The sequence below is a fragment of the Adiantum capillus-veneris genome, chromosome 23 (genome assembly GCF_014529385.1).
Source record: "Adiantum capillus-veneris isolate H3 chromosome 23, ASM1452938v2, whole genome shotgun sequence".
Classification (NCBI taxonomy): domain Eukaryota; kingdom Viridiplantae; phylum Streptophyta; class Polypodiopsida; order Polypodiales; family Pteridaceae; genus Adiantum; species Adiantum capillus-veneris.
The window spans coordinates 147,839,029-147,983,207 of NC_140953.1; the positions used below are offsets into that span (position 1 = coordinate 147,839,029).

The 144,179-nt window shown below is 42.6% G+C and overlaps 4 protein-coding genes and 1 pseudogene across 4 annotated transcripts; 3 read left to right on the forward strand and 2 right to left on the reverse strand.

The window, feature by feature from the left end:
* Nucleotides 1–4,339: 4,339 nt before the first annotated feature.
* LOC147428795 (uncharacterized) lies at nucleotides 4,340–5,712 on the forward strand. Its single transcript, XM_086496897.1, has 3 exons — nucleotides 4,340–4,739; nucleotides 4,854–5,142; nucleotides 5,577–5,712. Exons 1-3 carry the CDS (start codon nucleotides 4,340–4,342, stop codon nucleotides 5,710–5,712), a joined length of 825 nt encoding a protein of 274 aa, XP_086353023.1.
* A 33,864-nt stretch (nucleotides 5,713–39,576) lies between these two features.
* LOC147428796 (peroxisome biogenesis protein 19-2-like) lies at nucleotides 39,577–112,950 on the reverse strand (annotated as a pseudogene).
* On the forward strand, nucleotides 71,927–72,855 carry LOC147428797 (uncharacterized). The gene is made up of 2 exons (XM_086497072.1): nucleotides 71,927–72,479; nucleotides 72,633–72,855. The coding sequence occupies exons 1-2, from the start codon at nucleotides 71,942–71,944 to the stop codon at nucleotides 72,707–72,709; spliced, it is 615 nt and encodes a 204-aa protein (XP_086353198.1). The 5' UTR covers nucleotides 71,927–71,941; the 3' UTR covers nucleotides 72,710–72,855.
* On the reverse strand, nucleotides 86,858–88,012 carry LOC147428798 (uncharacterized). The gene is made up of 2 exons (XM_086497766.1): nucleotides 87,144–88,012; nucleotides 86,858–87,020 (listed from the first exon to the last, which is right to left on the reverse strand). Exons 1-2 carry the CDS (start codon nucleotides 88,010–88,012, stop codon nucleotides 86,858–86,860), a joined length of 1,032 nt encoding a protein of 343 aa, XP_086353892.1.
* On the forward strand, nucleotides 89,812–90,883 carry LOC147428799 (uncharacterized). Its single transcript, XM_086497073.1, has 3 exons — nucleotides 89,812–90,306; nucleotides 90,418–90,523; nucleotides 90,672–90,883. The coding sequence occupies exons 1-3, from the start codon at nucleotides 90,031–90,033 to the stop codon at nucleotides 90,707–90,709; spliced, it is 420 nt and encodes a 139-aa protein (XP_086353199.1). The 5' UTR covers nucleotides 89,812–90,030; the 3' UTR covers nucleotides 90,710–90,883.
* Nucleotides 112,951–144,179: the final 31,229 nt, after the last annotated feature.

Consider the following 144,179-nt stretch of genomic DNA (forward strand, 5'->3'; position numbering starts at 1 on the left):
GGTCTTGGGACTGAGGCTAGGCCCACTAGGTGTGTTTTTCAAGCATAATTTGGTGCATGAAGCTTCCATCTTCATTGCACCAACGAGTTTTGTCAAAAGGACACAAAGATTGTATTGTACAAAAGTCTCCTTTGATGGGAGAAGCTATAATATAGAGCCTTTTTTGGGGGGGGTGTCTCCATATAAATTCCGTCCTCAACTATTGTCAATTGTTCTATTTCTCTCTGTTTTCAAGTATTGTCTATGCCAAACTAGCTAGGTGTAAATTGCTATGTTGATTTCTCCAATGAAGTACTCTCTCTATGTTTATTTGGAACTTGCTCTTAATGGAATGCTCACTATCTTATCATTTTCTGCTACACACAAGTTTCTAATGCATTAAATGTTACACACACTCTCTCTATCTCTCTCTCTTTAGAGAGAGAGAGATAGATAGATAGATAGATAGATTCATTATCGTCCTCGGAGGTCAAATATGACCCATGGGACCGAAAAACGGACATACAAAAGCACTCCTCTAACAAAGAGGGTGTCAAATTTACAACGGCTAAGGCAAGTGTGGCAAGACAAAAAACTGAGGGGGAAGAAAAGTTGTTGGGGATGTTTACAACAAAACTGCAACACATGTCACTTATGTGATAAAGGTGGCTATGGGAAAAACAAAAAGGGGGGGAGAATATCCAAGAGAATACTATGGGGATTTTTGTGTCCGAAACTCCTCAATGATGGCTCTACCACCACGGTAGACGGCCCATTTACCTGCAGCCCGTGCTTCTCTTACTTTTTGCAACTCTTGTTTCTTCATCTTGAGTTGCATGTGCGTTAGAGCTTCACTAATCCAGATGGTTGTCCCCTTTAGAAGGTGAGTTTGTTTTAGGAGTGTTGTGCGGTCCTCTTTGGTTTCGAAGACAAGGCTCCCTTGGTTGGTGCGGTGGTCACAGTGTAAGCATTTGATGGTCGAGGTATCAAACTTGACAGGTTGGATGGCCTCGTTAAGCTTGACTAGTGTGTCAGGAAAGTTGTCGCCCTCTTCCCACCAAGTGGAGGGCAAGCCACCAATACGAACGGTCAATGCAAGACCTTCGCGACGGCGGCGCTCCTGTAAGCACTCCTCCACTTTGAAGGATACAGTGGCAGCATTCTCTTGGATTTGAGTGGCTAATGAGGCCACATTTTGGGTAAATGTGTGCTCTACTTCTTTGGCCTTAGCTAAAATGCGATCTGTGTCTGCTTGTTTTTGGGATTCGAAAGATTGGAGTCGGGCTTCGAGGGTGGTGAGGCGCATTTTGAGCTCGGCATTCTCTACCTTCAACTCCTTGAGTTCGGCTTGGATGCGGTCCATTGGATCCACCCGAGGGGGGACGACAAAAGAGCGAGTACGTCTTGGTGTCGGGGGTACTCCTTTGCGTTCTGCCATCATGGAACTTGCACCACAGATTTTGTTTGTGTGGGAAACCTCCCTTGTGGAACCAACTTGATTGGCTCCAAGGGACTACAGAGGGTTGCAGGGTAGCGAGGTCGCACAGAGAGCTGGGATGGGCCGGCTGCAGAGCAAGGAGGAGTCGAGACTGCAGAGTGGCAGGGTAGCGGGGTCGCACACAGACACAGGGCGACCGCGAGTGCAGGGTTGGATCATTGCCTTGGCGAGGTTGGGCAAAGCTACTAAGCAGCCATGTGAAGCCAGGTGCCGCCCTCGCACCCAGCTGCTGCTGCAGGCAGGGTTAGGGTTCAACGAGAGAGAAGGGCTGCAGGGTTAGGGTTCGACGAGAGAGAGAGAGAGAGAGAGAGAGAGAGAGAGAGAGAGAGAGAGAGAGAGAGAGAGAGAGAGAGAGAGAGAGAGAGAGAGAGAGAGAGAGAGAGAGAGAGAGAGAGAGAGCATGGAGAGGGAGAAGGGTGGGAAAGAGAGCCTCAAATGAGAGAGAGAATTTTATCTCTCTCTCTATCTATCTATCTATCTATCTCTCTCTCTCTCTCTCTCTCTCTCTCTCTCTCTCTCTCTCTCTCTCTCTCTCTCTCTCTCTCTCTCTCTCTCTCTCTCTCAATTTTATGGTCATCCTTGGAGGTCAAACATGACCTATGGGACCAAAGTTACATGTGATGCACCATGTATGGCTAATGAGTGACTCTTGCTCCAAAATTGTGGTGATGAGAGTCGCAATGGAGAGCACACACTGTGGCTGGGAGAGGAAAGTGTGTAGGTCTAAGTCATGGCTGAAAATGTGAGAGAAGCAGTTTCATATGTGACCAAAATCTAAGCACACTAGTAGTGTATGGTATGCAGACTCTCAAACTTGCAGTGAGCATAATGTGCATAGTTAATTTGACTCTTCTCCATTGCTCCAATGCCATGTCTCGCATCGAAGGTAATGGGAGCGAAGCCGAATGGTTGCGACAGTGTGTATCACGGACAAGAAGATTGACTCAAGCATGTGTGAGTATGGTTTCCCCTTTCAGCAAAGAACATAGTTTTGTAGTTGGGGGTAGGGATTTCATTCACATCTTCACGTGAGGTGCAAAGTGGTAATACCTCATGTGATTAACACTCAATGAGAGTGTTTATAACATAAAATTCATAAGCACCTGTTGGAACCGGCCTTTCTTGTCAGTCCGGTGGTATTTTTGGTTGGCCTAATGGGGCCCAGGGGGCGAGCTATCATACCTGGCGGGCTTGGCTATATCCTCCGCTAGCCCCCCATTTCTGGAGCTGACTATATAAACAATGTCTCATACTTGCCTCCATTTGTTTTGGCACACTTGTTGGCTTATTTGAGGTCTTGGTGTTCATTCAGGTAGCTTTGCTTCCTATGTTTTTTAGCAACACAATTTGTTATGACTGGCTTTCCCTTGGGTGTCCATCCACCTGGAAACACATTTGGGTAGGGAGCATCCTTGCGGAGGGTATAGGTGGTGCAAGTGCTTGGGGCTCATTTCCATTTCTATGGTTGGAATGGAGCACTCCTTATCACTACACCTACATATTTTTTGTTACGTATAGTTACCTCCCTTGGGTGTCTATCCGCTTGGATATAGGTTTGGGTAGGGAGCATCCTTGCATAGTGTACAGGTGGTGCAAGTGCTTGGGGCATATTTTTATGGTTGGAGTGGAGTGCTCCTTATCACTACACCTATGTATTGCTTGTTACATATAGTTACCTGCCTTGGATGTCTATCCGCCTGGAAATAGGTTTGGGTAGGGAGCATCCTTGCAGAGGGTATAGGTGGTGCAAGTGCTTGGGGCTCATTTATATGGTTGGAATGGAGTTCTGCTTATTACTACACCTACGTATTGTTTGTCACGTATAGTTACCTCCCTTGGGTGTCTATCCGCCTGGAAACAGGTTTGGGTAGGGAGCATCTTGAGAAGGGTATAGGTGGTTGCAACTGCTTGAGGTTCGTTTTTTGCTTTATGTTTATATGTATATTATTCTACTTTATTATACAATTGTTCAATTAAATTCTATTTTTCAAAAACTAATTATTTTTATGCTTGTAGGAATGTATAGGTGGCTTGTGAACTTGTCATGGATGCCAATGGTTGCTCTTAGAACATCACTGCAGCTACTTCTAGTTGCCCATCATCTGGTGGTGAAGTATCAAACAATGGAGCTTCCAATAAAGGGAAGCGCAAGGCCGTCGGTGGTAAGGTGCCAGGGCGTAAGTAGCAATTTTTCGACAGTGTAAGATCGTATATAGATTTTCATTGCAGATTATGTGGCAAAGAAAAATCAGGAGGTGCACCTTGTATTAGGGACGCTTCCTTGGATCAGGGAATGGAACAACTAATAGGTTTAATGGAGGCAGATGTAATGGTGTAGGTCATGAGAGTGCCACAAAACGCTTGAGAGAGTTGTTAGGAGGTGTAGCCAATGTAAGGAGACCTAGAATATCGACTCCAAGTCATCATGCTTCAAAGCACCAAGGCAGTGCTACCTCAACACAAGGCGGACAAAATAGTGGTTCACCCTCCATGCCGACCAACACACACACACACACACACAAAGAGCTAGCACTCAAGATGGATTGCTTGAGTTTAGGGTTGAAATGCATAGAACAAGGCAAGTAAGTCTAGAGCAAAGCTTTCAATCAATTGCTCTTGAAGAGGCACAGTCTGCTCTTGCACAAGCTATCTATCTTACAGGAGGTTCGATGTTGATGGTCACACAAGAGTCATGGAAGAATGCATGGAAGAAGATTGGTGAGTATGGGGTTGGCTTTTCCCCTCCATCATATCATCAAATGAGGACAACTTTCTTGGATAAATGCTTTGGCGACACCCAAAAAGAAGTTGATAGATTGATCTTGAAAATAGTTGATCAAACAAGATGCACTATAGTCAACGATGGATGGTCAACTGTCCAACAAGCGGTTGATCAATGTTATGATATTTATTCCTCAAGGGGAGTGCTTCATTAAATCAGTTGCTGACAGCTCAGGTGGGATAAAGTCAGGGAGCTATATAGCCGATATAATCACAGAAACAATTCATAAAGTTGGTGTCCAAAATGTAGTACAAGTGATAATGGGCAATGCCAAAAATTGTAGAGAAACGGGTCATCTCTTGGAGGAGCACTTTCCTAGCTTGTACACATTTGGTTGCAATGCACATAGCTTGAATCTTGGGTTGCAAGATTGGTATAAGAAAGAGGACACTGATTGGTTCAAGATAATTATAGAGAATGTAAGGAAGGTGGTGAAGTTTATTTTGAAGAGAAAACGTGTGTTGGACATGTATCGGCAACGTATGTCCACAAAAATGAAGCTTCCATGTGAAACCAAATTTTGCACTAACTTCTACAATGTGGAGAGTCTTTTGCAAAATAAAAATGCTGTTTTGGAGACATTTATTTGTGCAGGCTTCTATGAGTGGGAAGCAGAGCAACCAGTACGAGTAAAAACAAAGGTTCGATATGTGAAAGTGCTTATTGACGATAGACACTTTTGGTCTGATGTTGGGGACACATACTTAGTGATGAGGCATGTGATGACATCTTTGCGTCAGTTTGATCTTAAATTACCCAATATAGGAAAGGTGTACATGGGTTGGTATAATGTTCAGGAGAGCTTGAACTCTCCTTCAGAGCCAAAAAAATGTTTGATCAAGGGACATTCTATGTGGTTTAGTGTACTCCCGGTCCAGGCAAGGTATATAGCTTCGACATGCGTGCGTATGGCTGGCACAACACACTTATCCAACTTCCATCTTCCCTTGTGGATACAAAAGTCAGACACATTTGGCCATGCTTCCTTCACCATCTATGTGGTGACGTCTCTGTTGATGTCTTTTCACTGTTTTCCATTTGCCGACACCCACTCATTGGTCCTTGCAACAACTCTTGCTTGGTCGTTCAAGCAAGTTGCATCACCAAGTGCCTGCAAGCGATCATATGCTTTTGTAGATTTTTCATGCTCGTCCATACCTGTCACAATCACAATGACAATATCTCAATGTGCGATAGAACTTAAGTTTGCATCATAGATACGTTTGCAAATCCACTGGTCTACCTTGGTTTAAGTTATCACAACACACCACACTTTGTATTAATCATTGTGCACCATGAATTTATTTGCAAATACAGTGTCCAGCTTTCAACTAAAACTATAACAACAAACCACATTGATCGCTTTGCTCCATTATTACAAAAAGATTTTACTTTTGAATATAGATTCACAAATTCAACAGAAAATATCACGACACATCTCATTGTGTATTAATTGCTTTGCCCCATGACTACATCATTATAAAATGGTACAATTTAAGTCAATGGTCCATGAATATACAAAAAGCTCCATTTACATATGTCAGATAATTTGAAAGAGACTACTGTTTACAAAGGTAATCAGAGTAAACTAAAATCTAGGCATCATCTCACTAAGCAAACGAAAACACATCTCCGAGTTGAGCTCTAACATATCTAAATGCTCACTCATATTTAGCAATGTCTTTCTCTATCTAGGCCCTTGTTGTAAGTAGTTTTTCCACATTATGTTGGCAAGCATGCGCAATAAATTTTCTTTTGCTTTTGCCTTGACACATTGTAATGATCTGAAAAATCTTTGCACCAATAACATATTTTCTCAATGCAGAAAGAAACTGCATAGGTGTCAGTGGCTTTCAAATAACGGACAAGGAGCTTTTGGGTTGCAAAGCTCGGGGGCCCTGCAAGGACGTAGGGCATGCTCTGTGGGGTCCTTGATGTTGGTTGCTCGCTTCTCAATGCCAACTCGCAGTGCCAACCCCCAATCAATGACACCCACATGTGGCACACATTCCTTAGTGAAGTCAGTCATGATGTTCCATGGGTGCAAGTCACAGTGTATAATTCCTTTGTTGTGTGCATGTGCCATGGTCTTCATGTGAGGTCCCCAACCCCAAGAAGATTGGGGCGACTTGATAGATGGACTTCCTTTATTCTCCTTTTTCGTTGACGATACCCTACTCTGTTACCACAAAGTAGAGATACAAACAACAGAAGAGAGGAAGTCCTCCATCCATCGTTTACGTGATTATAAGGGTCATACGCCACAAGCTAGGTCAATAAATCTAGGATTCTTAATCAAGTTGTTTCCTATCATAAAGATGAAATCCCATTGACATATTTACAATCCATAAACAACGCCTTTTTCCCCATGTTTAAGAGGCACGACCGCCATCCATAAACCATAAATATGATATGAGACCTAATCTAAACTAACTAGTAATCTTGTAGGCACGTAGATTTGGGACATCTCGACTCTTGGCACAATGAGTCTCTAATTTCACTTCTCTTAATAAGATGGAGTGAAGAGTTTCTTGACTAATGGAGACCACCCATCCTTGACTGGCAACCTAAGCCAACCCCCACTTTCCACCCCACACTCACACTTTTTATCTTGTTTTCTAATTACTACCACACTATTTTACATACACAAACAGTGTTCCTTAATTAATTACAAACACAGATTCTTTAATACAACCCTTCAAACAATACCAAACAATTCAAACAAGGCCTAATGAAAGCAGCCCTATATTTCAACAAAAACAACTTTTCCAATTGCTCATGAGTTTGCCGCTCCCGCGGACTTCCTTTGTCTAACCTTTGCAAAGGATTTATTTGCTAACCGCAAATTTTGCAACCTTCCCATCTCACTAACCGCAAGGCATCCCACTACCCGCGAGGCATCTTGCTAACCGCCAGGCATCCCGCTACCCGCAAGGCATCCCGCTAATCACGAGGCATCCCGCTACCCGCGAGGCATCCCGCTAACCGAAAGGAACAAAAGAGAGCCAATAACCTCAGCTTAATCTCCGCTAACTACGGAATCACCTCACTACCCGCGAGAAGCAAGAGATATTCTTTCAATAATTCTTCTCTTTAAATGATTCTGTAAACATGATCAACCAACTCTTCATATCAAGTAGTAACAACATATTAAACAATAACAATCTATCAAGCAATAACAATTTAGCAAACAGTGTTAATTTATCAAACAATTCTTTCACTAATCTATGAAAACGTATGCTTGTCTCTTGTGATAGAATCATGTTTCTTGGATGGTTTAAGGGGTTCCCTATGCTTGACTTCCCAGGTCAACATGAATAACAATGCAGAATTATAAATTTATCTTACCGGATTAGCGACATGTTTGATTACCTCCCGTGTTTGAGGTTGGATGGTTTCGACTTCTTTCGCAACCAATACCTCTGCTTGAGCAAAATTTGGAGTATTTGATGCTTTCCTTTGCACCTTCCTTGGATGTGGAGTGACATGAGCGTCCTTCGAGCTTCGAGTTACTCGCTTCCGGGCCATTGTATCGATATAGAGAAGAGGAAAAGAGAGAAAGAGAACTCAAGAATTCCAAGGGCAATACGATGATGGTAGAGAAAGAGTTGGATATGGAGATGACTTGAAGGTAAGAGCTTGAGGGAGAGAGCTTGAGTGAGAGAAGGTAACTCCGGCGTCGAGGCAAGAGAGCTTTTGCTTCTGAGAGTGTCTATCTCTGTCTGAAAGTGAGGGGGGGAGGGGTCTTTATAAGGCTCTCAAGGCCAGCTAAGAATAGAGGGAAGCAAGGAGAGGTAAGTTCGCACACGTTCGTGGCTTCTTTATAATTTTTTTTTGTGTGGACAAGGATTCTGATGTGCGAATTCGATTCTCTAATATAAGAAGAAGCTTGACTTTCAAGGAAAGAACTCTAAACTTAACTCCCTCCTCTTTCTAAAATTGATCTCTCTTTCCCTAAAGGGTCAAAACTCTTATCATTAGATACAATCTTGAGGCTTAAGTTTTCCATCAACCTATAGTTTTCAAGGAAATAAGGGTCATATTTCATAGTTCAAGAGTCCAATTTTTTATTCGATCGTTCCGTTGGAACGCTTTAAGACTTTAAAAAATGCGAACCTTAAATATTTGCAAATTAAATGAAATACTTTTACTAAAAAATATTGGGTACATTACAATCTCCCCAACTTAGGGATTTGAGATGTCCTCATCTCGAGGAAAAGTGAGCATACTCCTACTCTAATTACTAACGACCATCATTGTGTCTAAAAGGGTGATGTCCTTAGTCTGCTTCACTTGCTACTACTACTCCATTAGTCAGTCATGGACAAGAGTTTCGATAATGTCCCAATTCTCCACATTCAAAGCATCAAACATTCAAGCGTGGAGGATTTTGCGCATTGGCAGCATAAGCTGTTTGTGGTTGTCTATCGTTGAATATTTGATCCTGTTCAATTCTTCTGATAATCCCTTGTTCCTTCATCAAAGGTTTAGCTCGTAGTAAAGCATCTTGTACAATTGTAGGTTTTAAAGCTTCTAATCGCGAACTGATTGGTTCTCTTAAACCTTGACAAAAGCGAGCTACCTACTACTCTATGGTCATTGATGGTGCAGAACATATAAGCCTCACAAACTTTGAGTAATACTCTTCCAAGGAAAAATTGTATTGTTTCAAGCTAAAGAACTCATTCATCTTTATCGCTTCATGGGCAGGGGGTAAGTATCTTTCCTTCACTACTTGTTTGATTTCCCACCAACTCTGAGAGTTCTCCAACACTCCCATGTCACGAAAATGTTGTTTCCACGATAATTTCACTTCCCCTGAGAGACGAAATATCCCTATCATCATTTAATTTGCAGGTATGGTCCTTGCAGCAGAGAAGTAATCATCCACAGCTTCAATCCATTGTTAGGAAATAAGGCGTAGCTAAATAGATATTTGAGTAGATTACTTAATGGAGAGAGATAGATTTCACACATAAGAGATTATAGAGTAGAGAGAGAGAGAGAGAGAGAGTACACACAATATACCTGGTTCACTTAGTGTGGGCTACATCTACAAGAAAGCAACCACTCAATGGATTTAGTACTACAAAACAAGAAGTAGTTTACAAAGGGATTATACCCTTCATAGAGCTCCCACCTTGCTTCACTCTCACCACCTCACACTCACCTTGTTGCATCAACTTTACACTATGAAATGTGTGTAGAAATGGCCTCCTTTTTTAGGCCAAAAGTGTTGCCCTCTCTCATGAGAGGCAACCATGTGTAGCCACAACTGACGAAGAGGATGAGGATGAAGGGGAGGACATCATTGTACCTCTAGTATGAGTCAATCGAGCCAAACAATAAAAATTCCTATCTCCTAGACTCAGAGATCGATAGAAGAGGCCCAAAATCTTGGAGAGGAATGAAGGCAAAAGTTGGTTGAAGAAAAAGGAAGACAGAACCAAAGGGAGCTGACATGGATGCTGAGGAAGAAGAAGATGACCTGGACAAGCCCCTCAAGCAAAGAAAAGCTGAAAGACTAGAAAACATTAAGCAATAGAAGAGAAGAACAATGGATGATAAGGTGGATCTTTCTAGCACGCAGGAACATATCCACAATGTTCTCATGGAACATAGAGCTTAGTAGGAGTCCAAAAAGAAAAATATTGAGAGAGGACGGGTATGGAACCTCTAGAAATCCACACAAAAACAATGCCACCCCTCTCCCTCAAGCTAACCACCCCTCCTCATACTCAAAATTCAAAGGATGAATCTGAAAGGCAAGACAAAATTCAAGAGCAACAACCTCTAGAGAAGCACAATCTTGAAGACAAAGAGAAGGAGAATTCCCAAGAAAAAGAAGCCACTCAACAGCATACCACTCCAAAATAGCAAGAGTCTAAAAAGCAACAAGAAGACCGAAAGCACAAAGTAGGCTCCACCCAAAGAACAAGAGAAGTGGATTGAGCTACCCAAAGAGAAAGAGCCCGAAGCTAGCACCTTTCACCAATGATTGCATAAAAAAGAGGACCAGTCTCTTCGCACACTAGAGCTATAATCAAGGATGGTGCGAGGCTCTTTCAAGACTTTGACATGGATGAACAATTAGCACACATCAAACTGCAATTTGAGTGTCAGAAAGCCATCATCAACCTATGAGGATTAGATATGAGAGATGCCAAGGTGGAAGCATGGACATTGCAAGAGGCAAATCAAAGGCTCCAACAACGAGTCAAAAATTTACAAGAGAACGTACGTAGTTAAACAAAGAGCTCAAGAGAGAAAGGAAAGATGTGGCTTACTACTGTAAAGAGGTTGAAGCTTACAATGAGGCAAAAAATTAGATGCAAGTGGATCAGCAAAAGCTGGAAGAGGAGCTAGAAAGGAAGCAACAAAAGAATGCAAAGCTTGGGGAATCTTATGGTGTAGTAAAAAAACACTATCAGAACTTTTAGCAATGCAAGACGCACTACCCCAACCTCAACATCATCAGCCCTAGTGGTAATTCTAGAAGAACTGCAAGCAGTCAAAGAGGAGCTCGCACAAGAGAAATATGACAGACAGATCCTAATTGCAAGACATAGGGCTATCCAAGCCCAAAAAGATCAGGAAATCATGCAGCTAAAGGAGCGATTGGAAAAGGCACAGACAGAGTTAGCAGCTCAAAAGACAGATATATGCATTGGAGATTCAAAAGAAAAATATGGAAATCAGTGCCATCCAAGCCCAAGCAGTGGTACCAGCTCCATCAACTCATACAACAGAGACAGAGTTTACACGAGTAGACCTACCCCCAATAGATCTACCAAGCACATCTATTGAGGGAGGTTCCATGACTTTGAAGCCATTGAAGAGACACCAAATGCTAGAGATGAAATCAAGAAGTGGATCTTGGAAGTACAATATCCTTCTCATTGGGGATACATGCAATACAAACTAAAGGTACAGTGGATTAGTGGCCCTCTTGATGATCAAGCCAAATGAAGTGGTAAAGACCTCAGACACGACATGATTCCACTATCACTCATGAAACAAGAGGCTCTCCTATGGGAGAAGAAATTATTGCCCACTCTTGGGCCAAAACTCAAAAGGGATTACAAAGATGTTCTTGTGATAGTGGACCAGGTATTAGCAATTCTAGAGAATCAACCCCTATGGAAAAAGAGATTGTTTGACAAGAAACCACAGGATGAGACCATCTATAGAAATGCACCACATCATCTCAAGATGGACCCTATATCCTGTCCCATGAATAGAAGACGATCCTGGGATAGCTTCTACTATTGGTAAAGAAGAAGGCTTTCGATACTTAACTACCCCATCATATCAAAGCCGACTAGCAATTTCCCATTGTCAGAACACTATATGGTTCATAAACTACGAGGAGTAATAACATAGATACAAGATGTCCTAGATTTCACTTGTCCGATAGTGGTAAAGATTGCCAAATTCTTATCACCTATATCGCAACATTTGAGGACATCAAAGCAGTAGAACACCCATGGAAGGTGTTTCTAGAGGTCACAACAGGCTTATGTTGGAACATGTAAACAGAGGTTCTAAGTTGCAACGTGATCATGGGGTTGTACGCTTGCGTCATGTTTTTGTCCTAAGAGTATCTGTTGCAAACATTTGAGGAGGCATTCATGACCAAGTTCTTCAGATGGATTATACCATCTTGAACCTCATGACGAAGGATCTGTCTGCCCAACATATCTCCTATCAAAGTGCTTTAATGAGAAATCCTTTCAAGGATTTGGCCATCCAAACACAGATAGCAACAAGAGCAGAGAATTTCAATCAACTAAGAAGGATGCTAGAGAAAACAACATTTGACTACTAGACACTAGAAAATCATAGTAAAGACCAACTACTACCAAAGCTAACACCAAAGAGAAAGACAACGATGAAGACAAAGCTTGCACTAGGGTGTGCAAAGACTAGGAAGGGGAGAATGTTGGCAGATGGACCAAACACACACCCTCCTAGTCAACCCCTTCATCATGAGCCCTAAAATTTTGATATCCCATCATTATTTTTTGGAAAAGCCTTCTAATTCTATGAGAGTCTCTCATTTTAGTTAGACAATGTCTAAGCCAGTTTATTTAAAATGTGAGTTTAATGTCTAAAATTGAGTATGAGCCTTGTAAAGTTGGCCACTAGTAAAGAAAGTCCTAGGTATAAAGCTCAATTTTTGTAAGTGAAAAAGGACACATTATAATTATCAAAACGTTTTATGAGTTTTGGAGCATACGATTGAGAGTGACTACTCTCACATACTTTGTACTCAATTTATCTTGAGCTTTGAAAACCCAATTTTGATCTCAAAACTTGCATTGTGTTCCTTGTCTATTGCTCTTTAATTTAAGTGTAATCATTGTCAATTCTGTTATGGTTTGCAACTACACATTAGCAAGCTAAATGGGCTATTTTGAGTGCTTTAATGGTTGTCTTGTAACGTTTTGACCACAAGAGAGTGTTCCTAGACCATAGGGCGACTTCTTTGGTATGTTATTTTCAGTTTTCAAGACCTTGATCATGATGGATCATGATTTTGGTACTTTGTTGGATTGAAACCAAACCTTGTAGGATAGTGCCCCTAAGTGTCTTAGACCTCCTCCTAAAGTTTCATTGCATTTGGAATTTGTTTGAGTGCCAAAATGGCATGAAGATTGAGTGCAGTGACATAGGACATAGGTAGTTTGCCAGATTTGAGAGCAATGGATTTGCAAGTGCAAGAGATGGCTTTGTTCTATAGGATCATGTCCTAAGGTTGACACCCTCAAAGAGTCTCCGTGCCTCATGCAAGTCGCTTCCCTGAGTATGGACATTATGGTAGTGCTAGATAGCTATGCTACAGACATTCATCACGATGACCCGTTAACAGCCACCCATCACTAATTGCAAACCCTATTCTTTGGAAATAATGAAGAATAAGGAGTGGTGAGATATTCTTCTTACCTTGAGCTCCATCATATTGTGTGTTTTTTCTATTGCATTTCACCCACACACATGTGCATGAACATGCTCCCGTGGTGCCATCAGGTGATGCTATTGTATAACAAGTTCAAAGTACGTGGATGGTGAATCAAGAAGGCATAAAGGGCTAGTTTTTCAAAGTAATAAAGTTGTTAAAGTCTTTTGTTTCTTTTCAAATATGGCATGTACCCTAAAACATGAATGTAATAGCTCGTGAGTTTGTGGAATAGGTGTTCGTTGAGGATGTGCATGCAACGAGAATTAGAGAGCCAAGATATCTTAGAAGGGAGTCCCTTCATGAAGAACATCATGTACTACAAATGGGATTTAGAAGAAAAGATTTGGCTTCTTAACAAAGACATGCATGGGATTGATGGTGTTATGAGAAGAGTGCTCTACCATGATGAGATTTTTTATTGCTTAAAGGTTTGTCATGAGGAGGATGCGGAGGTCATTTTGGGGGTGAAAATTATAAGAAAAATAGTTTTGAATTTGCAGCTTATATAGTCAAATATCAATAGGGATGTTGTGCATTGGTGTAGGAGCTGTTATGAGTGCCAAATGTATCAAAAAAGGAAGTTGATTCTTGAGCCTTTGAGGCATAATATGAGCTATGGGCCTTTTGAAAAGTGGGGTGTGGATGTAATAGGAACCAAAAATGGGAAGCATTATGTAATTAGTGTAGTGAATTACATGACAAGATGGCTGCTAGAAGCAAAGGCTAGTAGACAAGCTACAAGCAAAGATGTATGCAACTTTATCTTTGATTTCATATGTAGTAGATTTGGAATTCCATTGGAACTTGTAAGCGATCAAGGAAAATAGTTTATAAATGATCATATCACTAAATTGGTAGAGAAATTGGAGATCAAACACATGTATGCTACCCCTTATCATCCACAATGCAATGGGTCGGTAGAGGCATTCAATGGAGTCTTGAAAAATATACTATGCAAGCTCGTGGAAGAGCTTCCAAAAGATTGGAATATGTATCTAGAGAGGGCATTGTGGGCAAGTGACTTAAAAATCAGTCACAAGTTTCACTCCATGCACGCATAGATTTTAGTTGTGAGAAGCAAATGAAGGTTTAATTGTTTGGTGGATATGAGCGAGCAGGCGTATGCACACAAAACCCGGCGGATACTCTATTTTTTCGGCAAAAAACCTATAATTTTGCCTAAAATGAGTTGTAATCAGAAGAAGATTAGACCATATTCTTTTTATGCTCTCTGAGTCTACCCCTTGTAAGAGGCCGGTTGGGCATGGGAAAGCCCCCTAACTTTTAAAGTCAAAACCCTTAGTTTTGAAGGGACTATTATCATTAGCTTGGAGAAGAAAACGTATGCTGCTAAAGCTTCTTGTGACTAAAATTTGTAATCATCATTTCTCCTGAAAGGGTAATCAGAATTCTATTCCCAATAGTACATAGTGTTCCTTGTTTCTTGTTCTTCAATCTAAGTGTAATCATTTCCAATTCTGTTGTGGTTCATGACGAGTTGTTTGTGAGCTAAATGCATTGATTTGGGAGTTAAAATGATTGTTTTTTTATGTTTTGACCTTGGATAAGTGTTTCTACGCTTAAGGAGAATCTTTTCAAGTACTTCTGTTTCAGTTTTCTGCACATTTTTTGTGATGGATCGTGATTTATGTACCTTCCTAGATGGTGACAAAACTTGGTAGGATTGAGCCCATAAGTGTTGTAATACCTCTCCTTAAGTTTCGTGACATTCCGGATTTGTTTGGATATCGAAACGGCGTGATTGTGTTGAGTGTTGAGAATGGACGCATACTGGTTGTCTGACTAGGAAGTGGTTGATTTGCTTTTTTTGTAAGAACGAGTAGTCTTTGAGTTCACTTTGGTGAGATTGAAACTCTCATTAAGTCCCCGTGCCCCACCCCAAGTTGCTTCCTTGCATATTGACATTATGTTAGTACAAAAGAGCTATGTTGCAGATGTCCCCGCTAACATTGGCGCCGTTGCCGGGGAAACTGATCCTTAGGTGGTGAGTGACTCAGTGTACAAAAAAAAAAAAAAGAGAAATCTCCCTTCAAGCTTTTGATAACCGTTCCGTTTACCCATAGACAGTGAAGCAGGTAGACATAGGTTTAGTGCTTAAAAGCAACTGGAGTCCGAGACTAGCCAGTGCTATTCCTCAAGAGCAAAGAAAGTTGTGAGTGAGGTACAAGATAGTATTTCGTTCTTTGATTTTTCACATGCTTGGAAACAGCTGTTCCACCACACACAACGGCTAAGTTCAGTTATGATTGCACATTCATTTCAGTTGTAGGAGTAGGTTAGGTAACAAATTACACCATCATTTGTGGCCAAAAGGATCGAAGGAAAAACTGTTGAAAACCTTATTTTGGTGTTGAAGACCATAACTCGGGAAAATTGAAGAAGTGATGGTCAGAGCTTCAAAACTGGACCAAACCCAGTAAAACTTTCAAGAAGGGGATAAAAACACTTGTTGAAAAAGACTGTGTAAAAACCTGTCAAAAATCATGCCAAACATAGATCGCGATCCATGTTCCTTTTTGGAAAAATGTGCTAAAATTATTTCCTCTGCTTAGAACAGGCTCTCAGGCATCAGAACATTGAGTTTGGTGAGAAGAGGAGGACCAGAAGATCATAAAAATCAAGATTGGGGTGATCAGACCAAAAACCTTGGAGAAAAGAGGAAAACAAGGAAAATTTGAACTTTTAATTGGCCAAATCCAAAAAGAGATGAGAATTGGGACCAACTAGAAACAAGGAATCCAATGAACCAAATTTCATGCCCAGGTGCTTCCTAACATGGATCGTAATCCATGTTCTAGGTAGGCATCTGACATCAATATTTGACCAGTGTACTCCTGATTATTAGTTGAACAACTTTTCCAAAAGGAGCCATAGACAAAAAGTGAAAAAAGCTGGTCAAAATACCAAAAAAGGAGTGGTTTGCAAAAAACCGCAAAACAAACACAAAACTTTGCTTTTTACTTGGAAAAAACTGACCAAATCCAAAAATACTTGGGGAATAGCATCATCATAGCTTGTGTGATCATCTCACCAAGTGTCAGTCCAAAATCATGCCAAACATGGATCACGATCCATGTTCCTTTTTGGAAGTTTGAGCTGATAAAAGACAAGCAGGGAATTGATAACAATTGGAGCACTTTCTCCTAAAGGACCCTTATCAAAAAATCTCAAAAAGAGGGCAAAAGGTGGCAAAAATCAGGTCAAGGGAGGAAACCACTGACATAAACCCTAAAACTGACTTTTGCATGTCCTAAAAAGCTTTAAAACATTCAAAAACCATATAGGCAGCATCACTAGGCCAAGGACTAGCTGTAGGACAGAATTCAGTGTATTTTGACACAAAGGTACATGGATCGCGATCCATGTTCCTCTGACACAAATTGACATCAAACTAGTATCATAGCTAGAGAGTATCACAGAGAGTATAGTGGTCCTTCCAGAGTTGAAATTGGGTGCAAGAAACCCTTCCAAAAGCTCAGAACTAGTAGGAGCTCAGGCAAAGTGACAAAATCAACTTAGCTTCCAATCCAGAGATTCATTTCTAAAAATTTTGATATCATAACATCCCTTAACCATGCTGAAGCTGAGGGTATCAACAAAAGTTCAAATGGCTTCCCAACATGGATCGCGATCCATGTACCTCTGAGCCAGAACAAAGACATAAACTTGACACACAAGGAGCTAGTCCATAGCAACCAGGTGCTTCTTTCAAAACTGAAATTGGATCAAAATTGTTGAGGTTGTGTAGGGAATTGTGTGCCAAGTTTTGTCGAACAAAAGCAAGAACTGACAAGGACGTTTGTAAGCATACAGCTATCAAGCACATTCTTGGCAGGTTACAGGTACCATAAGATATTTCCAGCAAGAAAGAACAAACGGGAGATTCAAACTATTTAATGAGGTAACTTGGTTTGGATTTTTCTTGTTACCCATTATTCATGAATCTGCGATCAGGAATATTGTACCAGAATAGGAACCACAACATCTTTGATCAAGGAAGTAATCACTCAACAGAAGAAAGTGTGAATCAGAGACCACTACCTCCTTTGAAACCCATTTTGGAGGAGAATTTCTCTGACACTTCGTCTGAGAGATCATATGGCCTCATGACTGAAGATTCTAACAAGTCAAACCCTAAGGGAACAGATTCAATGAATGCAGGTCCTTCACAGCCCACATCTGATGTAAAGTTGTTGTATCTAAAGTTTCAATTTGAAAATGGGCTTAAAGCCAAAATCTATAAGGATGGAATGGACCGCTACTGTGTTAAGTTGAAAAATAGGCCGAGCGAGTTCAGAGACCTTGTAGATGTTGATTATGACGGGGATAGGTATTTCAACCGAGAGGGAATGATGTACATAGTGGTTCATAACCCGTATATTGCGGATAGATGGGGAATGACCGGCACCAAGGACAAAGTAGATAATGAACCGGCCGATGCACCACCCAAAATGGAGAAACAAAATGCGGTACTCAGATGGAGCAATGAGACTGAGCGCCTTAACACAGACCACTCACATCAAACCTGAGACTGTACTTGAGAGTCCCTTGAGAACAAGAGTGGAGGATTCTTATGGACATGAACGAGTGCCGAGAGCAGAACCCTTAGGGTCAATGGCGACTAGGGCTTCTATGAACACACATAGGGGCATCTCTATTCCTGAATTCACTTACACCACTGGAATCCCTCCGACTATCACAAGAGATTGAATTGATGAATGTAGGGCGGATAGGATGCCACTGTTAGTACGAAGAAGAGATTACAAACCAAGAGAAGCCATCCCAGAGGAACCAGAAGTTGTTAGAATGGTTGTAGAGGCCAGGCGTATGCGACCATCTCAAGTGGCAAAATGCTTACCCAAAAAGTATAATGGATCTGGCGATCCGTATGCCCATGTTTCGACCTTCAAACAAGTATTGAGAGCGAAACAGGTGACTAATTTCCACACTCAGTATGAAGGATTTGGGTTGACATTGGAAGGTAATTCCCTGACTTGATTTCAACCATTAAACAGCTTAGAATTCCCAATTATTGAGAAACTTCTCCAAGAATTTGCTGAGGAATTCTCAAAAAGAGAGATCAAGCATAACACTGTCTCCCAGATTTATGCATTTAGGCAAAAGGAAAAGGAAAAAGTGAAAGAAGCATCACTTTGTTTCAGGCAATACATTGAAAGATGCCTTGCTCAAGAACTACCTCAGGATGAAAGACTGCCAGTCCTTTTCATAGAGGGACTGCGAAATGACACGCTCAAGAAGGACTTGCACCTAAAAGCATGTGTCACCTTTGAGCAAGTCACGAAAGAGGCATTGTATCTTGTAGATAACTGCAAAGCATATGGGGAGGTGACTGAAGACACAGATCAGGGGTCTAGTAACACCTCTTGAACTATGAGTGAGTCCACGACAAAATTGGGAGGGAAAAACCCAACTGTATCGAACGTGATTGAGTGATCGAGCAAGTGATCAGGAGGATGAACCAAGGAAATAGGACAAACCCAAACACAAGACAACCGCCCACCAAAAATGTGATACTTGTGGGGGTGACCATCCAACCCAGTGGTGCAACCTTCAACAAAGGCCAGGAGCTAACGCACTGTGGATATTGAAATGGTGTGCTGCAAAACAAAAATGGACAAACCATGAAACTCACGAATGTTTCTACAATCGGAACTATGTTAGAGAGAGACAATACGGATCACCTCGAGGACAAAAAAATCCACCCCCTCCAAGGTACCAAGTGGGGCCAAATAATGCAATCTTGGGTCAGGAAAAAGCTCAACCGGTGTTGGGACATCAACCTCCTTTACCCCAGGAAAATAGGGCTATGGTAAGGATTTCTCAACCCATAGAACCACCATCTGATCAGAGTATGATCCAAGTAATCTCACACCTAGAAGATTCAGACAGTACTTATGAGAGGGAAATTCATAGGAATGCATATGCTCCAGAGGGATATAATCCATGGATAATTCCAGAGGAAATGCCTGAGCCCTCATACATAGCACAACCAACCAAAAATCATTACCTGGTCGATGAGAATATGCTAATGTTTATGGCAAATCAGGGCTACAAACCTAGAGGCTACCCTCCTAGAACAGGACAACCAATGGGAGCTCCTCAAGCTTCTCCACCACCTGTAGGACCATGCTATGAATGCGGTGGGGATCACTGGGCTAGAGTGTGTCCAAACAAAGGGGAGCGGATGAAATTTTTTGGACTCTGCAACGGATGCACGACGGACCATCTTATTCCACACTGCCCAAAAAACCCGGAAAATAAAGGAAAGGCAACCATGAATAAAATAGGGATTCTACCAAGCTCAAGTGGATCAGAAACAGAATGGAACAACAACATGAGGCCAAACATGACTGATAATGGTCATAAAAATCGGGGATGGACTACAAGGACAAAGGAAGTTGGTGATGCAATTAAACAAAAGCACCCATCAAGTGTAAAGTTTCCATCAGACACTTCACGTGATGACAAGGCCGTATATAGGAAGTAGATCTTTATACTGTAATCTTCTATCTTGTATGTGACTTAATGAAGCCTAACAAACAAAAGGGACTAACAATATCAACAAGAACAAAAGGGGCAACAATGACAATTCAGTCATCTATCGTGATAGATACCTGCAATAGCCACCAGGGATCAAGTCCAATTTTGATCATCATCATTGGTTTTACATGTATTTGATAGCTTGAAGGTGCCCATCGGTCATTTCCAAGTTTGAAATCCAAAAAGTGCCAAATACAAGTTCAAATCAAGCCAAGCTTGTCAGTGCGTCTATGAGCAGAGAATACAAGCTACGGGTTCTATTAAAAAAAACTAACCCCTAGCCAAAGATGCAATTTTTTCAAAGCTGAAGCCATGATAGCCATCTACATACCATGTACATCATGTATATGAATTTTAGGGACAAATGGACAATGATAGCTGATAGAGGGGCATCTATCGCGAATGATGTCAGATAAATCCCTTTTCATGCAAGCTACTAACTTGGGGAATTAACTGGGGTTTGTCAGGCTTCAATCAAGTCATATATCAAGTAGAAGCAGTATAATGATTTACATAGCACACAAAAGCTAACAATGGCAAATGCAACAAAGAAGTTCCCAATGATGGAGACCAGACATAAGGGTAATTAGAGGATCTCAAAACCTTGTCCCTGATGAATCAGATCGAATGTTAAACATGGGTTTGGAACCTCAACTAAGAAAAAATTAACTCCTTGATTTGACCCAACAGACAGACTTGCATTGGCCTAAAGAAATTGAAGGTTTAGCCATACAATTTCTACAGAATCCTTAAAAAGTTAACATTGGTTCACAAGATTTGAAAGCCAATCACTCAATTCTACAGATTGTAGAAGTTGTTTTTGAGAATCACAAATACTTAGAATTGACAAATTTGCTAGAGAGAGTGATGGATGGATCTTTCTCTATCCATGATGATAAGAGTCAAGTTGAACGAGATCTTTCCAAATTTAGATTTGAAAATAGACCTATAATGGCAAAAATAGATGCTGCAGTTCAAAGCATGGATATGAAAGACATAAAGTTCATCATCAATTATGATTTTTCTAAATCATGTGAAGACTATGTATGTCAAATTGGATGAACAGGACGAGCTCGTGCAAAGGCTACAACCTATAATTTCTTTACATCAGCAAAACAACAACAAAGACCACACGGATATCGACAACCAGGTCATGTCAGGGGTGACATGAATACAGAGGGGGGGAGTGTTGAGTGTTGGGTCAACAACGCAACATAACTCAACAAAATGAAGTGATATCTCACCTCAATGTTCTTTGTCCTTGAATGAAAGGTTGAATATTTCGCAAGATGGATAGCACTTTAGCCATCAATGTACAAGATACAATTGTCTTGTTTGAATGCAAGCTCTTCTAAGAATCTATGAAGCCACAGAATTTCTTTGCTTGCTCCTGTCATTGATACATACTTTGCTTCTATGGTAGAAAGTGAGACCACTTTCTGCAGTTTTAAAGCCCAGCTTACTATTGTGCCTCCAACCGTGATAAGACATAGCCAGTAGTGCTCCTTTGAGTATCTTTGTCACCTGTCATATCTGCATCAGCATACCCTTGAAGAAAAAAACTAGTTTCTCTAAAATACAAAGAATTTGTTGTTCTCCCTTTCAGATACCTAAGCATCCACTTCACAACTTGCAAATGCTCTTTACCTGGGTTGTCCATGAACCTACTTACAACTCCCATTGCATGTGCAATGTCTGGCCTTGTCCAGACATTGCTCTTTACCTGGGTTTCTAATGAACCTACTTACAACTCCCACTATGAGAGATACCCCTCCCCGGGAGTCTATGCACAAAATATACAATTTTACACTTTCTTACAATTTACAATATACATCAGAGTTGCGAAAGCATTTTCATAGGGGAGGAGCTCTTAGCACGCCACCAAGCATGGAGTTTAGGCCATGAGTTGGACTGCATCCAGAGGTACCTAGCGACTAGTGCTACCCCTGAATGGGTGTTATGGATGAAAGCGTACTCAAGAAAAAGTATAACATTGTGAATATATGTATACACCACATTGCTGGAAGAGACGAGAGAGAGAGAGAGAGAGAGAGAGAGAGAGAGAGAGAAAGAAAGAATATAGTGGAGGGTGAAATAAAGTGCACAAAGACATGAAAAAATGACAACAGAAAATCTTTAAATGCCCCTTCTAAATGAAACAGGCTACCATGTATTAATGCAATGACAAAATTTGGGTATACCATAACATCAAAAACTTTATGACAAAATAACTAGTAGAGCATCGGACCATGTGTAGGGATCGACCGGTCCACCCATCCACATCCGCTCTACTACGGACAGAGAATTTCACTTCACTGGGAGCGAGCCAGAACATCTCCAACCTACCTAAGCTAGACATAGGCTAAGGACACTTTGCCTCCCTCCATGAACCCGAGCTCTGAAAGGATCCCAAGTACCAGTAGGTGGTAGGATATCAACACCAACTATACCAGTTTAGGTGCCACGTCTCTTCGATGCCCAGCACTGGGTGTTTAGGCAAAGTCAAGACAAAATCCCCGACGTGTTAGCCATGTAGGTCATCCAACCCCCGACGCACTAACCGTGTAGATGAACCTAACAAAAGAAGAACATTTAGGCAACACCCCCGATCCAGCAAAGCCCCAAGTCAACAACCCTTTAATCTAAGGCTAAGCGATGTAGGTGATCCTAGTCTTGTAGAGACACCGCCATGAGAAACATAGCACGTGAGTCCAATCACAATAGCACTCTCCATATGCACAAACAATATTTTCCAAGCAGTTAGACTGTACAAGGTCTCTACCCTTACATGTCTACCATGAACCATCCAGATCACTTCATGATCCAATCCCAAAAACCATAAACCATAATCCAATCATATCACATGGGTGAGCACTCTATCCAACTTGGGTGAGTCAAGACCAATCCTACATAACCACTTTAGGACATAACATGGCTGCAAAAATTTCGGCAGCATTTTGATAGCATAACCAAATCCAGAAAAAAAAACATGAGCCACACCGGATTCCACCATAAAATCACAACCATAATCCATGAGGGTATCTCAGTCCTTAACCACAAATCATAATCACACTAAAGCAGCTCCTACACTTGGAGTTTGACATAACCCCTACAATCAATCGGAGTCCACACACATGTGACTCTTAAGACGCGATTCTTTCATGCATAAAAAGAGTCCGACCTGCAACTAATCATGATATAAAAATATAATTTTGACAACATCCAACCATGCAAATTTGATGCATCATATCTGCACATTACATCCCTTTGCTTGTGTGGTGTCGCATGGAATGAAGCCCCGGAATCTACTATTCAGGAATTAGACACATTGTCTAATGAGAGAATTAGAGCATCTTGCTCTAATTTACCTGCCACATTGGCCTTCAATGTTGGCTTGTTGTCTTGAAACTCCGACTCCTTCTTCTTCTTGGACCAGCAATCCTTCTTGACGTCGCTCTTCTTGCTGGAATTCCAATATTCAAGAATTGACTTTGTGCGTGACTTGCTCCGTCCTAAGCGATCATGACCATTTTGGTTTTTGAACTTCTTCTTAGGTCTTCCTCTTGTTTCCATTGATAGTGCAGCCCTTGATGATTCTCCTGTGCTTCTCCTTCACATTTCCTCGCTTAGGAGAACACCCACAACATCATCAAACTTATGCATATTTGTGTCAGAGGTATAAATACTTACAGCCATCACAAGGCTGTCCCAACTATCCGATAGAGATGATAATATGAGGAGAGCTTGCACTTCGTCATCAAAATTTATTTTCACCGATCGAAGTTGACTTATGTTGGTGATAAATTCATTTAGGTTTTCTGCAATTGAACCATTCTCTATCATCTTTAGATTAAACAAGCGCTTCATGAGAAATACCTTATTGGATGCCGATGGTATCTCGTAGAGGCCACCAAGTGACTTCATCAAGTCCTCCGTCGTCTTCACCTCTAAAACGTTGAAGGCCATTGTTGATGCCAAGCTTAGCCAGATTGTTCCTAATGCCTTTTGGTCAAGGACAATCCATGCTTTGTCTGCCATTGTTGTGAGCTTCTTTGCAAGACCACCTAGTGGCAAATAAAGGTCCTTCTCGTAGAGATAGTCTTCAATCTGCATCTACCAATGCTGGTAGTTTTTTTCCATTGGGCTTATTGATCTTGAGCTTCCCTTCCTCTGCCATTACTCCCACTCAATTCAAGAAATCCTTTCCTTGAGATAATTTAGCTACAAGAAAACCTTGCTTTGATACGTAGCTAAATAGATATTTGAGTAGCTTACTCAATGGAGAGAGATTTTTACACACAAGAGATTATAGAGTAGAGAGAGAGAAAGAGAGAGAGAGAGCACACACGATATACGTAGTTCACCCAATGTGGGCTACATCCATGGGAAAGCAGCCACTTAATGGCTTTAGTACTTCAAACAAGAAGTAGGTTACAAAGGGATTATACCCTTAATAGAGCTCCAGCCTTGCTTCACTCTCACCACCTCACACCCACCTTGTTGCATCAACTTCACACTATAAAATGTGTGTAGAAATGGCCTCCTTTTATAGGCCAAATGGGTTGTCCTCTCTCATGAGAGGCAGCCATGTGTAGCCGCCCTTGTGTAGACAAGTCCAAATTGGATCCCTAAATATAATCCGCCCATGTATGGCCATCCTTGAGAATACCAGTATGCCCTTGAGAAGACAAGTCTGCCATTGAATTCGGCAACTAGCCCCATTGGCCATTGACTACTGGCCACCGGCCAAACTACCGTTTTTCAACCACTTTTCGGCTATCGTCCGGTCATAATATTCCAGGAAAAAGGAATATTCTAGAGCCATGAAAATTTCAATTTTTGGCGAGTGATTTTTCTTCACGCACGATGGCTTCTCCTCATAACGGGGGTCTTACAAATGTGCATTTTTAATACGAAAAATTACAAGGGGTAAATCAAGCTCCATACTTAACAAAAGTTACATCTGAGTGCACCCTTGTGATCTAGAGTATTTAGAAAGCAGATAGGAAAAATTTCATTGAATTTGAAGCATTTTTGGGCTTGTAAAGACCACAAGAAAAATCTAGGCAAAGTGAATGCTTGAATTGGCCATAACTTGCAACTGAGTTTCACCTCATTCTGACCAGTTAGACATCATACGCATATGATGTCTAAAGGGAAATTTTAGGGACCAAAGCTGACATTAGAGCTTACGAGGGTGTTTAATACCACAAGACAAGCTTAGAGACCAAGTTTGGGTTAATTCTAAGCACATAGACATCATACGCATATGATGTCTCAAGTCAAGATCTGAAAGTCCAATTGCATTTTTGACCACACAGGAGGGTTGGAAATGATGATTTAAGCTTGTTGAAAAAATTTCATCTCATTTGGAAAAATATCTTTGAATTTAAGGAGATTTTTGCAGATCCAAGAAGGTTAAGGTAAAAAAAGTAGTGATTTTTGAGAAATTTTGATATCATGAGCACGTATTCTTGAAATTTGAGCCAAAAGACACCATACACGTATGATGTCTTAGAGGCCAAATCTGGGTCAAATTAGACATCTGAGTATACCCTCTTGTCCTAGAGCATAAAAGAAGTCCCTAGCCAAAATTTCATTGTATTTGGAGCACATTTGGGCTAAAAAGTGTCGAAAGATGGAAATCAGGCAAGGTTCATGCTTGTATTGACCATAACTTGCACAAAAAATGTTGAAATTGAATTTTGAAAGTTGTTGAGAGTTGCTAATTGAATAATAAAGAGTCTTTGGGATAAAAGTCACTCCATTTTGCCACAAAAGATATCATACGCATATGATGTCTCAAGTGTCAAATTAGAGGTCAAAACTTACACCTGAGCTTACAAAAGTGTTTGTCATCACAAAATAAGCCTAGAAACCAAGTTTCATCCAATTTGGATCACTTTTGGCTTATCTAACCTCCCAGCAAAGTTACAAGCAACCAAACAGAAAAAGGAGTGATATACTTGACTAAAAGTGTCATAATCACAAACCGAGACTTAGAGTGGTTAGAGTACATCCAGGAGAGTGTACAATTAAAGCTTGGAGCAATTCTGAGTCAGGAAACATCATATGCATATGAAGTCTCCAGACACAGGTTGAGGCCAAACAATAATTTTGACTAGTAAAAGGACTTCCTTTTGACCCTAGAATCCCAAATATCAATCCAAAACAAAATTTGGACACTTATAAGTGCTATAAGTGGACCAAAGCAAGCAGCTAGTGTCGACACTCTGAAATTTCTATAATTGACCTATAGGAAGGTTGAATGCAATAAAAGACTCATTTGGCCATAACTTGAGCTCCCCATATCGAATTCATAAACTTTTTTTATCTAAACAAAGCTCAAGAGTAGCTCTACAAGGATTAGTTTGACCCTTGAACAACAATCAGAGACCCTTTGGTTAATTCTTTTTTGTCAGCGCCCAAAAATCGTCGTTTGAGGCCTCAAAGTGCGTCCAGAAGTTAGGTGTGTTTAAAAGTGACAATTTGAGAGAATTATGAAAAAATGGTCACAATTTTGGGCATACTTTCCAATTTCTCCTAACCAAAGCACTTGAACACATTGGTATAAGTCTTCTTATAATCAAGCTAGAGCTGTTAAGCCCAGAAATCATTTCTACTTTAGATTCAAACTCAGCTTACACAAGCTTTGAGATCCCAAAAATAGAGGAACATCCACCCACAATGGATCTTCCAAATTTGCAATTGGAAAAGACCAAATTTATTGAGAGAGTTTTGATGGCAGATCATGAGAGTGAAGGACTGTACAGATACATTGACGGCAGTCTGGTCAACCTTATAGGTGCTTAGAGCCATACCCAAAAGAGCTGACAAATTATAAGCTCTAATATGTCTATACACACGGAGTCAACTGATAATGGAAATCTATAGTTGTTGACAAGTATGGAAGAGAATACAGAGCTATAGAAAGCACAATTCCATAGATTGCATTTGAAAAAGGTGGATATCTGGTCAATGAAGGACCATAAATACCTCCACCAAACACAAGAGTTCCTATAAGAATTCCAAAAAGGGATTTCCTCCTAGAGAGATAACAAGAGATGAAATGATTACAGATATGGCAGACATGCCTTCTCCAATCTCCATTAGAACAAAAATTCCCTTCAAAGAAGAACCTAGTCTATGGTTAGACTTGTATACAATCGGTGAGTTAGACCGTCCCAAGTCCAAAAATGGGTAAAAAGAAAATACTCCAGAGATAAAGATCCTAGAGATCAGGTAACAGCTTTTAGAAGAGTAATTAAAGCAGAGAAAGTTTTAGATTTTGTAGCACTGTTTGCGGGATGTGGACTAACTCTAGACGATTACGCGGCTACATGGTTTGACTCAATGGAAAGACGCGATTTTGAGACTCTAGACGAGCTATTTGAAGAATCCATCCAAGAATTCTTGCAGAAAAGGCATATTGCACAATACGGTCTTGCAAATTCACAGATTCAAGCAGAAAGAGGGTGAATCAGTGCGCAAGAATACCATATTAGAGAGTTTGAGACTTTAGAGCTGATTTGGGAATCACCAATGTCTTGAAGATTTGGCCATATGAACAAATCTCAAATTGTTTTTTAAGGCCAAAGACTTCCACAAGGTAGTGCCTGAAAAGCTCTTTCGGGCCATGCTCTCAAAACTTTGGCTAAGATTAGTCTATGTGGTCAAATCTTAAGCTTGTTTTGAAAGTGGGAATTGGAAAATTCCCAATTCACTAATATGTTCAAGCCAACATTACAGCTCAAGAGATATGTCAAGTTCTATCCAAGAGTCGAACTACCTACGCAGGCACAATTGATGTTGATCTTTATCCAGGGAATGAGACATATAGGTCTTCAAAAGGATTTGCATATGATAAGGAGCATGACGCTAAATGAATTGATAAAAGAAGATCTTTATCTGGTGCATAACTATGAGGAATATAAAGAAAAGGATTGTAAGAGTCAAGATGACGACTCATCCTCATTGTTCAGCTACCCAGTAGCTCTGAAAACAAAAATGTTGTATCGGTTCAAGTAGTTGCAAGCTCAAAAGAAAGCTAATGAGAATCCAAAGACAGACAAAACAAAAACTGGTGCGAGTCCAGATATGGGTGAACCAAAGACGGATGCATCTAGTCAAAAACCCAAGAGCAAACAACATAATTGGAAAGCTAGAAAGACTAGGATGAAGGCACATAGGGAACGTGAATCACACAAAGACAAGGTGGATCGCAAAGAAGTCTCTTTAAACACAAATGGTGCAGAGACAAGTATGGGTTTCCAAACAAGCATCATCAACAGAACAGCCAGTAATCATAAAGAAATGGGTCCCAAAGGAAACCAATAAAACTAATGTCAACGCATCGCCGCTTGAATTCTTTCAATTCCTCTTACGATTATAATACAGTAAGAAGAGAGCAAGTTGCTCACTTTACACTGCACGTTGCACAAGGCTTACGGATCAGGAGATTAAGTGAAGGCACAAGAAAAGCTTGGCAGCAAAATAACAAGAGACAACCAAAGAGAAAGTCCAAATCTCTCTACAGCCTTCAATCAAGCAAATGGCACAAGAGCTTCAAAGACCATCACATTGCCTAGGATAGGAAGCCTCGCCAACAAATGCCAATAAGAAAATTGCTTATACCCACATCTTGCACAACATAAATTTTTCCATGCATTGACTGTGTATGCATAATAGAGCTACATTACTAGGCCTGCATTGACACAATTCTTAATTGCCCCAGCACAACACATACCTTGGTGATACCATGTCGTCGGGGAGGACTCCAAATAGGAGGGGGGATGCATTCTAAATGCGGACCTAATATTATGAATATTAGAGGGGAATGTTTTGTGAGCTGCATTGAATTTTTGTGTTTGATTGTGACAATTTTTTTGACAAAATTCAAAATATATGCCCTCATATAATAGCGTTACAAGAGGAGTACGGGGACAAAAGCCACATATGAGCCCCTAGGGACATGTGTATAGTGTACATAGCGGTTTAAGCGTTTAAAATTTTGTCTGAATGTTTTTTTCTTTTTACTGAGTTGATTTTTTGTTTTATTTAGTTATTTTTTGAGATTTTCTTGAGAAAAAACGGGGAAAAAATTTTACATAATCCAGATGAAGAAAAGATTGAAGATATGCTTGAGCGATACAAAGAGAAGAAGGTACAAGAAAATGACAAAACTTCACAAGGTATTCCTTGAAAGCCATATGCACAATGGATAATGTGAAAGGTAAGAAAAGAATGTTGATCAGGCTTCAACAACAATATGAGGCCAAAAATGACTGAGAATGGTCATAAAACCTAGGGATGGTCTACACGGACAAAGAAAGTTGGTGACGCGACTAAACAAAAGCACCCACCAACTGTAAAGTTGTCTATCAGACACTTCACACGACTACAAGGCCGTATATAAGAAGTAGATCTTTATATTGAAACTCTTGTATTTGACTTAATGAAGCCTAACAAACAAAAGAGACTAGTAGTAATGACAAAAACAATAGGGACAGAAATGAAAATTGTATCATCTATCATGATAGATGTCTATGGAAGCAACCAGGGATCAAGCCAAATTTTGGTCATCATCATTGGTTCTACATGTGTTTGGCAGTGAGAAGGTGCAAGAAATACCCATTAGTCGTTTACAAGACTAAAATACTAAAAGTTAGCTTGTAAAGCCAAATACAAGTCCAAACCAAGACAAACTTTGTCAGTAGGCTATGAATAGAGAATACCAGCTAGGGGTGAAGAAAAATAAAATTAAAAGGGATAGAAGTCTAACCCCTAGCCGATGCAAATTTTTAGACCCGAAGCCATGATAGCCATCTACATACCTTGTACATGATGTACATATGAGTTTTGTTGGGGTATAGGCGCATGTGCCTTGCCCGACCACCCAAAGTCTGGGCGCCCACTGACTTGTATACCTTATACATGACATAAGTGTATAGGGGGTTGCTCACTCTTTTGAGTCTCCCCACCCATATCTGTGTGTCGTGTGCTCTTCTCCTTCCTCTTCTCTCCTGCACAGTTCCTTCAATTGGTATCAGAGCGACAGGTGTGAGAGCGTAGATGGACAGCTTCACGATGAACTGGTCGGCTGTGGCGGAGAGGTCACAGATTTGAGCAAAGAAATAGAGGAGTCTTGTGGACAGCCATACAGAGGCTTGCAGGAGAGCTCTCAGGAGCTTCCTAGTGCTCACAGATCAGTCCACAGTTCCTCTACAGATCAGCCCACTGTGTACAACATCTTCCCTCTTCTCGGCAAGCTTTGCAACGACTACATCGGCGACAAATTGGATCTTGGAGCTTCCATAGACATGGAAGCATTGTGAGATTGATACATTCAGCTCATGCATCGAGGTGGGAAGTGAGTTTGAGACTTTCTATGAGCTCAAAGAAGCACAGAAGAAAGTCGTTCAGTTTTTGGCAGTTTGACAACAATCTACTGTTTTTCTCATAACTTGAGCTACAAAGCTTTGATTCCAAAACTTTTTGGTTCAAAATGGATTTGGCTTCAAGCTCTACGACTTTGTAGAAGGAATCGTTTTCTGATTCGGAGTGCAGGTGGGTTTGAAATTAAAAACACAGAGACTGTTTTTCAGGACAGTTTTGGGCTGTGTTGTTTTCTTTGCTGCAGACATCTTACCCGTGCACACTACAGGTAGCAAGCGCATATGAGGTGGATTGGTTTGATTTGCTCGATTGTGAGCATTTGCAGGTGTTACAAGATTGGGTTTGACTCCCAGGTACATGTTGAGTCTAATACTCCCACAGGTGTTGCTAGTTGCAGTTGAGTGGTTCTTCTGCAGCGTTGTGGCTTGCATACATGGTCTTTGAGCGGGTAATGCTCTATGTATGCTTATGTGGTGAGCAGTAGATCTTGTGAGCAAGTGCAGAGGTTGGTTTTGGATGACACATATGGTCACTTGTGGTACTCTTTGTGAGTATTTGTTAGACACAGGTTTGCAGAGCTTATGCATGTATGTTGAGTGTAGCTTGATGCGCATTGATTGCTCATTATATTGAGCTTGCAGGACAATGGTTATTTTGTGTTGATAGCCATTATGGGTCGAAACTCTGGTGAAATTTTCCCAGGAGTTTTATGCGCATAACTTGATGCGATCCAGGTTGTGGTTGCGATTGCACTCAGTGATTACGTGCGGTGTTCTCTGCAGGTCGGAGCTTAGTGCATGTATGCATCGATACCGCACAGTGTAGGCTTGGTGATAAGCTCACGGTTTGATAGACGTACGGTTATCTTGGCATACTCACAGGAGTGAATATTGTGATGTATGCTTGTGTGGCTACGAGCTAGGTAGCCGGATTCGAGCTACAGCTTTACAAGTTTACAGGTAGGTTTGAGGGCTTATTTGGACGCTGAATTTTCAGCCATTGTTTCCTCTTTTCAGGTGTCCAGGTATGGCTCATTTGTAGGCTGATCTGGGACACATTTGTGACTTGTTTATGCAATTGTTCAAGAGCTGAATTTTGGGGCTGTTTTGGGGCTGATTTGTAGCCATATTATACAGCCATACAGGAGCTTGGTTTACTCTACAGGAGCCTCGTACACTTGGCATTTGGGATTTGCATCATTGCCATTTGTGGAGCACAGTGTGGTTACACTACTGGGAGATTTTGCGTTGCATTTGGGCGAAATTTTGCGTTGCATTTGGGTTCGCTAGTGATTGCGAGAGGTGCTAGAGTTGGCACATGGTACCCATTGTACTTAGTACTGGTGCGAGATGGTCGAGTCTCAATCTTGTTACAGCCATATAGAGAGAGAGAGAGAGAGACCCGGACAGTCTCTTTTGCTCATGGGTTGCAGGGTGCTTTGCATGGAGTGCAGAGTAGTGAGCTCATTGTGCACACAGTTGGAGCACGACTTGAGCAGTCACACAAAGAGGTGACAGAGTCAGACATGCATGATTTTCTATTGACTGAGCAAAGCAGAGAGTCAGTTGTGCGAGATACTTCTATGCAAGATAGACACATAGAGCGGTCTTGCTCTACTGAGTCACGATAGGAGGATGTTGTGCAAGAGTCTATGCATAAGGAGTTAGAGCATGAGAGCTCTAGTGAGTCACAACAGATTGATGTGGTCATGTTTGTAGTGGATGATTGCAGAGGAGGCTGAGATGCGAGCGATTATGCAGTCATTCCTTTCTATGCTCGACAATGAGCATGGGGATATAGTTGTGCAGGATATGTCTTCCAGCACACACCTAGAGCAGCTGGCTTGCTCTGAGGTTGCAGGACAGGTTGATGCGTCTTTTACGGACAGTCAGGAGATGAATGTGGCTGATGCGCCTTGTCAGTCAGAGATGCCTATTGCCAGGGATATATATGTTGATGCATGCTTCGTAGAGCTAGCAGGGCCCGTTAGCATTGCATCGGCATTCGGTGGTCTCATGTATGAGATACTGATCTTGAGACCGGATATCGCAGCTGCAGTGGGAGCATTTGCAGTTGGGGTTGTCAATCATTTGTTGATTGATGATGGCATAGTTCACAAGGGAGATATGCAGGTATTGCGTACATACTTGCAGTACGTGTGCGGTATGTCTAGTGGTGTATGGACTTACACGGGAGCAGGACAGCCGGATGCACACGATCAAAGCCAGCTAGTGGGCATCGGTTGAGATCGATTTTCTCTCGCCTTTTGTAGTCTTTAGACTAGGTTTCCTTGCTTAAAGGCACAGTCGCCTTTAAGTGGGAGGTTGTTGGGGTATAGGCGCTTATGCCTTGCCCGGCCGCCCAGAGTCTGGGCGCCCAGTGATTTGTATACCTTATACATAGCATAAGTGTATAGGGGGCTGCCCACTCTTTTGAGTCTCCCCACCCATATCTGTGTGTCGTGTGCTCTCCTCCTTCCTCTTCTCTCCTGCACAGTTCCTTCAAGTTTTGGAGACAAATGGCTAATGATAGCTCATAGATGGTCATCTATCGTGAATGATGTCGGATAAGGTCTTGCTGATCAAGTTACTAACTTGGGAAATTAACTGGGGTTTGTCAGGCTTTAATTAAGTCATGTATCAAGTAGAAGGAATATAATAATTTACACAGCACACAAAAGCTAACATTGGCAAATGCAACTTTGATCACCTTGATGCAGGAACAAAGAAGTCCCCAATAAAAAAGAGTGGACACAAAAGGTAGACAATTGAAGACTCAAAGCATTTAGTCATTCGGAATTTATAGTAAGACCGACATCAAAAGAAAAAGTACAAGCAGTGGAGCACAAGAAAGCAAAACGATAACAAAGACGGCACCGACATTGACAATCGGGTCATGTCAGGGACGACCTGAATTTAGAGGGGGGGAGTGTTGACCCATGGATCAACAATACGACAGAACTTAACAAAGCCTTACTTTCTGAGAGTTATGAAATGCCATGAATTATGGTTATAAACATCATTTGTAATGAGTGCCTAGCTTAGTTGCAGAAGTCGGGGTGCAATGGCACTTCCAGATTATAAATACAAAGCGATTTGACCCATTGAACTATGTTTTAGGTTTAACCTATGGTAGCCTTAGTATATAAGGCACCTAGGTCATTTTGTAAGGAGAATTTTATCATAATCAAAGTTTTGAGCTGTCGTCGACTATGTGTGAGAGAGAAAGAGGAGAGCGTGAGCTTCATCCTGGTTGCTCATTGCATTAGAGATTCGATTGCACCATTGAGATAGGCTCAGAGAGAACTACACAACAATGCCAAGCATCCACATGGAATGAAACACACGTGCTAATGCGTCTATGAGCTATTTCAATACAACAAAAAAAGGTGTTATCGACGCATATATCAACGCTGCCCGTCGCTATGCGCGTCGCTGTGAAACCAGTCGCTATTAGCGATGCGGATAGCGACGCGTATAGCGACGCGTATAGCGACACGTATAGCGACGCGCATAGCGACGCATATAGCGACGACCATAGCAGAAAAAAAATTTCTTGGGCAGAGGGCAGGTAGCGTGGCCTGTGCCAAGTTAAAAGATGGACACAGCCACATCCAGACTTCCTGCCCTCTGCCCAAGAAAGCGAGCAGCACCAAAATATCAACCTCCCGCGCGCAGAAATTTCGGCAGAGTTCCCTTTGTTTTTACATAAACTTTTCAAAAAAAACCATATCATGTATACGCCTCCTACATGCTATCCATGTAGGATCTCACATGAGATTTAAGGCCAATGAAAGACAACCGTACCAACTGAAAAGCATAGCCATGACTTAAAAGCATAACCATAACGAACCATAACCATAACTTAAAAGCATAACCATAACGAACCGTAACCATAACTTAAAAGCATAACCATAACTTAAAACCATAACCGGCTATAACCACTTTGATCAAAACCATAATGCAGATAACCATAACCATAAACAAAATTAACAATAACCATAAGCATAACCAGAAAGAGAAACAATAACTGTCTATACAATGACAATGACAATAATCATAACCATAAGGGAAACAATAACTGTCTGAACACTAACTGTTTGTACAAAAAAGAGACACAGAAGCGTGTCTGTGTCTCACAAAGCATATAGATGAAATCTGGTCCACTAATGACTAGGCATCGCAACCTGCACATAGGAAAACTCACAAAATTAGTATTGATATTACTTCACATATACTGACTTAATTAAATCAACTCACACATATTAACGTCTCACCTCAAGCGATCAGCGAGACTGTAAGGCCTCCCAGTCTACAGGCTCTCATGAAGCTTCAAGATCATTCAGTACTTCATAGATACCTCTGCGATATCCATCTGACTCCTCCTCGCGTGATGGAGCTCAATGCATCACAAGATTCTACGTTTATACAAAAATCAAAGTAATAAGAATACATGATTCATCGCATTTTAAAAAACGCCATAGTTAAGATTGGATTAGAAACTCACAAACTCATAGCGAAAGGTGTCGAAGCCTCCGCTGCCAAGATGAGATGTCCCCCTAGTCATCTGCCATACCTGCGCGGCCTCACGCTGCTGTCTGAACCGCATGGCCGTTGTCCGCTCATCCTCCCTGATCTACGGCCACGTCTCGTGTGGGATGCCCGAAGGCTTCGACGAGCCGGTCCTGAAAGCCTTCTGAGTTGCATCTCGTCGATGTTTGATGGTGTCCCGTTCAACACCCTTGATCCACCGCGCCGAAACAACGGAAGAACCCGGAGCAGGCTGGTACTCTCTCAGGATGGTCCCCACTATGTAAGTGACTTTTTCCTTTTCTTGCTGATCCCAAGACGTCAGAATGCTGGTCAAAAACTGCAGCTCCACGAGCTGGTGAATCCGCTGTCGCATCTCAGTCTCGACTCCATCCATGTCAACAGAACCATCTCCCCGTACAGTATAGAGCTTGGAGGCACTAGGATCGTGTGCCCCCCAAGGTGTCCGAGGTGTGCCTCGGTAAGACGGGGGTCGTGAGCGAGGAGGGGTCGAAGCATCTGTGGACCCTCCTCCACAGTAACCACCATCTCCACCTGACGATCACCGAGATCGGCGAGTGCGCCTGTGCTGCGGAGATGAGGACGTACTGCCTGTCTCTGTCTCACTCTTCACTTCCCTACCTCTCTCTCTCTCTCTCTCTCTCTCTCTCTATATATATATATATATATATATATATATATATATATATAACTCTCTTTCTCTATCTCTCTATTTCCTATCTCTCTCTCTCTCTCACTCTCTACTTCCCTATCTCTCTACTGATTGAACGAGCGACTGAGCTAGGGAGATCTAGACGTCCACGACTACGGAGGACTACACAACATCGACAGAGGCTGTATCAGAGGATCTAGCTAGGTCACTTTGGCTCGACATGCATAACGCCCGATCAGACTACTGACCATGGAGGAGATTGATGAGATCCGCCAGCGACAGGTACTAAATCTCCTATGATCTACCTATCCTAGCCAGCTGGTTTAGCCGTTTAGTCCATACCCAGCAGTTTAGGATTCCATAATATTTTATTTTGTCATCTTCTTACTCTGACTTTGTATCAGATCCATCACATTGTAACTTTCTTGTCTCATGTCTCATAGGTCACTTTGGCTTTTCGAAGACGTTAATATAACATTTCATTTCATTTCTCTCTTTAATTATTTTTCTTTAATTTTAATTTCCTAAGCATACATTAATTCTCTATCTCTCTCTCTCTCTCTCTCTCTCTCTCTCTCTCTCTTTCCTACACACACACACACACACTTCCCTCTCTCTCTCTCTCTCTCTCTCTCTCTCTCTCTCTCTCTCTCTTTCCTACACACACACACACACACACACATCTCTCTCTCTCTCTCTCTCTCTCTCTCTCTCTCTCTCTCTCTCTCTCTCTCTCTCTCTCTCTCTCTCTTTCCTACACACACACACACGATGTAGAGAGAGAGAGAGGGGTTGGGGGGGGGGGGGGGGGGGGGGGCATAATACCTGCGCAGCAGGTGGAGGCCAAGATTTGAGCAGAGCGCAGGCGAAAATGGCCCCTGCTGCTCGCGGGTTTCGCTTTTTTCCCCCAAATTTTTTTGCGTCGCTATACGCGTCGATATACGCGTGGGAAATAAAGCCTTTTCACGTGTATATCGACGCACATTGCGACGCGTATATCGACGCATATAGCGACGTCCGCTAATTTCGTCGATATACGCGCGTCGATATCTCCATGTAGTGTTGTAGTGTTTGTAGCCGTGAATGTATCAAATGATGTTTGTTTTTTGCGTGCAAGTAGTCGTTAGAATCGTGGCGACATAAGCTGCGCATAGGTAATCATAGATTTCAATTTTAGGCACTTCAAAAAATTTGCTCTGTCTACATACGCGTTTTCTACAGATGGGATTGGAGTGAGGATTTTGAGTGTAGAGGCTTTGGGACAGTGTTCCTTAAGTTTCCTACGATTTTCGTATGGTTTGGTGAGTTTCCTTCCATTTGTGTGTATGTGGGTTGGGTGGTGTAGTTGGGAACAATGATACTCTTGATTGTGGTTTAGTTGGCCCTCCAAAATGTTGTATGTGTGGGATGGTCTCAGCCTGACAAGCTAAAGACATTGCCTCCGTGCGCCTAGCATGTCATCTGTGTCCTCGATTGACATTATGTTGATCTAGGTAGTATTGCATGCACTTTATGGGTGGTGTGATTCACCCTCGCAAAAGTGGACCGAGGCAGTAGCTATTACCACCCGGATTACAAGCAAGGAAGAGACAAAGTTTGTAGTTAAAAATATTTGTTTCCATTTTGACACTCCTCTTGATATAAATTCTGATAGGGAGCTAGGATTTGAAGGAGAGCTAATGGAGAAGTTGGGCATCTCATGTCAACACTCAACTCTCTACTATTCACAATGCAATGGTTTAGTGGAAAGGTAAATGGATGATCTTTAAAATTGCTTGACCTAATCAAGATCAAATCATACAAAAACCATATCAATGGACCAAGGGAAAGATCAGGACATCTTTGAGATTCACACCATATCACTTGGTGTATGGTAAGGAGGCCATTTTACCCATTGAAGTATAGTTGGCTAGTCACAAGGTGCTAACTAGGCAAATAGAACACCCTAATGCTCATCTCCATAACCACATTCTTGATTTAGAGAGGCATCATCTAGATAGAGAGGATGCTATTAACCACTATGCAACACAGCCAGAGCAACGTCGACTTACCTTCAACAAGGGACTCAAGGCAAAAGGTCTCAAGAAAGGTATGTTGGTTCTAAGATATGACAACATGTTCGACACTAGAAAAAATAATAAGTTTTCACCCAGATGGGAGGGCCCATTTTTTTATTAACTAGCGCTACAACAATGGCAATCACCAACTGATGGATGCAAATGGTAGGATTCACAAAACATGTGCCAACGGCTAGAGATTGAAGGAGTGCTTCTTGAGGTTTGATCAAACACCAATGATGGATATTCGTGAGGAGGGAGACTTCTCCACCTCAATTGAAGAAGACTCAAGTATCAAACTAGAGACATCTATCCCTCTAGTTAAAGGGGAGGGCTAATGAGGGTCTCTTTTTTAATTTTTTCCCACTTGCAGTATGCATTCGATGGCAAGACTTCAAGCCTTCACAGATGAATAGCCACTCGATCAGGAAAACTTGAAGCTTTGCGAAAAAATCTCTCACAAAAAGTCAAGCCATGGAACGAATGGTCAAAAAAGAGTTGCATTATTTGGTGGAGCCAAGAGCATCTCCTTTTCCTCCTTTTCTTCCCACGGGACTCCACCCTTGAAAGCATCCCCTTTTTCTCTTTTCCTCCCATAAGGCTCCATGCTTAATTTATTAAGCATAATATATGTATATCTATTGGAAAAGGGGGTGGCATAGAGGGCCACGGCCATCACACAAGAAGTTAACAAAGGAGGGAGGACCACCACCTCTCATCCTCTCCCTCCTCATGGAATCTCTCTCTCTCTCTCTCTCTCTCTCTCTCTCTCTCTCTCTCTCTCTCTCTCTCTGGGCAGCAAAAAGCTCTCTCTTCTTTGCACACACACACATCCGCACACTCACACACAAAGTATACACACACATACTCTTCTCTCTCTCTCATGTCTTTCCCAAGATCTCCATGGCTGAAAGTTTTCTCTCTCTCTCTCTCTCTCCCTCTAAAATCAATGGTTCTCTCACTTCTTCTTCTCACACACACACATACATATACACCTCTCTCTCTTAGCTTATCTCTCTCAATGGTGAGCTCTCTCTCCCTCCCTCTCAAGCACGATTACCCACTCTCTCTGAGCTCTCTCTCTCTCTCTTAATTATTTCTCCGTCTCAGATCAACCATAAGCTGATTTTTCAGCCACACTTGCGTACACATATGCATACACCACCTACACATACGTGCATATCTTTTCTCCCTACTGTAAATTCACTGAAGTGTTCTTTGATGATATCATCATCTACTCCAAGTCCTTGGAGGAACACAAGCAACATCTCCAGGTGTTTTTTCAAGCATCGAGGGAAAACAAGCTTTTTATCAATCACCTTGTATACATGAAACTTGTTTGGACAAGATGCTATGAGGTTTTGGAAAGATATTGTTCATAGCATCTTTTTTGTTCATGGTAGAAACGACATAATGGCTCAAATAACACAGGTTGGACACAGACCACCTACCACCCTTATGGATATACCAAATTCTCTCTCCCTCTCTTTCAAAAGATCAGATTGGGAGAGCTCTCTTGTCCTCTTCGAGTGCTCTCTCAAAAGATCAAGTAGAGAGCTCAAACAAGATGATTTTTGAGCTCTTATTTGTATATTGAGAGAGAGAGAGAGAGAGAGAGAGGGAGAGAGAGAAGAGAAGAAGAAGAGAATTTTAATGTCGTAGGAAACTATCCCAAGAGACTTTGAAGATCTATCCGACGAGGAGAGTTGAACTCAAGACCTGTTATGAGAGAGAGAGAGAGAGAGAGAGAGAGAGAGAGAGAGAGAGAGAGAGAGAGAGAGAGAATAACAAGAAGAAGAAGATAGTTTTAACGTTGTAGGAAACTATCCCAAGAGACCTGAAAGATCTAGCCGACGAGGAGTTGAGCTCAAGACTTGTTATTCAAGAGGGAAATGGCATAACCAATCTACCACACTTGGGTGATAGAAAGGTTATACCATTTTCCTCTTTTTATTAGCATACACACACCCACACACACGCGCGAGAAGGAGAGTTTTAACGTCGTAGGAAACTATCTCAAGAGACCTTAAAGATCTAGCCAACGAAGAGTTGAACTCAAGACCTGTTATTCAAGAGGGAAATAGCATAAGCCAAAGAGAGAGAGAGAGAGAGAGAGAGAGAGAGAGAGAGAGAGAGAGAGAGAGTAGTTGTAAGCTTTGCTTTACATACTTTTATCCACCTAGATCATTGATGCACATACACATACAAAACGCATCATATCTTAGCTAACTTAACTGCATATCTAGGGCTTGGAAAATACAATCAAGGAAAAGTGAAACAAAGAGGGCTTGCTGCAAATATGTGTCTCCGCTCACATCATGCTGCAAATCTGGTTTGCTCCAGCACTCTGAATACCAAGTCTGAGAGACTGCACAAAACACATGAAACGATAAGATTTTTGTAAACAATTAGGGACACTCCAAATAAAGAAACATGTTCAATCGTACACATACAAGGGCAAGCCATCTCCTTTAAGGTCCAAGCTCTTGTACAAGGTCATCTGGGGGCTGTCCACATGTTTGCATCTTTTGCATGATGTCAACAATTCTAGAGAAATCGTCCGGAGTTGACTCATAGACACCACATAACTGTTTAATGTACTCATACTGCCTTGAGTACCGACGAAAATCCTCATCACTAAGTGAAGACTTGTTCACTTCCAACCAATTTGGGTACTTCTCATACAACTCCTTCATGGGTTCATGGAGAACCTCTTTAGACAAAAGCTGTTGCATCATAGTGTCCATAATCGCTTGCATATCCTGTATCTCACTCTCACACACACACACACACACACACACACACACACACACACAGAGAGAGAGCTAACAAGGCTTTCATTGTGCTCAAAAGCTTGAAGGATAAGGAAACAATACAACTGCGATTACAAAAGAAAATAAAGTGATGCAGAATTTGATAAGATAAAGGTTACGACCATATACTACACTACATTACCCTCTCCAAACTTTTGTGTCCCTTCCAATTCGTGTCAGATGCAGCAGAATTGAGAGATTACACAGAATCGAGCACTAACACAATCACAATCATTTAATGAGTGGGATTGCATTAATGATGGCTCCTTTCTCAAAATCAACAGAGAACTTAATGGGGATATATATCGCTTAATGCAGATAAGCAGATCTATGCGAAGAGATGGAGGTCTGCTATAGAGAATGAGGCTGGTCGCATAAAACACTGCATGCCCCACTATTTCTTTCTGAAATGCCTATGAGAGCGACCCACATCAGAATTCGGCAGCCTCGTGTTTACACACAGCCTATATGCAGCATACACCATTTCCTTGCTGGACACCAGATCTGCGCCAATTTCCAAATCAAGGGAGGGTTTTGGACGGGAACTTGACTTCACCCGACAATGGTGTTCTCTGTGCTTTAGTACTAAGAGCCAATCAGAGCGTTGAGCCAGATTTCTGGTTCATTTCTTCCATCTCTTTTCCTTGGCAGCATGTAACAGTAGCGTTTGGCAGCGTGTAACAGTCATGTGAAGCAACATGGCTGCAATTCGAAGATGGAGCGCCACTGTTCGGTTGGGCATTGATACTATTTTATGGCTGTGTGAAAACACCCTGATAGATCTATGTATGTAGGTGTTGATCTCATAGAGAGAATCAGAGGGATGGAGGGAGAAAAAGACAGAAGAGACACACATATGGGGTGTAATAAGCTTGGACACTCCAAGCGAGAGATCTACAGCAACACACGTGAGAACTGCAAACAAGTGAACTGAACTTGAATAATGTGTGTGTATGTGTGTGTGTGTGTGTGTGTGATTTACAAAAAAAAAGTGTGTGTGTGTGTGTGTGTGTGTGAGAGAGAGAGAGAGAGAGAGAGAGAGAGAGAGAGAGAGAGAGAGAGCCAACACGAAGCGGCAGAGTTCTGCGTCCAGATACACTCGCCCTAAAGACTCGCGCCCCTTTCGGCATTTCTTTTTTATTGATGATTCACAAGGTACAATGTTCGAAGGTCCTCTCTACAGTGCTCCCAAGCAAATCTGCTAGAGAAGACTGTGCTTATAAAGAGTACAAGGGGGCCCAAAAACGGGGCACCCCCAAAAGCTACTGCTTCTAAAAGCTGTTGCCTGAAAAGCCAACGCCCAAAGGACTCTCCGCGTTTGGCAAAAATTCGTACAGTTGGCAACATCAGCAGCTTCCGCGCTTTCCAATCGTCCGTACAACAGCCACATCGCAGGTCTTGCACTTTGATTTTATTTCTAGGGTTTGGGCCCCTCGGCCATCTTTTGATAAGTTGGGAGGATTAGGTTATTAAACCCTAACCCTTTGGTCCCTCGGTCGGTCAATCTTTTCAGTTGGGGCATGCCACATCACAAATTTTGTGACATACTCTAAGTACTTATGCACACATCCAACACTTGCACAAAGACGATAGTCACTAAGCATTCACATCATTATCCCCGTTGAGATCTCAAATGAGAATCATGATCATCGTAACTTATTTAGTAATCACATCCAAACAAGGCTGATTTTTTGTCGGATGTCTTGATCTACAAAATTGTTACTATAGGTGACTAGATAAAATGTTGCAGTCATTTCATCTTTTTGACACGACACTAACAAGTTCATTTTAAAAATTGCCATTTCAATATATATATCTTTTCATAAAGTCATTCGGCAAAACACTGTCAGCTTGCCAATATCCCTAAAATTCCGGAGAGAAATCAATCAATTAATTTCCGTTGAGGTAATCTTTGACAAAAGAGTGGATTGACACCGCACTAGATTCAACCTGTTGATTCTTTTGGAATCGTCGATACTAAACCAAAAGCCTCAAGGTGAAGCTCTAGTATCACAAAAGAATCTGCTAAGTCCTTCTCCATCCACTTAGCATCAAGAGCCGGATAGTTCTTCAACTTGACCAAATAATGGCAGACCAGCTTACCTTCACTTTCCGTATGTGCTAGAACCTGTTCTGAAACGAGAATCACCTTCAGTGGAAAGGATGCATCAATTATCTTTTCTTGTACCTAGAAGGGCCCATAGTATCACATATTAAGCATTGGGAAAAGCCTCTCCTTACCCTCCTGCTTTTGTAGGCGTGCTTTCTCTTACCAGAGTAGCACCCAATCACTCCCCTTGCACATCACATCGATGCTTGTCTACTGCCTTCTCATGCCATTCTTGAGACTTCTACAAAGCCTCCTTTACCTGATCTACCGAGAATTTCATCCATCCCGACTTCCTCAAGCAGATGGACTTTGATTACGATTCCCAATGACGAGAAATTAAAGCCGAGCTAGCCAGTGGGCAAACTCAGAAGGTGATACCTCTCATTGGTGCTCTTCTAGTAACCATCCAAGGATACTATGGGAAAGTAGATTTTCATATCATGAAAAACTCAGAAGGTGATACCTCTCATTGGTGCTCTTCCAGTAACCATCCAAGGATACCATGGGAAAGTAGATTTTCATATCATGAAGTTGGGCAATTGCGACGCTCTCTTGGGCATGCCTTGGCACGACAAGAATGACGCGAGACTGCAATTTCGGAATTGCAGGATCACTTTGATCTAGAAGGACAAGCCAATCGTCCTTGAAGTTCGATTGTCCAAACAAAATCTTGAATGAATTTTTTAAAGTGCTTTGTATGTCTACTTTTTGAGCTTTGTTTGAAATACTGTTTGGAATCGTTTGAAATGGATGTTATCTGTTTTAAACTTGTCGTGGTGCCGCTTTGAAAATTGCTTAACTCTGGTTTTGATACTGGTTTCAATGATTTGTTATTTTCTCTCGGGAGGGGTATTGAGAGAATTGATGCTTGATAATGTCTACACATGCTCATGGCCCAGACCCTTGGGGTTATTTGCAGAGGGAGTATTGAATGTTTGAAAAGTGTTGGTTTTATTCATGGCCCGGACCTAGATGGTTATTTACGGGGGGAGTATTGAAGAAGAGTCTGAGTAGTGGTTACTCTCAGCACCTCCAAGCGACATAGGTTGCGGTCTGGGGAGTGTTTGGATGTAAAAGGCCTCTATATCTCATGGCCCAAACCTCTTTAGGTTATTTGTGGGAAGAGTGATGAGAGAGTCGTTGAACAACTCATGGCCTAGACCGGGATGGTTATTTGTGGGGTGGGGTATTCATTGACGACTATATGTTTATGTGTCTTGTAACATGCATATGTAAACATCCATATTACCTTGTGATGTAACATGCATATGTAAACATCCATATTACCTTGTGATATGTTGCGACACAGCAGAGATTCATTTCAAAATACTCTACAGATTTAACAGTTGACACCGCCGGGCGTAGTTCCATGCTACGAGAGATTGGCCCCAAAGATTGGTGCCCCTTTCGGTATTTCTTTTATATCAATCTTTGAGCAAAGTACAACTGCCCGCAGGTGCTCGTTCTCAGACTTTGCGTCCAGATGCTCTGAGAAATGAGCCCCTTGGGTCACTTATAAAGGTTTACAAGGGTTGCTAAAAGCAGAGCCCCAAAAGCATTAAACTCAAAAGCAATGAGCTCCAAAAGCGTCTTGGTTAAAATCTGCCAGCAAAAGCAGCCAACGCTAATTATGGAAATCCGTACAGCCACGCCACGTCAGCAGCCAGCATAAAACGTGAAAAATACGTACGCTGCCACGTCAACCAGCCAGCACGTTTTTCGAGCATCCTACAGTCAATGCCTTTTTTGAACGTCCATACAGTCAGCCACGTCAGCCAGTGTTGTGTCCGGGCTGCACTGCCACGTCATTAATTTGTGACAGCCAACCACTAAACATTCGGAATTGGGTGAGATTGCCTGGGTATGTAATTTTAGAGCATTGAGACACCCGTTACGGATCAGCGCAGTCTGGGTGTGATGGCTAATTTTGCTATGCCAAAATATTAAGAGCTCAGATATGAAACAAGAAAATTGAATGACCCACGAGATTGACCCTCGGATATTTTTGAGCTAACTTGAGTTGTTTTGCAGATATAATGTAATCGCGGATGACTACTCTTCTTTCAAGAAGCAGGGAGGTCACAAATTGCCGATGTGTCAAGCCACTTAAGACGGACTAGGTTAGGGCTTTCCGAGCCTAACCCTAGCTAACCTCCAGATCTTGATCGAGGGGCCTAAACCCTAGCAGAAGCAAAAGCAGAAGAAGAAGAAGTCTTTACCAGTATACAGTTCCTAGTCGAGTGGCCCAAAGAAGGTTTCAGATGAATAATCCTAACCCCAGCTAACTTATGGGACCCTGGCCGATGGGCCTAAAATTAAAGGACACACAGGCACACAAAATTCCTTGCATAAAAACTGATGATGACGTGGATTTCACGCTGACACGCTGACGTGGAAGACTGTATAAACTTTTGCGAATTGCGTTGTTGATGTGGCAGGATTTCTGGATTTTATGCTGGCAGCTTTTGGCCACCAGCTTCTAGACCAGATGCTTTGGGTTTAATGATTTTCATGTAAACTGCTTTTAGATGGCCTAGTGACCTTTAAATATCAACTGTGGACTCTCTCTCTCTAGCATTCTACCGCGAGCAGATGCAGAGCAAAGCCACAAACGTTGTACTATGGTGAAGCAATATAAAGAAATACCGAAAGCGGAGTCATAGTTTTGGGGCCAGTGCTCTCTTGGGGTGGAACTATGCCATCTTGTGTCTCATGTGTCGTGCATCTCTTTGAGTTATATTGTTTTGAAGCTTCCAAAGTGTGTTCAGTCTGTTCTTTTCCGTCGGCATGTTGTACCTTCCCGTTATACATAATCTGGGATCGGTTGCATATATTGCCATGGCATACCCAAGATGATATCACATTCCTCAATGGATGACATCAAAAATGATTCGTAGTCCTTGTGCTCGCCAATCCAAAGATTGAGTTTTCCTTGCACGAGAGTTGCATTGATAGTAATCCCCTCAAATGCTGATCCGAAAGTGCCCAGATTTCGAAGATGAGCCGGTGCGAGACCCAAGCGTTCTGTAGTATCCAATGAGATGAAGTTGTCCGTTGATCCAAGATCATAGAGGATCAATACCCGCTAGTAATTCACAAATCCTGTCACAAGGACGTGGCGACTGCTATCACGAGGACGTGGCAACTGCTAACCTTAGTTGTTGGTTTCTTTCCAATGATTTTTATTTGGACCCTCTTTTTGAAGTCACAAATGGCTGGACATTGTGTAGCCAGTGTGAAACGGCCGATGGTTGAGAGTTTCACCCGCAAACGGAAAAGCCTTGTTGAGACGGGTTGGTCGGGCTGACCGGCACTGGAATCGAAGCAGTAAAAGGGTGTCTAGGCTCAGTTCAAAGTCATTTAGGTCCCCTCACTACACTTATAAGTCGTTGGGTACTAGGAAATTGACTCAAAAGAGGCAAAGTGAACACTTGGCGGCCACAGATGATTTTGCCAAGTCTGCATGAAGATGGAGCGCCCAAAATGAGGGGGTTGATTTTTGCCCATAAGTGACTACAGAGTGTGGGTGAGTAGTGGGTGCAGGTTTCGCAGCTTTAATGGAAAGCTTGCCTTCTCCCTTGTCTTATGTAGTGCGATGATTCCGCTCTCGTGCATCTCTCTCCCCCTTTGAACACAAAAACGTGATGCCCCACTCGAGGGCTTTTCATCTGTTTCATCTATATGTACAGTTGTGTGGGTTCATGCGCGATTGCCGAGGCAAGAGCCTTCTATACTGGAACCGGATTGGCTAATTGCTAATCCCCCACAGGTACGCACAGTAGGGATTGCAAAAACGGAGAGTTTTCTCGTGTGAAAATTCGTCCGTTTCAAAGGGGAACTGTCCCATTACGTGAGGAAGCACCTGAGACACACGTAGGCGTGCTCGCTCCGCCCAAAACGATCCAAAACAGAGAATTATAGCCTGCTGTGTTTTTCTGTAGGTTTAGGGTTTCACACCTAGACTGCACGGCAATGCTCAAGGAGCCTCAAGAAAGCCTTGGGATGCATAGACAGGGCTTTGGACATCTGACAGTGACAAAACAGGGAATTACAGCACGTTGAAATTGACCTGCAGCTCACTGGAGAGCTTCCAAACCACAAGGAAAAGTGTCTTTGACGTGTAATTCTGACCTATAGGGGTTTTACGTCGTTATGCTGGCGACGTTGGGTCAAAAACCTGCAATTACAGTCACGGATAGGTTTGGGCAACTCGATCGGCGTTTGTTCATTTGAAGTGTTAATTCCAATTACAGGTTTTATTTGCAAAGTTTCTCTTTGTCCTAAAGTCTCAAGTAAAGTTTTGGGTGAAAGCCAAAGTCTACCGCCCTACGGGCCGGTTTCAGATCCCCAACCCTTTAGAAGCTGACACTTCCCTTTCTCGGTTTTCGTATTCCCTTGAACACCACGAACAGAATTCGAGCTCATTGGAGCGGGTTTCTTCTTCGCTTGTTATTTATTTGAAGATGCTTGTTCTTGCCATTGCTGTCGAACAGGGCAGTCGGCTCGAGAGTACGAACGGGATATACGAACTGCTTGGAACCATCTTCGGATGACCAAGGGAGATTCTTTGGACGCTTATTGCGAGAGATTTTGGGACTCTTTTCTACCAACCTCTTCATTTAAGAAGGTCTCTTTTAAGGAATAGATTGAGCGGTTTTGTTGCGGACTCCCTACAGAGATCCGAGACTACTGCCTTGAACAAAAGTCAAATTCTATTAAAGAATTGATGGGTCATGCGAAACGGGGTTTCTCGATACATTCGGGAAATTTGACTTACCCCACTGATGAGATTCTGACTCAGAGAACCCGACAGACCTCCAACAATGAAAGTAGAAAGAAAAAGAGTTCCCAAGAAAAGAAGGATAAGGATGCACGACCCCGTCTGACTCTTCGAGAAAGAGCCAATTACATCAGAGAGGGGAAGTGTTTTGGTTGCGGGAAACATGGGCACATCTCTGCAAACTTCAAAGTGTCCCAAAAATACACAGCAAGAACAAACTGAAGACAGGCCAGAGAGGAGGAGCAGAGGAATGTGGCAGAAGAGGCAAGATGAAAGCGGGATTGGTGCCAGATTGCATGGGTACTGACCCAAGCCTGATCGATGAAAGCATAGAACTTTTCCGAGCTTGGGACAAAGTGAAAGATCAAGAAGCCCTGATTTTATTCGATGGAGGAGCGAAGGCCAACTTCATTTCACGTGAATTGGCGGTGTGGCTCGAGATTACACCTTACAGGATGGGACCACCAGCAAAGGCAGTTTTAGCGGCACCCGTACGGGACATAGCCATTACACCTGTCATTGGCAAACTTCGGCTGCATTGTCAGGGGTATTTAGGGCACGAGGACTTCTACATAATGCTCTTGGAAGGTTGTGATGTCCTCCTAAGGAGTCCCTTGGTACCATAAGAACAACACCGTGGTCGACTAACGGGCAAACAAAGCGACTTTGAAAAATGAAAAGGGCCGAAAAATTGTACTTGATGTAAAACTAAAGGGCGAGTCTGTCCCTATTGTATTGGCTTCGGCCATTTCCAAATTAATGAAATCCAGTCTCTTTGTTTACTCGATCTACTTGAAAGAGTTAAATGATGAACACAGAACGAACATGTCTGAACTTGATAGAGGACGCCAAGATTTTCTCCACACTCATGTCGATTGCTTCTCTGAGGGCCTGCCAGGCGAGTTGCCTCCATCTCGACTTGAGGATCACACCATTGATCTGATTCCTGGAACCGGGCTTACTTCATTCCAGTGAAGAAAACAGTCAAGCCGGATCATTTAGCACGACTGTTCATTGCACAAATTTTTAGACTACATGGCATGCCTAAGACAATAGTCTCTGATAGAGATCCCCAATTCACGAGTTTGTTTTGGAGGGCTATTTGGGAGAACATTGGCATACAGTTGTAGTTCTCGTCATCTTTCCAGCCGCAGACAATTGTACTAGATTTATTGAAGTCTTACATTTCTAATCAGAAGACTCAATGGGAATTTTTTTTGCCCTTGGTGGAATTTACCTACAATAACACGATCCACTCTTCGACGGGGAAGGCGCCATTTGAGATCATTAAAGGTGCTCCGAATGTTTCACCCTTCCTTAGCACAAAAGATAATTTTTTTGAAGCCGACCAGTGTACACAAGGGACTTGGACACTGCATTTGCCAAGGTCCGGGAGGCTTTAACGAAACCTCAGGAACGACACAAGAAGGCAGTAGATTGATACCGTCGTGATTTAAAATTAAAGGAAGACAATTAGGTGCTCTTATGTTTTAAGAAGGCACGCCTAAGAAAGAAAAAGGGAAAGGAGCGGCTTTTTCCAAAGCTTAGCATGAGGTATTATGGCCCTTTCCAGATAAAAGAAAAGAAAAATGATACGCGTAAAGACGTAGGCACAGGAATAAAGATGGGTTTTGAGAAGCAGCTGCTTTCGTGCGAGGAAATCTATGTCTGCATTGCATCCGTGCATGAGGTTGCATTCAGGGACGCCTGAGAAGTGCTGTGCAGCACAACTTTTCAGCTCATAGAGTTTTTATTGAGTTTTTGAACAGGTTCACATTATTTTTAAAATGTGACTTCCTGCCCACTTTTTTTAAAAATCATAAAATAGAAGGCACCCCTTTTGCAGGCTGAAAACAGCGATCTCTCTCTCCTCTCTCTAGAAAACTGACGCCAACTCTCTCTTTTCTCTTGCTATTCTGCTAAAACTACTGAAGTTTTGCTAGCTATCCTTGCGCTTGCCGGAGCCTAAACAATTAGCCCTAGCCCTCACTCTCCACACAGATTTGCTAGCGCTACCTAGAAGAGATTCTTCCGTTGGGAATCTGCAAGTGATCGCGTGAAGTCGATGTGTAGAGGCCACTTTTCCGTACTTCAAGTGATAGGTAAAGCTTGTGAATACGCTCTACGAGTTGTTGCTTTTGTTGTTTGTGCTTTTTGCAAGTACTCCATCGCGGAGAAGGAGCAAGGAGGCTTTGGCCTTCCTTGGGGATTTTGGAAACGGAATCCAGAATGGTCTGCGGAGCTTTATGCTCTTAGTATAGATGGAAAAGGAATTGAGAGTTCCTCTCTTGGATCTCCCCAACAGGAAGGAAACGACCATCGAGTCTAAGATCTAAAACAAAGGGATTTTCTCCGGTTCTTGTGCTTGTAAAAAGATTCTCCCTGAATAAAGATTCTCTTTAGGGGGGGGCTAGCCCATCTTTTGGTCCCCAATACTATGTCAATCTTCTCCCTCATCTCTTTTGGTCAAAAATCTATTTATTTTCAGCTTATTGATTATCCATGTGCGCTCCCATTCGTGGCAATGGTATCATAGCTTAGTCGCCTCTCTTTTTCTGTAAAGGAGGACGATTCCGGGAAGGAATGGAAAGAACCATGACGAGTCAAGGGAGAACTGCCAAAGAAGAACTTCAGCAAGTACGAGTTCAACTTGCGGAATTGCAGCAGCTTCTCACACTGCCGGCTGTCCAGAAGGCTTTGGACGAAATCGAGAATCAGGAAGGAACAGATGCCGGTGGGCATCAGGAAAAGCTTGCCAGTGGTAACAATCCGTAGGAGGGAAACACAGAAAGAGGTGCCGAGGCACACAAGGGATCTCCGGATCGGAACAAATGGCCAAGAAAAAAGAACTCTCTCTGCTGAATGAAAGAAAGGATGTCTCTATCTCTTGTCCATCATACTCTCCTGATTATACTACTACATCCACTTCTAATACAGTATTCAAGCCTTCTTCCAAGAAGATAACACCTACTACTTCCCTACGTAATACTAAGGAGAAGCCCAAACCGATGATCCGGGTCCTCAGGGGGATGCTTTTTGCCTTGGTCGCCATGGTCATCATAGAACGCTCTTGCCTTGCATGATGTATGCTTTGGAGCACGTTCCATCCATCTGGGGGTACCAATGGAATGTAGATCCTAGGTAATGGTTGTCGACTCCATCATCCACTAACGGGTATCATGGGGATACACCTTCATGCTCTTTCAAAGCGGTGGTTGAAGGCCTGTTTCAAATTTTTGCATCTTTTCCTCGTCTTGGAAGAAGGCTTAGATACCGTATAAGAAGTGGAAGCAGTAGTATAATCAGAAGAGTATGATGGAGAAGAGATAGAGACATCCCTGCTTTCATTCAGCGCAAAGAGTTATTTTTACTTTTCCTTGCTCTTCAAATGGTTTGATAAAAGACAGTGCCTTGGAGATGTCTCTCTGTCCTATCTAACTGTCAAACTTGACATCCTTGTCACCACATTTGAAAACCCGCATCTTGTGGTGACGCTTTTTGCTTTCTTGCTTCTGTCTTTGAGGAAGTCATATTGGTTGGCTCTATGAAAATGCTTCTTCTTTGCATAAAACATATGGTCATCAGAGTCCGAATTGTCAGAGAATGACTCCTCTATAGAACTGTCAGAAACTGGGCGAAATCTAGGTTTCTTTGCCTTTTTCTTGCCCTTTTCGAAGCTTTGCTTTTTGCTTCGCTTTTTGCCTTTTCTGTCCTCCTCGCTTGAGTCAGAAGAGCTAGAAGAACTGTCAGAAGAAGAGGAAGAAGAAGAACTGAGTAGTCTTTCAAAGCGTACACGCTTCTTCTGCTTTCTTGCAGAAGCAAAAGAAGATTGATGGCCCAAATAACCAGGGTAGTCAGTCCCCTTCTTGCGCTTTTTCACTTCCTTTTTGGATTGATTGTTCGCATCAATGCTGACAGATTTGCGTTTGAACCACCTCTTGAAGTTCTTGTTTTGTAAACATCCTCAGAGAAGGAGGTTTCTTGAGTGCTGGTTTTGATTGGTGGTTCTATGGCTTTCTGCCACTGAGTGTGTACTTCGGTGATAGATTGCTAGGACAAATTTTGCAAATTGAGGGTCCTTCGCAAATTTAATCATCTACTTCATGCACTCGTCAACATGCTATCGACGTTACATCTCTTGAAGTTCGTACTAAGTAGGCCGAGGTGGCCCATACTCTTCCTCCATTAATTCGGTCGAATCTTCTTTGTGATCTCCTCCCGCATCAGCAGATGCAGAAGAAGTCAAACAATTCTTGTTGGAATCCATAACTGTTGCGAGAAAAGGATCGGATTTCCCGATAGAAGAGAAATCGGCCGCACTAAGATACCACTGTAACAAACTTGGACACTCCAAGTCAAGATTCTATTGCGACACAATAGAGATTCACTTTAAAATGGTTCACAAAAGATGACACGGCCCGGGCGTAGTTCCGTGCCAAGAGGTATTGGCCCCAAAGACTGGTGCCCCTTTCAGTATTTCTTTTTATATTAATGTGTGCAAAATACAAGAGAGTCCGCGGGTACTCACTCTCAGACTCTACGTCCAGATGCTCTGAGTAATGAGGCCCTTGGACGTATTTTTTCTTACAAGGGATGCCCAAAAGGAAAGCCCCAGAATCTTTTAAACTCAAAAGCTTCTCAAAGTCAAAAGCAACTATAACCAAAAGCTACCAAATTCAGCCAGCGTAATTTTTGAAAATCCGTATGTACTGCCACGTCAGCAAATCAGCACGTTTTGCGGAAATCTGCCACGTCAGCAATCAGCACAATTTGCAAAAATCCGTACAATTTGCCACGTCAGCCAATCTGCACATTTCACGGGCAGTCAACCGGGTATGTGTGTGTGTGTGTGTCCGGGGCCCTGCCACGTCATATTTTTGTGATAGAATTGGGGATGGAAGAGGATTCAGAAACAGTCCTCCTGCTGTAGGGATTTCTTCTTCTCCAATTTCACTCTCATCACCTTCATGCAAAGTATCCATCCCGCTTCTATTGATGACCATACATTGAATACTCGGGTACTTGGAATACTTGAGTTCTTGTGTTTTTGTGTTCTTGGGTACTTGGGGTTCTTGGTACCTTGTACTACCTGAAATCTGCATTTAAGAAGGCTTTTCTCTTAGCCAAGCTCAACTCCTTCTTGCGGGTGTACCCCTTGGTGGCCTTGCGCTCACACCAAGGTTGCTTTTTCCCACCTCACGTCGATTGGTATGCCGCTAAGTGCAAGGTCTGCTCTCAATGAGTGGAAAAGAGGAACGAGGGGAGGCTGGACAAGCCCTTCTTTCTTGGGTTACCTGCCACTCTTCAAAAACACAGATTAGGGATCGACACGCCGAAGTGGTCTTGGGTTACGTGTGACCACAACAAGCAAAAAAAATTCTTGTAGTTCTTATGCTTCTTTCCTTGAGTGATGATACCGAACACTGCCAAAAATATATGATACCAATGTAATGTGCAACGGAAGTTAATGATGGTGTATGGCTCAGGATGAGTGATCAGTGGTGTTCAAGAAACCTTTTACTTAGCAAAAAGAAGAGCCTTTCGTGCTTTACTGAGAGAATATGCAATGACCAAAATAAGAAAGAGAGTGGAATGTAAACTGTGAGTGAAAGTGCAAGAGAGTGCTAGAGAGAGACAGAGAAGAGACGACACCAAATGGGGTCCCGAACCCCCCTCCAGGGCCCCCCCTCTCTATTGCTAGAGAGATATTTTCTTTAGATTTCACAAAGTCTAGTACAATGCTTCTAGATGTTGTGGTACTTGATGGTGCCAATGTTTGACGACGATGCCAACGACGACGATGGTGACTATGATGATGAAGACGATGGTGCCGTCGTCAAGTTCGTCATCTAAGATGCTAATGACTGAAAACTGGAAACGCTAGGTCATGCTCATGGAATCTGCATCTATGGCGGTATTGCGGAGCTGATCTGCAACCGCCGAAGTGCGCTAGGGCTGAGAATGCAAAACACTGGCTGATATGGGCTGAATCTAGAGAGGTATTTGTCACAAGAGGGGCACCACGTGCCAATAGAAAAGAACAAACTGAACAGACTTTTAGCACTTTAATAACAACTGAACTGAGAGAGAGAGAGAGAGAGAGAGAGAGAGAGAGAGAGAGAGAGAGAGAGAGAGAGAGAGAGAGAGAGAGAGACGACACGCGACACGGAGTGGTGGAATTCCACCCCAGAGAGTATTAGCCCCAAACCTTGGCGCCCCTTTCGGTATTTCTTTATATTGTATCATCAAAGTACAAGCCGGTACTCCATCCTCTGCACCTTCATCCAGAAGCATGGCAAAGAATGAGCCTATGGCCTCATATCTAAAGTCCCTAGGCCCAAAAGCAGTTTGCATGAAAAGCCTTAAACTCAAAAGCATCCAGTGCAAAAGCATCTTGTCTAAAAGCTGCCAACACAAATTACGAAAATCCGTATAGTGCCACGTCCGCACCTGTCAGTGCAAATCATGAAAATTAGTACAGTCTTGTTAGAGTTAATATTCCTGTGCAATGGTAGCTCCGGTATCTCCGAGGAGCAGAGTAAGAAGTGAGGGCTGTTTTGTGGCTGTGCCCGGCCAGTGTGAGGTTGTTCTCTCATGTCGGTCATGTCTAGCCATGTTTAGCTCGGGTTTTGGCTCAGTTCCATCTCCTTGCATGCTCTTGGTGCCCTAGGTATTTTTCCCTCTTGAACCTATGGAAATGTGGTGCCACTTTCCACCCTTCCCCTATTTTCCCCTATTTACCAAGGTCGTGAGGGCTGAGAGCTGGGTCGGGCAGTTTGCGGATGGCCCTATATAGGGAGCAGGGGGGAGTCACTTCTTTTATAGTGTGCAGTTCCTTGGGAGCAAGAGGGCGCCCCTAGAGGGCCGCCCTTTCACTGGTGATTGGCAGGAGGGGCAGATCTGCCCAGCGTTTTCTGTTTGCAGCCCTGGCGTTTCTTCTACAGAGCACCCCAGCGTTTTTCTACAGATCATCCAACGTTTTAGGCTTGGATCAGCCCGACGCTTTCCCGCACATCAGTTCAGCCCCAGAGTTTTTCCTTGGGCAGCACATCATGGACAGCAAGCCTTACTTCCTAGCGTTTTCTCCTCAGGGCATCCCTATGGTGGACAATCTCTTGCAGAGGCCCTGCATCTCTGATGCAGGTATAGGAGAGCAGAGGACTCCTTCTTCCTCTAGAGGACAGCCATACGACGGAAGCCTTGAGCCTTGATTCCTCTCTCTCCAGATCCATCCTGCTGCCCAGAGGAGATGCAGCTCAGTCCAGTCCATGTGAAGACGGTGACAGTGGTCTCGTGTACAAAAGCAGTTGGCAGTGTCAGTAGCAATCGCAATAGTGTGTGTCCTCGGGTCTATCTATTGGCATGTCCGTTCTATGTCGGACCACCCTTGGTCCCTTGTATGAGTAGATTGTTATCAGCATGGAGAGCCTTTCCCAGATCTCTCTCCCTCTCTTTCTCTCTCTCTCTCTCTCATTCTTAGATGTCCTGTCTCATTCTACCTATGTGATCTCTCTTCTCGAGATGTATGCCTTGTTCATGTGTTTGGCATTGCAGGTGTTCCAGATCGGAGTCGAGGTACGCACCGGATCTTGAGCTAGGTCTTGTCCTCATTGCATCTTCCGTTGCCACCTTTGACATGGTATGAGAGCTCTATGGTGTTACGACCACTTGAGTGCTCGGATATGGCTTATCCGGTGCGGTCTTGGACATGATTGAGAGAGAAGAAGCTTGCTGTTTTTTTTCTGGTTTTCTCTAAGTTTGGGGCAGCTTTGGGTATGTGGAGGCCTTGGATCCTCGTCTACGACTTCCCTGCCTTTACCCTTGATTACCTCAACCTCTCTTCATTGAGGGGAACCCGATGAAGACTCGAGGATGTGTAGTAGTGCTGGATTGTTTTAGTTACCCAAGATGGAGTCATGTTCCCGTGCTTTCCCGCAAGGAGAGCAAGCATGCAATTGTTGGATCCAGAGGGGGAGCTACTCATTTCCGTCTTCTTCTTCAAAGAGAAGTGTTTGGACGGCAGTAGGACCTTCTTCATCCCTTTTGAAGGAGCTTTCTATGGCTGTGTTTTCTTCGAGAAGATAGATTGGCAAATTTGCTTTGCCTTTTGCAAATGCACGTCTTTCTTGTAATTGTCGATGGAGCTTCCTATCCTTTGGGTAGCAGGTTGATGATTCGGTTGTACTCTTTTCTAGATTGTGGATTATGGATGACAGAGGGGGATTTCTTCCCTTAATGAAGCAACGGATGTTACATGATTTTTCATTTTCCATCTAAGGATGGAAGTTCCAGTTCCGTCTTCAGTAGACTCTTGTTTATCCGGTATGCAGCAGTTCAGGTACATGTTCCAGTGGATGTGTTGGAGTTGGCTTTAACAGGCAAAGGGGGATACTTCTACCTCCAGAACCACTTCTTGTTTGATCATCTGACTTCCTTGGATGAGGTTTAGAGGTGAAGCATGTGGTGCCAGACCCTTAGCCAACAATGACAATAGTACGAGGAGGTTATGTTGGAGTATGGACCCTTCCTTTCTCCATGTTTTCTCCTTTCCCCAGTGGTAGTGTGGCCCTATAGAGCTGGTCACTTCCTTGCTCTTGTGAGCTTGTCAATATCAGTTGTGGGACAGTTTACGATCCTTGTCAGCTAGCCTACACCAGTTTTGGGATAGGTTTACAACCCTTTATGGATTGTTTTTCTTGATGATCGACTACAGATTTGTCGAGATCCTTTGGATGACAAGTTTTGACGTAGTGTCGGCAGTTAGTGGGGACATCTAGTTCCTACTGGTGCAGTTAGCAACATTTGGATGCTTCTTCCATACATCTCTTTGGAGAGCTCCAACCTTGGGGGAAGCCCTTTCTTCAGGTGTACACATTTGGCAGTGGATGTCTAGTATAGCAGGTTCTTACCTTGCAGTTTTTTGTCCAGCTTCTTTGGCATGTTACAAATCAGCCTCAGCGTCCTCCACAGGCTAGTTCCCCGAGCCGGTTCCTTCACTCTCCGTTTGAGTATTGGAGTTATGTTGTGTACTGGATGTTGATTGCACAGTTCAGTTGTGGGTATGATCTCTTCAGCACAAGTACAAAGGACAGTTTTCTAATGAAGATTTTAAGGAAGCAAGTTACAACAGTGGCAGTATGTGTGCTCTTCCGAGTCTGTATGCAGTTTGTCATATTGTATTTGATTGTACCAACCGGTTTGATCTTGGCATATGCAGAGATATGACGGACATTTGGTTATTTCAGGGAGTTTGCTTGAGTAGCTAGGTTCTTTTTGGACCTCGACGGCTTCTTTGGCAAACATGATCCTCAGGTGACGACCATTTCAGGCCTTCTTGTTCTTCGCAGTCCGAGTTTACCGATGGTGTGATTCTCTTTGAGTCTCGAGTTTCATGAGATTCAGGCTTTGCTATTCATTTTCAAAGGAATCAGTTTTACTCCACGTTGTCTCAGATTTATTTCTGGTGGTACTTATTCTCATTTCCTAGGATTGAGCGGGAGGGGACTTCCTATCTTTAGGGAAGCTCTCAACTTTAGCTCTTGAGCTTTCAGTGTCAGTGTTTGCTCTATTCCGACATGGGTTGAGTCACTTGCTACCTCATAGCATACTTTTGAGGATGCTTCTCTTTCAGAGGGGGCTTCCAGGTTATTATCTTTAGGCGTCCACCAGTGCTCCATTCAATGGAGTACCACGCATGGTGTTTTTCCGTCCGAGGTTTTCCTTGCCCATTTCTTGCGGTTTTAGATGGTGTGCTTGAGCCCACGGTGCAGTTATTATCTTGGCGGATGTTTTTCCTTAGCCATTTCGGTGGTTGCCCCGTCTTTCGGATTTGTGGTGTGACGATTGCTCTTCACAGTGCACCCGAGCAGTAGTACCTATGTCTCCTCTGCCAGATTGATCCCTGAAGACTGTACCATATAGGACACACCTACTTCCCTTATCCTTAGACTGGCATGTTCTCTTTTGTACAGGTGGATAGTGGTCCTTCTCGGACTAGGAACTAGCTACAGTTAGCCATGGCATTCTTCAAAGAGGGGAGACAATCTTCTTGCTTCTCCCAGATTTGGTTCCAGGTTCCACAGGTATATACATTTTTTTTTTCCTTTTGGATACACCTATCCTTGGTGATCCAGCTACAAAAGCAGAGACTGTTGGAGAGTTATGACAGTTATCCATGGTTTGAGTGTTCTCCCTTCAGAGGGGGGTATGGAGCCAGCTTGGGAGTCAGTTTCCGTGGACTGCCTCCATACAGTTCTTGTGGTTCCATGTGCAGCAGACAGGATTGACAGTCTATTTGGTTGCTTCCTATAGCACCCTGTTCTTTTCTTACAGAGCTTGGGAGCAGGATCTTCCTTTGATCTTGCCGTGTTAGCTACAGTCTCAGTATTGATGCGTGTTTCCCTTTCTGCTGGATGTTTGTTGCTGATTCACTCTGAGAGTGGGATGATATTCTCACAGGTGGTGTTCCAGACAGAACAGTTATAGTTTCACTCTCAGTTCCGATGAAGTTCCTTCAGATATAGTTAGCAGATCATCATTCTATATGGTGGTTGGTGCAGTTCTTTGGTTCCTCATCATCGGATATATAGTTCCATATTAGCCTCGCATTGTTTCCTTCCTTGGACTTCTGTCGCAACTTGGAGTTTTTTTTGGCATGTGGTATATGACCGGAGGTGCAGATTTCCGACTCTTTGCTTGAGGGTGGAGTACTTTAGAGTTGGAAAATGATCCGGATACCAATTTTTTATGCCTTTTACCCTCAGCTCGATTGTATACTCTTGGAGTGGTCAGCAACAGTACTTTCTGTAGATGCTGGTTGCGCGACTTGTGAGTCGGTTGGCTTGAGGAGATTCTTGATAGAGCTGGATTTACTTTCACAGACAACATTATACTTCCCAGACGTCTTTTGGGGGTAGCAGTTGGATCGTATTTACTGCAGGATACTTTCCCAATGTACAGTTTGTAGTAGATATCCTCGTCCACGAAACCCTCTCTTTACAGTTGCAGATTGCTCACTCCAGCTCCTTGGACCCATTTCTCGTCCAAGATTTGAGAGGGGGTGTTAGAGTTCATATTCCTGTCTGATGGTAGATCCTACATCTCCCAAGAGCAGATTAGGAAGTGAGGGCTATTTTGTGGCTGTGCCCGGCCAGTGTAAGGTTGTTCTCTCATGTTGGTCATGTCTACCCATGTTTAGCTCGGGTTTTGGCTCAGCTCCATGTCCTTGCATGCTCCTAGTGCCCTAGGTATTTTTCCCCCTTGAGCCTATGGATATCTGGTGCCACTTTCCACCCTTCCCCTATTTTCCCACATTTACCGAGGTCGTGAGGGCTGAGGGCTGGTCGGGCAGTTTACGGATGGCCCTATATAGGGAGCAGGGGGGAGTTTGTAACAAACTTGGACACTCCAAGTCAAGAATCAACCACGACAGCACCAAATAACCACTTCAAAACAATTCACAGGTCACAATAGATTTGCACTAGCCCGGCGGAGTTCCGTGCCTAGAGATATTGGCCCCAAAGACTTGCGCCCCTTTCGGTATTTCTTTTTATATTAATCGGATCAAAGTACAAGAGAGTGGCTAGGGTTTCACTCTCAGACTCTGCGTCCAGATGCTCTGAGAAGTGAAGCCCTCACCACTTATTTAAAGATACAAGGGATGCCCAAAAGCAGAGCCCCGAAAGCTTTCCAGTTAAAAGCATAAGAGCTCAAAAGCTCTTCTCTCTCAAGCTCTTCTTTATTTGTTAAAAAAAAGCATCCTCTTCCTTTTCTCTTGCGTAGAGTAAAAAGAGAAATTCGCGTCGCTCATCATTTTATTAAAAAAATAAATTAAAAAAAAATTCAACCTCCGCGATTTCTGATGTCCGCCACGTCGTCACTTTGTGACATACCCCCCTCTTGAAAGCATTGTAATCGACCGCGATTATGCCTGCAAAACCGACAAAAGCCATAAACCGTCTTAGCAGACACTGACTGTTAGTACCTACGTACTAGGAACACACATCTAGCACATGTACAAAATCGACAGTCATATCGCACGACATCACAGGACATCATCAGACATCACATGACATTCAACATTCATTTGGATCGTAGACCATGAGTTATCGGCAATGTAGCTAGCAATCACATCTAGGTCCAATGGGGACCTCATCGTTGTCCGATTGACTAACCCCTATTGCAACCATGTCTATTCGAGATCAATGCGACCAAAATGCTGCAGTCATTTCGGATATCAGTTTCTGCACTCACAAGAAGTCAAGAACAAATCAGTATCATAATCAGGAGTTCCATATCATAAAGTCATACATCAGAATACTGTCAGCTCTCAATATCCCTGAAGCTCAAAGAGACATCAGTGACTTTAGTATCTAAATCAAGGCATCTGTTGACAAAGGAGTGGAGTGACTCCCCTCTTGTGCATCCCACTGCACCAGATCTCCGGCCAAGCTGAATTTTGGGTTCCATTTGGAGTAGACTATGCTAAACCAAAAGCATCGAGGTAAAGTTTCACAATCTGAGGAGTATCTGCTAGGTCCTCCTCCTCCATCCACTTCGCATAAGTGCAGGATAATTCTTGAACTTAACCAAGAACCACCTTCGGATTTTACCCTTATTCTTCGTATCCTTATGTGCCAAAATCTGTTCAGGAACAAGGATCTCCTCGTTTTCTTCCACTTCGGGTTGCTCATCAGGCTCCCCATCATCAGCACATCATCTTTAAAAGGTTTCAAGAGACTTACATGAAATGCATTGTGAATCCTCCAAGTATATGGCAGTTTCAATCGGAAGGAAACATCATTTATCTTTTCAGTAATCTGGAAAGGGCCGTAGTATCGCATACTAAGCTTTGCAAAAAGCCTCTCCTTTCCCTTTTTCTTTCATAGGCATGCCTTCTCAAAACGTAAGAGCACCCAATCATCCTCCTTCAATTTCATGTCGCGACGATGGCGATCCGCTGCCTTTTTCTGTCGTTCTTGAGACTTCTGCAAAGTCTCGTGAACCTTGGCAAAAGCCATATCCAGATCTCGTGTATATTCATCCGCTTCAAAGATCTTATCTTTCGTGCTCAGGAAGGGTGGAACCTTCGCAGCACCTTCAACAATCTCAAATGGCGCCTTCCCCGTCGACGAGTGTATCGTGTTATTGTAGGAAAATTCCACCAAAGGTAAATATCTTTCCATTGAGTCTTCTGATCTGAGATATAAGACTTCAATAAATCTAGAACCACTAAATTGGCCAATCTTAGATTGCCCGTCAGTCTGTGGGTGGAACGATGATGAGATCTGCAACCGCGTGCTAATGTTCTCCCAAATTGCCTTCCAAAACAAACTCGTAAATCTGGGGTCTCTGTCGGAGACAATCGTCTCAGGCATGCCATGTAATCTGAAAATCTGGGCCACAAACAGTCTTGCTAAATGATCCGGCTTGGCTGTTTTCTTCACTGGAATGAAATGAGCCTGTTTGCTAAATCTGTCAATAACAGTCTAGATACCATCGTGACCACTCTGTGTTCTCGGGAGATCAAAATTGAAATCCATCGCTATACTTTCTGAGGGGCGGGTGGGTATGGGTAAAGGCTGTAACAATCCCTGTGCCTTATGCCTGTCAAACTTGACCTTCTGGCATACCAAGCAACTGCGCACAAACTCTTCCACATCCTTTTTGAGTCTCGGCCAAAAGAAGTATCTCTCTACCCCTTTTATGGTGGTAGCAATGCCGCATTGACTCGTAAAAGGTGGGCAGTGGCATTCAGTCATAATCTTTTCCCTCAACGGTTGTGTAACACACAACATAGTCTTTTTCACCAAGTAGCCTTCCCGAAGGGAGTATCCAGCTACTATCTCCCCATTCCGTAGCCGTGTGAAAATATCTACAAAATCTGTATGTGTGGCATACTGATCGACCATATCCTCGAAGCTCCTATGATGTATTGCGGAAATAGCCAGAACCAACGGTTTCCGAGACAAAGCATCTGCCACCACATTCTTCTATCCCTGCACATGGACAATCTGGAAGTGGAACTGTGACAAGATGTTCGTCAATCGCATCTGCTTTTCCGAAAGCTGCTTCTGTGAAAAGAAGCAGCGCAAACTCTGATGGTCTTTAAAGACAGTGAAATCCGCTCCGAGTAGGTAATGCCGCCACTGAGTAAGAGCATGGATAACCGCCAAAAGCTCTTTCTCATAAATCTGCGTTGTCATCTCCAGCCTAGAGAACAAACGGCTCTCGTAAGCTATGACATGGCCTTCTTGCATCAAGAACGCACCCAGACTACGACCACAAGTATCACAATATACTTCGAATGACTTTTGCAAGTCCGACAAAGTCAAAATAGGTCCCGTAGTCAATTTCTCTTTCAAAGTCTGAAAGGTAGTCTTCTCTGTGGGTCCCCACGAGAAAGGTACTCCTTTCTGTGTCAAGATATGCAAAGGGGAAGCAACCTTTGCAAACTTTCGTATGAACCACCTATAGTACGAACACAGTCCCAAGAAGCTTCTAACTTCATGGACATTCCTCAAGTCGGGTCAATCACGGATAGTCTCTATCTTGGCCGGATCCATTTGCACTCCTGCTGCTGGCACAATGTGTCCCAAAAAGTGTATCTCTGGTAGGAAAAATTCACTTTTCTTTGCATTAATCACTAACTTGTGATCTCGTAATGCCTGAAAGACCTAAAGCAGATGATCTCTATGTTTTGCCTCATTCTTGGAGAAAACAATGATGTCGTCAAAGAAAGCGCCAACAAATAGCCTGTACTCTCGGAAAATCCTATCCATCATCCGGTTAAATGTCGTAGGAGCATTGGTTAAGCCAAAAGGCATCACCAAAAACTCAAATAACCCAAAAGTCGTCCGAAAAGCTGTCTTGTAGACGTCTCTCGGCGCTATCTTGATTTGATGATATCCACTCTTCAAGTCAATCCTGCTAAAGCACGAGGATCCCTGTAACCTGTCGAGTATATCATCGATCCTAGGAATCGGAAATCTGTTCTTGATGGTGATTTTGTTGAGAGCTCTATAATCGATGCACATTCTCCAAGATCCGTCTTTCTTCAAAACCAACAACACTGGAGAGCAATACGGTGAAGTACTAGGCTGGACAAGACCCTTTTCCAAGAGGTCTTTCACTTGGTTCATAATCTCTTCATTCTGTGCTCGGCTCACTCGGTAGGGTGGCCGGTTCGGTGGTGTACTACCAGGTATCAGATCAATGGTATGATCTTCAGGACGAGCAGGTGGTAACTCTCTTGGCAGGCCTTCTGAGAAGCAATCGGCGTGAGAGTGTAGAAAATCTTGGCGTTCTTTATCAAGTTTAGACATATTTGTCCTATCGTCATCACTCAACTCTTTCATAAAGATCGAGTAAACAAACAAACTGGATTTCATTAATTTTGAAATGGCCGAAGTCGATACAATGGGGACAGACTCGCCCTTCAGTTTGATATCAAGTACAATTGTTCTGCCCTTTTTTGTAGTCAAAGTCGCTTTTCTCGCCCGATAATCGACCACGGCGTTGTTCTTGTGGTACCAGGGAAACCCTAAGAGAACATCACAACCCTCCAGAGGCATTATGAAGAAGTCCTCATGCCTCAAATACCCCTGACAATGCAACCGAAGTTTGCCAATGACAGGTGTAATGGCTACGTCCCTGCCGGGTGCTGCTAGAATTGCCTCTGCAAGTGGTCCCATCCGATCGGGAGTAATCTCGAGCCGTGCCGCCAATTCCGGTGAAATGAAGTTGGCCGTGGCTCCTCCATCAAAGAAAATCAGGGCCTCTTGATCTTTCACTTTTCCCCAAGCTCGGCAAAGTTCTATACTCTCATCCATGGTGTCGGGATCAATACCCACACAACTTGGAACGAGTCCTGTTTTCATCTTGCATTTTCATACACGGTCCTCAGCTGCTCTTGAGCTCTCAGGCCTTTTGTCGTCCTTGTCATTCTGTTCTTTCTGTGCCTTTTTAGGGCACTTCGTGGAGATATGTCCAGTTTCCCCGCATCCAAAGCACTTCCCCTCCCTGATGAAGCGAGTCCACTCCTGAGGAGTAAGCCTGGGTCGTGCATCCTTTTTCTCTGGGTTGCTCTTTCTTTTTCTACTTTCATTCCCAGAAGTCTGTCCGGTTCGTTGTGTCGTGACCTCATCTGCGGGGTAGGTCAGACTGCCAGAGTGAATTGCAAAGCCCCGTTTCGCATGACTCATTAACTCCTGAATAGAAGCTGACTTCTGTTCCAAGCAGTGGTCTCGGATCTCTGTAGGTAGACCCAAGGTAAACCGCTCAATCTGTTCTCTGAATGAGATCTCCTTGAATGAAGAGGCGGGTAGAAAAGAGCTCCAGAATCTTTCACAGTAAGAATTCACTGTATCGCTCTTGATCATCCGGAGATGGTTCCAAGCAGCTCGTGTATCTCGCTCAAACTCTTGAGTCAACCAAGAAGAAATAAAAAGCCTCTTGAATTTCAACCATGTAACTGGCACAGTCTTGCTTAATAGAAGCGTGGACCACCAAGTGCGAGCATTCCCCTTAAAATAAGAGGCAGCTCTCCGAATCTTGGAGTGCTCTAAATAGCATCCTCCCGCGAAAGCGATGTCAAACTGCTGTATAAAAGACAAAGCCTTCGAAGCATCGGAGTATCCCAAAAAAGTATCAAACTTAAGTGCTTGGCCATCTTCCTTAAACTCTCGGACTTTCTTGTTTTTATCTTCGAGAAAGTCATACTGGTTGGCTTTGTAAAAATTCTTCTTGTTCGCATAAAAGTTTCCTTTGTCAGAGTCTGAACTGTCCGTAGACGAGTCCTCTGTAGAAGTGTCACTTACTGGGCGAGACTTAGACTTCCTTGTCTTTTTCTTGCCCTTTCGGAAGCGTTGTTTCTTGCTTCGCGTTTTGCTTTTCCTGTCTTCTTCGCTCGAGTCTGAAGAGCTAGAAGAACTGTCAGAAGAAGAACTGGGTAGGCCTTCAAACTTGACGCACTTCTTCAGTTTCTTTGCCTTGTCGAATGTCGACCGACGACCCAAATATCCTGGGAAGTCAGTGCCTTTCTTCTGCTTTTTGCCGTGCTTTTTGTCCTTCTTTTGCACGTTGAAAAGCTGAGCAATCCGTGCATCAACCACGTCCTCCAGTTCCTTCTCCGTATATTTCTTGGAGGCAGAAGGTTTCTTGAGAGCGGGTTTTGGGAGTGGTGTTGTGGTTCTCTGCCACTCCGTCTGTACCTCTTCCAAAGAGGTCTGGTTCAAATATTTTGCCATCTTCGGGCCTTGGAAAAATTGAGCATCATCTTTGTTGCATCATCAATCAATTTTCGACGCTCCATCTCTCGGTGCTCCGCTGGAGTAGGCCTAGGCGGGCCATACTCCGTGCCGGAATCTTGGTTGTGATCCCTGCCCGCATCTCCAGATGCAGAGGGAGTCGATTGATCATTGCCTGAAGCCATAGGTGCCGCGGAAAAAAAATCAGGGATCGGATTTCCCGTAGAAGAGAAATCGGCCGTGCTCTGATACCACTGTAACAGACTTGGACACTCCAAGTCAAGAATCAACCGCGACAGCACCAAATAACCACTTCAAAACAATTCACATGTCACAATAGATTTGCATTGGCCCGGCGGAGTTCCGTGCCTAGAGATATTGGCCCCAAAGACTAGCGCCCCTTTCGGTATTTCTTTTTATATTAATCAGATCAAAGTACAAGAGAGTGGCTAGGGTTTCACTCTCAGACTCTGCGTCCAGATGCTCTGAGAAGTGAAGCCCTCACCACTTATTTAAAGATACAAGGGATGCCCAAAAGCAGAGCCCCAAAAGCTTTCCAGTTAAAATCATAAGAGCTCAAAAGCTCTTCTCTCTCAAGCTCTCCTTTTTTTTGTTAAAAAAAAGCATTCTCTTCCTTTTCTCTTGCGTAGAGTAAAAAGAGAAATTCGCGTCACTCATCATTTTTTTTTAATTTTTAATTTTTTTTTCAGCCTCCGCGATTTCTGGAAATTAGGGTTTTTGGCAGAAATTAGGGTTTGCAAGAATTTTAGGGTTTTTGTTAGAAATTAGGGTTTTTGTTGTCCGCCACATCATCACTTTGTGACAGAGTCAACTTCTTTTACAATGTGCAGTGCCTTGGGGGCAGGAGGGTGCCCCTAGAGGGCAGCCCTTTCATTGGTGACGGGTAGGAGGGGCAGATCTGCCTAGCGTTTTTTGTTTGCAGCCCTAGCGTTTCTTCTACAGAGCAGCCCAACGTTTTTCTGCAAATCAACCAGCGTTTTTAGCTTGGATCAGCCCGGCGCTTTCCCGCACATCAGTTCAGCCCCAACGTATTCCTTGGCCAGCACATCATGGATAGCAGGCCTTACTTCCTACCGGAGAGCCTTTCCCAGATCTCTCTCTCTCTCTCTTTCTCTCTCTCTCTCTCATTCTTAGATGTCCTGTCTCATTCTACCTATGTGATCTCTCTTCTCCACAAGTGTACCTTGCTCATGTGTTTGGCATTGCAGGTGTTCTAGATCGGAGTCGAGGTACCCACTGGATCACGAGCCAGGTCTTATCCTCATTGCATCTTCCGCTGCCACCTTTGACAAATCTGCCACGTCAGGAGTCAACGTGAAACGCGCGATTAGCTACAGTCTTCCACATCAGTAATCAGCGTGAAACGGGGGATTTCGTACAATCTACCACGTCATTTTCTTCTATTGCTTTGGCTTCTTAAGGTTTAGGCCCCTCGCCCAGTAGCTCCGTTCTTCAGTGACTTGACACATCAGCAGTTTGTGATAATATTTGCTTTAGATTGTACAAAGTCTGGTACAATACTTGTAAATGATGTGGTACTTGATGATGCCGATGTTTGACGACGATGTCGATGACGATGATGGTGACGTGATGATGATGGCGATGGCGTCATTGTCAAGTTCGGGATCTGAGATGCTAATGACTGAAAACTGGAAACGCTAGGTCATGATGATGGAATCTGCATTTGTAGCGGTATTGCGGGGCTGATCTGCAATCGCCGGAGTGCGCTAGGGCTGAGAATGCAAAATGCCAGCTGATCTTGGCTGAATTGCAAAACGCTTGCTGATATGGGCCGAATTTGCAAAACGCTGGCTCATGTTCGCTGAAAACAGAAAACGCCATGCTGGGATGGGTGCGAGGGTCGTGACGATTAGGATCTGCAAGGGATGGTGCGGGTTCATGCGAGGCTAAGGGCTGAAAACTGAAAACGCTGATGGTTGTGGCTGAAAACGTTGGTCCTTGTCTTCAAAAAACGCTGGGAGGCCTGTGCACATGATTGCATGTGCTCCCCTTCTGTCTTCTGCTTCAACTAAGTTCCCAATGGGTTTCTTTAGAGGTTCCCTTAGCGATTTTCCCTACCTACATTCCAACGACGGTAAATGAAAAGTCACTTATTAATAAATGACCTATAAGAGGTGTTTCACAAGCGAGGTCAGAAACTCGATCCAGCGGTGGAAATGCTCATGCTAATGATCATGTTGTGTGCAATCAGAGGGTATGCAGCTACTCTAAGTGCCTGGACATTCATGGCTTACATACAGGCTCACAAGGGTTCCATAACACTTCCTAGGCTACCTAAACCCTAGAAGTAGGATCAGCTTGTCCACGTAGTCCACGTACACATAGGGTTAGATGTGCACGTGACGATTACCGCAAGGAGTGCGAAGGTTTGGAGCCAATGCCATGTGGGAGTAGATCTCCACCAGGCCATGTCTCATGTGGATTCTCTCTCTCTCTCTCTCTCTCTCTCTCTCTCTCTCTCTCTCTCTCTCTCCAGTTCAAGTGCTAGAAGTCTATTCCAATGTTTTCAGTTGGCATGTAATGCCATCGCGTTATAGAAGCACTGGTGAAGTTGTAGTCCAATACTTCGGTAGCCCATTGAGTTTCTCCTTGGCCATTCCCTGGCCACATCGAGTGCTCCCATTGCTGCCCATCAATGGCATCATCAAGATCTGTGTTTTCAGCCCTTCATTCCTCTCACACTAGGTGTGCAATTCAGCCCGAAATCTACCCCTTGGTGACCATCCGCACTCCCACATCAAGACGGATCCAAAGGTGCATCAAATCAGCCCCGGAGGTGCTTCATCTTGAAGAGTTACCGAGGTAGAGTCTGCACTTGAGGTATTGCATGTGTTCTTTCTCTAGAGCCATTCTTTCCCTTTTGACTACGGCCCTCTGAGCCTCCTATTATAGCATCATCATCAAGACCTCCACTAAGCTTGCTGCAATCCGTGGCGAGAATGGGGATGGAAGAGGATTCAGAAACAGTCCTCCTGGTGTAGGGATTTCTTCTTCTCCAATTTCACTCTCATCAGCTTCATGCAAAGTATCCATCTTGTTCCTATTGATGACCATACACTGAGTACTAGGGTACTTGGAATACTTGAGTTCTTGTGTTCTTGTGTTCTTGGGTACTTAGGATACTTTAGGTACGTGGGGTTCTTGATATCTAGTACTACGTGCAATCTGCATTTAAGAAGGTTTTTCTCTAACCCAAGTTCAACTCCTTCCTGAGGGTGCACCTGTTGGTGGCCTTGCACTCACACCAAGGTTGCTTTTTCCCACCTCACATCGATTGGTCTTCCGCTAAGTGCAAGGTCCGCTCTCAATGAGTGGAAAAGAAGAACGAGGGGAGACCCTTCTTTTTTGGATTACTTGCCAATCTTCAAAAACATAGATTAGAGAGATAGAGACATCCAAGTGGTCTTGGGCTACGTTCAATCTCAAACAAGCAAAAGAAAATCATGTGGATCTTTATGGTTTAATTGCCCTTAAGACAAAGCGCGTCCGATGCGCGATGGACTAAGGGTGGGAGCGGCTAACAAGTATGGGGCAAGGACACGAAGATTCTTTGATAAATAAATCTGAGAGAGCTTCTTTAGGGTCTTTTCTTGAGTTATGATACCAAACATTGCCATAGAGATCTGATACCAATGTAATGTGCAAAGGAAGTGATTTATGGTGAATGCTCAGGATGAGGGCTCGGCGCATGCTCAAGGTTTCTTTCAATTCATGAGAGGGTTTCTCTTACTTCATAAGAGATGTGCAACGACTAGAGAGGAGAGAATGATACTGTGCGTGAAGATTTTGTGAGTGTACGAGAGAGAGAAAGTGAAGTAACACCAGATGAGGTGTCACGTGCACATGGCTCTATGTGCCACATGGACATGCTTCATCGACTTCCAAAGACAATTTTCCTCTTCTAACTAGAAATGAGCGTCTAGAATCCTAGGAGGATTATACTGGCAATTTTGTGAGCCTGTTCGCAGGATTTGCATGTCTGGACGAGTCCATTGGATTAGGTTTTCCAGTTTTCAAACCCTCTTGCACCAATGGTTTGTTTACACGTTTTGACAAAAGTTAGTACACTATAGAGGGCATCAAGCCAAAAACCTTGCCTATAAAGGGAGCAAAGCTTCTAGCATTTGAAGCTAGAATTGGGAGCGCTAGTTGGAGGAGAGCCTCAGCGTTTGCAGTACCAAATCAGCCCTAGCGTTTTCCAACTCCAAATCAGTCTTGGTGTTTTCGGCAGCAAATAAACCAGCGTTTGCAGTTTTCAGCCCTAGCGCCAGCCATCCTCTTGCAAATCAGCCACCGTTTTCAATTTTCAGCCCTTCCGTCGCCGGAAGTGTGCGAGATCCACGGAGCGCCAGCGTCCCAAATGCGGTCCGGTACTTCCGCGGCCCATTGAGCCTCCCCTTGGCCCTTCCCTCGCCGGCATTGAGTGATCCATTGTTGTCCATCATCAGCATCATCAAGATCTACATTTTCAGCCCTACTTTACATGAGAGATCTGCTGCGTTTTATGCTTGCAGCCAAGCTTTCAGCCCTTCATTCCTCTCACATCGGAAGCGCATATCAGCCCCAGATCTACCCCTTGGTGTCCATCAATAATCCCAAATCAAGCAGGATCCAAAGGTGCATCAAATCAGCCCCGGAAGTCCCTCGTATTAAGGAGTTACCACAGCAACCGCCATCATTCAAGTCAGTACAGTCTGCACATGAGGTATTGCATTGTGTGTACATTCCATTTATGCAATCTAAAGCAAATACCACATCGGCAACAGTGTGGGGGCCCTTGAGACATCGGGTGTCACTCTACTCTTCTCTCTCTTTCTCTCTCCCTCTACACATCTCTACTGCACTTTCTCATTCCCTCTCTTCAAGGAAAGATAAAAGGAACCATCATTCAAGTTAAAAGGAATCAATGAGGAAAGAAAGGAAAGGATTTGTGGAAGTGTAAAACTAGATTTTCACCATTTCAATTCCATTGCAAATACATTGGTATCAGAGCTTTGAATATTCTGCACGAATCCGCTAATCCCCAAAAAGTTTTTTCTTTCTCGTGTTTTTGGTTGTGTTGGTAGCCCTTCTGTGTATACTCCTCCCTCTCTTGGAACATCAGGCCTGCTAAGCGTAGGACCATGCGCCTTGAGCGTCGGAAAATAGTAACCAATTGAATACCGGGTGTTGCATGCAGGGTGCGTCGACGAGAAGCTAGATAGTATCCCGATGATTAGTCTCTGTGACCTTCCTTGAACCAAGAGCGGAAACCCTTGCATTGTCAAGAATCGTAGCGGTATGGAGACCTCCACCGATCAAGAAGGCGAGCAAGTCCCACCACCAGATCCTCCCGTTAGCCCTCCTCCTACCCCTCCATCTTTGCCACCAAATCCCATGGTTGCTATGATACGACGGAGATGATGATGCGGCAAGAACAAGTCGACAAGTGGCGGAGTGTGAGGAGCGTCGCCAAGGCTCGTATACTAGAGAGGGCAGCCATGTATGATCTTATCGCATCTTTGGTGGTCATGTCCGATACCCCATCCCTAGAGCCAGATTATGAAAAGCTTGTCAAGACCATCGCAGAGGCGATCAAGGCTACACGATCAGCCAATGAACCAATTCCCGAGAATATTACATTCAGTAAGACGGATGCTATTGTCATTTAGTCTTGGTTGCACCAATTTACATTCTATTTTGTAGTTATTCACAAGTATGATAAAAACAAAGTTCTCTTAGCTTCCATGCATCTCATGAGTGACACCATCACCTAGCAGGATGAGTGGATGGAGAAGGAGACAGCCCACAAGGCGGCCCACTCCGCGTGTCTCCTCGTTTCCCCTCTTGAGCTTAGTTGGGAGCAATTCGAGGAGGATTTGAAGATGCGTTTCTTGCCTCCACAGTATCTGAAGCGATTGAAGCAGAATTTTCGAGCTTTGTCTCAACAAGCTAGCCTGTGATGTCGCATGCTAACCTTGTGTCTCAATAAGCAATTGAGGAAATCAGTGCGGAAAGGTTGAAGGTCTTTCTCTTTGGATTGGTCCACTCCATTAAGTTTGATGTGATCCGAAGACATTGCAAGAAGCAATACGCTTGGCTCAACTCCAAGAGATGAAGCACAGTAAGTGTAAGCTCAAGACGGCCTTAGGTAATGGTAACTCTTCCTCTCATGACTCCTCTCAGGACAAGGACGAGAATTTTAACAGGAATGGTAATAATAAAAAGAATTCTTCAAGTTCTTCTTCTCAATCTAATTCTCCATCTCAATCTCAAGAAAAGAGCGATAAATCTAAGGTTAAGTGTAAAGGAAAATCTGATAAACCTCAAGTTGCGCTTAATGAAAAGATTGCTCAAGGTGTAACAAACTGGTGTCGTGGCAAGCCCCGGACAAACACACACATGCTGAAGTGCTGACGTGGCAGTACGGACAGATGCTGACGTGGCAGTATGGCCAGCAGTACAGACCCCCGAAAATTCCGTTGATATGCTGACGTGGAAATCCTGTACAGATAGGGCCAGATTTTGCGCTGGCTGCTGTACGGAATTCCGCAAATCGCGCTGATGCTTTTTTGGGTAGATTTTTGGGATCGGTTGCTTTTGAAACAATTGCTTTTAGTTTGAGAGCTTTTGATTTTGGGGCTTTGCTTTTGGCATCCCTTGTAAGAATAAAAGAGCCCTCAGGGCCTCACTCTTCAGGGCATTTGGACGTAGAGTCTGAGAGCAGAGGTCCCTGTGGAAGTTGTACTTTGCTCAAAGATTAATATGAAAGAAATACCGAAAGGGGCGCCAGTCTTTGGGGCCAATCTCTCTTGGCACTGGACTACGCCGGACCGTGTCGACCAAATTGAACTGTGATCCTAAAGTTGTGAAGTATTTTAAGTATTCTCTCTCGTGTCATGACAGAATCTAAACTTGGAGTGCCCAAGTTTGTTACAATGGTATCAGAGCACGGTCGATTTCTCTTCTACCGAGAGATCCGATCCTTTTCTCATGATACTTATGGATTCCAACAAAGATCAATCGACTCCTTCTGCATCTGGGAATGCGGGAGGAGATCGCGGAGAAGATTCTCATGATCAAACAAAGGAAGAGTACGCCCACCTCGACCTACTTAGTATAAACTTGAAGAGATGGAACGTCGACAATAGGTTGACGAGGCAACGACACAAATGATTGAATTTGCTAAGGATCCCCAATTTGCAAAAATTTTGATCCAACAAGTTACAATATCGCTTTAAGTACATTTGGCTCAAACTCTAACCATGGAAATTTATTGCATCACTTAGAAGTTTCCATCGTGTGCTTTGAAGGTCCACACATCCATGTTTTGGGCTACATATCTAATCGCAAATCGTGGCTTTCAGGCCAAAATAGAAATTTGTGGGTTTGCCAAAGAGCACCACAGTTGGCATCCATGTCCACTCCCGAGCCGGTAAAGTTAATTGATAAGAAGGCATGGGAATGGGTGAGCTCCACTTCGTGTTGTGGATTCCAAATGAGGAGGACAGCGTATGTATGTGGAAGCGTATGGCCAGACGTCTTTAAATGTCAGCAGCCGTCTCCCATCCCTTCCTCACTACTGCGCCCCTAGAATTTGTCATCTGCCTAATATACACAAGATGGCTTCCTGTAGGCTAATGCATGCTTTGGGCCTTGCCTTGCTTACGCTCCTCTTTGCTACTGTTGCGGCTTCCTCCAACGAAAGCCCCTGCACCAATCAGCAGCCTCGCTGCGAGCAGTGGCGGCAGCAGCTTCGCTCCTGTAATGACTACATGCGTCAGCACCAGAAAAATGGGCCTGAAGAGGCTGCCCCTGGCTGCAGCAGCATGCAACAAGCAGGAGACAATCCACGGGACCAGCCCAGCCAACAATGCTGCCAGAGTCTGCAGCGCATCTCTTCCCAGGATAGATGTCGTGCCCTTAGGGAGGTCTATGGTGGCAGGATGCAAGAAACATATGGCTTTGATGGCATGCAAGCTGGGGTAGAGGAGAAGGCATCCCGCCTGCTGCAACGATGCAATCTGAGTCCCGGTGAATGTGGCTATCAAGGTAAGCAAGGACTTCCAAGGTTCCGCTTTCTGACTGTTTGATTTTTCTATTTATCTTATTCTCTAATCAGAGAAATTTTTAATGGGAGGGTGCATCTTGTAATTTTTTGTAAGAGCAGTAGTAACATCCATTTACTTCTGTGATTTGATGTAGACTTGATTGTGAATGAGGTCGACCGAGTTCAGGTGGTAAAGAGTGCTCGAGCTTTGCACAATGTATCCAAGCAATAATAAGCCGGTCGTACGTCAGTGCTCGAGCTTTGCACGATGCGCCCAAGCAATAATAGGCAATGTGAAACTATATCTACTACACACCTCAAATGTACTCCCTAATTGGGTTCATTATCAATAAATTCCACAATTAGTCCGTTGTGATCTTTTGATGAGCATTTTATTTTATGTCGTAAGATTTGGAATAGCATAAACTTCTTTATGTTCAAAGACAATGCATTTGATTAGTTATGTTATCAATATGGTACTATTCAGTCAAGTCTGGTATTATTGACCACCCCCTTGATTTCTTCTATTACTTAGGGAAGCTGAGGCATAATCAAAGCATAAATTTCTCCTTTATAACCAAACAGAACTCCTTTCTACATGGAATTTCATCATCTTTTTCCTAAACCATCGGATGTTGACTCCTTTGTACATGAAATTGCATACATCTTTTTCCTAAACCATTGGTCGCGCGCATAGTTCTATGCCTCTTGGATTTAAGTAATGGCCATTTGAATCGAATGTCTATCAATCTTCCCTTAATCCTGCATGTAGCCACAGTCTTCCTTAAGAGCATGACCCCCCTTACAGAGCTCATTGCTGCATGGCAGCAACCGAGTTGCGATAAATTTCAGCATCTTATCGCATGACAACGGTATGCACATGTAGGGTTTGGCTGTGACATCTTTCTTTAAGTCTAGAGGAGAAAAAAAGCAATTTGTAGGGTAGCGATGACGCCCCAAACGAGGAAATTGAATTGCAAATTCAATAGCAACTTATGTAATTACGTGAGGGGATGATGAGAGATCTGAAAAGGAAGCATTGAAAGAACACATGGTCATCATTACTCCATAAGGAAGTGCACTTTTGACCTCTTACCATATAGGCATCTCCCGAAAAAGAGATGACAAACCCATGGGCTAGAAACGGACAGTCACGATGTGAACAGGAGTGATTCAATGGCGAGTTGATAAAAAACTCACAATAATATTGGCTCAAAATCCGAGAAGCCAAAAAAGATAAAAGTGTCTTGAGAGAGGAGAGAGGATCAAACGGATGTACAATCCTCGCCTCACCTGCCACAACTTTCACAAAGAAAGCTCGAGCAACTCCGTGATCCTGCTGCAAAGAGAATACGAGAGACTTATCCACATCCAAGGACCGGCCACAAGGTACCCCCAATACCTCCCAATCAATATCATCAATCCAACTATTCCATCTAATCATACATAGTAAAGGATGATCCTCCCTCCTAAACAACAATCCAAGACCACTATCCTGAGGATATGAAGAGAACGGGGGAAAAGAAGACAAGCTCCAGCAAGATCCACAACACATCACCACTTCTCGTCATGAGCTATTCCACCTGGCATCAAGAGGCCATATATCATTGGATAAGACAAAACTCATCTTCCGAGAAGATGGAAGTACAAGGGTACAGATTACAAGCAAGCTTATTTGGCCCCCCTATTGCAACTACAGTCCGCAAGGGTAGGCAAGATGGTGCCTTTGATAAGATTTACATTTAACATTTAGCACCCATTACCACAATTGCAATGAATACAAATTCAATTGCAATTTATTAACCATTTTCAACTTATGTGAACCTAACTTGTTTCGTTATCCTCCTCTATTTGAACCACAACAAAGTTAAGCTAACGGTGGTTGTTGCTAAGCCAAGCTTTACATTCAGCGTTGCATTAGGTTGTTTCGTTTCTGCAAAGCGTTCTTTCAAGTATTTTTTCCCATAAATGTGACTACCCTTGATTTGCACATCCAAGGAAAGAAGGAAAAAGAGCATTTTTCATTCCCGAAAGGTCATGTGGTATGGTAAAATGTAATATGCCAACTATACGAAACCAGAATCATAAAGGAACCAATAAAACCATATTAGGTATTATGGTAAAAATCTCGCATAATTATGGGAATCTTCAAATCAAGCATATTCATGTAATTTGGGAATTTCACAAAAAAATGAGATAACTATATTCATGTACGGTTGGTAGCTATAGATGATAATCTTGTAAATTGTGGTATTGATAAACACCAAAACTTAAAAGTACATAAGAAGGAATTAGAAGAAAACCATGAATAATTAAAGCAGAAAAGATACAACCACTGATCTTGTTTATAAAATTGAGTAGTAAAATGTCAATATAAACTCCCATATATTTATTCCTCATTTCATGCCATATGAAGCCTTTGATTCAAACATGGTTGATGTGCACGGGTCAGCCCTGCTTTGGATTTTAGAGCATGCCTTTTGGGAATTTTAATTCTGGAAAATGTCCTTTGTTAAGACAAAGCAATTGCATCAACATATTTCCACACTTGTGGGTCCTTGTAGTTTAAGCCCAAAAACCCTTCCAACAAGTGGTGTAAGCTTGAGCATCAGTCATACTACTCTTTCCAACACAAGGTGCCAAAATATTGAATCAAAAGCTTTCTATTTTTTGGTGATGTATGCTCTTGGTCAATGTTTGACAAAGCCATGACAAGCCAAACATGATATATTCTTGTGTCACTTGGGAGTAGCATTACAAAGTCACCCTGTTACACGTCAATCATGGGGTCAAATTCTTCCCTTGGTCTATCTTGTTGAGGTCCACAAAAATGATCATTCAACTCTTCCAACCTAAAAATCTCTATGTTCCTTGTTGAAAATTCATCAAGTTGCTTTTTAATTGATGATGTTTATGAGTTTTTGGCCAGAAATGTTCATACAACAATGCTTCTGATCTGATGTCTTTTCCAATCTCTTCAATCACCTTACTCCAATGATCTATCACGGGTCTATAGTACCTTGGCATACTTATACCACCTCCTAAATTCTGCCAAAACCTTATGTAATTCTTTAGTCCTAGAATCACTTCTTCATGGACCTAAACATATTGCACCATAGGTACCAAAGGAGGATTTCCTTGTGACATTGGCACTTGTTTCCGCTTGCCTGCAGCCCTTACTTCGACCAAGGAAGCAAGGGAGAGAGGATGCGACCACATCCATAGATGTGGTGGACGATGGAGACCGACCTGTGGGTCGGAACCCTTTTGCTGATTTGTGAGATTCCCATTCCCCACTTACCACAAGACATTCATAGTGTTTTTCTTTTGTTTGGGTTATGTTAGCAAACATTTATGGTGGATTATCTTTTTCTTGTCTTCCAAAACATTGTATGAGTCATGGATAAACATTGCTATTACCACTTGTAGGTTTTTTTGTGTATGAATTTATGGGCCATGGTTGTTTTGTTGAATTGAAATTTTGTGTGTATTTTGTTTGTTGAAGTGCATTACCTGAATACGTCGAGGTGCAGGCAAGACGCATGACATTGGACCCATGTTACAATGGTCGTCCAAAAGATAGGCCTCAAAGACGTCGTCTCTTCATAGATGATGAGTGTGCTTCAAGTTAATAATTTGTATGTAACCAATGTTATAACATGGTTTAAACTATTGATCCAGAGTGGGGTTTAGTAATGTTTTTTAGCATCTCTTTCTCCCAGTAAGACCCATATATACTATTGGGTACCTGCTCATGTCTATCTCTCATGTATACCAAGATGTCTCCACAATAGAGTGACACTGTTTGTGTGTGTGTGTGTGTGTGTGAGAGAGAGAGAGAGAGAGAGAGATCCCTCATTGGGTTGGCACACAACCATCTAGTGCAACTACTTTTCAGTTATCGAACAAAAAAGTGTAAATTTAATTTCATCCAATTTTTAAACTAGTTTTCTTCTTGAAATCTAGTTTGCCTTTTGACTTTTAAGATAGAGATAATATCTTAAAGATTATTTTTTCAAAAAGCTCTAGTTAAAGCAGTGGTCGAGTATTACGACCCTAGGATCCTTGGAGGAGCGTCATAGGGAATGTATGTGATGTTTGATTGTCGCAGATCCATGAAAAATCAAGAAGAGGTAGTGGCAGTAAGTGGTGTGGCTACATTTGTGCTAGTAGAGTGACCTATTGTCAACTCGTATGGTAGAGTTTGAAAAAAACTTATGTAATTAAATCAAGCACTCGATCTGTTGCAACCATAGATCTCTCCCCTAAGCATGGACACAGGGTAGTGTTTAACTGTATTCTTTCTGGTGGGTCTTGCTCGGTTTTACCATTCGCTCGATAAATTTTGCTCAGTGTATCATAAGACTCCAACTAGGGAAACCCCATGGGCGAGTCAAAAACGAGGTGTGAAACTTCATATTTATCCCAAATTATTGTGGCAGTAAAAAAATTTGCAGAGCCAAAAGAACCCATAGTAATATCTAAATGATATCTAAACCCCAATCCTAAGAATACCTCTAGGGTAGGGCACACCTGATGGTGAATCAAACATTTCAAGTATTTCAAGTAATGTTTGTTTATCATACACAAATCCCATATGCAAGTAGGACACACCAAGGGTGCAACAACACGCACATAAGTATGTGATAAGGTGAAAACATGTAAAACATTTTGAAATTATTTTAAAGTTTGAATTGCTAGCTTATCGAGAGAGAGAGAGAGAGAGAGAGAGAGAGAGAGAGAGAGAGAGAGAGAGAGAGAGAGAGATCTCATATTTCCCTTATGTTGCACACTTTTACATGTGGTACACTAAATTTCTATTTTTGTTCCTCTTTCCTCTATTTCTTGACAAGATCCCCCTATCTAAAGAACCGACAATTTAATTACTTGATAATTGTGGAAAAAAAAGTATTGTTTATGAAGGAGCCCACAAATCGGAGCTCTTAATGAGAGGCATTTTTAATATCGCAAACTTGATCCATCACAAGAAGACCACTAGTTTCACTTTCTCTTGACTATTGTTTAAATCAATGAGCTAGAAAGCTCGTCTATTTATTGTTGTCTTAAGTAACATCCCTTGTGCTTATCGTTCGGGGTTTCACTACTTATAAACACTTGCAATCAAGACCTAATATAAAAACTTCTATCTATAAGTTTTTAATGAATAATATGTATACCCTTTACCTGTTCAATTTGTTAGTACCCCCTTGAAATAAGGCTCTTCTATATCTGAGACATGTAGAATATTGATTTAAAAAACTCCTAAATGTTACATATTGTGAGTGACCCCCTCAAGGAAAAATGCGCAAAACACCAGTGCCATCAACATGCAAGCATGAAACTAAAGTGGATAACATAATTTAGGGACTAGGTAGGTTGTACTTCATGGGGAAACAAGTCATACTCTAGATCAAATCATGCTCAAGACTTCTCCATGAAAGGGATATATATACGAAGTTATTGAAATTTTGATAAATGGGCTAAACACCAAGAAATTTTTGAATAAGGAACGAAAGTGAAGAACATGATATAGGGGTTAGGTAGAGCGTGTCTGCAAGTTCATGTGTGGATTTGTGCATATTGCTATATGAACCATCTGCACCATCCCAAAGATTCCTCCTTCAAGCAAAACATGATCCATGGGTGTTTTAACCAGTTGCACACTAGAGCAACCTAAAATAGAAACCTCTATATCATTATCAGCAACACGTTCTAAAGGCAAAGAATATTGTCTTCTAAAGTTGTCGCTCCCTGCTTTGGTAACTGATCAGAGAGACCAATGGCTAATGGATTCTTGCAAAGATTTGGCTTAATTGCCTTTGTAGACCAATCACATTTAACAAGGTCTCGAATTCCCCTGTACATGAGTGCCAACTCATGTTCATTGCATCACTCCTAAAGGTGATTTGCTACCATAATATGGTGGTCATGTGTCTAAATGTCAGGACAAGGGTAGGACAAGTCCGGGCCAAGGGCCAGGACGGACATGCAGTCAACGGGGTCCCTATATTTAGAAGTCCAAGGGCCTATATAGGGCATGGCTGGGTGGTGATGAGCATGTTCGGTTGGTCTAGGAACTCAAGGAGTTCGGTTTAGCCAATATGGAGCAATGAATGAGGGTCCCTCTCACTCTTGTCGTAAAGTGTTTAGAGATACCTCCACACACAAGTACATCTTGTACTTGTAGGATGTTCTTTTTTAGACATCCTTAGTTGAGACATATTCCACATGTGGCGAATATGAGTCTCTAGAACTGACACTGGCGCCCCCTATTTCAAATATGTCTCACGACAAAGTCCCTAAGTGCTAGTTACATCTGTTTTCTAGACCATTTTTAGCACGACGTACCAGGAGCAATTTCGTGGCCAGAAATTGTTGGATACTTAGAATGACTTGTTAAGGTACAAGTATTGCTAAACAACATTATAGATGGTTGTTTATACATATAGCAAATGAAAAAGTTTCATTGTTTGTATCTAAGAGTGATCACTGTTTCACCTTCTATTATGGTTCAGACGTTTAAGCAAAGCTTGCAAAAGATTGCAAATGAAAGTATTTAGTTTCTTTTCAGAACTATTTACATTCCTGTTGATGTGTGCTAGGCGCATCACATTTGCCATAAGTATTGGCAAGAATTACCATGGAAATACAGGTTCGGATCTGTTTTTTGCTAAATGCATGCACAATAGGTGTTATGGGTCCTAGTGTTTAGCAAAGGCTGATTTGGAACGACATGCATATTCCTCAAGTTGTTGCTTATGAAGCATTTGGCACTTTATGTGCACTATCTCTATGAGATTACCTTTGAGTCTACTAATCACCAATAGAGGTCATGGCTTGGTTTGGGTGTTTGTGAAATTTTTAAGTTAACCACGATAATTATTTCACACATTGTTGATTCTTCAACAATGTTATACGCTATTGCGATTTCCCGTTTACCAGCCATCTGGGAAGACTGTCTGTAAACGTGGGGGAAACACACCTCAGTACTGTCAGTATCCAAGAAGATTGATAGATTACAAAGTGTAATCTTGGGCTAAAGGATATGAAAAGTGCGTACATTAGCTTCATAAGCATTTATTGCTCTTTTTGGAGTTTACTTACTATCAGTTAACGCATGTTGCTAGGTAGTCTCTTTATGTATAACTCAGGTTCTCTGTTGGGTTAAAGGCCCGTGTGCCCGACTGCCCGTTGTTCAGCCGCCCATGTACAGCCATTCATTTACTCATTCATAATAACTATACTCATAACTACACATTGTAGTGTGAGTACCGCTCCGCCACACACTGTGTCTATCTCCTTCTTCGTGCTGGCTCTGTGTGTGTGTGCTCTTCGATCCCAACAAGTGGTATCAGAGCTTGGTAGTGAGAGCATTGAGAGCTTCATCATCATTGTTGAGTGTGTTGAAACTTGCTACTGTTTCATTGCCGTTTTTCGGTTTCACGCACGCGCGCATTTCTAAAGAGCAGAAGGTTTTTCTGAGCTTGGCATTGGAAGGTTCAGCACTCCGCGAGTATTTTCAGCAGGTGTCCTGAGGTTTAACCCCCCTTTCGGAGCCATTCGTGCCATCAGAAATCCCATCCGAGCTACAGACTAGGAGCTGCGTTTTTCAGCTCTCTTTAGTAGTTTTCTGCTGCCACAGCTTCCATAGCCATTACAGGTGCCATTGTTGTAGTGTCTTCCACTTACGTGAGCCCACAGCTCATTTGAGAGTGTGTAGCCTCTTCTTGGAGTGGCCTCATACACACAGATAGAGTGGGAGTTTGGCGACATTGTCTTCTTCGACTACAGGTACAGGTACAGGTACGGGTACAAGTTACAGGTTACAGGGAGCTTTGGATACAGGTTTCTTCTGTGGTTACAAAACATGTATTTTGACTGTGGGACAGCCATGTATATGGTTATGGTTTGAGTGGGAGCTTCTACTCTTCTGGGCAATCTGTTTATGCGTGTTCTTGAGCTACAGGTTTACATCATCTATGTATGTTGATGGATGTGGATATGGCAGTTTGACAGACACTCTTTATGCATGATATTGTGGAGATTTGGTTCACTTATACATAGAGCGGGTTTGCTCTTGCTTGCAGTGTTGCGGTTTGAGTACGGACAGGTACTTGGTTGACAGTAGAGATTGGACTTCGTTGAGCTTGTGCATTGGTTATATGCTCACTTGGATCCATTTATGCTCACGGATTTGTGTAAGCTTGGTCAGCTTATGTCTCTATTGTGGTTATTGAGACATGGAGTATGTTTATGCCTCTATGACAGCTCATTGTTGATGCATTTTGTGGCACGGTTTGCCTAGGCCGGTTGAGTTACAGGTGTCACAGGTTTATGCATTTGTTTGTGGATTTCTACGTACGTTTTTTGACCATATTATGGGCTGATTTATACTCTATGCGTTTGCTCTTTGATTGAGCAGCAGGTGTTGTCAGATTTGCAACACTACTTTGTTGTGGCAGTTTGTTGGTTGGTTACAGGTTTCTCATTGTTGCATTCTTATTGTAATGGGCACTAAAGAGGACACAGTTTTCAATATTGAGAAATTGGATGGTGCTAATTTCTCATATTGGAAAGATCAGATTTGGGATGTCTTGGTGCAGAAGAAACAGATTCGACCTCTAAAGTTGCAGGGAGTTAAGCCAGAGAACATGGAGAGGGATGATTGGGAGGAGTTGGATGAGATGTGCAGGTCTACCATTAGGCTTTCCCTTTCAAAGTCTGTTTATTACAATGTGAAAGATGCACAGGGTGGATCTTATGAGCTATGGCAGCGGATTTGCGATATGTATGATAAGCATTCGGCTGCTTCTATGGTGTATTGGATTGAAAAGCTTATTGATTTGCGAATGGAGGAAGGTGCTTCCATGAATGCGCATTTGAATGAGTTCAATACAATTTTCAGCCAACTTGCTACGCAGGAAATTACGTTTGAGGAAAATGTAAAAGCTATGTTTTTACTTGTCACGTTGCCTGAGTCATGGGACACATTTAGGACAACCATAAGTAACTCGGTTCCTGCGAATGAGTTGACAAGTACTAATGTGGAGTCTAGTCTTCTCACGGAAGAGATTAATCGAAAGAATAATGCAGGTAGTAAGTCTTCTAGTGCAATGGTTGTCAGAGGCAGGACTATGGACAAGTATAAGTCAAACAGGGGTAAATCTAGAAGCAAGTCCCGTGCAGGCACAAGTAAAAAGGATGTGGAATGTTTTCATTGTGGTAGAAAAGGCCATTTCAAAAAGGATTGCTACAAGTGGAAAAGGGAAAATGGAGATGGTAAGAAGAAAGACCATGATGCTAAGGACAAGCCTAAATCCAATGTCAAGATTGAGGAGTTAAATGCAACACAGGGAGAGTGTAGCTCTCAAGATGACCATGTATGTGCTCCGACTAGCGCTACTAGTGAAGAGCTTGGTGATGCCAAGGACAAGCCTAAATCCAATGTCAAGATTGAGGAGTTAAATGCAACACAGGGAGAGTGTAGCTCTCAAGATGACCATGTATGTGCTCCGACTAGTGCTACTAGTGAAGAGCTACTAGTGAAGAGCTTGGTGATGTGTTGCTTGCATCCTATTTTGATGACGCTTTTCTTCTCACTCATGAGCGTAGTATGCCTATGGATTGGGTCATTGACAGTGGTGCTTCTTTTCACGTTACGCCTCATAGGTCGTGGTTTCATGACTATGATGCTTCGAGCACAGGTACTGTCAGGATTGCCGATGGGCGTTCTATGCAGATTCATGGCATTGGGGATATTCATTTGGCTATGCCAAACTCTACTACGTTTGTCTTGCAGCGTGTGCGTCATGTGCCGGCTCTTGCAAAAAGCTTGATTAGTGTGGGTCAGTTGGATTCACTTGGTTTCAATGTATCTTTTGGTGATGGAGGTTGGAAGATCACTAAGGGCAGCCTTGTTTTGGTTAAAGGTGCTAAGAGGAATACGTTGTATTCCCTTTGTGTAGCTAGTGTGGCTGATCACATTGTGGGGATCACTGAGCAACCTCCTACTTCTTTATGGCATCAGCGTTTGGGGCATATGTCACTAAAAGGTTTGAAGTTGTTGGCACGTGCGGATTACATTCCCGTTTCAGATTTTGGTGGTTTTGAGTTTTGTAAGCATTGCCTTTATGGTCGACATGCTCGGTCTTCTCATAAGAAAAGTGTTCCACACAGATCTTTGGAAAAGCTAGCTTTGGTGCATAGTGATGTATGTGGGCCGATGCCCAATGCTTCTCTTGGAGGTGCTATGTACTTTGTTACGTTCATTGATGATGCTAGCAGGAAGGTATGGGCATACCCCATTCGTAAGAAGGATATGGTGTTTGATATATTTAAGCAATGGTTGGCTCTTGTTGAGAACCAATCAGGTTGTAAGTTGAAGTGCTTACGTACGGACAATGGGGGTGAATTTATGTCTCATGCTTTGACAACATTATGTGTTGAGAAGGGTATACGGCGCGAGCTTAGTGCTCCCTATACACCTCCTCAAAATGGTGTGGCAGAGCGTATGAACAGGACTATACAGGAAAAAGTCCGTAGTATGCTTTCTATGGCTGGTTTGTCAAATGGATTTTGGGCTGAAGCTGTTGCCACTTGTATGCATTTGATAAATTGTTCACCTAGTGTTCCTTTGGGCTTCAAAGTGCCTGAAGAGGTATGGACAGGTTTGCCACCTTCATATGGTCACCTTCGTGTTTTTGGCTGTGAAGCTTATGTACATGTACCTAAGGCAAAACACAGCAAATTGGATCCAAAGAGCAAGAGATGTATCTTCTTGGGTTATGGTAGCTCTGGTGAGATGGGTTATCGATTGTGGGATCCTATTGACAGGAAGATTGTGCGCAGCCATGATGTTGTTTTTCATGAGGACTCTATGTATAGAGCATCACCACGAACGGTTGAGGTTCGGCGTGTGATATTTGAGGAGGATGGTCATCGGTATGATGGTCCCATGGCTGCTCGTGGGCAGCCCATTGACCCTCAAGTGGGAGATCAGCCCTTGTTGGGAGATCATGTAGATGTGGGACAGCCAGATGCACCTCCTGCACAGTCTTTGAGGCGTTCAGAGCGGCGTGCAAGACAGCCTCAGCGTTTTGTGCCTTCTATGGATTATGTATTGTTGACTGATTGCGGGGAGCCATCATGTTATGATGAGGCCATGTCTAGTGTTGACAAGCTCAAGTGGGAGCAGGCTATGTAGTCAGAGATGGATTCGTTGATCCAAAATGAAACGTGGGAGCTTACTCCTTTGCCAAAGGGTAAGAAGGCAATACCATGCAAGTGGGTTTACAAGATAAAATTGTGTTCAATGGATGCAAAGCCTAGGTACAAAGCAAGGCTTGTGGCTAAAGGATTCAGGCAACAGAAGGGCATTGATTTTGACGAGATCTTCTCCCCAGTGGTGAAGATGTCTACTTTGCGTATGTTGTTTGCCTTGGTAGCTACAGAAGACATGGAGTTGAAGCAAATGGATGTAAAGACAGCTTTCTTACATCCGGACTTGCACGAGGACTTGTACATGGAGCAACCAAGTGGGTTTGTTATTCATGGCTCAAAGAAGATGGTATGCCGGCTTCTTAAGACCTTGTATGGGCTGAAGCAATCATCTCGTGAATGGTATCGTAAGTTTGATGCATTCATGAGTTCATTGGGTTATGTACGCAGTTATGAGGACCCATGCCTCTATACTCGCAAGGCTGCAGATGGTAGTCTTATTGTTTTGGTTTTGTATGTGGATGACATGCTGATCGTAGGGAAGTGTATTTCTGATGTGGATGCCTTGAAACATAGGCTACATGAGACCTTTTCCATGAAGGATCTTGGGGATGCCAGTCATATTTTGGGTATGCGGATCACTCGTGATCGTTCTCGCAAGATGCTCTTTCTTAGTCAGAAAGAGTACATTGACAGGGTGCTTGAGCGTTTTCATATGGAAGGGGGGAAGGCCATTAGTACCCCGTTGCCTCCATATGTAAAACTTAGCCATGATGACTGCCCTCAGACAGATTTGGAGACTACAGAGATATCTCAGATTCCCTATGCGTCAGCTGTTGGTTCCTTGATGTATGCCATGGTGGCTACGCGTCCAGATCTTGCTCATGCAGTTGGTGTGGTTAGCAGGTACATGTCTAACCCAGGCAAGCGTCATTGGGATGCAGTGAGAGGTATTCTCAGATACTTGAGAGGGACTTCAGAGTTGTCCCTATGTTATGGTGAGAAGGATATGTCTGTTTGCGGATATACAGATTCAGACTATGCAAGGTCAGTGGACTCGAGGAAGTCTACTAGCGGCTATGTGTTCACAGTTGCAGGTGGACCGGTTTCGTGGGCATCACGTTTACAGCCATGCGTTGCTTTGAGCACTACAGAGGCTGAATATATGGCTGCCACTGAGGCTGCCAAGGAGGCCGTATGGCTCTCACGACTAGTGGGAGATCTTGGTATGGCTGGTGATGCTCCGATTCTACATTGTGATAGCCAGAGTGCCATAGCATTGGCACGGAATCCTGTCTTCCATGCGAAGACAAAGCACATTGAGGTGAGGTATCACTTCATACGAGAGGTGCTAGAGGACAAGCGCATAGAGCTTGTCTAGGTACACACTGACGATAACCCTGCTGATCTACTCACGAAGTCGTTAGCCTCACAATGGTTTGCACACTGTAGATCGCTGATGGGTATGGCTTGACTTCTTTTGCTGTACTTTGGCCACTTTAAAGGCACACTGCCTTTAAGTGGGAGATTGTTGGGTTAAAGGCCCGTGTGCCCGGCTGCCCGTTGTTCAGCCGCCCATGTACAGCCATTCATTTACTCATTCATAATTCATAACTACACATTGTAGTGTGAGTACCGCTCCGCCACACACTGTGTCTATCTCCTTCTTCGTGCTGGCTCTCTGTGTGTGTGCTCTCCGATCCCAACATTCTCAACCTTGAACACTCGTTAGGGTGGGGTTGTGTACTGATGATGAAGAAGAGAGCCAAGTCAAGGACTTAAAATTGGCTGATGAGTTATGTCAGCAAGTTACTTTCATGGAAAGTGACAAGAGGTACTCTTTTTGGTACACCTATGTTGTGATAAACTCGTTTACCATGCTCATGAGAGTTCTAAATGGAGTCTACACACTAGGTTTGGATAGGAACCGGTACCATCAGATGGTTACAAATGGACAACAATGTAGAAAATCAAGATGTTACTCTTGGTTTCATTGAACCTCCTACTAAATCAGGTTTCACTCAAATGAACCGTTGGATCCATGTGGGATGTTATGGTAGAAAACATTAGTGTTCTTTTGAAGATACCATCACTTGTGTTTTCGCGGACGAAAACGCTTCTCCAAGGGGGGAGTAATGTCAGGACAAGGGTAGGACCAGTCCGGGCCAAGGGCCAGGACGGACATGCAGTCAAGGGGGCCCCTATATTTAGAAGGCCAAGGGCCTATATAGGGCATGGCTGGGTGGTGATGAGCATGTTGAGTTCCCTAGTCCTTTCACTAAACACTTTTTTCCCCTCACACCTTATCTTTTGTTTTGTGTGCCCTTGAGATTCTTGTTCTGCATCTCCATTTTTGTGTACTCCAAGAGCTTGCGCCACAAAATTTTTCTCATGGACATAGGCTTCCCATGATTTTCTTTTGATCTAGCTTTAGCTTTTGTTTTCAAAGCCCACCTGCTGGGAGAGAAGAAAAGAGATGCATTACATTGAAGATTCTTTGGCACCTATATAAGGTTGAAGGAACGTGAACGCACAAGCATTAAAAAGTGGCAAGTTTCACCCACATTGGACACCCTTAAGCAAGACCACAATGACTAAAGGACACTTAACACGAAAAACATATCCATCAATTTAGCATGGAAGAATAACACATGGCATAGAATGTCTCCAAAGGAATCGAAATGAATTTGTTGGCAAGAAACACGTACAGAAAGCTTAACATAAAAAGAGAAGGAGACAGGTTTTAAAGAAGGGAGATGCAAAGAGTATTAGCAATGAAATTTATTAGTAATATTATTCAATCTGCTCAATGTAACTGGCACCATGTTTGAAGGAGTATGTCGTGGAGTCTCTCGAGAGTTGCATCCTCATCCAATGCATGCGCTTCCGGAGGCTGTGTTTTTGCACTATCCAAAGGGATAGATTGCTCCATTGAACCTGCAAAACATCATGGAGGTTTCAGAGAAGGGTGCTAGAACGCTACCTGCCAAGGAGTTAATCGTAACATATTATATACATCATTTCAACTAGCAATAGTAGTGACCCCTCTTCTAGTGAAGAGTGGAATGAATTCTGCACCGAGAGGTGCATCCTCTTTGTCTTCAATGTCAAGCACGACAACCTTTTCTTTTCCTTTTAAACTTGAAGGATTGCCGATTAAGCACTAGCGAGCATCTGCGTCGAGAGGTGCATCCTCTTCGTCTTCACTGTCCAGTACGACAACCTTTTCTTTGCCTTTTAAACTTGAAGGATTTCCGATTAACCCCTCGCAAGCATCTATTGGAGAGGCGACTGCGTTCTTCTCTGCAATCCTTGGGAGGATTGACCTATTGAGGAGACCTTGGCCAATTCCCTTGATCACTGTCAATAAGTTGGTAAAAATTAAGAACGTTAGTAGTGACATTTAGTGTTGCAGCACAAGTAACATTAAGGGGAAGAAATAAATGTACCTGTGGGTTTCCTGCCACCTTCTGAGAAACCAATCGATGCGAGGCTGCGCGTTCATGTAAGCCTCATCAAGAACAAAAATATCAACCACATCTTGATATGTGGTAGAAGAAGGGAAAATCATGGTTTGCCATAACGCTTTGATCTTCTTCAATAGCATCACGCGCCCCTGAAAAGGTGTTATCCACGAGGAAGACGGATAGTACTTGCCAGACTTTAGCATATGGTGCAATGTCCATAAGAAGTTGTTACCAATTGGGTGCTTCAAGTGGAATTTCCAGTACATGAGTGCACGATAAAAAATATTCGCATGCGTTAGACAAACCCTGTTCTTTAGCTCATCTGCCCCGTACTCTGTGTACAACTCGATTCCCTTGTTGATATCATCAACCGTTACATTGTGGGAGAAGTTCTCAAAATGTGGTTGGTCCATGTCTTTCATGCAATACCCTAGCATACCGTAAAAGGTATGCATATTCTTCTGGTTGAGGGCACGACAAAGAATGTTCGCTCCATTGGGACTATCAACATCCCACCCTAGGTATTGCTTTATTTTCTTGCTCACTGCAACAATGGACGTCGCCATGATCCGAGCAACCATCTGAAAGTGGAGGTGGAAGACACTCCCACCACGCTTGATCGAGCAAATTCCGGTGACCACTTCCTCCTCCACAAAAGCTTTCAACCTCGGAAAAAGAGCAACGTCCACATCACTACCGCATGTAGACACTGTTATGCTCATCTCAAGCATCTTTTTCGGCTTGTTGCCTTTTGTACGAGCGATTCTCTCTTGTTCTGAGAGCCTAGGCCTCCCTCGAGGTCTCTTTAAACTAGAGGGAGCAACGTCTCCTGACCGGGCGAGATGCTTCATCCTCGCCATTTCAAAATAACCTAGAGATGCAACGCACTTAACTACGACATGCATTAACAGTATCACTATCCATGCGGGAACAATTCATAGCCAATATACACAAAGAATACATGGTACGCATGTTTACCTCCTTCCATAAATTTGCTTGCCTGCACAATCTGCGTCCTGTTGTAGCAAAGAGCTCGCAACTTCCGTCAACAGGTTGTCCTACCTGTGTGTCAATGTCCACTACTGCAACAAACAGTAGGTAAACTCATCAGGCTTGCACCAAACAGGTGGCAGCAGCGCTCAGCAGGCTATTCTACCTGCATTTCGGTGTCCGCTACTATAGCAATAGCAGCTCCATTCATCAGACCTGCAACACCTCAACATGCTCTTCTGTCGACCTATCGCTGTCCACTGCTGCAGCAAATTAAAGGAGGTGCACTCATTTGGCGTGGATGAGCGATGCATTGATTTAAGCAATGACTGCCCCATACAGCACTGCCACGACAATGCCACGCAATGAGTCAAAGGTGAAGCAACTTCTAAAAGCAGCCAGCCTTCGGTACCACACGTGTTGCATGGCCTTAAACAAAATGTTCTCTATGCTGCAAACAAAACGAACATTCTCTTAAACGGGGATCTTTTCGCATTTTTTCCGGCTGGGTACCACATACTGGTAGAAGTGAAAATAAAATCCACTTCCTCTAAAGATTCCCCCTCCCCCCAACATCTTCGACCCGACCTCTCTCTCTCTCTCTCTCTCTCTCTCTCGTGTGCGAAGAGACGCAGGCTGCTCCTTGCCTCCGATTGCCTTCCCCCTCCCCATCTGCAGCTCTTCTAATGCACGACGCCCACCTCCTCTCTACTCATCAACGCTTCCTTCTTTCCTTCTCTTCATCTACCAAACACACCCTGCTCACGGAGCTTGATTCAAACGCAGTGCGGGAGCGCGCGCACACACACACACACACACACACACACACACACACACACACACACACACACACACACACAGAGAGAGAGAGAGAGAAGCCTCATGGAGCTTGATTCAGACGCAATGCGGGAGCGCGCGCGCGCGCGCACACACACACACACACACACAGACCCAAATTGGGAAAAAAGTAAAAAAATGCATGGCAAAGGGAAAGAGAGGGGCATGCCCTGCACGTGGCCTGTCCCCTCTTCCCTCCCTCACCCTTCATAAAGGGCTTGCATGGTCGACAAGAACATCTACCACTACAATATCGCTTTTAGTACATTTGGCTCAAACTCTTTCTCATGATCATGGGCACATACTGTTCATTCCAAATTATATTCATTTCTAGAGAAGATTCGTCTTCGATCCCACCGTTCCAACCTTACCCTTTGTGTTACATTGTAAAACTTTCGGACCAGGATTCGAGCTCACACCCTTGACAATACACGACTGTGATCTCATCATCTAACCACATCAACTGACGCGTCTGGTTGTGTGTAGCATTGAACCATAAAATTAAACAAAACTTCTCTACACCTGCCAGCTCTTCAAAGCACTAGCCTCTGTTGGTCTTTCCCCCACCTTGCAACATCCTTCTTGATCATCCCTCGCCTCGCACGACCTGCTGTGCAGGCTGCGCTTCATTCCCCTTCTTTTCTTTTCCGAGCTCCACAATGGGCATCCGTCAAAGATTCGCATGTTGCTTTCTTTTTTTTAAAAACGTTGGCACATACTCTAACCATGGATATTTATTGCATCATTTAGAAGTTTCCATCGTGTGCTTTGAAGGTCCAAAATAGAAATTTGTGGGTGTGGCAAAGAGCACCACAGTTGGCATCCATGTCCACTCCCGAGCCGGCAAAGTTAATGCATGGGACTGGGTGAGCTCCACTTCGTGTTGTGGATTCCAAATGAGGAGGACAGCGTATGTATGTGGAAGCGTATGGCCAGACGTCTTTAAATGTCAGCAGCCGTCTCCCATCCCTTCCTCACTACTGCGCCCCTAGAATTTGTCATCTGCCTAATATACACAAGATGGCTTCCTGTAGGCTAATGCATGCTTTGGGCCTTGCCTTGCTTACGCTCTTCTTTGCTGCTGTTGCGGCTTCCTCCAACGGAGGCCCCTAGTGCACCAATCAGCAGCCTCGCCGCGAGCAGTGGCGGCAGCAGCTTCGCTCCTGTAATGACTACATGCGTCAACACCAGACAAATGGGCCTGAAGAGGCTGCCCCTGGCTGCAGCAGCATGCAACAAGCAGGAGACAATCCACGGGACCAGCCCAGCCAACAATGCTGCCAGAGTCTGCAGCGCATCTCTTCCAAGGATAGATGTCGTGTCCTGAGGGAGGTCTATGGTGGCAGGATGCAAGAACATATGGATTTAATGGCTTGCACATCTCTTCCAAGGATAGATGTCGTGTCCTTAGGGAGGTCTATGGTGGCAGGATGCAAGAACATATGGATTTAATGGCATGCAAGCTGGGGTAGAGGAGAAGGCATCCCGCCTGCTGCAACGATGCAATCTGAGTCCCGGTGAATGTGGCTATCAAGGTAAGCAAGGACTTCCAAGGTTCCGCTTTCTGTCTGATTTTTCTATTTTCTTATTCTCTTATCAGAGAAATTTTTAATGGGAGGGTGCATCTTGTAATTTTTTGTAAGAGCAGTAGTAACATCCATTTACTTCTGTGATTTGATGTAGACTTGATTGTGAATGAGGTCGACGAGTTCAGGTGGTAAAGAGTGCTCGAGCTTTGCACAATGTATCCAAGCAATAATAAGCCGGTCGTACGTCAGTGCTCGAGCTTTGCACAATGCGCCCAAGCAATAATAGGCAATGTGAAACTATATCTACTACACACCTCAAATGTACTCCCTAATTGGGTTCATTATCAATAAATTCCACAATTAGTCCGTTGTGATCTTTTGATGAGCATTTTATTTTATGTCGTAAGATTTGGAATAGCATAAACTTCTTTATGTTCAAAGACAATGCATTTGATTAGTTATGTTATCAATATGGTACTATTCAGTCAAGTCTGGTATTATTGACCACCCCCTTGATTTCTTCTATTACTTAGGGAAGCTGAGGCATAATCAAAGCATAAATTTCTCCTTTATAACCAAACAGAAGGACTCCTTTCTACATGGAATTTCATCATCTTTTTCCTAAACCATCGGATGTTGTTGACTCCTTTGTACATGAAATTGCATACATCTTTTTCCTAAACCATTGGTAGCATAGTTCTATGCCTCCTGGATTTAAGTAATGGCCATTTGAATCGAATGTCTGTCAATCTTCCCTTAATCCTGCATGTAGCCACAGTCTTCCTTAGAGCATGACCCCCCTTACAGAGCTCATTGCTGCATGGCAGCAACCGAGTTGCGATACATTTCAGCATCTTATCGCATGTGACATCTTTCTTTAAGTCTAGAAGAGAGCAATTTGTAGGGTAGCGATGAGGCCTCGAACGAGGAAATTGAATTGCGTATTCAATAGCACCTTATGTAATTACGTGAGGGGGTGATGAGAGATCTGAAAAGGAAGCATTGAAAGAACACATGGTCATCATTACTCCATATGGAAGTGCACTTTTGACCTCTACCATATGGGCATCTCCCGAAAGAGAGATGACAAACCCATGGGCTAGAAACGAACAGCCACGATGTGAACAGGAGTGATTCAATGGTGAGTTGAGCAAAAATACTCTCAATAATATTGGCTCAATATCCCAGAAGCCAAAAAAGATAAGTGTCTTGAGAGAGGAGAGAGGATCAAACGGATGTACAATCCTCGCCTCACCTGCCACAACTTTCACAAAGAAAGCTCGAGCAACTCCGTGATCCTGTCGCGAAGAGAATACGAGAGACTTATCCACATCCAAGGACCGGCCACAAGGTAATCCCAATACCTCCCAATCAATATCATCAATCCAACTATTCCATCTAAGCATACGTAGTAAAGGATGAGCCTCCCTCCTAAACGACAATCCAAGACAACTATCCTGAGGATATGAAGAGAACGGAGGAAAAGAAGACAAGCTCCAGTAAGATCCACAACACATCACTTCTCGTCATGAGCTATTCCACCTGGCATCAAGAGGCCACATATCATTGGATAAGACAAAGCTCATCTTCCGAGAAGATGGAAGTATAAGGGTACATATTACAAGCAAGCTTATTTGGCGCCCCTATTGCCACTACAGTCTGCAAGGGTAGGCAAGATGGTGCCTTTGATAAGATTTACATTTAACATTTAGCACCCATTACCACAATTGCAATGAATACAAATTCAATTGCAATTTATTAACCATTTTCAACTTGGCTTATAATGCATCTACAAATAGCTTGTTCTTGCATCGCTCGCAATGGCCAAGAGTTGGGATTCTTGCTCGAGTCACTGCAATGAAGTTGTGGTCACCACCCAGCCACCAATCAAACCTGTTAGGTGCAACGGAATGAATCTTTGCGCGTTGCTCAAGATGAATGCTCCGAACTGTCCTCAAGGTTCCTTTTGTTCTTATGGAAGGTAGAGCCTTCCGTTCTTAACGAGAGAATGCTATGATCACAAACAAAGTGAATGGACACTGTGTGTGCAAGTGTATGAGACTGAGAGATAGAGAGAAGAGAGATACGACACTAGAGACGTTGTAAAACCCTCCTCTGAAGGCCCCACTCTCATCGGCGAGAGTGGTCTACTATTGATTGCACAAAGTGGTACAATGACGATGCATGGAACTGATGCAACTTGGGACTATGTCGGTGACGATGACGGGGACGACGATGACGACATAAGGGCTGAAATCTGCGACCTTCTATCCGCTATCTATAAAAACGCTATGGCTGAAAATCTGGGACTGATTCGGCCTGTTGAAAGCATTGGTATGGCTGCGTTTTTATGCTGTTGAAAACGCTGGAATAGCCTGATGAAAACGCTGGCCTGCTGTTGCGTTTTTAGGCTGAAAAACACTGTGTTTTTCTGCTTTGTTTGGGGCTGAAAAATGCTAATGGAACTGCTCTGTTTTGGTTGATCTGGAACGCTAGGTGCAAGGGTACTGTTGGCGATCAAGACAAAGCTGAAAACACCAGGGGTTAGGGGTTGTGGGCGATGACGAAATGCTAGGCTGAATGTTGGCGATGAGGGTATGTCCAAAAACGCCAGGTGCTTATGGGTGCTGAGGGGTTCTTGCTGAGAGAGAGGAAGTACCTGCTGCCTGGGGGCCTGTTGTGCTCCTTGCTCATCTTCCCAAGAGTGCTAGCTTAGGGTTGCTTATATATTAACTTACCCATTTTTTGCCCTACCTAGTTTTGTTGGAAAGTCGCTTAAATTAATAAGTGAAAAATGTCAAAAATAGGGAAAATAGGCTAAATGCACTAGAAAATTCCCCTGACTGAATCTGATGGATTCTGAAGGGAATACTGATGATCATGATGTGTGCAACTAGAGGATATGCATCTATGCTAAGTGACTGGACATGCACGGTCTACGAATAGACTCACAAAAGTGCCAGATCACTACTAATCTAGACTTGACTGGACTGACTGAACCTTGATCATGCTGTAGCTTGTCCACGGACACATAGGGTTGGATGTGTCACGTGACATCCCCTCCTTTTCAAAGCGAGGTATTGGTACCGAACTGTATGGCGTCGAGGGAGATCGCCAATAGCATCCGGAATCCTGGAAGGGACTCTGCACCGACCCACGTTGATGTGTGGGTCGTGCGGTACTTGAACTTCATAAAGGTCTGCAATGCTTGCTTCTTTGGGCCGCTCCGAAAGCGACACAAAATCTTTTGAATCTTCTTCCTTGCTTCAACTTCGTCTAGAGTCATGCTTCTTCCATCTTCAAGAATCTCCATGGCTGAAAATTCCTGAAACTACTTCCAACACAAAAACATGAACATCCTATTCCATGTAAAGTGAGTGGAAAAAATCTTGTCGGCCTAATAGAATGTGCATGCAATGTAGATGAACAAATAGAAGGAGTGCCAAACCGTTCACCACATACATGCAAACAATGAGATCGAATCTTTTTTGTTTGATCGAAATTAATCAACTGTGGCAAATCAAAATGGAAATGCCTATGCTTGGTGTTCATACTTTCATGTGCTCGTTCGAAAACTATGTCATGCCAAGGAAGAGACATGGAATGTGACTTCCTTACATATATACTTTTCAGCTTTTCACAAAAAATGTGCATACATTCGTGCTCATCCATGAGAGAAACGTGCTCAACATACAATATGTCATGCCTAGTAAAAGGGATCACATAACGATGCTGACTAAAATACAGGAAACGATCACGAATGAAACATTTGAACAATGTGTGCGTATCAATCATACGAACACATAATACTTCCTGTGAGGGTTCTTGAGACCTAGGTTCAAGAGCCAAGATCGATCCTTCATGATTGATCAAATCTGCAACGAGGTTAGCATCCACTAACACATCATCCTGGTGAACAATCACATCTTCTTCATGCAACTCATCATGCTTGTGAGAAATCACATCTTGATCATGCAAATCATCATACTTGTCATTGTCATCCAAATCATCATACTTGTCATTGTCATACTTGTCATTGTCATCCAAATCATCATGCAAATCCTGTGTGTCATGCTGTGGAGAAAAAGAGACTGAGAGAGTCTCCTTTTCCTGAATTCTTTCAATCTTGTCCTGCATATTAGCAATGAGAGATGGAGAATGAGCAATGTCCTCTCCATGAATGACAATAGGAGAATCATTGTCGGCATTGAGAGTTATAGTGTTAGCCACAAATTTCATGAGAGCGTCATTATCACGAAACCATCGAATGCCCAAAATCATATCACATCTTGAGAGAGGAGAAACAACAAATCTTCTAGTGAAGGCAGTTTGTTGAATTGCAAACAACACATCAAGGCACTCCTCCGTGATGAGAGCGTCCATACCAGGAAGAAAGCCAGAGACCTCGATAGGAGATCTTGGACTAACTTCGAGGCGGGCTCTCTCAACAAGAGAGGGACTAATCGCATCATGCATACTACTTGGGTCAAACAATATGACAAAATGCTGCTCCGACGTACGATCATAACATTTAATGAGAGAATCATCAATGGGAGGGTCATGAGAAACTTGGGGCACACTCGTGTTATTGTGGGGGAGCAGGAGAGAGAGCCCACTTGCTACTCTATGCAATGAGAGTGAAGGAGAAGAGGAGAGTGGCGCAGAAGAAGCACACGCAGAGAGAGAGAGAGAGAGAGAGAGAGAGAGAGAGAGAGAGATCGTAGAGTTTTGGGAAAAGTCACGCTTTTCTTTTTGGGCTTGACCTTTGAGTATATGAGTAAGTGACTAGGGGGCCATTCACACTTGGGCCCCCTCACTTATAAGTCTTTTAACTTATAAGTTAATAAGTATAAGGCACTTAGGCCTTTATTCCCTAACAACCTCCCACCTAAAGGCAATGTACCTTGGGAGATCAAAGAATCAGCTAACCAGCTAACTATGATACATCAGCTGATCATGCACTTACTCATCCAACACCCATCATCTGACGGCAATATGCAAACCGCTCTGCTGGAAGACTCTTGGTCAAAAGATCTGCAGGATTGTCATCTGTGTGCACCTTGACAAGTGTAATGCTCTTGTCATCAAGCACACTCCTGATAAAATGATACTTCACCTCTATGTGCTTTGTCTTGGCATGAAAAACAGGATTCCTTGCAAGCATAATAGCACTCTGACTATCACAGTGTAGCACAGGAACCGGTGACTTAATGCCAAGCTCTTCTACCAAACGCATGAGCCACAAAGCTTCTGCATGCCTCAGTGGCAGCCACATACTCAGCCTCAGTGGTAGACAAAGCAACACATTTTTGCAGTCTAGAAATCCAAGAAACTGCACCTCCTGTGAATGTAAACACATATCTAGAGGTAGACTTTCTGCAATCTGGATGTCCAGCAAAATCTGCATCTGTAAAGCCATACACAGATGTCTCACTCTTCCCAAAACAAATGCACAAGTCTTTAGTGCCTTTCAAGTATCTCAAGATACACTTCACTGCTTCCCAATGCTTTTTGCCAGGATTGCTCATGTACCTGCTTACCACTCCCACCGCAAATGCAATGTCCGGACGTGTAGCAACCATAGCATACATCAAACTGCCAACGGCTGATGCATAAGGAATCTTGGCCATTTCAGCCCGCATATCATCTGTGTTTGGGCAGTCATGTGCAGTCAGTTTTACATATGGAGGCAGCGGAGTACTAAGTGCCTTTCCCCCATCCATATGAAAACGATGTAGCACCTTATTAACATAATCTCGTTGAGATAGATACAGACGCCTGTTGGGTCTATCTCGAGAGATACACATGCCCAAAATATGATTAGCATCACCAAGATCCTTCATGTCAAAGCGATTCTTTAAGCTTTGCTGTAATGCATCCAACTCCATGACATTTTTACCCGCAATAAGCATGTCATCAACATACAAAATCAGCAATAGAAGAGATCCATCACTTGCCGTTTTGATATACAAACAGTGATCAGAATTACTTCTTTTGTATCCTTGAGACCTCATGAATGTATCAAACTTGTGATACCATGCACGGGGAGACTGTTTCAAACCATACAAGCTCTTCAAGAGTCTACATACTTTCTTCTCTTGCCCCTTTGACACAAAACCTTCTGGCTGCATCATATAGATTATCTCAAGCAAATCGCCATGCAAAAACGCTGTTTTGACATCCATTTGCTTTAACTCCATATCTTCAGAAGCAACCAGGCCTAAAACAAGACGTAATGTGGCAAGTTTTACAACAGGAGAAAAAATCTCATCAAAATCAACACCATGCTTTTGCTTGTACCCTTTAGCAACCAAACGTGCCTTGTACTTAGAAGAAGCATCAAATGTGACCTTGGTCTTGTAAACCCATTTACATGGCAGAGCCTTATGCCCTTTAGGCAAATCAACCAAGTCCCATGTATGGTTTTTCTCCAAAGACTGCATTTCCGAAACCATTGCTTTGAACCATTTCTTACTGTCTTCCCGTTGCATAGCCTCTTTATAGCAAGACGGCTCACCACAATCAGTAAGCATGACATAGTCCAAAGACGGTTCATATCTATCGGGGGGCCTTGTCACCCGAGTAGACCTACGCACCCAATGATCCATAGCAGGTGGATTTTCAGCCTGTAAACCATCAAAAACAGCAGGCTGTTCAGCCGGTTGCATCGCAACAATGGGCGGTCTAGGAGCATCAACCTGTTCCCCTACCTGTGGTGCATCAATGGCAACTTTTGGGGGCTGATTTTCAGCAGCTAATGGCTGATTTTCAGCACCATTTTCAGCATGTAAAGGCTGCTGAACATTGGGCCTTCTTGGCTGTCCATATGTAACATCTTCACGAAAAACAACCTGGCGCACTTCCTCGACCTTTGTGGGCTGTTTGTGCATGCAATTCTCATTGAAGATGACATCATTGCTGCGTATGATTTTCCGTAATGCGGGATCCCATAATCTATACCCCATTTCACCATCCTCACCATATCTTAGGAAAATGCATTTATGAGACTTTGGTTCTAGTTTGGTGCGCAGTTCACTCCGGATGTGAACATAGGCCTCACAACCAAACACTCTTAAATGTGCATATGAGGGTGGCTTGCCAGACCACACCTCCTCAGGCACCTTTTCACCCAAAGCCTTGCTAGGTGAGCGATTAATAAAGTGAATAGCTGTTTGCACAGCTTCTGCCCAAAAACCATGAGGTAATGCAGCATGTGACAGCATAACCTGAAAATGTCTTCGCGTCATTACGTGCAGTTTGACATGGGGATCATTTTGTTACTCTGTGGCCAAGTCAACAGAGGCTGCAGGTGAGATATTTTTAGACCCGAGGGTCTAAAGCGGGAAAATGCACAAATGAGTGACACTTGGCACTCTGAGGCCAGTTTACTACTTATAGAGAAGGCAAAAACGTGATTTATAGCTGGGAGGCTCATTTTGCAAGTCTCTGTCACAGGTTAAGAGCTATGGAGTGCTTGCTTTCCCTCTTATGCACAGTGCGGTGCCAGGAGTGATGCCCTGCACGCTACGCACTGCCCTCTCTCTCCCCTTTGGCAGTATGCTATGCCCCTCTAGTGGGCTCTTCATTTGACCAATGTACAGTTGTGTGGGTTCATGCGCGATTGCTGAGGCAAGAGCCTCTTGCACAGGTACTGGATTAGCTAGCGGCTAATTCCCCCGCAAGTACAGGTGAATTCGGAGAGGTTTCACGCCAGAAATCTTGTCCGATTCAAAGGGCAAGTAGCCCTACAGGTGCGGGAGCTCAAGGACTTGCTAAGGATGCAACCGGCACGCGAAACAGAGCCCGAAACAGTAAATTACAGCCTGCTGTGTATTTTTGCAAGTTTAGGATTTTGGCCCTAAACGGACCCTAATACCCCCAGGAGGTTCGGGGACGCAAGGGGACCGCTGTACAGGTGATCTGGCGCATTTTCAGGGCTGAAAACAGAGAATTCAGCGTGCTACAGATTCTCGCCAGGTTTTGCATATGCCCGTATGCGTCGGGAAAGTCAGTCAATGCGTGGGAATACTGACTGTGAAGGGTCCTAGTACAGTTATGTTGCCGAAATCAGGCCGGAACAGTTGAAATTCAGCCAAGTTTGTGCGGGGCAGCTTGTAGGGATCCATAGCATTTATTCCCTCTTTTAAAGAATAAAGAAATACCGAAAGGGGCGCCTAAGTTAGGGGCCAATCTGGTGTCGGTCTTCTCATACAGGTGCATTCTAGCATCTATATCCCATTCCCCTCTCTTGTGTCACTATAGCTCAAATATAATAGACGACTAATAATGGGTGAAAGCTAAATCAAGGTTTGAAGTGAAGTCTGCCGCCCTTTTTTGGATTGAACATGCCGATTTCATGGTTCCATCGACGGGATTAAATCACTTTTTCCCATAGAAGTTAGCCTTGGTCAGTTATGGGCTTGAAGACAAAGGGGATAATAGACCAGACACAGGGAACCATGCCGATTTCATGGTTCCATCGACGGGATTAAATCACTTTTTCCCATAGAAGTTAGCCTTGGTCAGTTTTGGGCTTGAAGACAAAGGGGATAATAGACCAGACACAGGGAATTGCAATTATGGCTGACAGACCAGATGATGTGACTGAAGAGGTTTCCTCTTCACAGGGTCAACAGACACATGAAGTGGGTGAGTCCTCAAGACCACCACAGACAGATGATAATATATTCAAGACCCAGTTGGCTACTGCTGTGGCTATGTTCACACAAGTAATGCAGAATCCGAGGTTTTTAGCCTTTCTGCAACCTCCTGTTCCGTCTCAGCAAGTTGGGTCACTGGATCATATTCAAAAGCTTGTTAAGGATCGAGCACAGGTGATTCATACCGCACAGTCAATGGAAACACCTGTACACTTGACGGAGAACATGCAGTCTCCACAACCTATGCCTAAGGTGCAAGAACAGGTGGCTGAGATGCCAGTCTTTCAAGCTGTACCAGTTCAGCCCGCCACCTTTCAGCAGCCTATAGCTGGTTCTAATGGGCAGGGAAGCAACCTACAGGCTATGCAACAGGTCTTCCCACCACCTTCAGTACACCCTGGCTATTTTGGAGGTGGATCTGTATTCCAGAGCATGGCTAGTCATGCACCTGGAAATCAGTATTATACGCCAGAAGCAGTGTTTGGGGGTGCTCAAACGATGATGCCTAATCCCATGTATGGTGTCACGGGCATGCTACCAGGGTTTCAGAGTACTCAGAGTCAATTTGGGATGCCACATGCAAATTTTGGTATGGCTGGAATTACAAATCAGCAGCCAAATATGGCATTTCCAGGTCAACTTAATTGCGGTCAGGGAATGCAAATGAACCCTAACAGTGTTCCCATGTTTCAGTCACTTCCATATGACAATTTGACGCCGCTAGAGAGGACAACTCCATACAAAGAAGGTGGCAAAGGTGTGACATTCACGACCTTTACAGGGTTCGATGACAGGAAGAAGGCTCTCTCATTTCTCCAGCAGTTTGACAAGGCCTATGCAGGGGGAAACTTTACAGAGGCTTCAAAGGTCCGCAAGGCAGCCACTTTCTTGACAGGGAATGCGGGACAATGGTGGACAACTTTATTGCTTCAAGGGCAAGCTCCGTCCACATGGATTTACTTCAAGCAGATTTTTGCAGCAGCATGGTTATCTGATGATTTCGAAGCAGATGTCATGACAGAATGGCACCAGCTAAATGCTACCACTTGCAGAAATCTGGATGATTACAATCGGAAGTTTTGGAAAGCTCTACTTCCAGTAACTTCCTATAGGTTTGTGCCATTGACAGAACAGATTGAAAAATACTGTTGTGGCCTACCCAAAGGATTGAGAAAGTACTGTACGAAGACAAAAGTCACTACTTTGACGCAGCTCATCGAGGTAGCAAACACTGGCAATGGTTTGCTCAAGGGAGAAGATTGTGAATTTAACACTGGTGTCAAGGCAGGATCAGGCAAGAAAAATTCAGCCAAGAAGCACGTTCCCAATGAGGCTCCTAAAGGGACTCAGGAGTCAGCCAACGCAGGGAAAGATAAAGCTACGGCTGAAGCAGAAAAGGGACCAGCAAAGAAATGGAAAAGACGTTTTCCTCGCAAGTCAGAAGAGCAAAAGAAGGTCCTGAGGATAGAGAATAAATGCTTTATATGTGAGCAGCCTCGCCACATTGCTTACAATTGTCCTACAAAGAAAAGGCCAGCTGATTCTGAAGACAAGGAGGTCAGGAAAGGAAAGAAGCCCATTGCTGGTCTAGTGCCAGATATGGTGGGCGACAAACCAAATTTAGATGAGCTTTGCAGAGCATGGGGAAAGGTCAGGGATCAAACAGTGCTTATCTTCTTTGATCCAGGTGCTAAAGCCAACTTCATTTCCCCAGAATTGGCTTCAAAGTTGGGAATCAGACCTCAAGAGATGGGGTATACAACAGAGGTAGGTTTGGCATGTCCTGGCCATACAGAGGCTGTGACGCCCATCATTGGAAAGTTGCGTCTACATATCCAGTCCTATGTAGATGCTGAAGAATTTTACATCATGCCACTGGACGGATGTGATGTGTTGTTAGGTATTCCTTGGTTATTTCGTGTACACGGAATCATGGATGCCTACAACAAAAAGATCACTGTACAGAGCAGGGGAAAGACTCACATTCTGGATGTAAAGCTTATAGGGGAGTCTATTCCTACTGTATCAGCTTCTACTATTATTTCTATAATGAAAAAGCATCTTTCTGCGTACTTGGTTTTTGCACGTGAAGTGTCAGATTGTGATGAATCAAATTTATCTGTGCTAGATAAAGAAAGGTCAATGTTTTTACAACAGTATAGTGACTGTTTTTCCGATTCATTACCGTCTCAATTACTGCCAGAGAGACCCGAGGACCATGCGATAGATTTGGTGCCAGGCAGTAGCCCACCAAATAAGCCTCCGTACAGGGTTAGTGCGGCTCAGCAGAAAGAGATAATGGGCCAAGTTCAGGAGCTGTTAGAAAAAGGGCTGGTTCAGCCCAGTTCATCTCCATTCTGTTCTCCAGTGTTGTTGGTGCAGAAAAAGGATGGCTCATGGCGTATGTGCATCGACTACCGTGCACTGAACAAGAATACCATCAAGAATAGGTTCCCTATACCTAGAATTGATGATATTATGGACAAATTAGAAGGAGCAGCTATGTTTAGCAGGATAGATCTAAAGTGTGGGTACATACGACCGAGTTGAGTGGGACTTTCTAGAGGGCACTCTTCGCAGGATGGGCTTCTCAGATGCTTGGATCAGAGGGGTGTCAGCTTTATACAGACAGGGTCACAGTCAGGTGCTTTTGGCAGGGGGGAGAGGTGAGCGCTTCATGCTCACACGCTCAGTCAGACAGGGTTGTCCTCTTGCCCCCTTTCTCTTTCTGTTCTATGCGGAGGCGATGAGCAGATTTTTGGTGTCACAGCAGGTTGGTCTTCAAGGCTTAGCACTCCCTATTCGGGGAGAGGAGCTACTGGACACTGAGTTTTCCAATGACTCGGCCTTGTACTTAGATGGCCAGGAGGCCAATCTTCACAGATGTGAGCAGGCTCTGGAGACCTTCTGTTGTGCATCGGGCGCATTGATCAACTGGAGAAAGACAGTGGCTTTCTCGGTTGGTAGTGCTCCTGTGCCAGATTGGATGCCAGGAGAGGGTTTCAGGTGGATTCCCCCAGGGACTAAAGTTCGGTACTTGGGTTGTCAAGTTGGTTTGGACTTGTCTCCCGAGCAGCAGATTGCTCCTCTTCTCCTGTCCATCAAGAGAAAGATGTTACATTGGAGCTCAGCACGACTTTCGCTGGTTGGTAGAGTAATAGTTGCCAACCAGGTGCTGTTGGCGACTATGTGGTACATCACTTCCTGCTGGATCTTCTCGAGTTCTTGTATCAGCCAAGTAGAGAGGCTGATCAGGAACTTCCTTTGGTCAGGACGTGACACTTAGATGGTCCGAGCCAAGGTGGCTTGGTTGGTCATCACGCTTCCTTGTTCTCAAGGAGGGCTTGGGATCATTGATCCAGCACAGCAGAGTAGAGCCCTTCTAGGGAAGTTCATAGTCAGAGGACTTCTTCTTGGTGAGGAGCCCTGAAAGGAGTTCTTGTTGCAGAGGCTTCGTGCCAGGGTGCCTCAGTCAGGAGGCCCTTGTCAACCTTCGACCAGATGGATCTTTACAGAGATGCGCCGAGTTGGTTGGAGCAGAAGACTGGAGGACCGCTTCGCTGTGAGTTTGCTTCGTTCTTGGGAGCTCTTACGGCGTGGCCTGGAGCAGCGACAGCCGATGTGCACGGAAGAGCGCCTACGGAAGCCCCTCATCTGGAACCCCATGGTTAGCACTCAGAGAGGCCACTTGGTTGGTAGTCGGCCTCATGTTTCCTGGGGTCCCATGGCAGCAGGTCCAGCGTACTCTCTCCACGGCTAGACAGTACACTTGGAGGGCAGCGGCTTGGTCCACTCTCACGGGCCCGACACTTCAGTTTGAGCTATCTTCCAGCAGGATGATAGTGATACAGGGGGGGCGTCCTACACTCCAGCCTCCTACAGAGCTTACTCCACAGGAGTGGTGCAGTGAGAGAGAGAAGTGTTGCGAGCTCATCAGTGGCCTGACACTGTGGTTCATCTGGCGGGGCCGCTGTTTCCGCATTTTTGAGGCCAGCTCTGTGCCGCCAGCAGAGACTGTTCGTGACTTGCTAGAATGCACCTGTATGAGAAGACATACACCAGATTGGCCCCTAACTTAGGCGCCCCTTTCGGTATTTCTTTATTGTTCATAAGAGGGAATATACGCCTTGGTTCTTTCCAAGCTGCCCCGCACAAACTCGGCTGAATTTCCACTAGTCCAGCTTGATTTCGGCAGCATAATTGTACTAGAACCCTTCACAGTCAATATTCCCACGCATTGGCCGACCTTCCCGACGCATACGGGCGCTTTGCAAAACCTGGCGAGAATCTGCAGCACGCTGAATTCTCTGTTTTCAGCCCTGAAAATGCACCAGATCACCTGTACAGCGGTCCCCTTGCGTCCCCGAACCTCCTGGGGGTATTAGGGTCCGTTTAGGGCCAAAACCCTAAACCTGCAAAAATACACAACAGGCTGTAATTCACTGTTTCGGGCTCTGTTTCGCGTGCCGGTCGCATCCGTAGCAAGTCCTCGAGCTCCCGCACCTGTAGGGCTACTTGCCCTTTGAATCGGACGAGATTTCTGGCGTGAAACCTCTCCGAATTCACCTGTACCTACGGGGGGATTAGCCGCTAGCTAATCCAGTACCTGTGCAAGAGGCTCTTGCCTCGGCAATCGCGCATGAACCCACACAACTGTACATTGGTCAAATGAAAAGCCCACTAGAGGGGCATAACATACTGCCAAAGGGGAGAGAGAGGGCAATGCGTAGTGTGCAGGGCATCACTCCTGGCACCGCACTGTGCATAAGAGGGAAAGCAAGCACTCCATAGCTCTTAACCTGTGACAAAAACTGAAAATGAGGCTCTCCCCCTCCTAAATTTAGCGCCACTTCTTGATGCATGAGGCAAGTGCACCAGAAGGTGCCACTTGGCACATTTATAAGCATTTTCCCGTTTCGGGGTTGCCGCCTAAAAATCTCCCAACCGGCTGCCCAGTTGACTTCACGGCAGAGTAAGAAAATGTTCCCTTTGTCATTCCAGAGGTAATGACGTCAACACATTTTCAGGTCCCAAAATAGCAGTTACCTAAATTTTAGGAGATGCTGCCATTGTATCTTTCTAGGTCATCCGACCCTCTTTGTACACTGTGCCCACACCCAGAATTGAAATGTAGCCTCTGTAGCAAAGGATTCCACTTTGGCTAGTCAATGACCCCACTTGGGTAACCATAGTCCTTGTCCAACCTTAGTGCTCTCTTGCCCTCAGGCCTGGACTCCCTCTGGACAGTTCCACACTAGCTATGCAATGCAGGGCAGTTAGATTTTCCGAGGGGTGTTTCCAAAAAGTGAAAGTAAATAGATAATAAGAAAGAAATCAACAAAAAGGATAGATAGTAGTCACACGCTGGTGACATACCCCCCTCTTGAAATCTCAAACGTCCTCGTTTGCATCTATGTCGTACATGCTTACTGTCAACACTGATGTATTCAACACCTCGTCGACACATATACGACACATACATGCTCATTGTCAACCCTGGTGTATTCAACACCTCGTCGACTCATGTATTGCCTGCGTGTGAACCCTGTCCCAATGACATAGTGGTAGCTTCGCACTCTGCCATTGCTTTGAGTCACTAACTTTCCAATGACAAAATGGTAGCTGCACATTTTGCCACTGTCTTATAGTACACGTTGGATCCGGTAACACTTTCGAGCATACCCAAACCGACAGTTTAAGAATGCAGTTACACATGTACTCTTCAATAGAAGCAATCACTGTATCCTTGACAAACTGACAAGAAATACTCACTTCTATAGCACTAACCAAACTTTTGGACATTCCATAAGAGCAATTGCCCAACTGACAATCTGTACAGCTCTAACATTCATGTAACAGGTATTTGATTTGAGCTCACTTTAAATACCATGTACATCATTTGTTTCAGAAGCCATTGTCACACTGACAATCCATATAGCTTTGAAACTCAAGGGGTCAAAGTAGGTTGCAAATCGAAGGCTTCCAGGTAAAGTGATAACACAGTTGGTGACTCTGCAAGTTCACCTTCTTCCATCCACTTAGCATCCATTGGTGGATAGTTTCTGAACTTTACCAAGTAACGCCTGACAACCTTGCCTTTCACTTTCCTTTCTTTGTGTGCCAAAATCTGTTCAGGGACCAAGATCTCGACAAGTTCCTCGACTTCCGGCTGATCTTCAGCTGGCATATCTTCTGGCACATCACCCACATAGGGTCTGAGAAGACTCACATGAAATGCATTGTGAATCTTCCAACTGTCAGGCAATTTCAGCCTATATGCAACATCACTGATTATGTCGCACACTTGAAAAGGCCCATAGTAACGCATGCTGAGCTTTGGATCAGTCTTTCCTTGCCCTTCATCTTCTTTAACCTTGCCTTTTCAAAGCGTAAAAGCACCCAATCACCAAGTGAATATACCACTTCACGACGGTGACGATCAGCTGCTTTCTTTTGCTTTGCCTGAGTCCTTTCTAATGCCACTTTGACCTTCTTGTACATTTCATCCATGTCCTGAACATACTTATCTGCTTCAAATATCTTGTCCTTTGTATGTAGTATGGGAGGAACTTTCTTGCCACCTTCAACTATCTCAAAGGGTGCCTTGCCAGTTGATGAATGCACTGTATTATTGTATGCATACTCCACCAATGGCAAATACTGCTCCCACTTTCCTTTATGCTCTGACACATAGCACTTCAGCAGATCTAGGACAATAGAATTTGCCTCTTCTGACTGCCCATCTGTTTGAGGATGAAATGACGAAGAGAATTTGAGCGTGGTGCCCATATTCTCAAACAAGCCTCTCCAGAACAAACTTGTCATGCGTGGGTTACGGTCGCTAACAATCGACTGTGGCATGCCATGATACTTGAAAATATTGCTCATAAACAAGCGTGCCATCTGATCTGGCTTTATCTTCTTCCTGACAGGAATAAAATGAGCTTGTTTGCTGAATGTGCAAATAATGGTCCAAATACCATCATTTCCTGTCTGCGTTCTCGGAAGATCAAAGATAAAATCCATAGCAATACTTTCCCATGGTTTATCTGGAATAGGTAGTGGTTGCAATAACCCTGGTGCCTTTTGCTTGTCAAACTTGACCTTTTGGCATATTAGGCATTCTCGCACAAAGGCATCCACATCCCTTCTCAATGTAGGCCAATAGAAGAATGTCTCAACCGCTTTAACTGTAGCATCGATACCACGATGCCCTGCATACGGTGGGACATGACTCTCTTCCATCACTTTGCGTCGCAATGGCTTTGTGACACACAATCTGCCATGCATCATCATGAACCCGTCTTTAAGAAGATAGTGTTCATGACGTTGTCCTTGCATTAGTTGCTCGAAGACCCTGGCAAAATCTTCATCATTTTCATACTGTTCTCTCATATCATCAAGTTCATGATGATAAGGAATCGACACAGCTGAAATTTGTGGCTTCCTTGACAAGGCATCAGCCACAACGTTCTTCTTGCCTTCTACATGCACAATCTGAAAATGGAACATGGACAAGATATTTGCCCATCGCATATGCTTCTCAGATAACTTTGTCTGTGTCAAGAAGTATCGCAAGGTCTGATGATCCGTTTGGACAACGAAATCTGCACCTAGCAGGTAGTGTTTCCAACTTAAGAGCGCATGAATCACAGCCAGTAACTCTTTCTCATAGACCTGCATGGTCATCTCTGGCCCTTGCAAAATTCTGCTCTCATAGGCTACTACCCTGCCATCTTGCATTAGCACTGCACCAATGCTACTACCGCAGGCATCACACTGGACCACAAATGACTTCCTAAGATCTGACAACACAATGACTGGATCTGAAGTTATCTTTTCCTTTAAGAGATTAAAAGCTGAAATCTCTTTTTGTGTCCATCTAAAGGTGACTGTCTTCTTTTGAAGAGCATGTAAAGGTGAAGCAATCTCAACGAAATTTCGGATAAACCTTCTGTAACAGGAGCATAGTCCCAAAAAGCTTCGGACATCATGCACCGTCTTCAAATTTGGCCATGACTTGATCGCTTCAACTTTTGCAGGATCCATTCTGACACCATCCTTTGAGACAATGTGTCCCAGAAAGTGAATCTCTTCCAAAAAAACTCACTTTTCTTTGCATTGATGAGCAACCTATGATTGCGTAGCTCTTTGAACACAATGGCCAAGTGATGCCTATGCTCCTGTTCATTCTTTGAGTAGACTATCATGTCATCAAAGAATGTACCAACATACTGCTGGTGTGGATGGAAAATTCTGTCCATCATCCTATTGAACGTAGCAGGAGCATTTGTGAGACCAAAGGGCATCACTAAAAATTCGTAAAGGCCAAACGTTGTTCTAAAAGCAGTCTTGTGCACATCCTCTGATCTAATGTGGATCTGATGGTACCCACTCTTTAGATCTATCCTACTAAACATAGCTGCTCCTTCTAATTTGTCCATAATATCATCAATTCTAGGTATAGGGAACCTATTCTTGATGGTATTCTTGTTCAGTGCACGGTAGTCGATGCACATACGCCATGAGCCATCCTTTTTCTGCACCAACAACATTGGAGAACAGAATGGAGATGAACTGGGCTGAATCAGCCCTTTTTCTAACAGCTCTTGAACTTGGCCCATTATCTCTTTCTACTGAGCCACACTAACCCTATACGGAGGCTTATTTGGTGGGCTACTGCCTGGCACCAAATCTATCGCATGGTCCTCGGGTCTCTCTGGCGGTAATTGAGACGGTAATGAATCGGAAAAACAGTCACTATACTGTTGTAAAAACATTGACCTTTCTTTATCTAGCACAGATAAATTTGATTCATCACAATCTGACACTTCACGTGCAAAAACCAAGTACGCAGAAAGATGCTTTTTCATTACAGAAGTAAAAGCAGAAGCTGATACAGTAGGAATAGACTCCCCTTTAAGCTTTACATCCAAAATATGAGTCTTTCCCCTGCTCTTTACAGTGATCTTTTTGTTGTAGGTATCCATGATTCCCTGTACACGAAATAACCAAGGAATACCTAACAACACATCACATCCGTCCAGTGGCATGATGTAAAATTCTTCAGCATCTACATAGGACTGGATATGTAGACGCAACTTTCCGATGATGGGTGTCACAGCCTCTGTATGGCCAGGACATGCCAAACCTGCCTCTTTTGTATACCCCATCTCTTCAGGTTTGATTCCCAACTTTGAAGCCAATTCTGGGGAAATGAAGTTGGCTTTGGCACTGGATCAAAGAAGATAAGCATTGTTTGATCCCTGACCTTTCCCCATGCTCTGCAAAGCTCACTTGTATCTGAATTTGGCTTATCGCCCACCATATCTGGCACTAGACCAACCATGGGCTTCTTTCCTTTCTTGTCTTCCTTGTCATCAGAATCAGCTGGCCTTTTCTTTGTAGGACAATTGTAAGCAATGTGGCCAGGCTGCTCACATATAAAGCATTTGTTCTCTGTCCTCAGGACCTTCTTTTGCTCTTCTGACTTGCGAGGAAAACGTCTTTTCCATTTCTTCGCTGGTCCTTTTTCTGATTCAGCCGTAGTTTTATCTTTCCCTGCGTTGGCTGACTCCTGAGTCCCTTTAGGAGCCTCATTGGGAACGTGCTTCTTGGCTGAATTTTTCTTGCCTGATCCTGCCTTGACGCCAGTGTTAAATTCACAATCTTCTCCCTTGAGCAAACCATTGCCAGTGTTTGCTACCTCGATGAGCTGCGTCAAAGTAGTGACTTTTGTCTTCGTGCAGTATTTTCTCAATCGTTTGGGCAGGCCACAATAGTATTTTTCAATCTGTTCTGTCAATGGCACAAACCTATAGGAAGTTACTGGAAGTAGAGCTTTCCAAAACTTCCGATTGTAATCATCTAGATTTTTGAAAGTGGCAGCATTAAGCTGGTGCCATTCTGTCATGACATCTGCTTCGAAATCATCAGATAACCATGCTGTTGCAAAAATCTGCTTGAAGTAAATCCATGTGGATGGAGCTTGCCGTTGAAGCAATAAAGTTGTCCACCATTGTCCCGCATTCCCTGTCAAGAAAGTGGCTAGCTTGCGGACCTTTGAAGCCTCTGTAAAGTTTCCCCCTGCATAGGCCTTGTCAAACTGCTGGAGGAATGAGAGAGCCTTCTTCCTGTCATCAAACCCTGTAAAGGTTGTGAATGACACACCTTTGCCACCTTCTTTGTACGGAGTTGGCCTCTCCAGCGGCGTTAAATTGTCATATGGAAGTGACTGAAACATGGGAACACTATTAGGGTTCATCAGTGTTCCTTGGCCGCTATTAACTTGACGTGGAAACGCCATATTTGGCTGCTGATTTGTAATTCCAGCCATACCAAAATTTGCTTGTGGCATCCCAAATTGGCCCTGAGTGCTTTGAAATCCTGGTTGCATACCCATGACACTGTACATGGGGTTAGGAATCATCGTTTGAGAACCCCCAAACACTGTTCCTGGCGTATAAAACTGATTTCCAGGTGCATGACCAGCCATGCTCTGGAATACCGATCCACCTCCAAAATAGCTAGGGTGTACTGAAGGTGGTGGGAAGACCTGTTGCATAGCCTGTAGGTTGCTTCCCTGCCCATTAGAACCAACTATAGGCTGCTGAAAGGTGGCGGGCTGAACTGGTACAGCTTGAAAGATTGGCATCTCAGCCACCTGTTCTTGCACCTTAGGCATAGGTTGTGGAGACTGCATGTTCTCCGTCAAGTGTACAGGTGTTTCCATTGACTGTGCAGTATGAATCACCTGTGCTTGAGCCTTAACAGGCTTTTGAGTATGATCCAGTGACCCAACTTGCTGAGACGGAACAGGAGGTTGCAGAAAGGCTAAAAACCTCGGGTTCTGCATTACTTGTGTGAACATAGCCACAGCAGTAGCCAAATGGGTCCTAAATATATCATCATCTGTCTGTGGTGGTCTTGAGGACTCACCCACTTCATGTGTCTGTTGACCCTGTGAAGAGGAAACCTCTTCAGTCACATCATCTGGTCTGTCAGCCATAATTGCAATTCCCTATGTCTTCAAGCCCAAAACTGACCAAGGCTCACTTCTATGGGAAAAAGTGATTTAATCCCGTCGATGGAACCATGAAACCGGCCTGTTCAATCCAAAAAGGGCGGTAGACTTTACTTCAAACCTTGATTTAGCTTTCACCCATTATTAGTCGTCTATTTTACCTGTACTTTCAAGACACAAGAGAGGGGAATGGGATACAGATGCTAGAATGCACCTGTATGAGAAGACATACACCAGATTGGCCCCTAACTTAGGCGCCCCTTTCGGTATTTCTTTATTGTTCAAAAGAGGGAATATACGCTGTGGTTCTTTCCAAGCTGCCCCGCACAAACTCGGCTGAATTTCCACTGTTCCAGCTTGATTTCGGCAGCATAACTGTACTAGAACCCTTCACAGTCAGTATTCCCACGCATTGGCCGACCTTCCCGACGCATACGGGCACTTTGCAAAACCTGGCGAGAATTTGCAGCACGCTGAATTCTCTGTTTTCAGCCCTGAAAATGCGCCAGATCACCTGTACAGCGGTCCCCTTGCGTCCCCGAACCTCCTGGGGGTATTAGGGTCCGTTTAGGGCCAAAACCCTAAACCTGCAAAAATACACAGCAGGCTGTAATTCACTGTTTCGGGCTCTGTTTCGCGTGCCGGTCGCATCCGTAGCAAGTCCTCGAGCTCCCGCACCTGTAGGGCTACTTGCCCTTTGAATCGGACGAGATTTCTGGCGTGAAACCTCTCCGAATTCACCTGTACCTGCGGGGGGATTAGCCGCTAGCTAATCCAGTACCTGTGCAAGAGGCTCTTGCCTCGGCAATCGCGCATGAACCCACACAACTGTACATTGGTCAAATGAAAAGCCCACTAGAGGGGCATAACATACTGCCAAAGGGGAGAGAGAGGGCAATGCGTAGTGTGCAGGGCATCACTCCTGGCACCGCACTGTGCATAAGAGGGAAAGCAAGCACTCCATAGCTCTTAACCTGTGACAAAAACTGAAAATGAGGCTCTCCCCCTCCTAAATTCAGCACCACTTCTTGATGCATGAGGCAAGTGCACCAGAAGGTGCCACTTGGCACATTTATAAGCATTTTCCCGTTTCGGGGTTGCCGCCTAAAGATCTCCCAACCGGCTGCCCAGTTGACTTCACGGCAGAGTAAGAAAATGTTCCCTTTGTCATTCCGGAGGTAATGACGTCAACACATTTTCAGGTCCCAAAATAGCAGTTCCCTAAATTTTAGGAGATGCTGCCATTGTATCTTTCTAGGTCATTCGACCCTCTTTGTACATTGTGGCCACACCTAGAATTGAAATGTAGCCTCTGTAGCAAAGGATTCCACTTTGGCTAGTCAATGACCCCACTTGGCTAACCATAGTCCTTGTCCAACCTTAGTGCTCTCTTGCCCTCAGGCCTGGACTCCCTCTGGACAGTTCCACACTAGCTATGCAATGCAGGGCAGTTAGATTTCCCGAGGGGTGTTTCCAAAAAGTGAAAGTAAATAGATAATAAGAAAGAAATCAACAAAAAGGAGAGATAGTAGTCACACGTTGGTGACAGGCAATGTAACTAAAAATCCACTATTTTTGAAAATGTCACTCATTAATGAGTTAATAAACTCGCCTTTAAGAGGTGCTTCACATGAAAATAAATACCTAGAATAAATACTAATGCAACTGTATGGAAGCACTCCAAAATGCCTACACCTAGCAGACATTGAATGTACTCATGGATAATTAGAGAGAATCCAACTACTCTAAAGTGTCTGGACATGCATGTCCTTGGTACAGGCTCACAAGGGTGTCAGAACACTTCCCAGGCTGTCCTAAACCCCAGAAATAGGAGTCAGCTTGTCCACATGCACATAGGGCTAGATGTGCACGTGACACAAATTTGCAACAAAGAGAGGTATCCAACATCACACAACTCCAATCTACAAGATTTAGCACACATCAACCACCATACTCAACGTCGGAAGGAAAAAAAGGAAATCACACATATTCAATCGTTTATAACATACTCTTCTCCATAAATAAGCACTCTCGATTAGCATTATCTTAACCATTTTCTAAGAAAAATTAAACATTTATGCCTACATCCATAAAACTCGTTCAGGATACCAAACTACCAATCAATATAATTCATACAAACTTTCACATGTGACCACATATACAAAAAGTTAAATACAAAAAGCTTTTAGAACATGTAAATATACTTTAAACAATACCTTAGAGCTTCTCAATTCCTTGAATTGCTTTACAATGCTTTCAGTCGGCTTGTTCGCCATAGCCTCTTGATCATCCGTTTCCATGTCTTCCAACGTCTGTCGAGTTTGTTGAGCGAGCTCTTCAAGTGTCTCCGACAAGTGTCCACCATTTGCAGATTTCTTATCCTCTTTGGAGGTAGAGGAGGTCTTACCATTTGATTTGGCTTTTGCCAAGACTCCTCTTCTTTTCCTTGGTCCCAAAGCAAGAAGCCCGAGCCCTAAACCTTGTCCTAAGGTCTTGGTCTCCTCTGACACCCTGAAACAATAGCATGAAGGAAAAACAAATCAAATAGAACATAGCAAGATGCAAATGACAGCTACCTCGGATTGGATGCACCACCATCAACAGCACGAAAATCATTAAGGACACCTGTGAATAGTGAAGAAAGATAAGCATATGCGAGTAATGACTAGAGAGAAAGAAAAACAAATGTGAAATAGAGCGCAAGAAGTCTTACTATCTAGAATGCCGTAGAGATCGTCATGCTCAGCCATGGCACGTTGTTGTGAAACTCTCCTTGGCGTGTAAAAAGCTCGGGTTATGACTACTCACTCCCTAGCGTGTAACAAGCTCCGGTTCAGGCATACGACTAATCACTCTCCTTGGCGTGTAACAAGCTCGGGTTCAGGCAGACGACTACTCACTCTCCTGGCGTGTAAAAAGCTCGACTACTCACTCTCTTGGCGTGTAAAAAGCTCGACTACGATTCAAAGGCGGAGGGTTGCTTTTTTTTCTTCTTCTTCTTTTCCAAAATTGCGGCGTTGCTTTTTGCTTTTAATGGCATTAGGCCCCATGCCATCACCTTTATCATTAATACAACACATGGCTGCGTGCTTAATTTCCCACCCATATACACATGCATAGAGGTAGAGGAATGTAAACAAAACACAAGTTTCACACATGGTAAGGCATTGGACTTCTTGATCATGCATAAACACGACCTAGGAGTCACCTTTTGAGTAATGCATAAGTGCTTCAATGACCATATGGCAAGTCATTGGCCTTGCAAACCATGGGCCCTACACGCAAGTAGATCCCATTTCTAATAAAAACAAGTGATAAAATCACAAGGCCTACCCTTGAGAGGGATATGCTGTGTGCACTTTGAAGAAGACATGCATCATGAACAAGAAAAGGGAGAGAATTTGCTTCAAGCATCACTTTGTAGGAGACTGCATGCATCCTCCACAATCAGGGGGGAGAGAATCACCTTCAAGCATGTCTTTGTTTGTGCATAGTCAGCGGTAAAAGTGCGGGTGCAATAATCATCAGCGAGTAGTCTCCATTCAATTGGTAACATCTGCGCAATCAAGATGGAAGGATCAAAGTCGTGGCAAGTCTAATGAATGTAGAGGTAAGTATGAAGCTACCCATCAGACTATTGCTACGTACATGGGAAATGTCATTGAATGCATGCGCCATTTAGACACATGCTCTTATGTTGTTAAGAGCTCTTCGCAATAACAGTGCATGGAGAGGCTCTAGGAGAGAGAGAGAGAGAGAGAGAGAGAGAGAGAGAGAGAGAGAGAGAGAGAGAGAGAGAGAGAGAGAGAGAGAGAGGAAAGTAAAGCCGCATGCAAGCTCTTCTTGTCAACCCCCTATGTGTTCTTCCTGCTTTACATACTGATGGCCATGGTTTACATACTGATGGTCATGGTTTACATAATATTTCACATCAAAACCACGACCTAAGTGTTGCAATAGAGGAAGCAGCTTGCCATGGCTGGGCCCTGGGGTGCTAGATAAAGAGCCTGTAATTAAAAATGGATAGAAAAGGCACACATAGAAATTGCAGACCCTGAAGGTTACGATGTTGCTTTGCATAACACAATCTTTCCTAATGCCAACATATAAAGGTGAAGACTTGCCATTGTCCAAACTTCCTTCAATCAATATATAACAAAGGCGAAGGGATTCTCTTTACTCAGCATCTCTCTCTCTTTCTCTCTCTCTCTCTCTCTCACACACACACACACACACACACACACACACACACGCACACACACACACACACACACACACAATGACCTAATGGCGATAGACTTGAGGTGCTTTTGAAGTTATAAACAACAATAGGTAGGTCTATTGGACTTTGACAAGCATCATCTATCGGAGGATGAACGTTATTGCTCTTTAAGTGTGGACGGAAAAGGCTTTCATTTGAAGGTAGTGATGGTGGCTAATTTAACATCATGCAAAGAAAGAGAGAGAATCTACAATAGATGGCGCAAGCTTTGAGCCACAAGAAAATAAAGTAAGCTTACAGGTGAAGTACTCTTCTCAACTGCAGGAGGTTAGTTACTTGCATTCTCGACCTTGGGTAGGAAGATCTTGATGGGGAAGATCTCGATGCCCAAACACGTCCCTTCTTTATGGCCTTTTATAGGGCAAAAAAACCATAAAATCCTTAAAATTTAAGGGACTAAAGTACCCATCAAAAATCAACCCTGCTTAAGGCAGCTTTCTCTCTTAACGGATGTGATTTGTTTTCCGATGAGCGATTGGCTTTTGGTGATTTCAAGCACTTGAGTGTAGCTTGAGTTAGATGCGAGTTGTTAGTTGTTTTCCGAGAGATTGATAGCCTCTTGTAGCCTCTTTGCACTAGTAAAGTCAGCTTCGTCCCATGGATTGACGATTTAATCGTGGTTCTCGCTAATACTGCAGTAAGATAGAATGGTGAGATTAGACATGCGTCCCACATATATACATTCCCTAGATTGGACATTGAGAGGTCAGGGAGGAAGGTTGAGAGAGGAGTGAGTGAACGATGACTGTCAGCAAACACTCTATCCTTCCTTGGGTTGATCATACCTTTTGGAATGATGTCATCACCTTTTAAAACCAATTGTTCCAAGTTATTATGGGTGAAGGCTTTAGTCAATAGTTTTCGACCGCCGTATGCATTTCATCTAGTTGCAAGGGTGGTAAGGTACTCTCCCATGATTTTATTTGCAATGTTGTTGTAGGTGGGGAACTTACAACGAGAGGTGCAAACTCTTTCTTGTTTATATGGATATGTACAATGGTAGGTGGAGGTTGTGTCGAAGCCTTTATTTCTGTATAGGAACTACATGAAGAGCAAGAAGCTTCATTTGACTTCTCTGTTCCTGAGTTACGTGGAACAAATCGTTCTTTTTTTGGTACCCGAACTAGCTCTGGAGCGGGTGTGTAGCATTCCGTGATTTTTTCCTTTCCGCGATCTTCAATTTGTTTTGGAGCTACAATATTGGATTCACATGGGCCAAGTGACAAGTAAGAGCACAATTTACGTTTTGGCACCTTAGGCTTCCAATAGTTTTTTAGGAATCCAACGGAACGTTTCTTTACATTTTTTGGGGTGAATGGAACGTCTCTTACCAGGCTCCTGTCTTTTAGCACTAGCTATGGTCGCTAAAGAAGCTTTAGGGACCCCTTGTATGTTTTCTTTGTTATATTAGGATGGGTCTTGTGTGTCTCAAGCTTTATTTCAACTACATCAGTTGAAGCTCTAGAGAGTTGGGTTATGGAGACATATAGTTCAACCTCTTGGACATGCAATGTTTTGGGTTTTATTTCCTTTAGAGGCAATATCTCAGGGACTATGGCTTGAGTGGCAGGTCTAAGAGTTGGTTTCTGCGTTGTGACACCCCCTGTCCCCCAATCAATAGTGCATTTGGTGGCTATCATCCACATGCGTCCTAGGTTTATATTACGCTTCATAGTTCTAGCAGGCATGACCAAAAAGTCTTGAGCTACAACCCCATTGTCAAAACTGACAGAAGTGTGTCAGATTCCAAAAACCGCAGTTTTTTCTTGTTGATATCCTTGACTTGGATAATACTCTCAGATAGAGGTGGCTTTCCCAACTGACACCACACCCCATATGACAACAGATTATATTTTGCACCCGTGTCTAAAAAGGCGTTATATAGCACTTTTCCATAGGCACTATTTAGTTCAATAGCGTATCGTAGAGGTGTGTCAGAGTCCAACCAATCATCCTCTATTTCAACGTGGAATGCATGTGTAACTCCAAGGTTGTCCTCTCGTTGGCGTCTTATGCGTTGTTGTCGCTCTTTAGCCTCAGCTTGAGCTTGTATCTTCTTCAATTCTGTTTGTGCCTTGGCTGTCTTTTTTTTATGGATGGCACGTAGCTCCTCTTGGCTTTAAGGATCATAGTATCTTTTAAATTTTCTTCCATTGAGAAATCCGATGGTTTCAACTTTATCAAGAGTCTTCACATACTCTATGTGGTCCTTTTCCCACGTATTTCAACTTTTTCTTTTCGTTACGCACTCCATACATAAGGACTTTATCACCAACATTGATATGATCTTTGTTCTTTAGATGACGATCAAACCATTTCTTCCTTCTATCTTTCTCCAAAAGTGCGTTTTGCACAGCCAGTTGCATTTCTTCATCTAACCTCTCAAGGATATATAAGCACTCAACTAAAGGGTTACCATCCCAACCTTCTTGTGAAGCTACACACAGACTAGGAATTACAAACTCCCATGGCATAATTGCTTCTTGGCCATGGCCATATACCATTTTGAATGGTGTACAATTAATATTCACTTTGTAAGAAGTACGATAAGCCCATAGAGCTGAGGTAAGCTTTTAATCCCAATATGTACGATGAGCCTCAACTGTCTTTGTCAAAATGAAGATGAAAGTTTTGTTGGTACTCTTAGCTTGGCCATTTGCTTCTAGATAATAAGGAGTGGACTTACGGTGAGCTATCATGAAGTTGGTAGTGAGTTATTTTATCACTCCATTTATAAAATGAGTGCCATTGTCACTCACAATCTCAAAGGGACAACCAAATCTTGTAATAATATTCTCAAAGAGAAACTTGGCAATTTGACCTTGCATCAGCCTTACGTATCGCCCTGGCTTCCGTCCACTTTGTTACATAGTCAGTGGCAACGATAATATATCAAGATTGAGTGCTACAAGCTACCTGACTAATTGGGCCTACAAAGTCTAAACCCCATTTTTCAAATGGTTGAGTCACTTTAACAGGATGTAAGGGCATCTTATCCTTTCATTGTGTGATCTTGTAGTGTTGGCATTCATCACATCCTTTTGCAAAAAGTGATGCATCCTTAAATAAGGTAGGCCACCAATAGCCCGAATGCAACATCTTTCTAGCTATTAGTTCCCTGAGAAATGTCCTCCGGCTTTATACATGTGGGCTTCTTGCAATATGTATAGATACTAATCCTCACAGGAACAATGTCTAAGAATATCATCCTTCCCTAGCCTGTAGAGAGTTCCTACAATGAGAGAATAAGATTCACATTCTTTTAACTATTTTCAAGCTATGTCCTTACAAAGCTCTTCTGGTGGAAAACTATTATCTAGAAAGTTCACAATCTTCTCACTGTATTCAGGCATTGTCTCGACTAGAAATAAGGAAGTATCGTGCAATTCATCATCGACTCAAGTAGAGGCTTCACCATTGGGTATGCGAGACAAATGATCCACCATGACATGTCTTTTACCAGGTCTCACCACAATGGTATAATCAAACTCAAGGAGAATTAACAACCATCGTGTAATTCTTCATGTGGAACAAGTTTATTTACTAGATACAACAAGGCTTGATGATTCAGGTAGAAAACAAACTTGTTGGCAAAAAGGTAATAGCAAAATTTCTTCACTACGTAAATCATAGCTAAACTTTCCCGCTCTGTAGTGGTGTAGTTTCTCTTGGCATCATTCAATTGACGACTTGTAAAGCTAATGGGGTAGTCCAATTCATGTTCTCCTGGTGAGCTAGAACACACCCAATAGCAAAGTTTGATGCATCAATATGCACATGGAAAATTACATTCCAATCGGGCACTTGTAGAATAGGAGTGCTAGTCAAGGTCTTTTTAAATGACTCATAAGCATGGTCACACTCCGCGGTCTAGTGAAAATCAATGAGAAGTTTGTACAATGGGCGAGCTATTTCGGCAAAGTTTAAAAGAAACCATCAGTAATAACCAACATGGCCCATGAACCTTTGAACTCCTTTATAGTTTGTAGGTGGTGGCAATTCAGCAATGGCTTTAATTTTGCTCTCATCTGTGGAAATCCCATTTTTGGACACTATATGCCCTAAAATGACTCCATGTTTAACCCAAAATTGAAATTGAAAGGGTTTAAGGAGATGCGATACAATATGCACTTCTCAAACACTTTCCGTAAGCATGATAGATGTTCTTTCCAAAAGGAATAAACACAAAGATCATCTAAGAAAGCTTTGCAAACTCCCTCAAATATTCTCTAAAAGCAATGTTTATTAATCTTTGAAAGGTACCAAGGGCATTGGTTAAGCCAAAAGCCATAACACTAAATGCGAACACTCCAAATTCAATCATAAAGGATATTTTAGCTTGGTCTTCTAGTGCAATTGTGATTTGATTGTAGCCAGAGTACCCATCTAAAAAGCTATAAGCTTCCTTCCCTGCAACTCTTTCAAGCACATGATTTGAATATGGCAAGGGGTAATGTTCCCTCCTAGTGGCAGAATTGACCTTCTTGAGATCCACGCACACTCTGAGTTTTCTATTCTTTTTTGGCACAATCACTATTGGAGACACCCAATCTGAGTGCTCAATAGGGTATATGAATCCGCATTTCACAAGCTTTTCAATCTCTTCTTGAATGATCTTTGCATATTTAGGATTCACTGGATAGGGTTGTTGCTGAACTGGTTTAGCCACGCTATTCATGGGGATTGTGTGTTGCACCAAGGAAGGTGGAACACCTTTCATATCATGATATGTCTAAGAAAATATATCCCGGAATTCCTTGAGAAGTTCTTTAAGTACATACTCCTCAGTATCTGTTAGATCTTGGGCAATGAAAACATGTTTGGACTCTTCTCTTGGGTCTGTTAACTATATTTCCTTAACTATCACTGGACCGTCATAAACTCCATTTCTTCCGTCGGTAGGTTTTCTTTGAGCCTTTGTATACACAACCTTACATTCCTCTGTGGTGTAGGATTTGAAATGTTCAGGTGCAGGGTGTAAGTCTGTGGGGTCCTGTTGTTCTGTGGACTGTGATTTCACTTATGATTCCTTTTATTGTTGAGCTATCTCTCGATTTTGTTGTCTCCTTATGGTAGGCTCAAATTTGGCTTCTCTGTAGCCTCTAGTTGTGCGATGTCAATGGGTTGTGGATTACACCACAGAATGCTTTGAAGGTATTCACCCCAGTTATCTACCAACTTTTGATGAGCATCACATACCCCTATATAATTAAGCCATTTTGTGGTAGATTTCTTTTCATTTATTCTAGCACGCACATTTGCTCGATATCGACGCCTCTTATATCTCTTACTCTTCTTGTCTAGTGCTTGATTACGGCCGATCTCTAGTGAAGCGGCACTAGATGAATCACTACTTGTGTCTTCTGCTCCCTTGGATAGATTGTCATCTAGGGTACCACTGGGCCATGAATTGTTTGTCACCACATTTATACTAAGATTTAACTCAGATTCTTCTTCCTCGGAGTCAATTTCAATTGATGATTCTGATCCCAAATCGTGCGGGCTATTGTCTTGTGAGACGCTACTGGTTCCACAATCCACATTGTCAGACTTAGTCATCCCAGGTAGTACATCCATATAAGGAGAATCTTCCCCAACATCAGTGTCCATTTTACATGTTGCAATGGGGCCGAGTGAGTTGTGGTGTCAGATCTATGATCAATTATAAACATGTTTCCTTGAGATGTGCTCGACCAGTTACAAGATCCACTCGAATGACAGAGTCTTGGAATTGCAAGTAGACATGGTTTTTAGACCAGTCATGCACCATTTTTGCTTCCCTCATGAAAGGACATCCTAAGATCATCTCAGATGCCATAGTGTGCTTGGAAGAATCCATAAAAATGAAGGTATTTCTTATTTTATGTCCAAAGACCTTGATCTTGAGATCTTCTAGCATCCCAATAGGTTTAACAATAGACCCATTGGCCATCTTTATTACTATGGTTGTGGTCCCAAGGTGAGGTCTTCCCATAGTTTCCCAGCAATTTCTAGTCACAATGCTTACCCCAGTGCCACCATCAAGGATTCCCATTAGAGTTAATCTCTTGGTAGTGATTGGTATGGTTGCATTGGATCCATCGCCCTCAGAGTATTGTCCCAATTTGTTAACAGGTATTTCTACAACAAGGTTCTCATTTAGGTTGGGTTGTGGATCTAAGTGTTCCTCCTCTATTGGCATCTCCCTAGCTCCATCCATCTGTGAAAATTGTGGTAGCCCGACCTTCAGTTCTCCATTGAGGAAATCTCAAAGAGCTAAGAATAGCTCAGGGTTTCCATACAGTTTGGACATGATGGTGGTTTTGAATTCTGAAGCCATGAAATCCATCATTTGGCAATATTTAACGACATCTTTTGGGCTTCAATCCTTGACGTGGGGAATATGGGATCTCCATTTCTTTGATAGGGTCAGGTAGTCCCTCTGTAAACATTCTTTCCAAAAAAAAGTGACTACACCCACTTTCCCATGAATTTAAATCACTCTCTTCTTGGATGACACTAGGTATGGCTAAGGGTCTATGGACTTGGTGAGGTTGTTGTTGCGTAGGAAACACTGTGTCTGTAATCTGGATCTACCTAGGTGCTGGTTCTAGATCCCTTTGGGTATCTTCTACCAAACTCCTTAATTGCTTGACTCGCTCGATCTCCTCTATAGGGTTTGGATAAGTTCCTATCTTTTTCTTGGGCTTGGGCGTGGGTCGCCATGGCCACACCGCGTGCGCTAGCACACACACACACCCAACCTACCTACTTGCAACTAACAGAGCTACTGTTACACACTAACACAGTACTACAACAACTAATTAACTAACAAATCTACTTACTATACCTTACAGATCTAACATTATAGATCTAAAACCTTAATTCTAACACCTTATGAATAGAAAAAACAATACATTGCAACACTTTATTAACAAAAATAGTACACTGCAACAAGAAAAAAGTTTACAAATCCTTCTCAACAAGCCACACACCTTCTTTCTCTACCTTTCCTACATTTCAAATTGCACCAAAAGCAGCATAGAGTGCTATTCGAGCTTAATGCAGGGCATTTCCCCGACAACATCACCAAAAATGTGCACTTCTGTCGCACGTGTGAAAGCAACAGACTTTCCGTACACTGTGTGCAAGCCACAAAGGCTGCAAGCACACAACCAGACTAATCTAGCAAGCTCAAGAGAGAAAGGGTGTGTCACTCATCGGCCTATGCTCACCTTCGTGGAGGATTCCTCGCCGCGATCATGCCGCGCTCAACCGCCTCGTTGCCGTCGTGCCGTCGCAATGCTCGATCACTCACACACTGTGTCTCTCTCACGCATACATACACACATACACACACACACAGGGAGATGAAAAAGAAGATGAAGATAGATCAAGAGCACTCTTCAATTGTACAAATGAGACAATGAGTGATTTTTAGGTTTAGATGACTTTTATATGAGCTTGCCCCATTCACACTTGGGCGCCCATACTTAGCCAACTAACCCTTGAATGTTCTTGTCAGAGTGCGCCTCTCATTGACGATCACTCTTACCCTTTTCCTATTGGACCGACAAGCCCAACCATGACTACTAGAAGTGGACGCCGATGGTTAACATGCCCCCCTTCCTGATGAAGATTCCATCCTCGGAATATTACAGTGCAGCATCGGGATCCACGATAGGAGTACCTATAGCAGAAGAAAAACAACACTCTGAAAGCTCAAAGGTAGCATGTGCAGGCGTGCAATAAGTGAGATGCATACATGATATTCTAGGAAATGCAAAAAAAACTTCATGAATTGTAACATTGCCAACTAGAACAGGCGTAGTATCTGAATAAAATGCAATTGAGTTAAGGTCTATTAGGTAGATTCTAAGATAAGTACACAAGACTTAGGGCTAAAGTAAGTACTAGATTGACCAACGTTAATTAAAAGATGTCAACAAAAGAGTAGTTAATCCTAGGAATGCTCGTCGGGGTCTAAAGACTAGTGATCTTGTCACTTATACCACTTAAGTGTGATCAACCTAAAATACAAGGAAGTTTGTGCTATTTGCTTTCTCTTTTCTCTTTTTTTTTTCATTTTTGTTGTTGTCATAGTTGCTACAAGTCACTGGGGGACTCGAGGTCTCAAATACCAGTAGCTAGGAGACTCGAGGTCTCAAATACTAGCTTGAGCATAAACTAGCCCCGGGAGACTCGAGGTCTTAAATACTAGCTTAACACATGGACTTCCACAACACAAGTCACACATAGGTGGAATAAGCTAGAGAGAACTATATCCTCATAGCTTAAAACATTACTAAAGTTACGACAACTAATAGACTATTTAGGAATTAAAGTCAGCAATTAAGTGGCTTAGTTTAGCCTAAGGTCCTAATACCTACTTAAAGCCAACTAATAGACCAAACTCAAAGAGAAGAACAAGGTACTAGAAGTTTGAAAAAATTATAGCATCTAAATTGGCAATGTCACAATTTCATAAATTTTATGCATTGTTAGAAACTCAAATGACAAGATGCAAGCATGTAACTGTGGAAGGCATAGATAAAAGGAAGTAGTATATCTGATATAATGGAGAACATCTATTGTAACATGTAAACATCCATTGTCGTTGTCCTTCAAAGAATTCCTTATGTAGTCACAAACTGCACAATAGTAACCACCAAACATCCACCTTCCAGAGGCACATCAGTGGGAAAATGTACCAACCCTTATTGAACACAATTAAAAAACTTAAGGAACCCTAACCTAATTATTGCACTCCCCCTAGAGAGTCAAGGAAATAGGATGCTGTAGAGATTTGGGGGGGAATCATAAGGCTAAACCCCTATCCTCGTCGTTGAGAAAAACAAAGTCATCATCCGTGAGACCATATGTGTCATCCATGTAATCATGTAAATTGTCTTCATCATTAGAGGTACCAATGTTTACTAAGAAGGTCACTAGACATCTATAGTCATCTTGGTCAAAAAGATAGGCTTGTGCAATGGGAGAAACACTCTCTACTAAGTATGGATCAATTGTGGTCAAGAGACGTATAAGCCATTCTAACTCGTTAAATTTTATCTCACATGCTAGCGTACCTACCAAATCCCATTCACAGGCAAGCACCGTAAAGACCATGTGAAACACTTGTGAGAAGTAACGAGGGTACCTCTCACCCAAGGTAGGAGTGGATGACTAGCGAACTAGCCATATCAGTACACACAGATAGATGATGGTTAGAGTGCAAATATTACAAGGGTCGTGTCAAAAGGTCGTGTCCTTTTGCATAATGTGTTTTTATGATTTTGTGTTATGTATAGAACTTATAAGTTTCCAGATTATTATTTGGTGGCTCTTGCTCTTTTACTTTTTTATTTTTGTCTTTGTGAGTATAAGGCTTTATATATACATTCCATAAGATTGAAAATTGAGATGTCAGGAAGAAAGGTTGAGAGGGAAGCAAATGAATGATGGATGTCAGCAAACACTCCCCCCTTCCTTGGGTAGATCATACATTTTGGAATGATGTCGTCACCTTTTGAAACCAATTGCTCCAAGTTGTTATGGATGAAGGCTTTAACCAATAGTTTTCAACCACCCTATGCATTTCATCTATCTGGAACAGTAGTAAGGTACTCTCGCATGATTTTATTTGCAACGTTGTTGTAGGTAGTGAACTTACAACGGGAGGTGCAAACTCTTCCTTGCTTGTATGGATATGTACAATGGTAGGTGGAGGTTGTGTCGAAGTTTCTATTTCGTATAGGAACTACATGAGGAGCAAGAAGCTTGATTTGAATTCCTTGTTCCTAAGCTAGGTGGAACAAATTGTTCTTTCTTTGGTACCCAAACTAGCTCTGGAGCACGTGCGTAGCATTCTGTGAATTTTTTCTTTCCTCAATCGTCAATTCATTTTGGAGCTACAGGATTGGGCTCACATGGGTCAAGTGACATGTAACAACTCAATTTATGTTTTGGCACCCAGATTTGATCATTTCCTTCAAAGTAGCCTTGGGCTTCCAATAGTTTTTTAGGAATTCAAATTCGGTTATAAAGGCTATTTTAGCTTGGTCTTCTAGTGCAATTGTGATTTGATTGTAGCCAATGTACCCATCTAAAAATCTATAAGATTCCTTCCCTACAACTCTTTCAAACACATGTTTTGATATATGGCAAGGGGTAATGATCCCTCCTAGTGGCGGCATTGACCTTCTTGAGATCCACGCACACTTTGACTTTCCCATTTTTTTTGGCACAATCACTATTGGAGACACCCATTCTGAGTGCTCAATAGGGTATATGAATCCGCATTTCACAAGATTTTCAATCTCTTCTTGAACGATCTTAGACTATTTAGGATGCATTGGGTAGGGTCATTGCTGAACTGGTTTAGTCATGCTATTCATGGGGATTGTGTGTTGCACCATGAAAGGTGGAACCTTTCATATCATGATATATCCAAGCAAATATATCTCTGAATTCCTTGAGAAGTTCTTTAAGTACACACTCCTCAGTCTCTGTCAGATCTTGGGCAATGAAAACAGAGGTTTGGACTCTTCTTCTGGGTCTGCTAACTCTCTTTCCTTAACTATCACTAGACATAAACTCCATTGCTTCCGTCGATAGGTTTTCTTTGAGCCTTTGTATACACAACCTTACGTTCCTCTGTGGGGTAGGATTTGAAATGTTCAGGTGCAAGGTGTAAGTCTGTGGGGTCCTGTTGTTTTGTGGACTGTGATTTCACTTCCGATTCCTTTTTTTGTTGAGCTAACTCTTGATTTTGTCGTCTCCTTACGGTACGGCTCAACTTTGGCTTCTGTGTAGCCTCTAGTTGTGCGATGTCAATGGGTTGTGGACTACACCACATAACGCTTTGAAGGTATTTATCCCAGTTATCTACTAGCTTTCGATGAGCATCACATGCCCCTATATAATTAAGCCATTTTGTGATAAATTTCTTTTCATTTATTCTAACATGCACATTTGCTAGATATCATCGCCTCTTATATCTCTTATGTTTCTTGTCTAATTTTCAATTACGGCCGATCTCTAGTGAAGAGGCACTAGATGAATCACTACTTGTATCTTTTGCTCCCTTGGATAGATTTTCATCTAGGGTACCACTGGGCCCTGAATGGTTTTTCCCCACATTTGTACTAAGATTTAACTCAGATCCTTCACCCTCAAAGTCAATTTTAATTGATGATTCTGACCCCAAATCGTGTATGGCGACGACACTCGTTAGCTAATGTGGTGTTAATACCTAAAAATCAAAGTCACAATTAAAAAGTTTATTGGTCCCAACCATGAGTGTTCACTCAAGTCGAAATCAAATCCCAGATTCTATGCCTACCAATTAAGCCTTCCGTGTGTTGAGACCTAGGAGCCCCACATATGTTGGGGGGAAATTATTATGGTTGAGGGAAATTGATTGATATGGCAACTATTAACATATTCACACGCAAAGGATGTTGGGGATGGTGATGAAGCCTTTAACACATTCTTCAGTAATACAAGGGACAAAAAGTATGTTCCTTGAGCTTTGCTTGTCGATTTGGAGCCCACCCTGATTGATGAAGTTCTAACCATTACTAATTCTAGATAGCTCTTTCATCCTGAGCAACTCATTGGTGGCAAATATGATACTCCTGTGGATGTATATACCATTGACAAGGGAATGTATATCCATGATGAGATTGCTAGGTAGGGATTGCCTATTTTGTGTTATGATTGGTAGTGGAGGTGAGTTCCATGGCTAGATCTCAATGAAGTGTTGCTGAAGCATCGGAATGTGCTAGGTAAATACTCTCATGGACATGTATGTTGACGGTTGTTCCCTTTTCTAAGCAAGACTATATTTGAAGCTAGTTGAGGCCAACAGGCTCTTTGTTATTCTTGTAAATCAATCAACCAATGCTTGTGTGTATTGGAGTTGGGTTATTCACATGGCAGGAAAATTTTTTGGTGAGATGCAACTTGCTCTACCTTCATGTTATCATCCTTTCTTGGAGTGCTCTGATTGCAAGTTAAGCTCAACTAGGTATGGGGTGTTTCAGAAAGTAGTAATGCTCTCATTAATATGTATGATAATATGCTCTCTTTTAACTTTCTTGGTTGCTTCTAAGTTGCCATAGGCTTTTAGTATAGGTGATTGTATTTGGAGGGTGGCCCTCCTACTGTAATTTCTCAAAACAACTTAGAGTCTCTAGAATCTACTCTTAATCAACCTGAACAACTATAAGTGAGGACCAAAACAAAATTTCTCGTGCAAATAGATCATCATCAAGGACTTGTGTTGTCTTCACTAGAGCATTGCATTTGACATACATATCCACTAGAGCATTGCTAAGCATGGTTCCCTTCATGATATCATCATATATTTTCTCTCCTATTTCAAGTGGTCGAATGCTAGAACAAGCTCCTAAAAGTGACACAAAGGTGATTGCATTAAGGGAGCCCATTTTGATGCATCTACGCGTAGCAACTCAAAGCATCTTGATCTTTTCCATGTTGGGCATACCCCGCAATCAGTGCAGACCAAGGGACTACATCACAACTGGGTAGCTCCTCGAATAGTTGTTGAGCTTTTAGTCACCAAAAGCTTTAGGTGATTTTCCAAGGGCATGAAAATTGGCTTACAAAAATGACAAAAGTGCCCAACACTACCAAGTAGCCCTTGTATATATAGTTGCTTATGCCTGTGAGGCACCTCAATATGATTGGCGTAAGATTTGTTTATGGAAAACACCATATAAGAATATAAAAGCAAAAATTTACATCACACGGTCTCCTCCCTAATTTGTACACAAGTTGTGGGTGTGCTGCTTCTAGAGATCTCAATATTGTTTTACTTTAGCTCTCCCTTGAATTCTAGGGCATACAAAACCAACAACCTCTATAGGCAACACCACCTTTTCCTTCCATATGACCTCTTGTCATACCAGATGGCCATCTCCAAAACATATTGCTCATGACACTCATATTTCAATAAACCACAATAAGAAAAATTCTTCATGTCAAACTTCCAAATTTTGTAGCTAGTAGCTTTTTCTTGAAACATTTCCATGCATTCAAGTCATCCCTTTCAAACATTTGATGCACATTCTATACCTTGTCTTTCACAAAAACATTCAGTATTGACCTTTGACCATACACACATGAATAAAGTTGAGCCATGGATTCTTTGCACAGTGTCCTCTTGACCCTCATACCTCCACCCTTTTCCAACTCTCTCTTCCCTCTTTGTTCTTGAACTCCCTTCCCCTACGACTTCATACTCTTAGTTGAGTGACATCCCCTCTTTTTGAAAAAATACAAAGCATGATATTCAATCAAAATACTCGCAAAAAGGACTTGTTCTCATCACTCTCCATTTGCTTGCATTCCTTGTTCTCTTTGTATAATCATCATCCTCTCTATTATGGACTTGGTATGTGGATTTAAACAGAAAAGGATAGCAAAATCAGATACTATAACAACCTACATGCAAGATGATAAAGTTTGGAATGCCTTAATTACACCATACATACCGTTCATAAGCTTCATGTAGAAGCTTTAGTAGAGGGTATAATGATTTTGAATAGTATGAAAAGTGGCGTGTGTCATAGAAAAACTCCCTTCACCTTGAGTGTTTTGAACAAATGCTCCATGAGGACATTCTTGTCTGTGCCAACATGGAAAGTTTAAGGTGAGTGTCATCAATATTATGGACAATGATAGTCTCCTTAAAGTTCAACATGAATAGGTACATATACTCTCTCTAGAAATTTCATTTTGATGTTTTGATTTGTGTGTTTTATGTATGGTGTTCATGACTTGGCCATGGCATTATGGTGGTCGTGTGATTTGATTATGTGATTGGAGGTTTGCTATGTGGTATGATATACATATCATATTTCTACTTGGAATCTAGTTTGGTTTTGAGGTTTCTTGAGTTGATTTTCTAGGTTACTTTGAGACTATGGAAAGTAGTTTTTTGCTATTAAATATGGTGTTGAATCAAAACTAATTAGAAATTGTGAATTTATTTAAAGTTACATTTCAGGCTAATGAGATATGTGCATGAGCATACATTCTCACAGCAGATACATGCATGCATGTTACATCTGATTGTTTGGTGATTGAAGAATTTTCTCATACCTAGTGAGAGCATGGTGTTCCTTAAGTTTCATACGATTCTGGCATGATTTGGTGAGTTTCCTTCCGTTTGTGTGTATGTGGTTGGGTGGTGTGGTTGAGAGCAGTGAGATTCTTGACTTTGATTTAGTTGGCCTTCTAGAGTGTTGTATGCGTGGGATGGTCTCAACCTGACAAGCTAAAGAGATTGCCTCCATGAGCCTATTGTGTCATTTGTTTCCTCGATTGACATTATGTTGATCTAGGTTGTGGTGCATGCACTCCCGCAACATCGGTGCCACTGCCGGGGACACAAGGACTTGAGTAGGTATTCCTACTAACACTTGTGTGATGGTTGCTTGCTTTAATTCCGGCTAAAGAAAGCATTTTTCTTAAGTGGATCCAGAAAATGTTATTCCAAGATCAAGTAGATAGCCAGGAAGCATGTGTCTTGCCGAGGTGCCTGAAGTAATGTGGTGCTTAAGATTCCAAAAAGGCCAATTTTTACTATTTTTGAAGAAGTTTTTATTGATTTTTAGAATCAAGGCTCTTTAACTTTGCTTTGTACACCTTTTTGAGTTTTATTACAAAAATTGAATACCTTATAGCCCAAGTAGCAGTAGTAGCAACATCAACAGAGCAAAAGGAAAAATCAACCTTACAGAGGACGACAATGAATACAAAGATGAAGAGGATGAGGAGTACGACTATCTACATGTTTGTTCCATCCCTACTCTCCTTTGCGAATATATTGATGTACTATAGATATGGATAGTCTTCCTCCTTTTTTGTTTGAGGGGAGGATTCATAAGTCTATGTGACACCATATCTATTCAGATCTTTTTTGTCTATGTGACTACAGTCTGTGTGGCTACTAGCTTGCATGTCATTGAGTCTCGATCTAAATTTCTTTAGTATAGGCCATGCTCAAGGGGAGGATTTTTGGGTCGGCACGTCCTTTGGCAAGAAACATATCCTACTTGTAAAGCTTTATGTGGAACATAATCTTTTATTATCCTAGATATTATCTTTGTATGCCATTATGAAATTCAATGGCTCAAATGGATAGCTTTTTGGCCTTATAAGTAAAGGTTTTGATGTACATATCATATCCTATGCCAAAGGTATTATTTGTGTATTTTGTATATTGGGTCTATTATTTCAAGTGTGTACTTTTCTCTCTCCCTCTCTCTCTCTACTATGTAGCTATGGCTACCTTTTCAACTTCAAGCCCCCTTAAGATCAATTGCACCCACCACAATGCTTACATCTCAAGAGTGAATTACAAGTGCAAACTTCTATAGCTACATTCCAGTATTCAAAAATCCTCATATACAAACACATTCAATCCACCTCATACAAGATCAAACTTGTAGAAACAACAATGGATAAACATATTGAATCTTCTTGAGAATAAATTCAACTTCAAGAACAACTTCAACTCCGTGAATTTGAAAATTTGCATCAAAATTTTATATTTGTATCTTTCCTAATAATTTGATTTCACACATTTGCAGTTATGCAACAAAAAAAATCTATCTTTCAAAAAAGCGAAACTCTACACATTTGTAAAATCAACTTTATAAAACCTTTCAAAATAGTTAAACAAGCTCCAAGAATGGTACAAAATCTGATTCAAATGAAAAGAACACTCTTTCTCCTCATATTCAAATGAAAAAGACAATCCTTCTCCTCAAAAATAAACACATGAAGTAAAACAGAGTCAACACAACTCCTCTTCTCAAAATCAATCATCTTGTCATCAACTCTACAAATTCATCATAAGAAATATCCAAAACATAACATATTTTTAGATCCAATTCAGTTTTGCAAAATCAAAGTTAGAAAAACCCTCTTTGCTTGATGTTTCAAACTTTGATCCAAACAATAAGAAACATAAATCATTGAGTTTGGCGATTCATTATCTCACCTCTGAAACATAAAAATTTTATTTTTTGCAATCAAAAAATCTATATTATCCTCTTTAAAAACATAAAATTGATCTTCAAAAACGTTAACATGAAAAATATCTACAACTTCAGACTTCAAGAACATGCTCATACTAGTCATAAACATGTCTAAGATCAGCTTCATCCACCAATCAGCGATAATGATCACTTCAAACAAATAAAAGCGTACTTCAAAGTGAAGTAAAGGAGGTTTGATTTTGAAAATAGACTTTGCCACTATCAAACAATGCTTCTTCAATATTTCCAATACTTGTGGACATGGATTAACAGCTTTAGAACCAGCTGGAAAATAAGCTTCTTCAAAAAATATATTCTCCTCACTTTATGGCGCTTCAAACAAATAAAAGCGTACTTCAAAGTGAAGTAAAGGAGGTTTGATTTTGAAAATAGACTTTGCCACTATCAAACAATGCTTCTTCAATATTTCCAATACTTGTGGACATGGATTAACAGCTTTAGAACCAGCTGGAAAATAAGCTTCTTCAAAAAATATATTCTCCTCACTTTATGGCGCTTCAAGTATTGAACAAGCAATCTGATTCGGTTTTTGCATATTTTGATTCAATTAGGATCCACAATTCAACAAATTACACTCAGCTTCACAATCTTTTAAAAAAAAAAGTAAATCAGTTTGCTCTATTGCAAAAAAATTCACGAGCACCAAAAACTCATTTCTCAAAACTCAAATCACTGAAATTTTGTTTGTATCATTTTGTTAATCTGCATTTAAGAAACACTCCCATCATGTCATATTGATCATTGGCTAAAGAAAGAAACCATCTGATTTTGAACTATTGGATCGTAAAACATTTAGTCCAAAGAACTTTGAATCTACACTCGTTCAGCTTTAGATTGTGCAAAATTTATATTTTGCTAGATTTTTATATCTATGGAATTCTCCTCAACAAGATAAAATAAGAGATCTTATTCACATCATCTTCTCGATCAAATTCTAACTATAAAAACATCAAATCAGTGAAATTTGATTCAAGCTTAGTACTTTTTGAATCATATTCAACCTCTGGGAACTACATATAACACTTCAAAAAAAATCTGAATCATCTTGGAAAACATCAAATTTCTCATGCTTCTTCTCAAAATTGTCACAAAAGCATGACTTCTTTTGCAAAACAAGAATGTTAGAGAAATTTCCTCACAACTAGACATGGATCATTTTCAAACCTCTACAACTCAATCAAAGCTTCAAAAAACTCTGAAATAGCATCTATCCCTTCAGAATAAACTTTTGGATACTTAGCAAAGTAGCTTGATCTTTAAATTGAGAAAAAACAACTTCCAAATCAACAATTTCTACTTCATTCTGTTTCTTTCTCCCTCCTTGCATGCACTGCAACATGGAGAAAAATTCCAAAAAGAAATGACTTTTAAGAAGTAGTCAAAAACACCACTTGAAAAATCAGCTTGATTTTTGTTGGTTGCTAAAAATTCAAACATTTGTTTTCTTTGAAGCACATTCATGGTTGAAACGTGCATTGCATGGATCACATATCTCCTTGAGATTATGGAGTTGAAGATCTACCTTATAAGGGTTAAAGCCTGATGGTGGTTTAGAGGATTGGATAGGATTTTAGTGGCTTCCTTGGCTCACATCCTCCTCTACTCCCTTCTTTGCAATTAATTTCACTCCCATTGGGTAACTCCACTCCTCCTCATCATGAATACTACTCTCATTCCAGCTAGAACTATCTTCATATTTATCTTCCAAATACACATATTCCTTTTGTCAATGCTTGATTTCCTTCTTAGTAGAGCAAGACTTTAGTCTTGTACTCTTGTGTTTAGACAGATATTCTGATGCATCTTGAAGCAAACATATTAAATCATATAGCTTCTCTTTGGATATATGCAACTTCTCCCTTGATGATGCTTTATGACAACACTTCACAACTTTCAAAAAATTTGTGGATAATTCAATCATACATAAATATTTGCAAACATCTCCCATGAAACACACTTCAATAACCAAAGGAAAATCACCCATAACATGGTCACGTTTTGACAAACATCACACTTCTTACCCATTTCAAAATTGGAAATCAAATAAAATGGAAGCCATCACATTCAGTGCACCACACCAAATGAAAACTTAACAAGTGCTTGAAGTGGAGAGCATAGGATACAATACCTAGATCCACATCAAGCCCAACATCTAGTTTCTTACGCATACTATAGAATTGCTCAAATGAAGAATTGATATGCAACAATAAAAACATGGCTTACTTAAGATAAATTGAACTCCAGAAATCTCCAAAAATCTACTTTGCATCAATTGTTATAGAGATTCAGGTTTAATTTTTACTCTTGGCTGAATTTTAAAAATCTAAACTTTCACAAGTTTTATACTTTGCTAGCAAAACAACTCCTCTATTAGAATTCCTATACTCTCTTCTTCTTTTGCAAATGTTTCTTCATAATCTAAGTCGTGTCCTTCTCATTCCATCCTTGTCAGACAGGCATACACAAATTCATCACACATAGCACAAAATTGCTACACAACTTCAAGATTTGGACTTGCACAATTGCTAATGTGTATCTTAGCACAAGCACCAGACACATGCACACAACACAAAAATGTTGTAAGTATCATTCACACCATCAAACACACACAAAATTTGAATACTAGATTGGTGACTTCATGAATTGTAATACACAAAACCTCTCTCTCATTTGGAATAGTGAACATGTTTACATAATTTCAAAACACAAATATACACACAGTGAAGATGGCACAAGACATTCGTATTGCATTCATGGCTTTTAGTTACATCTGTTATATTAGCAATTCACAAGAACAACTCATCTTATAGAATCTGATTACAAGTTGTCTTTTCACATCTCCACATCTTCTAAAGTCTATTAAGGTCCCCGGGGGATTCACTCTATATAAAAAACAGGACGTCACCTGCAAGCAAATAAATTTGATAAAACCCCTATATACGACTCATGTTAAGAAATATTACCCCCCTTTCTACGCTTATATGACAATCAATGAAGAAACTATCATACCCCTATCTTACATATAAAATTTAGGTCTCACATGATCTAATTGAGTAAAAATAGTCAAAGAGTGTATAGCATAGTGACCTGCAACGTACTAAGGAACCACTTCTATTGATAACTAGATGTACCATCAAAGCAGTGTTAGTTCTTGCATGTATCTTTGTAGCTATTCACTCACAAGTTCGAGGGTAGACTCTTCTGGGAAGCCATGATTTTGAAACAAAAAAAACTCTTATTTTTCCCTTTTCTCACTTCTCTCTCTCTCTCTCTCTCTCTCTCTCTCTCTCTCTCTCTCTCTCTCTCTCTCTCTCTCTCTCTCTCCCCCCCCCCCCCAAATATGATACCCCCTCTTGTATTTTCAAGCTTGGGAGTTAAATTATTGAGGGCCTGCCCCTAACTTATACGCTTATGTAACTTGTAAAAAAAACCCCCTCCCCTGCACTTACGTGGTGCGATAAGTTTTCCATGGTGAATCCCCCGGGTTAAGGTCATCATTGTCTACCTTCTACATTTGATATTAAGAAGGTGGTTGATTTTGATGTTATGTCTACCAAGGGAAATGGCTATCTATTTATCCGAGAAAGACCATAGCTAATTAAAATGTGAGCTTTGCAAAATTGGAAAAGTGGAAAGTTGTCTTACGAGAATGATTTAAAGACTGAGGCCACACCTAAATCGCAAAAGCTACAAAGGCTAGGAGTCATCAAAGAGAAAGATCTCCTCAAAGAGGTGAGATATATTCTAATTGTAGGGTTTATTTTTCCAATGGAGAATTTTGAGTGGGTCTCTCTAATTGTTGTCCCTCCCAAGAAGAATGACAAGTGGAGAGTGTGTGTGGACTATAGGCCACAAACACAAGGCAACCAAGCGAGATCACTTTCCTCTTCTATTTCAAGATGAGTTGCTAAATAAGGTAGATGATCATGAGAAATACATTGTATGTGATGTCTACTCATGCTATTTTTAAACAAAAATTGCATTGGAGGATCAATTAAAAACTACCTTTATCATTCCTTGGGGTTGTTATGCAATTAGAGTCATGTCGTCTGGGTTGATAAATGCTCCAAACACTTCATGAATATGGTGTCTCAAGTATTCTTTAGGAATTCCATTAGAGGAATCCCAAACCTCGAGAAATAATTTCCGAGCAATCCCTAAACCGAGCAAGACAGGGCAAGGTACACTATTTAAAACCCAAAGTCAAACAAGATTCTTGAGATGATTTCAAGAAAGGAAAATGTTACTTATCCCTACACCTCTACCCAAGGGTTAAACCACGCGCCTTATGCTAAACAAAATAAGGCTCTTGCCACTAATACAAATCTCAAGACTAAGTAGAGAGGAGCCTGACCTTCTCTTTACTTCTTCTTCTTCTTTTTAATTCTCCTCTGTCTCTCTCACTATCGCTCTCTCTAACTCAAGTTATTGTGATTTGATGTACGATCACTTGTTGCATAGATCATTGTGGGGGAACTTTGGAAGAGTACTATTGCAATGTGGGCTTAAGAAAATCCACATCATGGTATATATTAAGGTTTGCATCAACCCATCATATACAGCCAGCCACCAAAGGGGGGGATAGGGTTATTGCAGTGATTTGATAAGAGACTCACCAAGGTTGATAGTCATGATTGATGTACTGAGGACAACTTTGTGCTCGCACATGGCCTCTCCATTTCACCTACCTGTGTGTTTACTGATCATGGTTACAACCTCTCCCCTTCTCGGACACTCTCTTTGATATCTTTTGCATGTGTTGATTCGTGATAGTGTTGAAAAGCTTACTAGCTTTAGAGAAATTTAGTGTGAAACCCTTGATATATTGATATATATTCAATGCACCTCTTAGTGTTGTTTCTTTTGATCATGAGTCTGGAATCTATAGAGCTATCTACCATAGCCTCAACCCATTTTCCTCATGCAAAGATTGACCTTGTAGAAGAGGATCAACTATTGAGCACCTCTCTCAGAGCCCAGTGCTCCAGTGTCACTGTAGCCCCACTCTACTACTTGCTAACGGCATTGTCCCTAACAATGCCGTTAGTAACACAATATTGTTCCTAACAATATTGTGATACTAGCATCTCGCGGCAGCCACAAGAATATCCTCCCACTTCTGTGAGAAGCCCACCCATGAAAACACTTGCGCAATACCTGTAGCTGTTCGCAACAAACTAGTAATGGTTCTCTCGACGGGCCTATAGTAAGCCCACCATTTTCTTGCTGTTAACATTGGCGTCATGGTTAAATCCTCCCAAGCAACACCTACTGCAGGTGCAAACACTTGGCACTGAAGCTGAGGGTGTCGCTACCTCCGTTGAGGACCCTCTCTCAAATCACCCTGCTCTTGCGATGATATCCACCTAAGCCCGGCCTGCCTGTATAGGCGATGCCAACCCGGTCGACTTGGTGGTAGTCAAAGCCAACAACGTCATTAGGGGAGCATTTATTGCTTCATTAGAGAGCTTTGCTTAGCAACCGACGATCATGGTGTTTCCCACTAGGTGACAATGCGCAAACCCTGCAGATAATGCAGAAGTTGCAATCAAAACTCTTGAACCACCCTCCCAGGCCTCTTGTTGTGGATGATAATGCTCCTGCAACTATGACATTTCTGCTCGAGTTACTGCACCAATCCAAGCCACACACTCTACACGGGTCCTTTAAGACGATACACACCTTCCATGCGACCTACTTGATGGAAACAACAGAGACTTTCCAAGCACAATCTAGCAAAATGCAGGCCAAGCTCATGGATACCCTCACCATCCTACTCTCACTACACCCAAACTTGCATCTACTCAAGGCTACCAAAATACCTATCTCCTTGGCGCCATAAACCAATCTCAACAAGCCCTTGGATATCTTTACGTGTTGTAGTGCCTGCTGTGGCTTAACACAAGTGCAAGCTGGCGCCAGCCCCTTCTGGCTCACCCATGCCTTGCTCTTTCCACGAGACCTTGCAAGATGACATGGCTTATAGCCAACGATACATCCTGTAGGCCATAGCGAGGTTGCACATGGCTAATTATAGCCTGCGATACTTCCTGCAAGATGACAACAAAGAGGGTGTTCTTGGTGTGGTTGTTTGGGCTCTTAGTGTGCTTCTTTGGTCGCTTGCATGTCAATGTGATGGATGCACCTACCAAGAAAATCTAGCAAAACCATAGCGAGGTTGCACATGGCTAATTATAGCCTGCGATACTTCCTGCAAGATGACAACAAAGAGGGTGTTCTTGGTGTGGTTGTTTGGGCTCTTAGTGTGCTTCTTTGGTCGCTTGCATGTCAATGTGATGGATGCACCTACCAAGAAAATCTAGCAAAACTATTAGCTTCGCACACGTTGTCTTTGTAAAAGAAATTTTTTGAGCAAAATCTCGCTCTTTATCTGTCTCTCTTGTAAGAGGTCCGGGCATGTATGTTTTCTTGATCCCATAGGTCATATCTGACCTCTGAAGATGATAATGAAATATCTCTCTCTCTCTCTCTATGTGTGTGTGTGTGTGTGTGCGTGCGTGAGCGCTAATGAGTAGAGATTGTGTGTTTACTTCGAGTTATGTTTAGTCTCCATTTTGTGTGTGTGTGTGTGTGTGTGTGTGTGTGTGTGTGTGTGTGTGTGTGTGTGTGTGTGTGAGAGAGAGAGAGAGAGAGAGAGAGAGAGAGAGAGAGAGAGAGAGAGAGAGAGAGAGAGAGAGAGAGAGAGAGAGAGAGAAAGAGAGATGGGCAGGGAATAGAAGGAGGGGCGGTTTTGTTGGCAAGGAGTCGCACAAGGCAGTGCCCCGCACTTTGATGCTGCTATGGGCCTAAACCCTGCAAGGAAAGTGGAGGGTGATGATGAGCAGCACAAGAAGAAGAAGAGTAGGGAGATATAGAAGAGGAAGCGGAGGGCGCTGGGAAGAAGCCATTTGCAGGGTCTGCTGCGGGGTTTCGACTCCTACAGCGGCAGCATAATATAGGGTGATGAGCGAGAGAGGCTATTGACTGCACGGCTTCAAAAGCCTGCTGGTCAGGGACTCTCGTGAACTCTTGGATACATGCATTGAAAGAAGAGGTGGACGTGTGGCACCAATGTGTGAGGCTTGACCTCTGAGCTTGTCGACAAGGTCTTGTGGCTTGAGGATGCACCATGCGAGGTTTTCCATAGCGAGATTTCCCATAGATTGCAGTAGAGTAGGTATGCCAGAGCGCACCCTCTCAAATATCATATGGGCTTATAGGCTCGTAGTTTCACAATCTCCGAACCCACCTCTCCCCAGACTGCTTGCCTCGCTAAATCCATTCGTCGCCCCCCTCCCCTTCTCTGTCTCTCGTTCTTTCAGAGACTTACATTTACATGTCACTCACACCCACAGGGACAGATTCCACCCACCCTCCAGAATGCATTGTGAACCTACCAAACCTCTCTAGCCATCCACGCCAGCGTGGATTGCTAGAGGGAGATGATTGCACCCTGTGAAGCTGCGTATGAACATCGTCATCCACCTTTTCCCACCCTCCAAAATGTAAATTGAACCTAGAAAAAAACTCTCTCTACCCATCCGCGCCGGCGCGGATGGCTAGAGGGGGTTTGGACTTTATTAAGAGCTGACTCTTGCCAAGGGGGATTCACAATAGTGGGAAAATGATCACCTTGCTAAAAATGGGGTCGCACTTGGGGGAAAATTCTATTGCAGTTCTCAAACTCTCACTACTACCTTGTGAAAGTGGAGGCGGTAACTAAAGTTCACGGGTAGATTGCTTGTTCACCCCAACTTTCCTGGCCTTTTAACATGTAGATATCTGTCCACCCCAACTTTTCTTGCGTCATCTTTGCCTACCTTGGCATACTACTCGCTGCAAGATTCTCCAATTTCCAAAAGTTATGGGCACCTTTTCAAACCCATTAGATGCGGCCTACTTTTAGGGGAAGTAGCTATGTAGCTTCACAGTCATGACTCAATGTGTGCATTCATACTATCCAACCAAGGCAGCTTCATAGGGTGCAATCCATCTCCCCACTACCCCCATGCATGACTCAGTGCGTGCATTCATACTGTACATGCCACAATACCCCAACATCAAAATTCCTTTTTCCAATAGCCTCACATTTAGACTATTGTTGTAACGTCTAGATACAAAAGAGAACGTCAGATTTTGAAGCAACAGATGAGATACAAGCTTGTCGTTTTGTGATTCACAACTACAGGTGAGGGTTAGAGATCAAACCCTTGTCTCCATTTTGCACCAAAAAGTACCAAACTTGCCTCTGTTCCGAGGGGAAAGGCGTCCCTGTACTGGGTCCCAAAACTGAGCTCCTTTTTTTGAACCAATGGAGGCTTGCTAGCTCAATTGAGGGTACAAAGGTCTAGGTAGTTCAACCCCCCGCCCTCCCTCCCCCCCCCCCGATTTATTGAATGGATAGCCAAGTTGGACTCTCTCTCTCTCTCTCTCTCTCTCTCTCTCTCTCTCTCTCTCTCTCTCTCTCTCTCTCTCTAACCGTGCCAGCTCTGATGGCTAAGGAGAGATTGGCCTTCAACCTAGCTACCCTTTATTTCTCTAAATCTATTCCTTTTGAATAGCATGTCCTGAGGTGAAGACTCGTTGGATAAATCTTTGAGGTCACTTGGGATTGTTTGTACCACATAAGAGCTTCACTCTCTCTCTCTCTCTCTCTCTCTCTCTCTCTCTCTCTCTCTCTCTCTCTCTAGATACACACACACATATGTGGATGTGCGTGTGTGTGTGCATGCGCGTGCAAACATACATACATACATACATACATATATATATATATATATATATATATATATATATATATATATATATATATATATATATATATATATATATATATATATATATATATATATATATTATAAGCATGGCTAGAGATAGGTGCAAAGGAAAAATAAAAACAATGTACTTGACAATGTAGCATTATGAACATCACCATACAAAAAAAAACACATCATAGCATGAAAGTTAATAATTTAGAAAGCTAGAGTTGAGCTAGATGCTTATAGATGCATACGAATATTTGATCGGCTTTATCTGTGCTCAAAAAAACTTGCTCGGTGCGTGGTAAGACTCATTCCATTAGAGTGTTCATTGATGATTTTTGTATTTGCAGCTCTAAATTGTTGTATCTAAAGAAGATGTGACAAGGTTTGAAAAATCTTTGACATGGGAGGTCAACTCAATCCCGGAAAATGTCACATAGGTGAGGAGTAAGTGATCTTGCTTGGTCACAAAGTTTCCTACAAAGGCATTGAGTTGGATCCTTCCAAGGAAAAGGCTCTTATTGATTTACCATCTCAAGATTACCATTCCTCGTGAGTCTCAAGGAGGTCATTTCATTCATTCAAAAGGTGAAATACATGTCACGCTTCATTCACTTAGCCTAGCAGTCACTTCACCCCTTGCAAAAATTAACACAAGTAGATTTTGCATGTTTTGATGAGCTTGAAGACTATTTTAGTAACATTAAAACCATTTTGTCAAAGCTACCAATACTCATGCCTCTTTGTTGGGAGTACACATTGTTTGTTATCTCTAATGTTGGAAAGGAAACAAATGGTGTTGTTTTGTTACAACACGATCCCCACAATATCAAGATGCAATCCTTCAGCTTTTTCAATAGGTTCATGAATGCTTTGAAGTAAGGATACACACAACAAAAACTCATGATGCTTGATCTCATGTTTGTGGTGAGGAAAATTAGATCCTACCTATTACAAAAGCCTTTTGTAGTTCTCACTGCAAAAAACATATTTCCATGGGTATCATCTCAAATGAGTCTTAGTTCTAGAATCGCAAAGTGGGTTATGGAGTTGCAGGAGTTTCAATACTCTTTCAAGATAGAAGATAGTGTGCATGCATAGTTGGTAGGGATTCCCACTTATAGAGTGCATGGGAAGGAGATTGAAGTGCTTGAAGTAAAGAGCCTACCATTTCCACCACCTAAAAGTATACCTAATGCATTCACCTTGTTCTTTGATGGAGCTTTTTGATGATCAACAGGTAAAGCAAAAGGGGAGGGATAGTATTGTTTGACCTAAGTGAAAGGTGGTCATAAAAGAGAATGCCAATTTGGCAAATTCTATCATTAGTAATGAAGTAGAGTATGCCAGTACTTCTTCACGCCATGAAGATGTGAAAAAGTCAAGGGACACAATGTCTCATGGTAAAAGGAGATGCACTTCTCATTGTGAAGTAGATTTTTGGAATTTTGGCATGCAAGAATGAAAGGCTAAGCCAAAAGTTCCATGCCATTTGTAGGTTTTCTTTATCAATTTGAGGTGAAATTGTATCATATTCCTATAAAAAAAAATGAGGAGGCTAATATACTTTCACAACAAGTAGTTGCATAGGTTGAAAAAGAAGTGTAGGTCATCATGATGACAACAGCAATGAAGAAACCAAGGTACCAAGGAATGGGTTCATTGGCTCCCACATTTCGATATATTTTAAAAGGAAAGTTTTTACAAGGATTAATTAAGGCTCAGAAAGGAGGATTCCCTCTATCAATGAGGAAAAGATAAAGTTTGTAAAAGAGTACTTACAATCGAGGAGAGTCTAGTCATTTTGGAAGGTTTGCATGAAGAAGCATGTGGTGGTCATTTTGCACAAGAGCTTGCTATGAAGAAGGTTTTTCTTGTTGGGTATGTTTTCCCAAGCTTGCATATTGATGTTCAACATTGGTGTAAAAGTTTTCATAATTGTCAAATCAATGGAAATAAAAGGTCATTGCATGGTCCACTTCAATTGGTATTTCAAATGGTTATGGGCCATTGATGCTATGGTCCACTATCTAGGACAAAGAATGGAAAGCTCTACATTCTAGTGGTTGTAGACTATATAATTAGATGGGTGAAGACACAAAGTGTGACAAAGGTAAATGAGAGAACAATGAGTAAGTTTGTGTATATTCATATTTGTTGTAGATTTGGCACACCTTTGGAGATTGTTTTCAATAATGGCCCGCGATTTAGGATAGGTTTATTGACATAAGTTTGTGAAGAGCTTCATAGTTCACATCATCATAGCACACCCTACTATCCCCAATCAAATGGGGTGGAGAAGGCTAATGGTTTCATTGTAGGAATCATTAGAAATATGGTGAGAAACAACAAAAATCTTTGGAATCATTTCTTGGATGGAGCACTATGGGCCTTGCTATGGGCATACCGAACTAGTTAAAAATAGGCAACTAATTTTACACCATTTCACCTACTCTATGGCCAAGAAGCATTGCATCCAATTGAGCTCAACATCCCAACAATGCATCTTAAAGGTAAAAGGAATTTTTCTATACCAATTGTAGATGGCATACCTTTTCCTCTCTAGCTCTATCAAGATGAGAAGTCAATCTATCCATGCTTCTTGCTCATCTTGCAATCCGTACAAGCAATGGAGAAGTTCAATGCCACATTGAAAGACAAAGGAATCAAAGAGAGAGATCTTGTATTAAGGTATGACAATTTACTTGATAAGTGATTTTATGCCAAGTTTGAGGCCATCTGGTAGGGACCATATATTTTCAGAAAGATCTTCAACTCTAGATACTATTAAGTCATGGACCTGGATGGAAAGGAGCATCCTAAGAAGCTAAATGGCTACCCACTAAAAACCCTACTTGAGTTGCATTCTATCAAAGGATTTACAAAGAATGACCAAAACTCTACATCTTCATGTAAGTTCAATTGTTTGGCTCATGTTTGTGGTACCAACCATGGGGAGTACACACTTGCACTAGAGAAGAGGCCTTATGATGGTACATGTATACACCATAATCTAGGGGGAGAGATAAATGATAGTCATTTTTTGGCTATCTGTGTATGACATGATGAGTCTTCGCGCTTAAGCAAAATCACCTTAACACTATGGCTATCGTCAGTTTTACATTGTGTATAGACGTCATTATCTTCCTAATCCTGGATGTGCTTGCTAGCCAAGACGTCCCATATCACATGATACCTGACATATATGTGTTTTGACTTGGATTACAACATGGAATTATTTTATAATACATTAGCACTGACTATCATAATGCAGCACTGGAGTCCGATAAATTCCAAGGTCTCCCACTAGACTACTTTGCCTCTATGGCGGAAGAAAAAGTGCAATCCTGGAGACATGATCTCCATGACACGGCTGTTCCAATAAATAGGAATATCGTAGCCAGACATGGGTCTTTGACTATCCACACATCTTGCATAATCTGCATTTATGTACCCCACTATGGATGCATTATTGTTCCCAAAGTGTAAGCATTTGTTTGTTGTACCCTTAAGGTATCTCAAAATGTGATTCACTGCTTCCCAAGTCTTTCTGTCATGATTTGGTATAAATTTGCTAACCACTCCCTTTACAAATGCAATGTTTGGTATAGTGTCTACCATGGCATGCATAAGACTACCTACTATTGAAGAATGTGGCATCTTTGCCATTTTTCTTTCTTAACGTCATATTTAGGAGCATCATTCTTGCTAAGTTTTTCATATGCCTGCATTTGGGTGCTCAATGTAGCCTTCCTCTCTACACATTAAAATGTTGCAATACCTTGTGGATATACATTTTGTGAGATAACTCCAGTATTCCATGCTTCCTATCCCTCTTGATATGCATACAAAGAAAGTGACTTGCATCTCCCAAATCCTTCATAGAAAACTATGTGCTAAGTTACTTCTTCAAGATGGCAATCTCGACTTTAGACTACCCGGCAATGAGCATATCATCGACACAAAGTATCAAGATGATAAGTGAACCATCATTTCAACTTTTGAGTCTACAAGCACTCATCTTCTTGGCTACATACCACATAACCTTTGGACTGTATATTCTTGTCAAATTTTTTATACCACTTCCTTGACCCTTGTTTTAGGCCATACAATGTCTTATGCAGTTTATACACTAGTTCTTCCTCGTAGGCTTTTTTAGGTTCAACTTCAAAACCCTTTGGTTGTTCCACGAAGACGTCTTCTTCTAGATCCTTGTGAGAGAAACCCGCCTTCACGTCCATCTAAACAAGCTCTGTGTCCTTAGTGGCTACTAGCCCAAGGTGGAATGTAGTCATCTTGACTATTGGAGAGGAATTCTCATTAAATTCCACGCCTTTCGGTGTAAAGAGCTCGAGTCAAAGATTATGCATGCAAAAGATGAAATGGACACTTTCCTTGCTGGTATCAAGGATATTAATGAGCAACTTATTTTTGCAAGCAAAGTCATTTTTGAAAGTTTCCTTATGCAGATTGTTCTTGATGCGTTGCCTGTTTCTTACGAGACTTTTGCTAGTACTTGCAGACTTATAACCCAAGGAACTCCTCAAGCTATTGTTGGTGACTGAACATGCAAAAGCTGCACCACTTTTGTATTATTTAATTTTGATGAGAAGCAGGACATTTTGTAAGGGTTAATAGATTATTTTTGGTGGGAATGAGCCTCTAAGGAGGATTTAATATAAGCCAAATTAATTTAACCCTAAAATAACTTTCGAATTAATCAAACTATTGCGTTCACTGTGTCGTGTTTGTGTAATATATATATATATATATATATATATATATATATATATATATATATATATATATTATAGAGAGAGAGAGAGAGGAGAGAGAGAGAGAGAGAGAGAGAGAGAGAGAGA

Excerpts from the sequence above, each read along its gene's own strand:
- LOC147428795 (XM_086496897.1), top strand. The coding sequence starts at position 4,340 with ATGGATGGTCAACTGTCCAACAAGCGGTTGATCAATGTTATGATATTT. Across the intron at positions 4,740-4,853 it reads GTTGGACATGTATCGGCAAC|GCTTCTATGAGTGGGAAGCA; the intron begins GTATGTCCACAA and ends TTATTTGTGCAG. Across the intron at positions 5,143-5,576 it reads GTACTCCCGGTCCAGGCAAG|TGTCCAGCTTTCAACTAAAA; the intron begins GTATATAGCTTC and ends TTGCAAATACAG.
- LOC147428798 (XM_086497766.1), bottom strand. The coding sequence starts at position 88,012 with ATGAAGCATCTCGCCCGGTCAGGAGACGTTGCTCCCTCTAGTTTAAAG. Across the intron at positions 87,021-87,143 it reads AGGTGGCAGGAAACCCACAG|GTCAATCCTCCCAAGGATTG; the intron begins GTACATTTATTT and ends TCTCCTCAATAG.
- LOC147428799 (XM_086497073.1), top strand. The coding sequence starts at position 90,031 with ATGCTTTGGGCCTTGCCTTGCTTACGCTCTTCTTTGCTGCTGTTGCGG. Across the intron at positions 90,307-90,417 it reads CTCTTCCAAGGATAGATGTC|GATGCAAGAACATATGGATT; the intron begins GTGTCCTGAGGG and ends CTATGGTGGCAG. Across the intron at positions 90,524-90,671 it reads CGGTGAATGTGGCTATCAAG|ACTTGATTGTGAATGAGGTC; the intron begins GTAAGCAAGGAC and ends GATTTGATGTAG.
- LOC147428797 (XM_086497072.1), top strand. The coding sequence starts at position 71,942 with ATGTATGTGGAAGCGTATGGCCAGACGTCTTTAAATGTCAGCAGCCGT. Across the intron at positions 72,480-72,632 it reads CGGTGAATGTGGCTATCAAG|ACTTGATTGTGAATGAGGTC; the intron begins GTAAGCAAGGAC and ends GATTTGATGTAG.